The sequence below is a fragment of the Lepisma saccharinum genome, chromosome 28 (genome assembly GCF_977018435.1).
Source record: "Lepisma saccharinum chromosome 28, izLepSacc3.1, whole genome shotgun sequence".
NCBI lineage: Eukaryota > Metazoa > Arthropoda > Insecta > Zygentoma > Lepismatidae > Lepisma > Lepisma saccharinum.
In genome coordinates this window covers 6,881,219-7,002,953 of record NC_139256.1, presented here as the reverse complement: position 1 = coordinate 7,002,953, position 121,735 = coordinate 6,881,219, and the positions used below count along the sequence as shown (strand labels likewise).

Genomic DNA, 121,735 nt, shown 5'->3' with positions numbered 1-121,735 from the left:
AGTATGTGCCACTGCCCGGTATTGAAGCCTGCGGTAACTTAGTCATTGGGGTGTCTACCACGCGAGTGACCCAGGTTCGATCTCCGGCAGGAAAGAACCAGGATTTTTTCCACCTGTTCAATCAGCTCTGGTGCCCACCCAGCATTGTATAAAGTGGGTACATGGAGGAAACTCCAGGTGGTGAAGGCAGTCAGGGGCATGGTGCTGATCACATGACCCCTACCTTTGGATAAGGTAAAGAGGTGTGCAGCCCTAACTCCACACCCCTTATATGCCTTCCTGGCATGGTGCAAAGCACAGGGAGTGATGTTATCACAATGTCATCAGGGATGTCCAATCCAACACAATTTGTACATTCATCCCTCTGAAGATCTGGAACAATGTGAACTAAGTTGGAATGTTGATCAAATAAGCTAAGATTCAACTCAAATGCACGCATGTGTTTTTATTAACATTATTAGTACATTGTAGTGCTATGGCTACAAGAAAATCGGCAACAACATATTATATTAAAGGCTGAATCACACACAACTGACTACCTGGCTGGAAATGATGCCTGCTAATAGTGGTGTATTCTTCCCATGTTTCCTGGTATACCACTGGTAAATGAACTTTTTTTCACATAGAGATTCCAGGAAAAATTTAAAGTTGTTGGTTTCTATTTTTTCTAATATAATTAATTAATATAAAATAAATATATACAACAAATAAGAATTTATCCATAGCAATGAGATTTGTACATGGCAGATGTGATTAACCAATAATGAGAATCTTTATTAGCAATGTATTATGTTCGACATATTTTCTTTCTAGCCAATTTCGAGCACACACTTTACTTGTACATTTGGATTACCATGATGTGGAATACATCATGTAGATTTAATTACATGTTTTGATTAGCACGTTTGAAAAAATTGTCCAATTTCTTTTCAAGATGGATGTTAAATAAATTAGAAACTTGTCATCTAAACTCACCAAGAGCCGCTACAGGAACCTGTTGTTACAAACAGTATTTGTTTTTTGTTCCTTTTTTGTGTTTTGTGTATAACTCTGTATGCTTGGGTTTCTTCCATGGTTCTGTGTAGTTTAAAAGAGCCAATAAGAATTACACTTTCAGCCCTCCCCCATGCGACGAGGGAGGAAGTGTTTATGAACCGGATAGCAGAAGGGAGAGTGATCTTGGGTCTCCAGTGGCCTCCCATAAGAAAGAGCATTCCGAGGCGGTTCCGCTGATGCGAGCTTCCACTTGGCAGTTATGCTGTGGGGCTCAAGTTAGAGAAATGTAAATAATGTAAATTAGAGAATTATTGGAAGAATCTGAGCCTTGTTGTTGAATTGTACATGTAAATAAATGTATAAAGCTCATTTCTTCGAATTTTCTGCCATGACCCTGCAACATTAATTCAGTAAGTCCTTGTCTGTGATTGATTCTTTGGTTCCGAGCGCTCTGGTGAGGAATGGGATGGGAACCCAGGACTAACGAGCCTACTTAGTTGTTTATTTGGGTTTTTCCTGCCAGAAGCGGCCCGGTAAGGGTGGAGTGTTGCTGAAGAGAAAAATATTGGAGTCTCGTCCTTGGATTTTTTATGTGAAAGGACACAGGCAAAGAAAGGGAAACTGAATAACGGTTGCTGTAAAAGGGTCAAAATGCTGACAAGGGTTCAGTCTATGTTGTCGTCCGCTATTGGGGAAACTAGTTCGACGCCAACAATGGGTTCAGAAAACAATGCTACAGTAACAAACAGGCCGAGGATTCTTCCAGACGACATTAGAGTGCAGTTACCGACTTTTAATGGGGAAACAAAAGGGATGGAAGTTTATAGTTTTTTTAGCTCAACTGGATGCATACAGGGATCTTTTGGGCATAAATGAAGAGGAACTATTGCTTTATCACCTTCCGTTAGCATTGAAAGGAGAGGCGAAGGAATTCTTTCATTTTGCAAGCCCGTTTGAAGGATATGTGCAATTCAGTGATTTGTTGCTCAAGAATTTTCATGGGTTGGGTCACGAACGAGAATTAGAGCGATTCTTGGATTCTCGCTTTCAGCTAAAGAACGAGTCATTGGCAGTCTATATTCGCAAGATAGACAGATGGTTCGAGAGGGCAAAATCCACCGCTACAGTCGAGGAGAAGGTTAATTTTATTCGGACTAAATGTAACCCTGTGTATCGTGAGAGATTAAGATGTGAGAATTTCAATAGCATGAAAGATCTTCACGCGTATGCTTTGAAGTTACAGGGAGAGATGTTGGAAAACGCTACGTTTCGTCAGTAGGAGACAGAACAGGAAATCATTAACTTTGCCTTGAGAGGCGCCACACCTCCTCAGTCCGAGGGGCTGGTGGCCATTAGAGGGGCGAGTAGCGCCGCGGGGGAGGATCTATTAAGCGAAATATTCTAGGTTAGGGAAGGAACCCCCTGCTGTTTCGAGGAAGACAAAAGCGACTACTGACCACCCAGGAATGTCTGGCAAAGAACGCAAGTGTTACGTTTGTCAATCAACTGCACATCTGGTCAGTTTTCACAAAGCTGCAAGGAAAGATAATGTTTCAGAGTCAAAAGAACGTCATGGACAGGGCGCGACAGTGAGACGCGTCTGTAATTCGACAAAAGTAAAAATGTCAAATAGTAAAATTCAGGAACCTTTCGTTTTTGAAGAAATAAATGGAATTCAGATCCATATGTATATGAATACCGGCGCTAATATATCCTGCATGGGTTTGTCTTTATTTCGGAAATTGGAAGAAAAGGGTGAGAAATTACGTAATAGTAAGCTGAATGTACAGTTAGCTGAGGGGAAAACAACCACTGTGGGACACGTCTTTTGCAATGTAACTTTCTATGATCAAGGGGTTCGAGAGAAATTCTCTGTTTTGGAGAATCCCCAGAATGTCCTGATCGCCGGTAGAAGTTTTATGGCGAAGGCGAAGATTTTAATTGCACCCGCGTTGAACGGTTGGGCTTTTCTGAATGAAAGTGACGATATTATTCCTTTTGACACAATCGGGAAGAAAGAGAAGAAAACTAGTAACAACTTGTCTTCCACCGTCATTCGCGTAGAAGAGAACCGCGACAAAGAAGTGTTGCAAACCCCCAGAACCGAAAAAGTCAGGAGAAAGAAAAGGTTACAGTCGAGGAAAGCAAAAGGAAAAGCAGATCATATTCCGATTAGCGACCTGAAGGATGAAGCTTGTCTCCGTTTTGAACGCCCGGATGGTGGATATAAATATCACCACGAATTCGAGAAGGATGTGAATGAGAAATTCAGTAAGTTCCAGGAAAAATGGAAGAGAAAGAAGCATACTTGCCTGGTAAGAGAGGACTCCGATATGAGTCCTGGTCCTTCGGCTGCGCAGGGAACGGAACGAGAGAAAGTAACCTTAATTGACATTGAGGAAGATGTGATGGCACTAGCTAATTCGGATGGTGATGGACAGGACAACGAAGATGAAGACTTTTATTGCTCTGTTTTCTTTAAACGTCTTTTGAGAGACAACCCTGACAACTCTTCTGTTGAACTCCTTGGAGATATAATACCCGACCCTAGAGGAAAAATTAACTATTTCACTCCATCAGCAAAAGAACCTAATGCAAAGAAGTTGGAAGTAAACGAAATAACAACCGGGAATATCAACTTGGAGGATAAGCGATTATGGACAAGAAAGCAACAGAAGGACAAATACTTGTCTTTGTTAATTGCGTGCCTTAGGGGAAAGGAAAGAGAAATTGAACAAGAAAGTTTTCGATTTTCATCTGAGCACTTCTTACCTGGATGAAGATGTGATTATCTACAGAAACATAGAAGAAGGGAAGGGGATGTTTCCCATGTTTGGACAGCAGCAAAAGATTTGGACACCGGATTCGTTGAAACCGGAAGTGCTGCGAATATCCCATGACGAAGTTCACGCCGCACATCCAGGGGCAGCTAAGACTCTGTTCAAGATTTTGGAACAGTTTACATGGAAAAATGTTTACTCTAATGTTAGAGATTACTGCAGATCATGCCTCACCTGTTTGAGATACAATCCAGCTTCTTCTGCAAAGATGTGATTCATGAGAAGTAGCTATCATCCACGCCCAGGAGTGAAATTGTATGGAGATTTGTTTGGACCATTTCCGACCAGTTCTAGGGGGCGTTATCGCTACGTATTTCTCATTGAAAATTCTTTCACAAGACACATATTTTTGGCACCCTTGACAACAGTGACGGCTACAGAAGCGTGCGGTAAGGAAAGGCGGGGCAACTGCCGCTTGCGTTGTTTTTAAAACACTTTTGATATCTTAAGTCCGTGTTTTTCAATGCCTTTATATACCTTAGAATGGAATGTATTTACTATATTTCGCGTTGAAGGACAGAAGGATGAATTTCAGTTACAAGCATGTGTGAAGATTTCTGGTAAGTTTGAAGTTTTTACTTTAGAGCTTCTGGTAACGCAGATATCATCTTTCAAGTCAGATATTTATTTTGGTGCCCTATTTCACATATCAATTAGTCATGTTGGACAGGAAACTTATTATGTGTAACTTTTTTACTAGAAATTTTCACGATCAATGCACGTAAATATTCGACGTTGTGCTTATCAAGTTGTGTAAAAGTTAATATCCCTTCTTCTGAATTTTCCCCTCTCTTAAACGACTAAGTCTGTTAGAATTATATTTCTTCTTCCATCTTCTTCGCATTACTGTTAAATAATTATTAATTTATTATAATATGTGCAAACTTGTAAAACATTATATTCGGTAAACACGAACGTATCAATTTCTTATCATGTTGGCTGTTATACGAAATTCATCATTTAAACTCACATTACTAATAGAGCACATTTGTGCCGGCCCCCGTGGCAGAGTGGTTAGCACATGGCGCTACGACGCCAGGTGTCCCGGGTTCGAATCCCGTCCTGGGCATGGATGTTTGTGAGTGTCCATTCATCAATTTCATCATATCACTCATCCACATCTTCGCAAATTAGTCAAATGTGGCACAAAAGGCGAAGTAAAATAAAGCAAATCAATAGAGCAAATTTGTGAGCTATCGCCCCTCCACTTTGGTTCACCACGAGGCGCCACTAATTACATCCTTTCCTTGTTTCCTACAACACCACGTGTAGAACCCCGCCAACCACGCCTTCTCGAAAGGAGTAGCCAATCAGTAATCACGCTATGTTCATCGCACCTTACACGTTGGTGCAACAGAAGATGATCGTTACTCGAGGTTTACACAGATCTATTTACTTGCGAGTTAGTACAACGTTGATTCAAACGGGCATAAATGTGAGTTTAAAAAATTAGACATTTTTGTCTAGTTGTCAGTAGTGGCTCTGATGCCAAAACTGGTCGGCAAGGACAATTTATTTTATAGGGATGGGCCGATATGAAATTTTGGCCGATACCGATAAAGTACCGATATAAAATTTACCGATACCGATAACCGATATTCTACCGATCCGGTATAAAATTAGACATGGTCCTTGAAGAACCTGAAATGTTCATTGATCTCCTTAATAAATGTGTGTTTCTAGGTGATTGCCGTGCAAAAGAAGTTGAATATTTAGACAATTACTTTTTAGAAAGTAGGGCATCGAGGATTATCCATAAAAATTACAACAAAATGGCAGAATTTTGCACTAAATTATGAGATATTTTTCGATATATCGGATCGGTAAATTTACCGAGAAACCGATACACCGATATGCCTACATCGGCCGATACCGATAGAGTACCGATTAATCGGTCCCATCCTATTTTATCTTGGAAGTGGAAGAAAATGGTGACGGGCAACTGTCCTACCCCCTTCCCCTAATTGCCACCACTGCCTTGCATCAATGGTTATGAAATAAAAACTAAAAAAAATCACATTGTCGCAGACTGCAGACTTTTGGAGCTTGCCTCTCTAAACAGTAAACTCATTTCTTTGAAGGACAAAATTGAAATTTTTGCAAATTTGAAAGATCGTCGATGTTATTTTCGTAGCTTTTTATAGCTTTACATTTAAATATTTCATAGTTCGAGGGGGGTCATGGCTCCTACCTTGGCCATGCTTTTAACATGAAGGTACAGTGCTTGAAGTGCGAGGCAGGGTATTCCCCACAGCCAATGGCGTGCCCAGGATTTTCGAAAGGGGGAGGTTATATAAACTTTTAGATCCCCATCAACCCCCCCCCCTACTTGGGCACTCCACTGCCCAAGAATTTTCGCAAAGCACAATCCGGCTGTCTCATTATCACCATGTAAATTATAGGAGCATCCGCCCGGCTAACCACAAGGTGCAATCAAAAATCCCCCCCACCCCCCAGTTAACACCATCCACTTCAAACGCTGTGGATATATCCATTTTTTTCTCATGGGAGGTAAATCTGTATCCAGCTGATCGTATTTGGCGCTGCAGTAAAAGTGGACTGAACTGCGATACCATTCTAGCTTCAAATACGATCTTGCACCTTTCGGAAACGGCCTACAAAACAGTGTTTTCAAGCTGAGGAATGTAAATGCAAAACTATGTGCCTGGTAACACTGTTTTGTCGGTAAGTTTTCCCGCGCTTTACTGTAGTCCTTGCAGGTGCGGCTAGGAAGTTGTGTCGAAGAATCTTATATTTACATTATAAATATACCGTAAGTGCATTCTCGTAGCAATTAATTCCAATTATAAGTTCAACTTATGTTAATCTTTTTTTTACAGCAAATCCCTTAGTTTGCAAAAGTATATTACAATATTTATAAATCTTTGTATGTAACGAACGAAACATAGTTGCAATGAATTTCTCAATCTAAAACTTCTTCTTTTGGTTCGTAATTTTCATGCCTGGATATTTTCCGAGTATGGGAGAAGTCTTTTGAGCTACAGAGTAACATAATAATTGTAAATATTTCACATCAATAATAATTTGCTGTGGCTGCAATGTCTACCCGCGTATTTATGGCGTCGACTAATGCATTGTGTTTTGATGCACTTATTATTCGACAGCCACAGTCACTCGTAATAATTTCTGTTTGGAAAATATTCGAAAGGTCATGTTGTTTACCTGATAAAGGGGAGGGGCCGGTGACAGAGTGACACACACAGTTTTTGAAACAAAATTTGATTCAACACATCGAAATCTCAAATAGGCCTAGTTGAGGTATTTAGTTCAGAAATCTGTCTTATATATTTTTTTTCTTGGCGGGCTGCTAGTGACCCTCCTTGTAAACTACGTATTTTTATAGGTATCTCCATTTTATGTAATCTAAAATTTGTTGCAGCCGTTGACCCACTGAATCATGTTGAATTTCTTTTGAATCTACAGATTTCGATGTTTTACGTAATATAAAATTGGTTCCAGCATTCGGAAAACTCAAATAACTGAGATATTTGAACCCAAAGTATGGCCCATATAAGTAAAAACCTGCAACCTGCGCTGCTTTTAACTGTTTGTATTCACACTAAAATAGCGAAAGAACACGTCGAAAAAACTATCAGGGTATAATTTAACAATACAGGGAATTTCTCCAATTTGTTTGAAATTTCGGATACTTACTAATTTGGGTCTCCTATTACGATGACTGACCCTCTTATTTTGCAAGTTTGGGTGAAAATTTACAGTAGTAACTCCACCGGAAGTACCTGCCGCCATTTTGAAAATCACGTCATCATTCCAAACTCGCATCATAACCAATCAAAAACGAACTGCCATATTGAAAATACAAAATTAACAATTTCCGAACACAAAAACGATTTACGCCTTTGAACACACAGTAAAATCAAATTGGAACCACACCAGTAAACACGAGGAGGAAACACGCCAATAAACACAAGGAAGAAATGCGCCTTAAAAATGAAAATGTAACCACGCCAATAAACACGAGAGAAAAAGATGCCATTAAAACACAAGGGGGAATGACAAAAAAATAAATGATTTACCCCTTTCAACGCACAGTAAAATAAAATTAGAACCACACCAGTAAACACGAGGATGAAACACGCCAATAAACACAAGGAAGAAATTTGCCTTAAAAATGAAAATGAAACCACGCCAGTAAACACGAAAGAGAAAGACGCCACTAAACACAAGTTGGACGACGCCAGTAAAGACAAAGGAGAACAACACGAGTAAACACAAGGGGGAACAACACCAGTAAACACAAGGGGGAACGACACCAGTAAACACAAGGGGGAACGACACCAGTAAACACAAGGGGGAACAACTAAAGACAAAAATAAACCACTCCAATAAAAACTTTCAATTACAAATCTTCATTTATACTAATGTTGGGGGCTCCGCCCCCAAACCCACGAAACAATCCAAATCAAAATCACTAAATCTAAATTTCTAGCTTAATTTAAAACTAAACGAAAACTAAAAAATTTACATTATAATCACAATTAGCTGGAACATAAACTTTTGCACATTCTGCCAAAAATTCCAAAAAAAAATTCTTCTCATCCTTCATTCGACGATACATGAATTCCACTAAATAAGACTCAAAAAATTCTTTGCTTCTATTAGCAGAGGGCAAAAACCTTTTCACTTCACTCCACAACCCCTCAATAGCGTTCGTATGACAACCAGTCTCCTTATCTTTGAAAGTAATAGAATGATTCACAGTCAAATGACGAAAACCTCTTTCAGACAAGCAATCATAGGCTTCCAACAATCTGAATAAATAATGGTACCAGGCAAAATCTTCTTCTCAATCACACCCAACAAAGTATTCGCAGAACGATCTTCAACACACACCAAAAAACACTTCTTACCCTTCCTTTCCACCCCACCAAACACCCACTTTCCTTCCACAGTATGCCCTCTACTATACTTTCTCTTCCCAAACTTACTTTCATCAATTTCTACAATTTCATCAACACCACCAATTTTATCCTCTGATGAAAACAAAATCTCGGCGCATACTTCCCGACAAAAATTATACCAATCACAAACAGTCCTAGTTGACAAGTTCTCTAATAGCAACGGAATTACCAAACCTCCAACACCAAAAATACGTAATGTACAAAATCGTACTCAAAGAAAGCATAGACCCCTCAAACCAACTTCCCTTCCTAACAGAACGACTAACAGCATGCCTCACACACATCTCTGACATTTCCAAACAACACCATCAGAATTTGAATGTTTCACTTCATTCATTAACTCTCCACACACAGGACACTTGTAATTCGAAGATAATATACCCCTTTCACGCAGCCATTTCAACAAAACCAACGAACCTTTATCACACAAACACACCAAATCAATAAAACAATTGACTTCACCAAATTCGACGTCCGCGGACGTAGAAGCCGAGGCCATACCAACAGGGTGACCACACCTGTAAAATACGCTCAACCGGCAACTGATAACAAACTACTACACAATGTAACTACACACCAAGCACTAGCTAACTGAACATCACCAGAGCCACCTACCATGAACTTACTAAAATAAACATATGCTCGCTGACTTACCACATACAAACCACAACTTCCGGTGGATACACGGCAGTAAAGTTTAACCCAAGTTTGACACGTGAGCGCCAAATTTTAACTTCAGATTCGTGATTAGGAGCCCTAATTTAGTGAGTATGCCGAATTTCAAACAAAATGGAGAAATTCCCGGTATTGTAAAATCGCTCCGTCCTTGGACACAAATAAAACTAAACTTAATATTCAGAACATATTACGAGAGTTGGCAACATTGTTTTGATGTGATAAACAGTACTTTTTAAAACCATTCTTCACCTCCTATAACACACATCCGCAAGCCAAAAAGAACAGAGAAAATTCATATGAAACAAAATCTTCATTAACTGTGCGAAATCTTTCACTTTCTCCCATGGTACAGCACAAAAATATGTAAATAAAAAATATTAAGTAATTTTCATGAAAAGCAGTTAATAAGTGTAGCATTCTACAACTAGACAAAACAAAAACTGTTTCACTAAATGTATGCCAAAAATAAACAGTGTGTTAGTTCATAACTAAGCAAAGCTAACCCAAAAATATTTTGAATACCTTCTGCATCATTATATGTTCCAGTCAGTTATTTTAATTACTGTGAAACAATTTGCAATTTTTATGTACCTAGCCAAGTGCCTCAACATAATGCTGGGTACTAGTTTACTATCCTTCGGACACATTTATTTATTTTTACAGAAGAAACTACTTACCGTAATAAGTTCCTGTAGCATTGTCGAACATCGGATCGGGAAGGTGTTTTGTGTGATGTGGGAATGTTTCATAGCTGAAATTCATGTTGTTCGTTGAAAATTAATTCTCCGACGGAGAATAGCTAGCCCCACGAACCATTGGCACGTGGATAGGTTAGTTCTGTCAGGTTAGGAAACATAGTTAAAATTTGGTGTCGTGTTAGTATCAGGATCTAGAAATTGGAAATAATTGCGAACCATTGGCACGTGGTTAGGTTAGTTCTGTTAGGTTAGGAAACATAGTTCAAATTTCATCAAAACAACGTTGATACACCTTCAGGAATGTTCCACGAAGCAGATATGTAAGTACGAATGTCAAAAATTGATGAAACGAAAAAATTAGAGGTGTCCGAAGGATAGTAAATTTTTACCCTCATGATCTTGTTGCTGAAACAGGGTTACCAGATCACTATAGAGTAATTCCACATGAAATTACACTTTTGAAAGACATAAAGTTGCTTCATAGTCATGGATTTGCTTCAATTTTTGTTTGCTGATAGATACTTGGTCCAATATCACAAATATATAATATTAGACTTGTCCAACAAATATGTTGAAAGTTACAAATTTTTGAAAATTTGAAGATTTTTAGAAATGAAGTGGACGAACGAATGCACCATGTGACACCAAACATCGGAAACTATGTGGAGTATTGTGATGAATTATACGACACACGCTTTTAGAAGGAACATGAGTTTGGCCAATACCCAGCCAGTGCTACTGCGCTGTTGCCAAACTAACTGCTAGCGCAAGGGATGGACAGAAAATTCACGACGTGTCCATTATTTTTGATAATGCATGCACGGTATATATGAGTACAGTGAAATAATATAGTGAATATTTCTACACAGGATTATAATATCATATCACTGTAGCATATACGAGAAATCCATACCTGAAAGAAGCTTGAAGATATTTTTTTTATTCATCACCGCTCTCGTCGTCTTCCTCGGTCTCCGCATGGACGTCCGCAGGATTTTTTCCAGGGAGGGGCAAGGAAGTTGCTTTTTTCCAGGAGGGAGGCAAACAAGGCACATTTTCCTCCATAATAGTGTTGTTCCCTCAAAAACATTGCTTAAATTTGAATATTATAATCATGCAATAATTAACACATATTATTGTGGCTGTAATGAAATTATATGTGAAAAATATATAATTTTTGGTTGACTTTCTTTTTCCGGGGAGGGACGCCCTTGCCCCCCCTCCCGGACGCCCATGGGTCTCCGTGTCACTGATTTCACTCATTTCCGAATCGCTCTCCTGGAGGTTAATGATTAGATTTTGCACCCTTGGTGCCTGTACTACTGGTTCTAAGTTTTGAGAGTGACATTATATAATATAAAAAGAACACACGGAACCACTCTATTGCACGAAAGGGCTGTATTTAATCTTTTCACAAACTCCTCTTTGTGGCGCACGAGTGAAAGATGAGTGAATAATTTTACACCGGCCTTGCTGCGAAAACGCTGAACTCAAACTGACCCAGACTTTCAATGTTCGAGAACGCCCAGAACAATGAAGGGTCATTGTTTATATCGAGGAGAATTTAACACCCACAGTTTTCCCTAGACACAACAACTCAGCTCCGTCAACACGGTGGCAACGAAAAAAACAGGCTGAAGGAAATGAAAGGTGATGTTTCCCTTGTTTCTTCAATGAACGATAACTCCGGCTGTAGGCGACGGAAATTCATGGGACTTGGACAGTCAGGTTCAAAATGTCTCCCCATCTTCTCATGAAAATTAAAGTGGCGAGTTTTATGAAAACTTCTTGCGTGCAAGAAAAATACAGAATACGGCTTTTAACTTCCGCGCCGCAGTCTCCTAACTGTACAACGTTGCACTCCTGCCATTGGTTGATCGCCACGCACACCCTCTGCGTGGCCCCACCCGATATCGCTTCTAAAAGCATGCATCGTATAGGTATTCTTGGAGAGGAGAAGGACAGTCCTAACAGAAAATAACTGTGTTAACACTCTTACCTGCTCATAAAGTAGAAAAGTATTTAAGTGAAGTAATTTGTTGTGATGAAAAAGATACTCAACTTCGGGTAATTGTTTGATAGGGTATCCCAGGTTTTACCACAATGAAAATTGTTACACAGCATAATCAATACATGTCAAACAGAGTTGGAAGTGGTTGAAAAAGAAACTGCTTTGGGGGGGGGGGGACTATTTTTTTTTCGCGGCTTTTTTCACAAAAGTGAAAATACAGGAGTTGGCAGTATTTTTCCTGTTCCATGGTTTTTGTTTATCTCTACTGTAAAATAGACACTAATTTCTAAATATAATATACAATGGTATAATTTAACAATACAGGGAATTTCTCCAATTTGTTTGAATTTTCGGTTACTTACTAATTTGGGTCTCCTAATCACGAATCTGCACTTAAAATTTGGCGCTCACGTATAAATTTGGCGCTTATTTGGGGGCAGGTGAATCCGGCCACTTTCTAACATGCCCTTAACAGGGAGTCTATAGATATAGGCGGGAAGCCGGAGCGGAGCGGAGGCGGGGCCGCGATAGCGGTTGGGGTCGGTAGGTCGATTACCCCAGGGGCGGAGCCCGGAACCGGCGGGAAATTCGGAAATCGAGGGTGTGGAAATAAGAACTTAATTTCTATTATTTTGCTATTTCCACGTGTGAGCGCCAAATTTTGACTGCAGATTCGTGATTAGGGGGCCAAAATTAGTGAGTATGCCGAATTTCAAACAAAATGGAGAAATTCCCTGTATTGTAAAATCGCTCCTATACAATTTACAATATGAAATTCTTAGCTAGACAAAAGCAGTGTTTTCAAGAAAGGTGGTGATTTTGAATGGGTGATTCTTTCCGAGTGTTATCTTCATATTTCGGTACGCTTATTAAATATATCTATGTAGTATAAGCATATTCACATAACTAGACTAGTTTTGTATGTGTTTTTAATAGAACCTACAACCTTAGTGACAATGAAGTTCGACCAGTCACAAATATAGAAGTGCGTTGTGAAAGAAGGAGAACACATGCATATGCTGAACATATTTTATTCAGCAGGCTACATGGAACAAAGAAAAACATAAATTTCCGCTGCAACGCAGCAATGTATGGTGTCCACACAAAATAAAACATTTTCGTCCATCTACACGTGACATTGAAATTCGACCACTGTTAGAGGGGATCCTGTTTATCATGGTGTGACGCCGCCCCGTCGGCGAATAACTGTGGCAATGCGTCGGGGCATGCTGCGGACGAGTCGTTCAAGGTATTCCACATCGATGCGGTGCCATTCCTCCTGCAGGCAGGCGATAAGAGCAGCCACTGTCGTGGGTCCCCTCTGTTGCACACGTCGCTTAAGAACACATTCTCAATGGGCGAGAGGTCGGGACTCGATGGTGGCCATGGCAGAGTTCGCACGTGATGGCTAGTCAACCATTCTCTTGTCAGCCGCGCTGTATGAGGCCTGGCATTGTCGTGTTGAAAGATGAGATGCCGCCTGTGGAACAGGTGCCTTTGCACTGTGGGAAGATGCCGCTCCAGTATGCGTGTATAGGCGTGTTCATTCACAATGCCCACACGGACGTGTAGTGGGCCAACCCCAGATGCCGTCATGCATCCCCATACCATCACTGACGCAGGTTTCTGTTCCTCCTTCCGACAAATGACTGTTTTCCGTATTTTCCCGTACACAACATTGAAAATGGATTCGTCCGTCCACAAAACCCTGTTCCACTGCCGAAATGTCCATCCCCGGTACATTCGTGCCCACCGTAGTCGATTGCCTTTGTTCAACATGGAAAGGAAGGGTTTACGTTTCGCCTTGTACACTCGGTAACCGCATCGCTGTAGGTAACGGCGAATGGTTCTGGTTGACACTTCAATGTGAAAGCGTTCTCGAGTCCACAGTCGTAATTCTGCCACAGAAACATATATATAGACCTATGGATATAGCGCCTAAATATCCGTAGGTCACGCACGCTCAGCAGGCGTTTTCGACCGGGGGCCTTACCTGGCTCTGTAGTACCCGTATTTTGGTGGTGTTTGATGATGCAGTGGACGGTTGACTTGGGTAAGTTCAGTTGTCGCCCTATTTCCCGTTCACTGAGTCCATCCCGTTGCAACTCCACCAACTTCCTCTGTGCACAGAACGTGCTTATATACGGCGGACTCCCTTATTGTGTCCGTGACGTCATGCTTCCATCGAATTCGCCACTGTCTGGAATTTTCCGTATGGGTCTGGTGCCTGGTCGAAGTTCAATGTCACGCGTATAGTTCCTCGTTTTCGTTCTTTACGTGACCTTGGGTGCAACATGCTGGGATCACGATTCTTGCCTGCTCACACGCCTCCTCTTACACACATGCGTCACTTCTGCGGGTCACCCATTCCACCGCCTATGCCTCTGTGCATTTAATCACGTATTCCTGTCTGGTCGAACTTCATTGTCACCAAGGTTGTAATAGTATGATTAGCATGATATGATTTTCAATGTTTGAATTTGTTATACATGAAGCAAAAAAGAAAATACTGCTCTACCTTTTAAAAATCTAGTATCAAATCTCTTTACATTAAATTTTGTGTTCAGCAAAATATATTTGTATTCTGGGTTTCCAGTACATCATGTATAGTTTGGTTAAATGGCTGCTAAACCTGGCCACGGAGCAACTTGTGATGTATTTTGTCTGCTTCTTGCAGTGGTTTTCGACCTTTGTTTGACCACAGCTCAGTAAATATATTTGTTAAAAGTCAATCCCAACAATTTCACTCATAAATACATTTCTTAACTTTAAAGTTTATATGGAAATTAATATGCATCCTTAATTAATATTAATAGGGAAGTAATAATAATATCAGACCTGTTTTTTATAGATAATACATATGTATCCAAATTACCGTATTTGCTGGTATATAAGACACTTTTTCATTTAGAAATAATCTTAAAAATATGGTGCATCTTATACGCCGACACTCAGTTTTGATTACCTTCTGGAAATTTTCTCTGATCTGAGTTAGACAATTTCTTTCTTGCTTTCTTCTGGTGTGTGAAGAAGATTAAAATTTATTCTTTCCTAGTTAGATAAGGTTAGTTATTTGTTGTGCTTGTGTTCAATTATTTCATTATGTATGAGACAAATTACACGGATATGGTAGTTAGTGACATTCTCTATGTATATTTCACAGAAGATAAAACATGCCAAGTCCAGCTCCACCTCGCACACCATCCCGGCGGGGAAGATCAGGGGACAGTTCTGCTGGAACACCCTCAAAGAGAACCAGGGGCAGCTCGCCACCATCCTCAACAGCAACACCATCGCGGAGAAGGCAGGCAGCGGGAGATAATGATCCGGTAACACCATCACGAAGGAGTACACGGCAGTCGCCAACTACTACGCCAGCTCGAAGAAGCAGGCGTCAGTCTCCTGCAACCACTCCAGCACGGAGAAGCCGGCGGCACTCACCTGCGACCACGCCGTCTCGGTGGGGAGCCCAGCAACAGACTGCAACGGAACATGATGTTGTGGGAGACTCGTCCGAGTTGGCTCCTCTCCCAAGTTCTCCAGCTCCTGGAGATTTCCAGGTCACAAGCCCCCTTGGGGAAGGAGGATTTGGTAAGTAGAAATATTTCACGTCATTCCTAAATTACATAGAGTCGATAATAAGTAGTGCTCGGAAGTTGATTAAAAATCATCTTTATTTTTCTGAACCTTGAAAGAAATGCTAAACCCTTCAGTTAGAATCAGAAAACATTACTTTTATTTTGCATTTTTTGGGCTTGGAAGCAATTTTTCAGTATTTTTGCAGTCTTTATTGCATTTTTCTTAATGAATTTTATATGCATTTGCTGGCATAATTTAAGTTTTTAAATTTCCTGACATGGGCTTTTTAGCAAGTTTGCCACACAGTCAATGCAGATGCGCAATATTATTTACAACTGAAAGTTTGGAAATGGATTAAATAATTAATTGTGGTACATTTATTTTTCGTCCAGCGCTTAAAATACCTTGTGTGAAACCTACCTTGAGCTTCCCTTCCTGGCCGCTATAATCGCTTTAATCTTGGGTTTTAGTCACAATAGAAATATTACAATCTGATGTATGCGAAACGCAGCTGTATTTTCAGATGCTGACTGACTACCGTATTGTGGAAAGGATGAAAAGAGGTGAATGAGTTATGCAGAATAACCTTGAAGAAAAAAAAAAACAAAAAAAAATACATTAGCACTTATTTGCTTTCTTTCCCTTTGCTTCAGTAGTTTAAAACACAAAACGACTACTGTGTTGTAATCTATGAAATAATCAAGCTTTCATTTTAGGAACAAAAATTATTATTAGGTCATTTTTTTATTATTTTTTAGGTCATCAACTTCCGAGCTCTAGTTAATAAGTTAATGATAATGAGGAGGTTCTATGTGTGGGTTGACTTTTTCAGTTACTTTGGACCATAATATTGGAACTAGAATTGCACATCTAGCTGCAGTACTACCATAACATTGGTGGTCACATCTAATACCCCAACAGCATTTCAATCTCTTTTTTCTACATTTTATCTTCCATTTAGCCCTTTTCCATATTCCTTTGTTCAGTTCTCTGCCATTCTTCCTGTGGTATATAATTTGAAAAACTAAAACATATGTCATCATTAGTGCCTGGGATTTTGTCCTATAAAACTGTAAAATATGTATGTAATTATGTCATAAAATTGGAAAATATGTCATGAAAAATTACAAATATGTCAGAAAAATGCAGAAATATTCCCAGTAAAGTCAAAAATATGTACAACAGTACTCTTGAATTTCTCCCATACCCGATAGAGTAGAGTAGGGGCTGTAATGTATCGAATGTTATTTTTACTTTTGACTGATTTTTGTGAAAAGCGAAAAAGGCAAAGAAATGAGAATGAAACTTCTTTACTTCCCATGCAACAATGAGAGAGAACATTTTGCCTCAATAATGTTTGCATGGCTATCAATTGTTGGCGGGATAAAAAAAGTGGGGCATTATATTGTTCTGTACATAATAATATAATACAAAACTTCCTCCATAATTTCCATATCCTGCCATCGACAATATGAACTATCCGTTGTGCTAAAGCTACAAAGAAAAAAAATTGAAATAACCGATTATGTGCGAGAGAATTATGAAATTATACAGAAATATGTCTTATTACAACAAAATTGAAGAAATATGTTGTAAAAACGTGAAATTGGTGAAATATGTCAAAATATGCTTTGTCAAGTTTGTCTATTTCGGCTGATTTTCATCAGATATGTAAAGATCTCACCAACTAACTAACTAACTCTCTAGCCTTCTTAAACCCGAAGGTTCATGGCTGCAGCAACACAAGCCTTCCATCTTTCCCTATCTTGAGCAAGTTCTATATACTCTTTTCCATCCCTACCGATTTCCTTAAGGTCAATCTCAACGTTGTCCATACATCATCGTCTTGGCCTTCCTACAGGTCTCTTACCATCAGGTTTCCCAACAAGAATCCTGTAAACTCCTCTTTCCTCTCCCATTCGTGCCACATGGCCTGCCCACCTAAGTCTTCTTGATTTCATCATTCTAATAATATCTGGACATGAATACAAATTATGTAACCTTCTCCACTCACCTGTATCCTCATCCCTTTTAGGTCCAAATATTTTCCTAAGGATCTTATTTTCAAATACTCTCAATTTATGTTCCTCTTTTAATGTAAGGGACCAAGTTTCACATCCATATAATACTACAGGCAAAATTACTGTTTTGTATATTTTAACTTTTAGTTTCTTAGATATTAAACGAGAAGACAAATGTTTATGGAGAGAGAAGTAACATGCATTTCCTGAATTAAGCCTACTTTTTATTTCCTCTTTAATATAATTTTCATTTGTTAATATTACTCCTAAGTATTTGAATTTGGAAACTGGTTCAAACGAGTTGATATCAATAATTAGATTTTGATTATTACCTAACACTTGGTTTCGGCCTGTAAGCATATATTTAGTTTTCTCTTTGTTAACTTCCAAACCTATCTCTTTAGCAGTTTTGAAAAATATTTTAGCATTATTCTTAATTGTATTCACATCATCCCCCAGTAAGTCTACATCATCTGCATATGCTAACAACTGAGTCACACCATTTAATTTTAGTCCTCCTTTAGTTTCTTTTACCTTCCTAACAGCATATTCTAAGGCAAAATTAAAGAGCAATGGAGATAATGCATCTCTTTGTTTTAAACCATCATGAATTGTAAATTTGTCAGACATATTAATACCCACACGAATTTTACTTTCTGTTTCACTGGTGCATATTTTTATCATACTAACAAGCTTCTTAGGTATTCCAAACTCTACTAATATATTATATAATTTATCTCTTTTGACCGAATCATATGCTTTTTTTAAATCAATGAATAGCTGATGGACAATTTGATTATATTCCCACTTTTTTCAAGTGTCTGTCTGATGTGAAAAATTTGATCTGTAGTTGATCTGTTACGTTTAAATCCACATTGATAATCACCTATAATTTCATTAGCATATGGTGTTAGTCTTGTTAAAAGAATGTTAGACAATATTTTGTATGTTGTTGAGAGTAGAGAAATTCCACGGTAATTATTGCAGTTCATTTTATCACCTTTTTTAAACACAGGAACAATTATGGATTCTTTCCACTGTTGAGGGATTTCTTCTTTATTCCATATTAAACAAATTAATTTATGAATTTGACATATTAATGAATTTCCACCATATTTAATTAACTCAGCTGGTATTAAATCAATGCCAGGTGCTTTGTTATTCTTTAGCCTTTTAATAGCATCTTTAACTTCAGTCAAGTTAGGTTCTGGAACTAAAGGTTCTGCTGTATGGACTTCATTTACTTCTGATTTATCTCCTACATGAACATTTAAAAGGTCATTAAAGTAGTTCTTCCATCTATTTAGAATATCGCTTGGGTCAGCTAGAAAATCACCGTCTTTATCTTTTATCAAGTTTACTTTAGGTTGCCACCCCTTTCTAAACTCATTTACACCTTTATATAATCTGATATTTTTATTTTTGCTGTTTGTTTCAATTTCGTTAATTTTGCTTTTCAAGTATTCTCTTTTTTTACTTCTAAACGTGCGGTTAACTTCTCGCTTTATTCTATTATAATTGTTTAGATTTGTTACATCAGAGTTATTTAACCACGTAAGTCTAGCATCATTTCTTATTTCTATTAGATTATGACATTCATTATCAAACCATGGCTTACTTTTTCTCGGTTTATGGTATCCTATACTTTCTTTAGCTGCTGATTCTATTGCATTATGTATGTGCTCCCAATTCTTATTTACGTCTGTTTCTTTTATATTTTGATCATAATTTAAATCCTGCAAAACATCAAATCTATTTGACAGTTTAATTTGGTAATCTTTCTTAATTCTTTCATCAGTAAACTTTCCTGTATCAAATTTTATAACTTTTAGATTTTGTTGTTTATGATTTATCACTGAGAGTCTTTCTCTTAATTTAGCAATTACTAAATAATGGTCACTGGCACAGTCAGCACCTCTATGTGTACGAACGTCAATTATACTAGTATGCCTTCTCTTATCAATGAGAATATGATCTATCTGATTATGAGTTTTACCATCTGGAGAAGACCATGTATATTTATGGATATCTTTATGTTTAAAAGTGGTACTTTTCACAATTAAATTCTTTGAGGTTGCAAAAGTAATTAATCTTATACAGGGTGGCAACAGACCTGGAAAACCGGGAAAAGTCAGGGAATTTGAGGTGTCAAAAAAAGTCAGGGAAATGTCAGGGAATTTCGTCTTGATTGACTTTTTTTAATTTTTTTATTTATTTATTTATTTAAAGATATCGTTATGGAACTCTGCATGGGAACAGGAAATCTCGTTCGTAAGATTCAGCCTCAGCTTTTAGGCCCCTTTTTATGCGCAACACAACCAAGGCGCCAGAAACCAGCGATGGCAGGAGGAGAGAGAGAGAGAGAGAAATTTTTCTCGGCGGGAATTTTAAATACGAACACTCTTTGTAGGAAAATTGTTATAACTCTGGCACTATGGGAGCAATCTACTTCGGATAACTTTTGTTTTGCAGCTAAAACATCAGCGCATGTGTACAATTCAGAACGCCGAACCGAGAAAGGGGGTTTGGGGGTGCGAACCTCGAATTTCAATGGGAAAAAACATAATAATCTGGAGTTTGCCCCTCTTCTCCCACTATTTTGGAGAGAAGCCGCGAACTTTAGTATTCTCTTCAAAGAATGGATATTTCTCAAGAGAATGAAACATGTTTCATGTTCTTGGGTGCCATACAAGTTGAATAATAAGCCAAAATGTGATTTTTACGAAAAATAGGAAATTTGCATTTTTGAAGGAAAATTGTTATAACTCGGACACTATGGAAGCAATCTACTTCGGATCAGTTTTGTTTTTCAGCTAAAACACCATAGCATGCAACCGTGTACAATTCAGAACGCCGGACCGAGGAAGGGGGGTTTGGGGGCACAACCCCCGAATTTCAATGAAAAAAAAACAAAAATCTGGAGTTTGCCCCTTCTTCCCCGGCTATTTTGGGGAGAGGGCACGAACTTTAGTATTATTTTCAAAGAATGGACATTTCTCAAGAGATCTTAACATGTTTCATGTTCTTGGGTGCCATACAAGTTGAATAATAAGCCAAAATGGGATTTTTTTTTTACGAAAAATAGTAATTTCCATTTTGGAGGAAAATTGTTATAACTCTGGTACTATGGGAGCAATCTACTTCGGATAAGTTTTGTTTTGCAGCTAGAACATCAGAGCATGCAACCGTGTACAATTCAGAACGCCGGACCAAGGAATAGGGGCTTGGGGGGCGACCCCCGAATTTCAATGAAAAACCCACAAACATCTGGAGTTTGCCCCCTCTTTTCCCGCTATTTTGGGGAGAAGGCGCAAACCTTAGTATTCTCTTCAAAGAATGGACGTTTCCAAAGAGAATGAAACATGTTTCATGTTCCTGGGTGCCATAGAAGTTGAATAATAAGCCAAAATGTGAAACTCTGTTCGGATATGTGGCATGGATATGTTGCGGAGAGGGGGAGGTTGGTCATCAATATGAATTTCCCAGGCTTGCTCCAGACCTGTGTCAGACCGTATGGGAGTAGTAAGGGGACTTGTAAACAGATGGAAGGGATACAAGCTGGTGGGGCCATCCGATAGTTGTCGGACGTCGTAGTAAGGCATTTTGTTGGGCAACTGAAGGAACATGGAAACAAATAGGTTCCATTGATACATACGATTTTTGTTGAATATCGCCACCCGACAAAGTACCTCACTACAACATGCGACAGAAATTGCATGGACTGCAACATCCAACAAAAATCGTATGCATAAACAAGAACAGCTTTAGACTGCAAATATGCTGCTCGAATATTGTTATTCTTCTGGCTCACTTCACGTTATGTAATGTAGCAGTGATTACGAAGGTTTTCTTTCATCATCCTGACGTATTACTGGTTTCGCACAAGTTAACATATGTTTACAATGACATTGCACTATTCTTAGGTAACAAAAAGAATCCAACCAAATGGGATATATATTGAACAGCCACGAAAAAGTGAAACATAAATCTGCATTGTTGAACGTTATAAAAATTGGCAAGAGCATGCTCCCAACCTCAAATTTACTGCAACACTAGTATTGGAATGAAATTAACGCCACTCTCTGTCCTGTCTGTTTAAACTCATGAGAGATGGTCATTAATCTCTCACTGAGTAAGGTTAATGTCCAATATTATGAAATAAAATACTAATAATAAATATGTAAATATTTTAATATATTTACTCAAATCATTCAATCATAAAAGCAAATCACTTTCTTCAAGAATTGACTTTTCTCTTCCAGCCCTGCTAAATTTTCACTTTCCATCTACTGATTTATACGAGGGGTGGCCAAAAAGTAATTTCCAATTAGTAGGGACATTGATTTTTCGCAAATGCCAAAGCCGTGAAAAATGGTAATTTTTTGCCCGTTCGAAATATCGAAATAATACGAATTTGGCATAAAATGCGAATTATTGTCGTTTTTAGCGATTTTTTTAAAAAGAAATGTCCTAAAACAACGAAAAATTCCATGAAATCCAACATTCTTGTCTTTTCTAGGCCATGTTTGTGTACATAGAACTTGCAAGTTTTCCAACATTTTACTCGAGTAAACTATAGAGTTATACATACATGGAATAATTCCGACAGCCACATTAAATCATGTATTTCGCACGATTTTTTCAACTTCTATCAAAACCATTTGCATCACAGAGCAAAGTGGCAGGGTTCTAACAGGAGATCGAGTGCGTATCTACCGTCACATGGGAGCCACATCTTCGTATTTGTTGCACGAGATATGTTTTGAATTACCAAGCTAAGTGCGCACATCGGCATTTGTCGAGCGAGTAATAATGGAGCTCAGTCATTAGGGCGTCTGACTACTATGCGGGAGAACCGGGATGTTTTCCACCTATTCATATGAAGCTGGTACCGTGAGGAAACTTGGAGGGATGAAGGTAGCCAGAAGCGTGGTGCTGATCACATCACCCCTACCTTCAGCCGTGATCAAGAAAGTGTGGGGCTCTAACTCCACACCCCTACTATACACCTTCATGGAAAAGTGCAGGGGAGCACTTTACTTTTACTTCCTCAAAAATCTGTTCCAACATATCAAACTGTCACAAAAAATACGTAGACCATGTGACCTACAATTTAAAATAATAGTTTAAAAGCACAATGGAGTATTACGTTTCGGTATATTTGGCAGATAAATGTTCTAAAACAAAAACGCGAATTTTGAAAAAGGTAACACCTATTCAAAGATAATGCCAATTTTTGGTGCCATAATATATCGGTATCTGTCACGTGAAATTGATTGATTTTAATTTTTTGGGTGCGTCACCACTTATGGTCATTATACACCCTTCAGTATATACGGGGAGAATTCCATTATCTAAAATCCTTACCTTAAAATTAAAAAAGAGGTATGGAAAATAACTTTTCCAAAATAACTTTCAAGATATCAAACTCTCACGAAGAGGCATAAGCCATGTGAGTTACAATTTGAAATAGTAGTTTAAAAACACCATGAAGGTATAATTTCAGATATTTGCCAGAAAATTCGCTAAAATGAAAATGTGAATTATGGAAAAAATAACACAGTTTAGTAGAAAATAAAAAAATAAACCAATTTAAAAAAAATATATCAAGGTCCCTCCTGATTAGGCATAAATATAACAAGAATATCAGTTGTAATTTATTGCATTCGTAACAGTGAGTCCTAACCTAATTTTCGGCATAATCACCACCATTGTTCTGGCATTTATCGTAGCATGGCACTAAAGTTTGTATGCCCATGGTATATGTGTCTGACAGCAAAGACTGGAACTGTCTCTACCGCAGTGTAGCTGTCAAATCCTTGCCCTGCCAGAAACCTCTTCAGTTAAACAAAGAGATGAAAGTCTGTACATTCAAGACCAGGGCTGTACAGGGTGTGGTCCAAGATCTCTCACCTGAAGTGATGCAAAGGGCCCGTGTGTACTCAGCTGTATGGGGCTGTGCAAATTCGATTGGCCTTCCGTGAATTGTCTGCACCATCGTCTGACCATACTATCACTCAGGACGTCCGGTCTGCACACCTCACACGATTGCTGGTGGCTCTGTGCCAAGTTCTGAGCGTGCAATGTAGGCTACATCTACATCGCAGTCGGTGGGAGACTGTATGAGAGCTGCAATCTTTAACCTAGAACTGTCCTAAAACTGCTGCATTACAACTGTACCAGATTACAGTTGCATGCCACTTCTTCCTGTCTGCATGTGTGTGTGTCGCTCTCCGACCACTAGTGCTGCGTATAGGCACCATTGGAGCTTTTTTCAGGATTCCCCTCGTATATGGACTTTCAGAAGCTTTTATTATTAGAGTGTTCCTGTTTTCATGTGTGGTTAGCTAAATCAGATACCTATACAATGCAATTCTATAAAATCCTTGCGTTAAATTTCTAATACCTACATACCCTTTTCGTCAGCAATAATATTATATCTGCATGTTGTCAGTTTCACAGTACTTCAGTTGGATATACTGTACTGAAGCAGAAATCCCATTGATAATGTAAGGAAATATGACACTTTATTTTGTTCGATTCAATTGTTTCACTTATATGCAAGAGTAAAGTTGTTTGCTTTACAGAGAAGAGAGAAGTAGCTTTATGCATTGATAAATGAGTCCGCACTCATGGTTCTTGCAAGCAGAGGGTTCCAAACCTCAGTGGAAATATCAACATATAATACCGAGAATGTATAAGGAGACTGATAAATTACAAATTGTATTTCTTAATCAATCACTCTTCACTCTTATCTCATTTAGTTGTAACTTTATAAAAATAATCAAGTATTTTATTTTAAACTTACTGCGTATGACAAAATTCCGTAATCCTTCCCTAGCTTGTGAATTGTAATAATTTTCCAAATTCACCATTTTCTGGTTTGAATGCAAATCATAGAGAATAGAGAAATTAAGTCAATTTCATAGAAGATAATATTGGTACTTAACAAAACCATACGTGGATCTGTGTGAGTTTATTATTTCTATTTGCAAAACCAACGATTTAATTTAGTTTGAAATTGTCAGGGAAAAATGTAAATTTTGTCCTGGAAAACCTGGAAAAGTCAGGGAATTTTATTTCTGCTTGTTTGTAGTCACCCTGTTATACCATTATCATTACTTAATTCATGAAGACTTTCTTTACCAATCGTGGGGTTAAATGTCTCTTCTTTGCCAATCTGTGCATTACAGTCACCTAACAGAATTTTCATATCATACTGAGAAAATTTATCAAAGACCTGTTCTAACTCTGCATAAAAATCATCTTTAGTATTATCATCTTTATCTTCCGTTGGTGCATGTATGTTTATTAAAATAATTTTACACCACCTACCCTGTAAAACTGCATATGATATCCTATCATTAATAAATTCTACTGTTTTAAGAGCCGATATAATTCTATTATTTATGAAAAAGCCTGTTCCAAAATTATGATTTTCAGTACCACCATAGAAAAAAGTATAATTTTTAGTTTTACAATTCCCTTCTCTGGCCACCTAACTTCCTGGACAGCTACTACATCTAATTTATACTTAACTATCTCATTAACTGTACACTGAAATGCCCCAGGCCGGTAAAGGCTCAGAACATTCCAGGTGCCTAATTTAATATCCTTATTCCTAACGTAGATCTTATCCTTAGTCCAGGGACCTCCCAAAGTAGTCCCCACCCAGAGATCCGAACGGGGGACTATTTTACCTCTGGAATATTTTACCTTGGGAACATCCATGGCCTTATATTGCTGTTTCTTGACATATTTTTTTTACAGTGCAGAGTTGTGAGCTCTACGCCTAACCCCCAATATGAATGGAGGAACTACTACACAAGACAAACACAAACACATTAGACAGCACAATTACTACACAAGACGAACACAAACACATTAGACAGCACAACTACTACACAAGACACACACAAACACATCACAACTATAACACAATATAAACACAAACACACCACAACTACTACACAATATAAACACAAACCAACTACACACCACAACTACTACACAAGACAAACACAAACAAATTAGACAGCACAACTACTACGCAAGACAAAACAAACATACTAGACAGAACAACTACTAAACAAACATACTAGACAGCTCAACTACAACACAAGACACATACATACACATCACCGATACTACACAAGACAAACAGAAATACATTAGACAGCATAACTACTACATAAGATAAACACAAACACACTAGACAGCACAACTACTACACAAGACAATCCCAACCACACTAGACAGCACACCTACGACACAAGACAAACCCACATACAAGCACACCACAACTAATACACAAGACAAACACAAACACACTAGACACCACAGCTACTACACAAGACAAACTCACACACTACACAGCACAACTACTGCACAAGACACACAAACACATAACAACCACTACACAAGGAAAAAACAAACGCACAACTACTACTACACAAGATTATGAAAAAAAACCGTATGAATGAAAGAATGAAAAAAGGAAAAAAACACATCATAACTAGATAATTAATTTTACATGGTGCAGTAGCCAAGAGACATATTGATAATTTCTTTAAGTTACTAATTTGTTTTAGCCATATGTGAGTGCCAACGCAATGTCATACTGGTAACACGGTTGTCTTGAAATCAAGGGGCACCAGGTTTGATCCTCAGTGCAGACATATTGCATGGTGATTTGCATTCCATTTGCAAATTTATTAAATAACACAATTCTTCTTTACACTAAAGAAGGTATATTTTAATATGTGATAATATTAATGGGTAATCCTGTGTTCATGGTAATGAGCAAATTATAATGCTGCAAGGCATTTAAAAGCACAATCTACATAGGTAATGGAATGGTAAAAATTTAAATTTCCTTAATTTCTATACAATGAAACTTTGCATTTTCCTAATTTTACTACAATTGAGAACCACAACAGACTGCTTGTTTCACAGTTAAGTTGCTACAGTCCAACAAAGTAACATTGACAAGATCCATTGTATAACCAGGTTCGATATCTGGTGGAGGCACATAGTGGTTCGGATCCTACTTTAAACTGTAGGTCCAGTTCCGATTATCCTTACTGTGCATAAAGTGGATTTAAAACACCAAATCTACCATTGAATAACTGATTCTTTTTTTTTAAAGTGAGTATGTGAAATATTACAAAAATCGGGGAGGGGTCCTGTATTGTAAATTCGTTCCTTCATTAATTGTGGAAGCACCGAGCAGAAAGATTTGGTAAGTAAATGTGTATATTTTATCTTCTGTTTTGCATGCTCATGAGGTGATGAGAGTAGAGAAATTCCACGGTAATTATTGCAGTTCATTTTATCACCTTTTTTAAACACAGGAACAATTATGGATTCTTTCCACTGTTGAGGGATTTCTTCTTTATTCCATATTAAACAAATTAATTTATGAATTTGACATATTAATGAATTTCCACCATATTTAATTAACTCAGCTGGTATTAAATCAATGCCAGGTGCTTTGTTATTCTTTAGCCTTTTAATAGCATCTTTAACTTCAGTCAAGTTAGGTTCTGGAACTAAAGGTTCTGCTGTGTGCACTTCATTTACTTCTGATTTATCTCCTACATGGACATTTAAAAGGTCATTAAAGTAGTTCTTCCATCTATTTAGAATATCGCTTGGGTCAGCTAGAAAATCACCATCCTTATCTTTTATGAAGTTTACTTTAGGTTGCCACCCCTTTCTAAACTCATTTACACCTTTATATAAATCTCTGATATTTTTATTTTTGCTGTTTGTTTCAATTTCGTTAATTTTGCTTTTCAAGTAATCTCTTTTTTTACTTCTAAACATGCGGTTAACTTCTCGCTTTATTCTATTATAATTGTTTAGATTTGTTACATCAGAGTTATTTAACCACGTAAGTCTAGCATCATTTCTTATTTCTATTAGATTATGACATTCATTATCAAACCATGGCTTACTTTTTCTCGGTTTATGGTATCCTATACTTTCTTTAGCTGCTGATTCTATTGCATTACGTATGTGCTCCCAATTCTTATTTACGTCTGTTTCATTTATATTTTCATCATCATTTAAATCCTGCAAAACATCAAATCTATTTGACAGTTTAATTTTCTAATCTTTCTTAATTCTTTCATCAGTAAACTTTCCTGTATCAAATTTTATAACTTTTAGATTTTGTTGCTTATGATTTATCACTGAGTGTCTTTTTCACCCCAGTATTAAATCCGAATCCAAATGAAAAATATGTTATAACATAAAGTCCCGGGCCCTAGTCATAGTCTTCATTATTTCTCTTAATATGCATGAGTAGAGGCATGCATATTTCGTTTTTGACAAGCTTTGTAATGTAACGTTCTGTTTTTGAAAGGTGTACCGTGTTTTGTTGCAAAATGAACTGCTAAATGTGAAATAAACTCGTACACATGAAATTTATGGTGTATTTACTGACACAACACTTTCTGAAGTCTGAATCATCCTTGAGATATGTGAATCAAAGAAAATTGATTAATTTTTCTGCAAACATTTGAGAAATAGAAATTCCTTTACACAGGAATACACTTAATATTCTGATAGCTGCATAAATATGCAATTAGAATTGAGATGTTTACTTTGTGTAAAAAGTGTAGTTTTAAAATCAATTTCAGGATTTTATTTACCATTTTAACATCGAAATTATTATCTTATATACCGGTTTTTTTTACCGAAATTTGCCTACTTTTTGTTCTGAAATCTTGATCCTTTATGACCATAAATATGTGGCCCTGTGCAGTATCAATGTTCTTGAAGGTTCACATAACCACTTTTTGTAAATTTTGAACTTCTGGAGTTTAGAGTGACTAGCCATGTGAGGTTGTGTTGTATGTGTAGCTTGAGAAGTTCTGGGAAACCAGAACGAAATGTCGCAGAGAAAATCAAATAGAAACCAGTAAAAATAACAATGTTAGGTTATTTGCCTATGCATGAGTCAGCAGTTGATATATGATCGTTCAGTAGATATGGATCATATTGATTATGCATGGTAAAGTCAACTTGAACTTGTGTTACTGCAGAATGCCATTATTTGAAGTTGTAAGAAAGCTAATTATTCGCATACTTCTTCTCTGCAACAGGGTTGAGTGAAATTGACCTGAGTTCTCCTCTCAACTATGGAACACCTAGTTCGATGTCTTCTTTGCATACTCCAAGGTCGGGAGCACGTGGAACTCCCATTCGTCTCCGATCTGATATCAGAAGTGATAGGCGTATTAGACAAGTGAATGTGGGTAGTACTGATGCTGTAAGTATTGTGTTTAATCTGAAATGTATTAGTTTTAAAATCAGTTAAATATTCCTGTACTGTGTATATACATTGGAAACTCGATTTTAAGTTTTTCATGAGACCGAGCTGAAAAAACTTTTGCCACCAATATTAAGGCACTTATCATATCGAACAACAAGCTTTTGTATTCCGTCATCATAGAAGTTTGCTGCCTGAGTTGACAGCCACTGCAACACGGCCGTTTTGAGGCTATCGTCGTCATCGTGGCACTGACCTCCGAGATGCTTCTTCAGTTGCAGAAACACGTGGTAGTCACTGGGCACTAGATCGGGGCTGTATGGAGGATGATCAAATTGTTCCCAGCCAAATGATGCGATGAGATCTTCACAAGAAAAGTCAAGGTGCTACCTAAATGTTTGCTTTTGTGCACCTCAGTTAACATTTTTGGTACCCATCGTGAGCACAATTTTTGATAGTTTAAGCGTTCGGTAACAATTTCGTAGATAACACTTCTTGAAACTTCAGGGAACTCCTCTGATAACGAAGAAATCATGAAGCGTCTGTTCTCTTTCACTTTTTCGTCGACTTTCTGCACCAAATCGACAGTGATTACTCCGTTCCTCGTCATGAACATTCTTTCGGCCATCTTTCAAAGCTCTTACCCATTTTCGTACCATTCCATCGCTCATAATGTTTTGTCCGTACTCTTCACAAATCTGATGGTGATTTTCAACTGCTTTCACGCCTTTAGCACTAAGAAAACGAATAACAGCGCGTATTTCACAGTCAGCGGGATTCTCAATCGGCGGAGGCATTTTAAATACGCAAAAGCAAATGTATACACGATCGATTGTTGCTGCAATGGCGTCTGTGGCTTGCCAACAGATGTAGGTACACAGTGCGCATGCACGGGATACCGACCGCGGCGCTGCAGCGGCGGAATTTCAAAACGGTACTTACTTTAAAAATATGCCTCGTAATACGTATTGATAATGGAGAAGGCCCAAGCATGCCAGTACATGAGAGTTTTTCCAAAATAGCTTGTTTCTTTCAAACGCATCAGTGCCTTAATTCATGCTCTCAGTTTTTTTAAGTGGTTTCAGCCAATAGCCAGAATTCCAACCACAAATGAGTAGGCATGTGTACTTCTACGACTACTACTAATGACAGTGGTGTTTATTATTATTATTATTGTATCCATAGTAAATATATGCATCACATCTGTCATTGCAGGAAATTAAGTTCTCATTAACATAATTAACAAATTTTACTTGCCTAAAATGTATTATTTTTTTTCTGAAATTTCCAGACTGCGCACTGACGGGAGACAAATTTAGTACATATTGTATACAATAATTAATGTATTATATCTAATTCATATACGAGGAACAGTCAAATGAACACCTTAATTTGTTTTGTTTTTATATAGTATATTTCTGAATGTAAAGTTCCACAAGTTGCTCCATTTTGGCATAGACCCATTGCTCATCAACATATATTTTCAAGTCTTAACTAAGTGCCTGTAAAACTCGGGAAGAAGAATCTCCTGGATGAATGCGCAGTCACTTATGACCCTATTGTGAAGGTCTTTCCACCCATCTGCCTGCGAACTTCCTCCTCTATTTGTAAATTTGCTGGTAAGCATGTACGTATAGAGACATTGAATTTTCATTCGCCGTTGAATGTATAAGTTTTAGGCTTCCAGAGGGCAAGAAACCACCACTGCTCTTCGCTGGTGCATATGCATGGAGGAGACACCATCTTTAAAATGAAAAAAAAAAGGTGATGTGAAGCTCACTTGATCAGTGTTGCAGCCTTGAGGTCATTTTGTAAATAACAATCTATACCTCAGTCAATTTGAACTGTTTACGGTCTGTACTGTAATTTTTTATTATTTTTTTTTTTTACTTTTAAGGTGTTCATTTGACTCTCCCGCACATAATGAATATGTAGAAGAAATAATAGTTATTGTGGTAAACCAGGTTAAATTTTCAGAATACATTGTGTTATGTGATTGGATATTTTCACATATTGTTGTAGGAAGATGTGAACAGAAGTGAAATTGCTTACCTTGATTTTCCCATCCGAGGAATGTGTAATAGATTAGAGACATGCTCTTCTTTACTTTCGTTTTTTGTTATTTGTTGGGTGAAGTTGTAACAAAGATAACACCATTTTAAAAAAATCTGTGTGCATTGTAATATGTTTGGAATAAAATTTTGAGACATAAGGTAAAGTTTCCCATGTACTTTGCACCATGCCATTTTGGTGATGTGATCAACACTGTGCTTCAGCTGCCTTTACCCCCAGGTACCCATTTATTTGAGGCTGGGTGAACCACAGAGCCACTTTATGGAGAGACAAGGCTGGAAACATTCTGGTCTTAGATTACCCACCCCATGAATCGGGACTCCCTAGAGACTCCGCGATGTGGTAGCTCAGTTGTTAGGGCTTCTGACTACCATGCAAGAGACCCAGGTTCGATCCCCGGCTGGGGAGAACTGGGATTTTTTTCACCTGTTCAAGTGGCTCTGGCACCCACCCAGCATCGTATAAAGTGGATACCTAGAGGAGACTCGAGGGGGGGGGGTAAAGGTGGCCAGGGGCATGGGGCTGATCACATCACCCCCACCTTTGGCAATGATCAAGAAAGTGTGGAGCACTAACTCCATGCCCCCTATACACCGTGGCATGGTGCAAAGCACAGGGGAGCACTTTACTTTATGAACTTAGACTCCACCATGGCACTCAGACGCTCTCCGACTAGACCACTTCCACTCCGTTAAATTTTGAGACTTGCTTATTTGATTTTTCTTATTCGTTTAATGATATGTTTGTATGAGGTAGGTGGCCAAGTCTGTAAGTATCTAACTGCCATGTGGAAGACTCAGGTTCGACTCCTGGGGTGTGTGATATGATGTTGGAATTTTTCCTAACTTGTTCCTGTGTAAAGTGGCTCTGGTGTTGCATGATGCTGTTCGCACCACCTCCAAAAAAATGACCAAGATTGTGTGCCGGTGGGGGACCTTTCCTCCCAAACCCCTCTATATGTCTACGTTACCTTTATGAATTTATGAACAAATGTAATGCAGAAACATTGGGAACACCTCAGGGAACAATGTAATTTTTTTAAATTTTTTTATAAAGATATTCACAGTTCAAAAATCGAGAAATAAGAAGTGGTGGGCCTGGCAACCCTGTCAGGTAAGCTTGGGTTAACACCTTGTCTGCCACAGTAGAAAAATAAACCTCGAAGCCACGGTGTTTTATTACAAGAATATAAAAAGAACGTTGAAAGGTATATTTCTTGATGATTCGATGAAAAATTGTTATTTTGAATTATTTTATGTGTGTGGTTATATGCAACTCATGCAGTGCTAGAATCAATTATTACGCTGCATACCACGTGAATTATATTTGGCTCACAGCATACTTATTGTTTTTTCTGAGCATTGAATCTTTTGTTATTTGCAACATGATACTGCAGTATACTATTCTACCGATATCGTTCGAGGAGCTGGGCAGCAAACATTCAAGGCCAAGAGAACAATCTGAAAAACTTGAAAACAGTTCATGAGGGGAAAATGTTTTTTTTTTTTTTGTTTACTTGTCAGATTTAAGTGAAATTTAAAGGCAAACATAAATATAACAGAAGTTAATGTACATCAATTCATTTGATCCACTCTTTATAAATTGTTTGTATTAATAGTAATAATAACAGCAGCACTAAATGAGATTTTCACGAACCATCTGCAAAATTTTGTCCACGAGGCTCCCAAGGTAGATACACGTGTCACTCAAATATGCTTCACGAGGCCCCGGGTTTAAAACTAGTGTGAGTTAAATACAACTCATGTGGGAGTTAACATGTTAATACAGAATTTTGATAAATGCCGTACACAGAACTTGCTTTATTTAGGAAAAGTAGGTGAAAATAATAATACTATTGTTTACACTACAAAGTACATTTTAATGTTTAATGTGCACTTTGCAGATGCCAGATGTACCTCAAACACCACGCCAAGATGTGGAGCAAACTGGGCCTCAACTTGTTGTCTGGGGAACCGATGTTGTTGTGAACCAGTGCAAGGAGAAATTTAAGAGGTTCATAATGTCATTTGTTGACCCTGAAGCGGAGATGGATGAAGTGAGTGAAGGAATGGATGTCAACGAACCACTCTACCTTCAGAAACTGGAGGAGGTAAGTAATTTGATCACTCGTGGAGTTTCAAATAAGGGGCGTATCTGTGGCTTTTGTGCTGTGCCTCCCATGCTGTTTATTTCATGTGCATTTAAGTTTCTTCCATACTGTACAATCGCAGACTTTTTCTTTACATGCTCCATCATTAGCAGGCCATGGATTGCGACATCATACACCTTTTTTGCTAGAAAAATGAAATTATACCTCATAGAAACTTTAATATATATACACACCCTATTTTTTATTTTTTGTTACAAGGTGCACGGCACGGCACGAATTTACAACATAACATATCAAACCGAATACAAAAAATACAGAATTACTGCATTTATTACATTGAAATGAGCATATTTTAGCCTTGCTCGATGCATACAAAATTCTTAACATGTCTAGGCGACATCTTCTGCATCAATGTTGTTTACGAGGATCACTCTGAAAGTTTTGAGAATCGACAACAATAAGCTGCTGGTGTTTCTATATTTAGATTGGCATTTCAGTAGCTAATTCTGCAATTTTCAACTTGCTCCAACAATGGGCTGAGTCAGCATGATAGTTTACACAGCAGCAGTTGGGGTTTCGTTTCGAGCAAGAATGGATCTGAAACGAGAGCATTTCCTCGCTGTGATTTTTTATGACTTCAAAGTTGGTTTAGTCAAGAGTAAGTGTCGTGAAAGATTGCACCGTGCATTTGGGTATCTTTGCCCTTCACAAGCCACCATCTGTCGATGGTTTGCAGAATTTAAGAGAGGAAGGGACTCCCTTGAAGGTGAAGATCATTCAGGGCAGCCAGCAACAGCCACAACATATGAAAATGTGGTGAAAGTTTAACAAATGTAGAGAGATCAACGATGTACATATGTGCAGATTCAGACAAGCCTAAACCCAATGGAGGCACAAGTGGTTCGGATCCCACTTTAAACTGTAGGTCCAGTCCCGATTAGCCTTACTGTGCATAAAGTGGACTTAAAACAACAAATCAATCAATCAGACAAGCCTAAATATTGGATCGGCAGCAGTTAAACAGATCCTGGATGAAAAACTTCATGTCAAGAAGATTTGCAGTCGCTGGATCCCCCACAACCTAACAAATGAGCAGGAAAGGACACGAGTGGATTGGTGCCATTAAATGTTGGACAACTTCAGTGGAGGAAGATCAAAAAACATTTTTAACATCATAACAGGTGACGAAAGCTGGATATACCAATATGATCCTGAAACGAAGCGGCAGTCATTAGTCTGGGTCTTCCCTGGGGAGGATCCTCCAAAAAAGTGATCAAGAAGTGTTGGCAAAAAGATGATCTGTTCTCTTTTCTCTGCATTGTGACAGTTCCACTTGAAGAAAAAACAGTCACTGCCAGATGGTACATGACAAAATGTCTGCCCAAAGTGTTCGATGCATTGAGGAGGAACCGTCCAAAGACAGGCCTGCACGGAATCATGCGGCATCATGACAATGCCTCTGCTCACACCGCAAGGGAGACAGCAAATCTTCTGAACAAGTAAAAACATTACACCATCACCCTTACAGCCCAGATCTGGCCCCATGTTATTTTTTTTTCCTAGTGAAAGAAAACATTCGTGGTTGTCGATTTGACTCACCTGAAGCTGCGGTGGCTGCACATGAACAGTGGCTTTGTAGCATGCTGCATGGCGTCCAGCTTTCAAAAAGTAGTTTGAACGGATGACACGTATAGTGTGTGGTGGAGAGTACTTTAAGAAGATGTAATGGAAAGAATATATATTTTTCCATTTTAAGGCTTCCATTCTCAAAACTTTCAGAGTGACCCTCGTAGTATATAAGATATTAAAATTACAAGCACCTAGCTATCTCCACGAGAAACTCACATGTAGAAATTCAATACATTCATACAATACAAGAGGTCGGCGAAAATTGACATTCAGCTGTCAGTTTCGAAGGCTCCTTCTTTCTCTGGTCTTCAAAGGTTTGGAATGCTCTTCCCGATTACGTCTCATCTGCTATCTCACCAAAAAGCTTCAAAGAACGAGCTTTATTATTTTTATTGCAAGAACAACTGAACACATTAGCTCATGCAACTAAGCAACAACAAGATCCAAATAAAACCCGTATTTTGCGAACATTTACTTGACACAACTAATATTTCAAATTATGTATAAGTTATTTTAGTCGTGATTTGGAAAGTGTGTGTGTGTTAATGTATTCTTTATTTTTTTTTCATTTATGTTAAATTCATTCATGTTATATATTTGATTTTAGTGTTATAAATGTATAGTAACTTAATTTTCCAGAGTTAGGCGGTAGAGCAGCCTACGACTATGCATCACTCTGTAGTAAATAAAAAGACTTGTATTCTATTGTCCTGAATAGATGGAAAGCTGTGCAAGTTGCCTGTAGTGTCTCTCCTCGCAAAACTGAAGTGCTTTAAGTGGAGTACTACAAGCTCTGATGTGGATGGTCAAAGTGGTCAGCAAAATTAATAAAATTCAATAAACAGGTACAAGTATGCGTAAGCAGGTTTCATTTGTGTATCAATATCTTACCACCTTTAAATTCCCGTAGCATGAATTTGAAAATTAAAATGAAACTGCTTGTAAGTAAAAGTTATAAAACATTTTATAGATCATGTTTCTTAAACCCCATGTTACTGGTTGTGCCTTGTTTATTAAATCTTTGTGTAATAAATTCCAGATCCACACACTAGAGGAGCCATGCCTTAGCATCAACTGTGCCCACTTGGAGACTTTTGATGTGAATCTGTATCGGCAGTTGGTGCGCTATCCGCAGGAAGTGATCCCGGCATTTGACATGGGAGCCAACGAGCTGTTCTTCGAGCGCCACCCTGCTGCTGTGCTGGAGCACCAGATACAAGTCCGTCCGTTCAATGCAGAGAAGACTAGAAATATGCGTGGCCTTAATCCAGAAGGTAAGAATGTATGCTTTTCATATAGGGTTCCCATAAATGATTCATCTGATTTCAGAACCCTGTATTTTCCAAAGTACCGGGTGTCCCAGAAGTCTTTCCCTGATTACAAACTTTATTCATATCCGCTATATGCAAGGTAGAGATGTGAAAGTGGTGCCAAAATGTTGGAAAACTAACAAATTTTTTTTTGTTGCAGGTTTGAGTAACGTGGCTGTAGTGTAGCAGTGTCAGTGTCCAGAAAACCGGAATTGTTCACAAATCAGGAAAAAGCTCAGCATGTCCCCTGGTATCACAAGACCTGGTCACCAATAACAGTGCAGAGGAACTTTCAAACGTACAGAATTCTTACGTGTAGAATATCTGCCATCAATAAGTTGGTATTTAAAAAATGGAATTTATCTTCATTCCCAAATCCTGTCAAGTCCAGGAAACATTGTATGGAAAAATGCCACCCAATGTCAAGAGCATTAATTCCGGATTCCTTGGCACTGACACTGCTACACTACAGCCACATTACTGAAACCTGCAACAAATAACCTTGGTTAGTTTTCCAACATTTTGGCACCACTTTCACATCTCTACATTGCATATAGTGGATATGAATAAAGTTTGTAATCAGGGAAAGACTTCTGGGACACCCGGTATTACACATGCATTAATGATTGATATGTGAAAAGAATTGGAAACTCGCCAAGTTTTCCTGACACACACCAAGTGGCAGCACGACTGCAGTGTCATTACAAAATGGCGACAATGCAGGATACATCTGTTACTGCAGTCCAGCATGCATTCAGAAGAGATTACTGGAAAGAAACTCTCAGTCTTCAGAACATTCTGTGGTGGTGTTGGCAGTTTAAGGACACTGGTTGTCTGTGTAAATGGAAAATCACAGATTTGGCATGTTGGTGAGGGTGACTTAGATCTGTTCACATGGTCCTCCAGGTCTCGTGATCTAACACCGTGTGACTTCCTTTAAGGAGTATGTTTACGTACCCCTGCTGCCAACAACAATCTTTGCGACATCTCCATTTGTCTACATTAGTAGAAACACATTTATTTCGAATTTTCTTTTGCCACACCGAATGCACCATGCAATTGGGCATGCACGTAAAATGACACCACACTCCACTGGAGGGGACAAAAGAAAAGGTGGCACCCATCATTTTTTACACCACAATACATAAAATGCAGTATGGCACCGGAGGGTTGTGTTCACGTTATGCTCAGTTAATTGGACCGGAGCTACTCTTGGGTACTTCAACCCAATATAGTTTCTTCATTTTTGCTCACAAGGGAGGTTATCTAAGTGTCCCCCTCCGATTTCCATGAAACTTGGCAGGTGTGTAGGAAGAAATACGTGTTTTTTTTTTGTTTCAGCTAAAAAACTGTTTTAGGGGGCAAACTCCTCCCCCCTCAAATGTCAAGTTGAGGACAAATTGAAGTGGGGATCTGACCCCTGTGTTCTCCTCCAATTTCCATGAAACTTGGCAGGTGTATAGAAGGGCCCAAAGGAAGAAATACGTGTTTTTGTTTCAGCTAAAAGACTGTTTTAGGGGGCAAAATCTGCCTCAAATGTCAAGATGAGGACAAATTGACCTGGGGATCTGACCCCTGTGTCACCCTCAGATTTCCATGAAATTTGGCAGGTGTATTGAGGGGCCCTATGCCCCTGTTTCTTCCTATACCATATTTACGTGGTTTCGGGGTCAGATCTCCACTTCAATTTGTCCTCATCTTGACATTAGGTGGGGGAGGGGGGTTGCCCCCTAAAACCGTTTTTTAGCCGAAACAAATAAACACGTATTTCTTCCTTTGGACCCCTCTATCCACCTGCCAAGTTTCATGGAAATTTGTGGGAGACATTTAGATAACCTCCCTTGTCAGAGAAGCTTCAAAAGTAATAGAAGTTACACAAATCATGAAACCCTATCATCCCTGAAGAAGGATTGAGATAGATCTGAAAATTAGGACTGTGAATTTGTCTTGGTTGTTTTTATGATGATGATGACACATTTTATGAAATATCACCTCTTTTATGTATAATCTGTAGAGGCACATATTTTTGGTAAATAAAATAGCAAAATTTCGGTACAAAGACAGTCAATTTCGGGTTCAAAAGCTGTGAATAAAATAAAACTTCGATGTATAGCAGTGAAAAAACAGACCAAAATTTGATTTAAAAACTGCACTTATTACAAAATAAACATAACCCTTCTAATAGCTTCGTGTTTTCGTCAAAAACGAGATATGCATGTCCCTAATAATCATCATCCTTTGCCGTTTCCTGCCTCTGGCTGGGTCGGCATAGAAGTCAAGCCTCTCCATTTCTTCCACGGTGTTTCAATCTTGTCCTCTTCTCCTAACACTCTCCACTATCTGCTCTTTCCACCAACATCTTGGTCTCCCCCTTGGTCTTATTTGCACTCCTTGTGCATGGTAAGCTCTTACTGGTAGTCTTTCTGCATCCATCCTCTTCATGTGTCTGAACCACCTCATTTGTACCTGATCTATACTGTCCTGAAGCTTCACCACCCTCACTGTCTGTCCAATCTTCTTATTTCTTATTCTATCTCTTCTAGTCTTCCCCAAAATACTCCTTAAAAATTTCATCTCCACTGCCTGCTTCTTTCTTTTGTCTCTCTCTGTCATTGTGCAAGTCTCTGCTCCATACATAATTATTGGCACATAGTGTGTGTTATATGTTACCTTCTTGCATTACATAGGTACATCCCTGTTCCATATTAATGTTCGAACACATTGATATAGTCCACCACCCATTTGTCCTCTTCTGTTTACCTCCTCGTCTATTCTTCCACTTCTCTCAATTATGCTTTCTAGATAATAGAAGCACTCCACTACCCTCAACTCTTCCGTGTCCATCTTTATTCTTGGTTCATTTCTGGCTCTGTTTCTTGTTATTAGCATCTCGCTCTTTTCTGCACTGAATTTCGCTCCTGCTCTTCTGATTTAATCATTCCAACTATCAAGCTGTCTCTATACTTCTTCCCCTTCCCCCATATTACCGTTAAAAGCGTATGGCTGGTAACGTTACTAAGTCATCAGCATACAACAGGGCCTTCATCTCCTCCTCTCCCTATCTTCTTCCCCACCTCTTTGTTAATTGCATCCATTGTAATTATGAAGAGTAGTGGGGAAAGAGCACTACCCTGTTTTAGTTCATTACTTCGTAACATCCCCCACAAAACAGAGGAACGTGTCAGCCATGAAGTTCATAAACCCGATCACCAGCCGTTGCACTCATAGGTATGTAAGGAATGCCATGTCAGAAGTTAACCAACCTTCTGAATTAGTGGTATTGCAAACAGGTAAATAAGGTGCTGTCCAAAAAGGTATTATAGAGTAATATGACTGCATTATGGAGAAAGGCGAGGAAATAAGTATTGAGTGCAACGGGCGGTGAGGGGTATTTTGCGTGGGGATTGCAGCTTGGAAGGAGCAGGAGAGTTTCGGGAAAACTGTACAGGCTCGGGCCTAAGTGTTCGCTTTGAAAATCATAGCTATCAGCCAAAGACAGGTATTTACCTTATATAACCATGTGTGATCCAAACTTGAAAGTGTAAAAACCAAGTGATTGTGTTTTGCATCTCTTGATTTTTTTTTTTTTGTTTACCTCTCGTTCGTTACCGTTGAGCTAACAGCAAAAGGTGAGTGCTCGTTTGTCATGAGGATGAATGGTGATCGAGCTACACCACCCATCGGCACATCTAAAGGTCCCAGGTTTGATCCCAATTCCTAGGAGGACGTTACGACTTATAATACTGAACCACTCTGTTCTTCCCACTGATGTCTTCACACAGCTCTGGTTCGCTATGTATGTGCTCTGTACTCTACACACTATCTCTTCCTCGACTCCTTTCTCTCTTAGAGCCTTCCAAATCGTTGTTCTGTCCATGGTATTGTATGCCTTTTCTAAATCTAGGAATGCCATAATCAAATCATTTCCATACTCGTAGTGCCTTTCCTGCATTTGCCTAATGGTGAATATCAGGTCTACTGTTGATCTGGCCCTTCTAAATGCATACTGTTCCTCTCTCATGTTCAGCTCTGTTACTTCCCTTATTCTTTTCTCTAATATTTTCTCATACACCTTTGCTGAGTGGCACATTACTGTTATTCTTCTGTAGTTTTTACATTCCTTTCTGTCATCCTTCTTGAATATGGGAACTATTTGTCCCTTCGTCCAATCTCTTGGCACTTCTCTCTTGCCACACTGTTTCCAACACACTGTACATCCACGGCACACCAATCACTCCTGCCCCTAATAATCTGTTACATTATTTCTGTGATTTTGCTGTTTTTTTTTTTCCCGAAATTCCCATTTTCACTTTAACACACGTTTCTGCCAGATATACCTAAAATTATAGTCATTGTATTTTTAAGCTCTCCCCTATGATGGCAATTTTTAGTAACAAGACTCATACATTTGTGTTACTCACAAAAACCTTGTAATCAGGAAAAATAAGAGCCATTAACTCCAGTGTTATTTCACTTTTCATGTAACTAACTAACTCCCTAGCCTTCTTAAACCTGAAGGTTCATGGCTGCAGCAACACAGGCCTTCCATCTGTCCCTATTTTGAGCAAGTTCTATATACTCTTTTCCATCCCTACCGATTTCCTTTAGGTCCATCTCAACGTTGTCCCTCCATCTTCGTCTTGGTCTTCCTACAGGTCTCTTACCATCAGGTTTCCCAACAAGAATCCTGTAAACTCCTCTTTCCTCTCCCATTCGTGCCACATGGCCTGCCCACCTAAGTCTTCTTGATTTAATTATTCTAATAATATCTGGACATGAATACAAATTATGTAGTTCTAAATTATGTAACCTTCTCCACTCACCTGTCTCCTCGTCCCTTTTAGGTCCAAAGATTTTCCTAAAGTAAAGTAAAAAAAAAAAAAAAAAAAAAAAAAAAAAAAAAAAAAAAAAAAAAAAAAAAAAAGTAAAGTGTTACCCTGTGCTTAGCACCACGCCATGAAGGCGTATAACTCTTGGCAGTATACCGCTAAGCGAAGTGGATACAAGCAAAAACTTGGGAATTGTGTTCGATAGACACTTAAATTGGGAGCCACAAGTCGAATTTATTGTGAAAAACTGTATGGGGAAACTTAAATCTTTGTATCATTTAAAACATACTCTGGACGCTAATGTTAAAGATCGTCTTATGCAAGCACTCGTCCTATCCACATTAGACTATTGCGCTCCAGTGTACAGTAATATATCCCAGGGCCTAAACTATAAACTTCAAAAAATTCAGAATTGTTGTATACGTTTCATATTTAACCTAAACAGAAAGGAACATGTATCCCCCTATTTAAAGAATCTTATTTTCAAATACTCTCAATTTATGTTCCTCTTTCAATGTAAGGGACCAAGTTTCACATCCATATAATACTACAGGCAAAATTACTGTTTTGTATATTTTAACTTTTAGTTTCTTAGATATTAAACGTGAAGACAAAAGTTTATGAAGAGAGAAGTAACATGCATTTCCTGAATTAAGCCTACTTTTTATTTCCTCTTTAATATAATTTTCAGTTGTTAATATTACTCCTAAGTATTTGAATTTGGAAACTGGTTCAAACAAGTTGTTATCAATAATTAGATTTTGATTATTACCTAACACTTGGTTTCGGCCTGTAAGCATATATTAAGTTTTCTCTTTGTTAACTTCCAAACCTATCTCTTTAGCAGTTTTGAAAAATATTTTAGCATTATTCTTAATTGTATTCACATCATCCCCAGTAAGTCTACATCATCTGCATGTGCTAACAACTGAGTCACACCATTTAATTTTAAACCTTTTTTAGTTTCTTTTACCTTCCTAACAGCATATTCTAAAGCAAAATTAAAGAGCAATGGAGATAATGCATCTCCTTGTTTTAACCCATCATGAATTGTAAATTTGTCAGACATATTAATACCCACACGAATTTTACTTTCTGTTTCACTGGTGCATATTTTTATCATACTAACAAGCTTCTTAGGTATTCCATACTCTACTAATATATTATATAATTTATCTCTTTTGACCGAATCATATGCTTTTTTGAAATCAATGAATAGCTGATGGACATTTTGATTATATTCCCACTTTTTTTCAAGTGTCTGTCTTATGTGAAAAATTTGATCTGTAGTTGATCTGTTACGTTTAAATCCACATTGATAATCACCTATAATTTCATTAGCATATGTGGTTAGTCTTGTTAAAGGAATGTTAGATAATATTTTATATGTTGTTTAGAGTAGAGAAATTCCACGGTAATTATTGCAGTTCATTTTATCACCTTTTTTAAACACAGGAACAATTATGGATTCTTTCCACTGTTGAGGGATTTCTTCTTTATTCCATATTAAACAAATTAATTTATGAATTTGACATATTAACGAATTTCCACCATATTTAATTAACTCAGCTGGTATTAAATCAATGCCAGGTGCTTTGTTATTCTTTAGCCTTTTAATAGCATCTTTAACTTCAGTCAAGTTAGGTTCTGGAACTAAAGGTTCTGCTGTGTGGACTTCATTTACTTCTGATTTATCTCCTACATGGACATTTAAAAGGTCATTAAAGTAGTTCTTCCATCTATTTAGAATATCGCTTGGGTCAGCTAGAAAATCACCGTCTTTATCTTTTATCAAGTTTACTTTAGGTTGCCACCCCTTTCTAAACTCATTTACACCTTTATATGAATCTCTGATATTTTTATTTTTGCTGTTTGTTTCAATTTCGTTAATTTTGCTTTTCAAGTAATCTCTTTTTTTACTTCTAAACGTGCGGTTAACTTCTCACTTTATTCTATTATAATTGTTTAGATTTGTATCATCAGAGTTATTTAACCACCTAAGTCTAGCCTGATTTCTTATTTCTATTAGATTATGACATTCATTATCAAACCATGGCTTACTTTTTCTCGGTTTATGGTATCCTATACTTTCTTTAGCTGCTGATTCTATTGCATTACGTATGTGCTCCCAATTCTTATTTACGTCTGTTTCATTTATATTTTCATCATCATTTAAATCCTGCAAAACATCAAATCTATTTGACAGTTTAATTTTCTAATCTTTCTTAATTCTTTCATCAGTAAACTTTCCTGTATCAAATTTTATAACTTTTAGATTTTGTTGCTTATGATTTATCACTGAGTGTCTTTCTCTTAATTTAGCAATTACTAAATAATGGTCACTGGCACAGTCAGCACCTCTATGTGTACAAACGTCAATTATAGCGATGTGCCGAAGCCGATTACAGGTGTATGAAAATCGGCCGAAATTGACACATCGGCATCAGTATCGGAATCGGCAAAAATCCGATATTTAAACCGGTACAGATTATACTAGAGTTTTTACCTTCTAATAAGTTTTATATTCTACTTTTGTAAGATTTATTGAAAATTTGGTTATGATTCGTCATTATTGTAGAGTTTGTGTAATAAAATTATTGCAAACTCATTCAGAGGATCAACCTAACTCAAAATCGGAAATAAAACAGTACATTGCTGAACCAGGATCTGCTGTTGTATTGGAAATTCAAAAATGAGTATTCAAACCTGAAGCAAGTGCTGAGAAAATACTTGAGCATACCTGCTGCATCAGTATTCAGTGATTGAGTGTTCAGTGTTGCTGAACAGATTTGAGATAAGAAAGGAAGTAAGTTACTTCCTGAAGTGCTTCCAAATCTCGTGTTTCTGAAGTTGAATCTGGCAGAACAGGAATTCATTTTGCATTTCAAAGAACTGCTTGTGTACTAATGTTAAATCTCTTGAGAATCCATGTTCTTCTTAAAGGTTCATAACATTTTGTAGATGCAAATGTACATTCGCATCTCTTGAGAATATATATGTATATACATATGATATGCAATAGAAATGTACATAGCAAATTTATTTTTGTAATGCTGAAAATAACATCCCATTTCTGTTTAATAATCTTATGTATCGGAATCGGTTAAATATCGGCATCGGTATCGGTTCCAAAAATTATCGGTGAGTACATCGGCATTGGTAAATTTTCAGCTTCGTCACATCCCTAGTCAATTATATTAGTATGTATGCCTTCTCTTATCAATGAAAATATGATCTATCTGATTATGAGTTTTACCATCTGGAGAAGACCAGGTATATTTATGGATATCTTTATGTTTAAAAGTGGTACTTTTCACAATTAAATTCTTTGAGGTTGCAAAAGTAATCAATCTTATACCATTATCATTACTTAATTCATGAAGACTTTCTTTACCAATCGTGGGTTTAAATGTCTCTTCTTTGCCAATCTGTGCATTACAGTCACCTAACAGAATTTTCATATCATACTGAGAAAATTTATCAAAGACCTGTTCTAACTGTATAAAAATCATCTTTATCTTCCGTTGGTGCATGTATGTTTATTAAAATAATTTTACACCACCTACCCTGTAAAACTGCATATGATATCCTATCATTAATAAATTCTACTGTTTTAAGAGCAGAGATAATTCTATTATTTATGAAAAAGCCTGTTCCAAAATTATGATTTTCAGTACCACCATAGAAAAAAGTATAATTTTTAGTTTTACAATTCCCTTCTCCTGGCCACCTAACTTCCTGGACAGCAACTACATCTAATTTATACTTAAGTATCTCATTAACTGTACACTGAAATGCCCCAGGCCGGTAAAGACTCAGAACATCCCAAGTGCCTAATTTAATATCCTTATTCCTAATGTAGATCTTATCCTTAGTCCAGGGACCTCCCAAAATAGTCCCCACTTTTCATGTTTTCGTCAAAAATGAAATGCCTTTACACATTATACAATTAACTGTCTTAGTTCCAATACAATAAAATGATTATTTCTTAAGATATAGTACATTTTCCTGCATTTTAATTTCTACAGCCAAAGTCCCCTTGAAGAAAATTTAATGGAGGTTGCACTATGAATTGACTTGGTGGATGTATTGAAAACGATAACCAGTCCAAATTAACTTACTATTCGTTTTCAGGGTTATCAAGACAATGCAATCAATTTTGGAATGAAAGAGTACAGGCCAGATGATGCCGATATAAATTTTATTTTCAAAACTTGGAAAACAAGACCATTAATTTGTCTTTTAATGTAGTGTTAATCATAAAGAAAGAACCAGTAGCGTAGAGCTTAATGATTTGATATTTACTTTTTGAATGGTAAACAAGGTACAGTAGAGCGTCGATTATCCGAAGTAATTGGGGGACATGGGTGTTCGGAAAACTGGTTTGTTCGGATAATCGAACTGTACATGTTTATTTGCCAAAAAGAAGTACTGTACAGTAAATTTATTCATAAAAACAGGCATCTCTTTAAGTATTACAAAGTAACGTACAAAGGTAACTTTAGTAGGAATATATAGTATGTGGTACAGTTTATTAAACAAAAATATGTACATATTACATACGCATTTTGCATGAACAATACATACACCGACAGAAGTGTGCTGATTGTTGAAACACAGCGACTGGCGGCTTGGCCGGTCAGCAGCGCCTTATGAAGGCCCCATTAGAAGCAATGTTCCGCCAGCGGTGGCTCAGTGCGGCGACTACTGTGGGAAACTTGGTTTGGGAGTGAGGGGGATGATGGACGGTAGGGTGGGAGAGTAACAGGTGCGAGCGAGTACACAGTTCGGTTAAGCGGTCGTTCGGTTGACCGACGTTCGGATAATCGACGCTCTACTGTACATGAATTTTTCCCTCCAGATATTGATCAGCTGATTACCATAAGTGGCATGGTGATTCGTTCGTCCAACATCATGCCAGAGATGAGAGAAGCCTTCTTCAAGTGCGCCGTGTGCTCCAACACAACTAGTGTAGAAGTGGACAGAGGCCGCGTCACTGAACCAACTGTTTGCACTAATTGTAGCACAAACCACAGCTTCTTGTTGATCCACAACAGGTGTCAGTTTTCTGATAAGCAGCTTATAAAACTTCAGGAGTCTCCAGGTAAAATCTTTGAAATTTTTCCCTATTTATTGCTTATTTATATTCATATGATGTGATTTACAGATCATGTTGTGTTCACTCTAATCAACTTATGGAAACACTGATTATTTAGAAGTTCATATGAACAAGTTCAATTTTAATTCACTCTAAATGAACTTGGTTTAAAGTATTGCATTGCACCAACAGGAATGAATGTTAAGGAGATTCTGTTTAACTGATCCGAGATGAATTTGTAACTGATCAGTAGAAGCACATATTTTTGGTAAATAAAAAAGCAAATTTTCGGTAGAAAAACAGTCAATTTCGGGTTCAAAAGTGGTAAATGAAATGAAATTTCGCTGTTATAGCGGTGAAAAAGCAGCATATAAAATGACATTTTAGTTTTAAAAATGTGAATATTATCTGAAATTTGATTTAAAAACTGCACTATTACACAAAATAAACCTATCCCTTCTAATAGCACATTAAATCATTACCAGAATATTAAGTTTATTCCTGTATAAAGGAGTCTATTTTTACTTCTCAAATATTTACAGCAGAATTAATCAATTTTCCGTGAATTGCATAACTCACAGGTTACTTCAGACTTCAGAAAGTGTCGTGTCGATATATAAACAGTAAATTTCGTGTTTAAGAATCTATTTCGCATTTTGCAGTTCATTTTGCATCATTTCGTGACAAAACAGGGCAAGAAAATGCACCTCTCACCTTTCAGAAACATGAAAAATTAACATTACAATTCGTTATTTCACATTTCGTGTTGTCAAAAATGAAATATGCATGCCTCTACTGATTCGAGATAAATTTGTAAGGCTATACCTGATTGGTTCGCTTGTAAACCCTGTTTTACTATAACGATTGGAAGTGAAAGACCGCATAAGCTAGTGTGGTGTGATTAAAGTTACAACATGTAGGAGAAAGAAGTAATTTGGTCTGCAAACTTATCTGAATTTGTTGACAAGTACAAGGATGTAATAGAGTGTAAAAGTAAACTAACGTCACAAAGCCAAAGGAGAAGGAAAGCGTATATGTATTTGACAGATAGGCTTTTAATGTTTCTTGATTTTTCTGAAAGTTCAGCTTTTGGTTACCAGTCAGAGCCATTTCTTGTATGTAGACTGTTGTACAAAGTCATTGGGTATGAACATGTAAATTAATTCTTCCAACTTAAAAAATTCAAAGGATCTGTATGAAGATTCATGGAAAATGTATTTTTATAACTAACTAAATAACCCGAAGGTTCATGGCTGCAGCAACACAGGCCTTCCATCTGTCCCTATCTTGAGCAAGATCTATATACTCTTTTCCATCTCTACTGATTTCCTTTAGGTCCATCTCAACGTTGTCCCTCCATCTTCCTCTTGGCCTTCCTATAGGTCTCTTACCATCAGGTTTCCCAACAAGAATCCTGTGAACTCCTCTTTCCTCTCCCATTCGTGCCACATGGCCTGCCCACCTAAGTCGTCTTGATTTAATTATTCTAATAATATCTGGACATGAATACAAATTATGTAGTTCTAAATTATGTAACTTTCTCCACTCACCTGTCTCCTCATCCCTTTTAGGTCCAAAGATTTTCCTAAGGATCTTATTTTCAAATACTCTCAATTTATGTTCCTCTTTCAATGTAAGGGACCAAGTTTCACACCCATATAATACTACAGGCAAAATTACTGTTTTGTATATTTTAACTTTTAGTTTCTTAGATATTAAACGAGAAGACAAAAGTTTATGAAGAGAGAAGTAACATGCATTTCCTGAATTAAGCCTACTTTTTATTTCCTCTTTAATATAATTTTCATTTGTTAATATTACTCCTAAGTATTTGAATTTGGAAACTGGTTCAAACGAGTTGTTATCAATAATTAGATTTTGATTATTACCTAACACTTGGTTTCGGCCTGTAAGCATATATTTAGTTTTCTCTTTGTTAACTTCCAAACCTATCTCTTTAGCAGTTTTGAAAAATATTTTAGCATTATTCTTAATTGTATTTATATCATCCCCTAATAAGTCTACATCATCTGCATGCTACATGCTACATGCTAACAACTGAGTCATACCATTTAATTTTAGTCCTTCGTTAGTTTCTTTTACCTTCCTAACAACATATTCTAAGGCAAAATTAAAGAGCAATTGAGATAATGCATCTCCTTGTTTTAACCCATCATGAATTGTAAATTTGTCAGACACATTAATACCCACACGAATTTTACTTTCTGTTTCACTGGTGCATACTTTTATCATACTAACAAGCTTCTTAGGTATTCCATACTCTACTAATATATTATATAATTTATCTCTTTTGACCGAATCATATGCTTTTTTGAAATCAATGAATAGCTGATGGACACTTTTTTTCAAGTGTCTGTCTGATGTGAAAAATTTGATCTGTTACGTTTAAATCCACATTGATAATCACCTATAATTTCGTTAGCATATGGGGTTAGTCTTGTTAAAGGAATGTTAGATAATATTTTATATGTTGTGAGTAGAGAAATTCCACGGTAATTATTGCAGTTCATTTTATCACCTTTTTTAAACACAGGAACAATTATGGATTCTTTCCACTGTTGAGGGATTTCTTCTTTATTCCATATTAAACAAATTAATTTATGAATTTGACATATTAATGAATTTCCACCATATTTAATTAACTCAGCTGGTATGAAATCAATGCTTTGTTATTCTTTAGCCTTTTAATAGCATAAATTTATTATAGTTAGCAATGTTTTATTCATTTCACCTTGTTTCATGTGAATAATTCCATTTCAAAGACAAAGAGATAAATCGTTCATATGTGTTGCAGATGACATGCCTCCTGGTCAGACACCACACACCGTGTCCCTCTTTGCTCATGGTGACCTCGTAGATAGCGTCCAGCCAGGAGACAGGGTTACGGTTACTGGTATTTACCGTGCTGTTCCAATTCTTGTGAATCCCCGCATGAGGAATGTTAGATCTGTGTACAAGACGCACATCGATGTGATTCACTTCAGGAAACTGGACTCCAAGAGGCTCCATGAACAAGAAGAAGGGTAAGCCATGTTTTGGTCTATGACACTATGTATCTTCAGGGTGGAAATCCTGGGAAATTTCTGGAAAAATCAAGATTTTGGTAGTAGTGCGCTAATATGTGCTGATAACTACAGAAATGTACTATTGGAAGGTACATGTTTATTTTGTGTGATAAGTAGACCTCGGATTTTTAGGTTCTAAAAAGTGCTTTTAGTTTCCTAAAATAGGTTCTAAAAATCCTAAAATAGGCTCTAAAAATCCTAAAATAGGTTCTAAAAATCCTAAAATAGGTTCTAAAAATCCTAAAATAGGTTCTAAAAATCCTAAAATAGGCTCTAAAAATCCTAAAATAGGCTCTAAAAATCCTAAAATAGGCTCTAAAAATCCTAAAATAGGCTCTAAAAATCCTAAAATAGGCTCTAAAAATCCTAAAATAGGTTCTAAAAATCTTAAATTAGGTTTTAAAAATCCTGAAGTACAGTAAAACCCCTATCCCGGAACACAATGGTTCCGAGCAAAATTTTCCGTCTTAACAGTTTTCCTTCTGATACAGGGTTGACTTTAAGTACAGTATAGAGCGCTGCAGGAAATAATAGAAAGACAGATTTACATTTCGCATTACCATGTACGTACATGAATAAAAATGCGATACAGTCGCAATAAGCATAGCAGAGATTACAATTATGTAACTATTCAACATGTTGGTACACTTTTTACAGTATTGTAAGAACGTACAGTATGTACTTATGTATCTTTTCAAACCCGGGACCCCTGTCATTGTAGCACGATGTGCATAGAGGGAAAGAGAAATATTGAAAGATGGAATAAGAGAGGTGAAGAAAGATTGAGATAAAAGTGAAGAAAAAATAAAGAAACAGAGATAACAAGAAAAATAGAAAGATGACGAAAGAACAGAGGAGAAATAGACAAAGAAAGGTGGAGAAAGAGGGTAAGAGATGAAAGAAAGAAACTGAATCGTAACAGCTATGAGTATTGTAGTGCATTATTTCATATCGACAATGTTACCGATAAGGGAGTGGCAACACAGGAATGTTCCACTTACAGTATTGCATTGTTGTCTTGCGAGCGAAAAAATAAAGGAAGAAATTTCCATCTTAATGAGAATTAAAACATCTCGTTGGTCTTTAAATGGTGTTCAGTTTCCACGTTAAGGAGGTTTCCACCTTAAGCAGGTCATTTTCAGGTATAAAATCTGTCCGTTCTGGGTCTTTTTTTTTTTCGTATTTAAAGGTTTCCTTTTTATAGAGATTCCGGGATATGCAGTTTTTACTGTAGATTACAAAAAAAAAAAATTCAAATGGTTCAAAATTCCTGTAAAATATTGATTTGTTTCAACCTTTAAAAACAAAATTTCACAAGAACCGTAAGAAATTTTAATAGGCATGTTTATCAATCAAATATTAATTTTCTAACCCAAGTTTTTTTATTTGTTTCATATTTTTAAAAATTATCCACAAATTATTGTATTGCGCTGTTAGCAAAAGTTACTTGTTGATGTGAAAATTAGGTAATGCATATTTTGCTGCACATTATCGTTTTTCATGTTATCCACAGTCAAACTGTCTTTTGTCTTGTATGCTGAAAATGATCTTCAACAGAAACATAGTTAATAGTGCAAATTTGAATGCTAAAACGTTACTTTCGCAAGACGTGAATGCCACAAAGCACAAGGACCAGAAGTTTGCACTTTGGACGTGCAGGTAGTAACGGTTGTTGGGTGTCAAAACTGGGATGCGGAGGAAAGGGGGGGGGAAACAGTTTACTTTCTCTAGGTAGACAAGGCTTAGCATTAGAGTCCATAGTGCGGGAGCAAAAAGTAGAGCGACTCCCCCCTCTAATCGCAGCCATTGCATGCGGGTAACAGTGGCATCAGACATTTTGTTTTCTTTAGAGCTTTGAAACAAATATCATGCACTTGGAGAGTGGGAAATCGACACAGTATGTTTCAAACAAGTTAGTCATTGAATTTTTTCGTCACCAAACAGAGTAAGTAACTTTGCGAGATATAAAAATCCCGTAAAACCTAAAAAAAGGTTTGATTTAGGTGCATAAACCTAACATAGGTTCTAGCAAGCAAAATTCGTTATTTTAGGCTCTATAAAACTTCATCAGTTGTTGCATTTTTTAATGAAACGCTGACATAACTTGTTATTTCTTATTTACCTGCAAAGGAGAAAATAGATTAAAAACGTAAAATCCGAGGTCTAGTGATAAGTAACAGCCCTTGAAGGGCCTGCTAGAGTGACTTTTCATTGGGTGACACGTGGTCAGCGCATCAAATCCCATTGCCGCTGTTTTCTGGCTTTGGTGACTGGAGCCCGCTACTTCTTCTTTTCAAGTAGCTTCCCAAATGTCCTCACGAAGCTGGGTCAACGCCAAAATTTTGGGGGCTCCCATCAGGAATTGAACCTGGGACCGCCCGTACGAATGGCAAGAGTGCTAACCACTTGGCTGTGCTGGAGCCCTTGTGTGTTAAGTATAGGCATGCATATTTAGTTTTTGACGAAAAAACGAAATGTGAAATAACTAGGGCTGATAGCATATTGGTTACGTTCGTGTTACTCACGTCTATAAATAAAAATATGTTAGAGAATTGATTTCGTCTACTTACGAACATCAATCCACATCGGAGAAATGTCATGTGAGGATACTAGGTAAAATTTTGGGGGTTAAACGTAGTTTACAACGAACATTACTCACTTATGTAAGTAGATGAAATCAATTCTCTAACGTACTTTTAACTAGGACTGAGCCGATACCACTTGGAACCAATACTGATGCCGATACTCTCACCAATTCCCACCGATACTTGAAAACTACAATAAATAAAATTTGTTCAAAATATTGATCAATATCGGTGGGTAAATAATCTTCTCCAATTATATGCATCAATTTACCAAGAAATTTGCTTTAGAATATTCAAGAATTGCATCAGAATATTACAATAGATATCATGCAATCGCAAAATATAGATTTTCGTACAAAATTGGTGCTAAATTTTTTAAAAAGTTTGAATTTTGCGTGATATCCAGGATAATTAAACTCTGCGAAAGTGTAGCCCGACATTTTTGGGATCCGGTGATAGACGAATATGCCGGAAAAGTATCGGCTGGTATTGGTAGATGAATCCCAACCGATACTTTCCGATGCCAATACCGATACATCAGCATGGGTATCAGCTTAGCCCTAGAAATAACACATTGTAATGTTAATTTTTCATGTTTCTGAAAGGTGCGAGGTGCATTTTCCTACCCTGTTTTGTCACAAAATAATGGGAACTAGACTTAAACACGAAATTTAAAGTTTATTTACCGATGCGACACTTTCTGATATCAGAATTATCTTGTCAGTTATGCAATTCACGGAAAATTGATTAATTCTGCTGTAAATATTTGAGAAGCAAAAATGGACCCCTTTATACAGCAATAAACTTAATTTTCTGGTAACAACATAAATGTGCTATTAGAAGAGATCGTTTATTTTTTTAGTTTATTTTGTGTAGTAAGTGCAGTTTTTAATCTAATTTTGGATTATATTCACATTTTTAAAACCAAAATGTAATTGTATATAACTCTTTTTCACCGCTATAACAGCAAAATTTTTATTTTATTTACTGCAAGAACAGCAAAATTTTATTTTATGTACTGCTTTTGAACCCTAAATTTGCTGTTTTTGTACTGAAATTTTGCTTTGTTATTTACCAAAAATATGTGCCTCTAGTGATAAGTATAGTTTTTAAAATCAACTTTAGGGTTTTATTCACCATTTTAGAAACAAAATTCCAAAATGTGCCCAGTTTTTATATAAAAAATCTTGATCTTTTATTCACTATAAGTATGTGGCTCTAATAATGTGTAAACACCGAGACAAAATTCCTACATTTTGTGTGTGACTCCTTTGTAAAAATTATTACTACGTGCATTTTTATTCTTGTAATGATATGGTGCTTTTAGTAAACTAAGTTATGATGTGTTTTTCTTTCAGCAAGGACCACCTTTTCCCCCCTGAGAGGGTCCTGTTGTTGAAGGAACTCTCAAAGAAGGAAGACGTGTATGAGAGACTGGCGAGGGCCATTGCACCTTCCATTTATGAAAATGAAGACATCAAGAAAGGAATTCTCCTCCAGCTGTTGGGAGGCACCAAGAAGGATTTCACCAATGCCGGGAGAGGAAAGTTTAGGTATGTACTCTTGAGATTCTATTCTTTTTCATGTTGAGGGGAATAAACAACGCTGTTGATAATATAAGACGTAAGCGAGTTACTAAGGATATATCCGCGAAACTTACTTGTAAATGTTCTAATAATCATTCCTTTCCCGACTAGACAACCCACGTGTATATGATGCCCAGTGTGAGTGCAACTCACACTACATTGGCAGATCCATGGGATGTGTCAACGAGCGTATACAACAGCACTTAGCGGACGCAAAAGAATCCCACTACCGGACTAGCAAGGCACCTCAAGTTCAACAAACACAGGATCCGAAAAGTTTCTGTTAGGCACACATCACACACCCTAATCGACACCAAAATCAAAGAGACGCATGCAATTATGCACGCATGAGCTGAATATCGACAGCGGTCAGGCTCATCATGTTTGGCTCCCGCTATTACAACAGCTCAAACCCATCACGTGCAACAGACAAAATGGCTACACCAGCACCCGTAGCGGTAGTTGAGGAAACAACAACATGAACCGGAAGTCAACCTAACAGTAAAGCTTCGAGTTCCCAAGTGGATGGTGGCAGAGGCCACTGAAATTAATAGAACATTTACAAGTAAGTTTCGCAGATACATCTTTAGTAACTCGCTTACATCTTATATTCTATTCTTGTTTTGGGAATAAAAGAGGCGGTTGGTAATAATTAGACATAAGCATGTTACTAACTTTTTTCAGAAAACTTATTTGTATTGGTTTAAATCAGGATATTTTTTAAAATAAAAATCTGATTTAAATCACTTTGTACATCAGGATTTTGTAGATATCAGAATCACTTTTCGTGAAAGTACATTAATCTTGTAATAATTTAATGATGTTTATTAGGCTCTAAGAAAGGAAACAAAATATATGTACTGATGACGTGAAGCTCATAGGGAGGGAAATGTAATATGCAAACTGTAAACACACTTATATTTTTCTGGATTTAAAATTCAATAATTTTTTATGGGCAAGAATAGCAAACATTTTGTGTGGAATAATATACAAAATACTAATCATGTTAAACTGTAAATAGTGTCATTATCATTAAACTGTAACTAAAATTCAGCTGCAAAGACTATAAAGTTACAATTATAGAGTACATCCAGAATGTTTTATTTTCACTGGAAGAAAAGTTACTGAAATTATTATAGTTTCATGAACACATTCAACAAATATTTCCATAGTAGTTCATGTATACAGTATCCGAAACATAAAAATTGTACTTACGTGAAATTTAGAAGATTTCGTAATTCCGCGTTGCACAATTTAATGGTTCAATCCTATCAATTTCGAAGATCCACTGTCTTCATTCACAAAAGGGTACGGCGTTTGAAGCGGAGGTGGTACCGCGTCAGTACATTGTTTGTTCCCGGGCGGCGGTGGTTGCGATTTTTCCCGTTCGGCAGCACTGGCGCGCGCATCTTGGTTTGCGTCGTCTGCTTCCTGTTGTCCGGTGGCGTTGTCAGTTGGGGGTTGGGGGGCTGGGCCGTGTTGCTCGGTAATGTGCCGTTCCTGTTCCCCGCGTGGCTGGAGGGGGGTCGAGTATGTGCATAGCCTCTTTTCCTTGTCAGGTCGGGGATCTTCCTGAGGACAGGGTGCCAAGTTGGGTGTGCTTGTCCATTGTCCAGGTTTAGTGCTGGTTTCTGCTGGATGATAGCATGGGTTTCTTTGATGGTGTTTTCTATGACAGAGCCGGTTGGGTGAACTATGGATGTGGAGGAGATGGTGTGGTTAGTGGAGTGGAGGTGTTGGGAGAGGCCTGATTTAGGTGTGTCGTTTTTGGAATCTTTTACATGTTCGTTAATTCGTTCTTGGACGGTGCGGATGGTTCTGCCAATGTAGGTGTTGTGGCATTGGCATGTGGTCTTGTAGACACCGGGGGATGCAAGTTTGGGTAGGTAGTATCTCTTGAAGTTGGGTAGTGCTCTTCCGATTTGGGATATGGGTTTGTGTGCTACTCGGATGTTGAAGGGTTTGAGGGCCTTGGCAAATTTTCCAGATGTGGTGGGGTGGTATGGGAAGGCGATCCATTTTGGTTTAGGATTTTGGTTCGGGTTATCTCTGTTTCTTGGATGTCTGAACTGGGTTTCTGTTTTTGCGCACCACATGGATAGTTGGCGCTCGGTGTAACCGTTGTTTAGGCCTATTTCCGTTACGCACGCTATTTCATCTTGCAGGTCATCTTCTGTGCAGCTGTGTGTGAAGGCTCTTCTGTAAAAGTTCATCCATACTCCAGCTTTCTGTTTTGGTGGGTGGTTGGATTTTGCATGGATATACTGGGTGCCCGAACCTGGTTTCCTGTATACGGATGTGACGAACTTGTCTTGGAGTCGTCGGATGCTGAGGTCGAGAAAGTTGAGGCGGCCATTTTGTTCCCTTTCAACGGTGAAGTTTATGTTGGGATGTATGTTATTGAGGGCAGTTAGGAGAAGGGTTAGGTCCTCTTCCTGTTTGTAAATGACTATGGTGTCATCAGCATATCTTTTGTATCTTATATGAGCAAACTCTGGTTGGGTGAGAATTGACTTCTCGGCCACATGCAACACTATGTTGGATAGGGGTGCAGAAAGGGGGTTGCCCATCGCTAGGCCCCCTGTCTGGTGGAAGAAACTGTCCTCGAACTGGAAATAGTTGTGGGTGAGGCAGGCTTGTAGAGGGTTGCAGATTTCATCAGTTACAAATGGAGGCGTGTTATTGCTGAGTAGCCAAGTTCTGGTGGAGTCAAGTGCAAGGCTGATCGGGATGGAGGAGTACATGTCCACTACGTCTATGCTGGCTAGTTTGCAGTTGTCGGCTTTGACAAAAGAGGTGACAAATTCTTTTGCCTCGAGGCTGTTTTTTAGGCAGTAGGTGAGTTTGTCATTGTGGGCGGTCAGTTTCTGGAGGAGCCATTTGGTTAGGTGGACACTTGGTTGATTGAAGCCAGCCACTATGATTCTCAAGGGGGTTCCTGGTTTGTGAGTTTTTGGTATGCCATATGCACAGGGAAGGCTGGGGTGGGTGTTCCTTAGTTTCTTCTTTTCACTATCTTGAAGGAGGGCACAGTTATCTATGGCTCGGCGGATGGCTGTATTGTATCTGCTTGTGGGGTCACGTTTCAGCTTTTTGTACCCGTCAGAGTTTAGTTTTTCTTGCATTTTGTCACTGTATTGGCCTTTTCCCATTATGACGTATTGATTACCCTTGTCCGATTTTATGCACCAACATTTGTTGTCCTGTAGCCACTTTCGGAATTCCTGTGTTGTGTTCCTTAGTTTATTGTGCACTGTGGGTTTATGTTTGCTAGTAGGTTGGGCGTGTTGGCGGAGGATGATGGAAGGACAGGTAAGGCGTACACACTCGGCATCTTGGTTAGTTTTCGTAGCAAATGCTGTTTTTTCGGCAGAGCAGATTAAGTCTAGGGAGGGGGGGGAGTCATTTAGGAGGTTGAATTTGAGGCCGTGTTGGAGGAGGGAGTGGAATTTTGTCGGCACGGTGAGGTTGGTGAGGTTGATTATGGTGCTGGCGGGGGTGTTGGGGTTCACTGGTGTGGGGGTGAGGGCCGGAGGTTGGGCACCAAGGGTTTGCAGTTTCTGTGTTAGGGTCGCTGTTTTCTTGTTTTGCGACGTTTTTAGCATGAAGTCGATGTTTTGCTGGGCTTTTTTCCAGTCGTCGGGGTTGATTCTCGGTTGTATGTAATCACGGAGGGAAGCACATGTTTTTTGAAGTGATGCTATTTCACGATATTTATCACTGATCACTGCACTCATTGCCCGTTTTTCGGCATTGAACACAACCTTCTTAACACTATAGCTGGTGGCGGGTGTTTTCCACTTGAGGAATTTCGGGGTCACTTCACTGTTCCTGCACGCCTTGAGGAAAGCAATATCCGCTTGTCGGGTTTGTATTTTCCTGATGTTACGCTCGTATTCCCGCATTTCCTTCCGTATGAAAGGTGTAGAATTCATGGTGGTTGCGGTAAACGCGGTTTAAAATTACTTACGTGAAATTTAGAAGATTTCGTAATTCCGCGTTGCACAATTTAATGGTTCAATCCTATCAATTTCGAAGATCCACTGTCTTCATTCACAAAAGGGTACGGCGTTTGAAGCGGAGGTGGTACCGCGTCAGTACATTGTTTGTCCCCGGGCGGCGGTGGTTGCGATTTTTCCCGTTCGGCAGCACTGGCGCACGCATCTTGGTTTGCGTCGTCTGCTTCCTGTTGTCCGGTGGCGTTGTCAGTTGGGGGTTGGGGGGCTGGGCCGTGTTGCTCGGTAATGTGCCGTTCCTGTTCCCCGCGTGGCTGGAGGGGGGTCGAGTATGTGCATAGCCTCTTTTCCTTGTCAGGTCGGGGATCTTCCTGAGGACAGGGTGCCAAGTTGGGTGTGCTTGTCCATTGTCCAGGTTTAGTGCTGGTTTCTGCTGGATGATAGCATGGGTTTCTTTGATGGTGTTTTCTATGACAGAGCCGGTTGGGTGAACTATGGATGTGGAGGAGATGGTGTGGTTAGTGGAGTGGAGGTGTTGGGAGAGGCCTGATTTAGGTGTGTCGTTTTTGGAATCTTTTACATGTTCGTTAATTCGTTCTTGGACGGTGCGGATGGTTCTGCCAATGTAGGTGTTGTGGCATTGGCATGTGGTCTTGTAGACACCGGGGGATGCAAGTTTGGGTAGGTAGTATCTCTTGAAGTTGGGTAGTGCTCTTCCGATTTGGGATATGGGTTTGTGTGCTACTCGGATGTTGAAGGGTTTGAGGGCCTTGGCAAATTTTCCAGATGTGGTGGGGTGGTATGGGAAGGCGATCCATTTTGGTTTAGGATTTTGGTTCGGGTTATCTCTGTTTCTTGGATGTCTGAACTGGGTTTCTGTTTTTGCGCACCACATGGATAGTTGGCGCTCGGTGTAACCGTTGTTTAGGCCTATTTCCGTTACGCACGCTATTTCATCTTGCAGGTCATCTTCTGTGCAGCTGTGTGTGAAGGCTCTTCTGTAAAAGTTCATCCATACTCCAGCTTTCTGTTTTGGTGGGTGGTTGGATTTTGCATGGATATACTGGGTGCCCGAACCTGGTTTCCTGTATACGGATGTGACGAACTTGTCTTGGAGTCGTCGGATGCTGAGGTCGAGAAAGTTGAGGCGGCCATTTTGTTCCCTTTCAACGGTGAAGTTTATGTTGGGATGTATGTTATTGAGGGCAGTTAGGAGAAGGGTTAGGTCCTCTTCCTGTTTGTAAATGACTATGGTGTCATCAGCATATCTTTTGTATCTTATATGAGCAAACTCTGGTTGGGTGAGAATTGACTTCTCGGCCACATGCAACACTATGTTGGATAGGGGTGCAGAAAGGGGGTTGCCCATCGCTAGGCCCCCTGTCTGGTGGAAGAAACTGTCCTCGAACTGGAAATAGTTGTGGGTGAGGCAGGCTTGTAGAGGGTTGCAGATTTCATCAGTTACAAATGGAGGCGTGTTATTGCTGAGTAGCCAAGTTCTGGTGGAGTCAAGTGCAAGGCTGATCGGGATGGAGGAGTACATGTCCACTACGTCTATGCTGGCTAGTTTGCAGTTGTCGGCTTTGACAAAAGAGGTGACAAATTCTTTTGCCTCGAGGCTGTTTTTTAGGCAGTAGGTGAGTTTGTCATTGTGGGCGGTCAGTTTCTGGAGGAGCCATTTGGTTAGGTGGACACTTGGTTGATTGAAGCCAGCCACTATGATTCTCAAGGGGGTTCCTTGTTTGTGAGTTTTTGGTATGCCATATGCACAGGGAAGGCTGGGGTGGGTGTTCCTTAGTTTCTTCTTTTCACTATCTTGAAGGAGGGCACAGTTATCTATGGCTCGGCGGATGGCTGTATTGTATCTGCTTGTGGGGTCACGTTTCAGCTTTTTGTACCCGTCAGAGTTTAGTTTTTCTTGCATTTTGTCACTGTATTGGCCTTTTCCCATTATGACGTATTGATTACCCTTGTCCGATTTTATGCACCAACATTTGTTGTCCTGTAGCCACTTTCGGAATTCCTGTGTTGTGTTCCTTAGTTTATTGTGCACTGTGGGTTTATGTTTGCTAGTAGGTTGGGCGTGTTGGCGGAGGATGATGGAAGCACAGGTAAGGCGTACACACTCGGCATCTTGGTTAGTTTTCGTAGCAAATGCTGTTTTTTCGGCAGAGCAGATTAAGTCTAGGGAGGGGGGGGAGTCATTTAGGAGGTTGAATTTGAGGCCGTGTTGGAGGAGGGAGTGGAATTTTGTCGGCACGGTGAGGTTGGTGAGGTTGATTATGGTGCTGGCGGGGGTGTTGGGGTTCACTGGTGTGGGGGTGAGGGCCGGAGGTTGGGCACCAAGGGTTTGCAGTTTCTGTGTTAGGGTCGCTGTTTTCTTGTTTTGCGACGTTTTTAGCATGAAGTCGATGTTTTGCTGGGCTTTTTTCCAGTCGTCGGGGTTGATTCTCGGTTGTATGTAATCACGGAGGGAAGCACATGTTTTTTGAAGTGATGCTATTTCACGATATTTATCACTGATCACTGCACTCATTGCCCGTTTTTCGGCATTGAACACAACCTTCTTAACACTATAGCTGGTGGCGGGTGTTTTCCACTTGAGGAATTTCGGGGTCACTTCACTGTTCCTGCACGCCTTGAGGAAAGCAATATCCGCTTGTCGGGTTTGTATTTTCCTGATGTTACGCTCGTATTCCCGCATTTCCTTCCGTATGAAAGGTGTAGAATTCATGGTGGTTGCGGTAAACGCGGTTTAAAATTACTTACGTGAAATTTAGAAGATTTCGTAATTCCGCGTTGCACAATTTAATGGTTCAATCCTATCAATTTCGAAGATCCACTGTCTTCATTCACAAAAGGGTACAGAAACCCAGTTCAGACATCCAAGAAACAGAGATAACCCGAACCAAAATCCTAAACCAAAATGGATCGCCTTCCCATACCACCCCACCACATCTGGAAAATTTGCCAAGGCCCTCAAACCCTTCAACATCCGAGTAGCACACAAACCCATATCCCAAATCGGAAGAGCACTACCCAACTTCAAGAGATACTACCTACCCAAACTTGCATCCCCCGGTGTCTACAAGACCACATGCCAATGCCACAACACCTACATTGGCAGAACCATCCGCACCGTCCAAGAACGAATTAACGAACATGTAAAAGATTCCAAAAACGACACACCTAAATCAGGCCTCTCCCAACACCTCCACTCCACTAACCACACCATCTCCTCCACATCCATAGTTCACCCAACCGGCTCTGTCATAGAAAACACCATCAAAGAAACCCATGCTATCATCCAGCAGAAACCAGCACTAAACCTGGACAATGGACAAGCACACCCAACTTGGCACCCTGTCCTCAGGAAGATCCCCGACCTGACAAGGAAAAGAGGCTATGCACATACTCGACCCCCCTCCAGCCACGCGGGGAACAGGAACGGCACATTACCGAGCAACACGGCCCAGCCCCCCAACCCCCAACTGACAACGCCACCGGACAACAGGAAGCAGACGACGCAAACCAAGATGCGCGTGCCAGTGCTGCCGAACGGGAAAAATCGCAACCACCGCCGCCCGGGAACAAACAATGTACTGACGCGGTACCACCTCCGCTTCAAACGCCGTACCCTTTTGTGAATGAAGACAGTGGATCTTCGAAATTGATAGGATTGAACCATTAAATTGTGCAACGCGGAATTACGAAATCTTCTAAATTTCACGTAAGTAATTTTAAACCGCGTTTACCGCAACCACCATGAATTCTACACCTTTCATACGGAAGGAAATGCGGGAATACGAGCGTAACATCAGGAAAATACAAACCCGACAAGCGGATATTGCTTTCCTCAAGGCGTGCAGGAACAGTGAAGTGACCCCGAAATTCCTCAAGTGGAAAACACCCGCCACCAGCTATAGTGTTAAGAAGGTTGTGTTCAATGCCGAAAAACGGGCAATGAGTGCAGTGATCAGTGATAAATATCGTGAAATAGCATCACTTCAAAAAACATGTGCTTCCCTCCGTGATTACATACAACCGAGAATCAACCCCGACGACTGGAAAAAAGCCCAGCAAAACATCGACTTCATGCTAAAAACGTCGCAAAACAAGAAAACAGCGACCCTAACACAGAAACTGCAAACCCTTGGTGCCCAACCTCCGGCCCTCACCCCCACACCAGTGAACCCCAACACCCCCGCCAGCACCATAATCAACCTCACCAACCTCACCGTGCCGACAAAATTCCACTCCCTCCTCCAACACGGCCTCAAATTCAACCTCCTAAATGACTCCCCCCCCTCCCTAGACTTAATCTGCTCTGCCGAAAAAACAGCATTTGCTACGAAAACTAACCAAGATGCCGAGTGTGTACGCCTTACCTGTGCTTCCATCATCCTCCGCCAACACGCCCAACCTACTAGCAAACATAAACCCACAGTGCACAATAAACTAAGGAACACAACACAGGAATTCCGAAAGTGGCTACAGGACAACAAATGTTGGTGCATAAAATCGGACAAGGGTAATCAATACGTCATAATGGGAAAAGGCCAATACAGTGACAAAATGCAAGAAAAACTAAACTCTGACGGGTACAAAAAGCTGAAACGTGACCCCACAAGCAGATACAATACAGCCATCCGCCGAGCCATAGATAACTGTGCCCTCCTTCAAGATAGTGAAAAGAAGAAACTAAGGAACACCCACCCCAGCCTTCCCTGTGCATATGGCATACCAAAAACTCACAAACCAGGAACCCCCTTGAGAATCATAGTGGCTGGCTTCAATCAACCAAGTGTCCACCTAACCAAATGGCTCCTCCAGAAACTGACCGCCCACAATGACAAACTCACCTACTGCCTAAAAAACAGCCTCGAGGCAAAAGAATTTGTCACCTCTTTTGTCAAAGCCGACAACTGCAAACTAGCCAGCATAGACGTAGTGGACATGTACTCCTCCATCCCGATCAGCCTTGCACTTGACTCCACCAGAACTTGGCTACTCAGCAATAACACGCCTCCATTTGTAACTGATGAAATCTGCAACCCTCTACAAGCCTGCCTCACCCACAACTATTTCCAGTTCGAGGACAGTTTCTTCCACCAGACAGGGGGCCTAGCGATGGGCAACCCCCTTTCTGCACCCCTATCCAACATAGTGTTGCATGTGGCCGAGAAGTCAATTCTCACCCAACCAGAGTTTGCTCATATAAGATACAAAAGATATGCTGATGACACCATAGTCATTTACCCTTCTCCTAACTGCCCTCAATAACATACATCCCAACATAAACTTCACCGTTGAAAGGGAACAAAATGGCCGCCTCAACTTTCTCGACCTCAGCATCCGACGACTCCAAGACAAGTTCGTCACATCCGTATACAGGAAACCAGGTTCGGGCACCCAGTATATCCATGCAAAATCCAACCACCCACCAAAACAGAAAGCTGGAGTATGGATGAACTTTTACAGAAGAGCCTTCACACACAGCTGCACAGAAGATGACCTGCAAGATGAAATAGCGTGCGTAACGGAAATAGGCCTAAACAACGGTTACACCGAGCGCCAACTATCCATGTGGTGCGCAAAAACAGAAACCCAGTTCAGACATCCAAGAAACAGAGATAACCCGAACCAAAATCCTAAACCAAAATGGATCGCCTTCCCATACCACCCCACCACATCTGGAAAATTTGCCAAGGCCCTCAAACCCTTCAACATCCGAGTAGCACACAAACCCATATCCCAAATCGGAAGAGCACTACCCAACTTCAAGAGATACTACCTACCCAAACTTGCATCCCCCGGTGTCTACAAGACCACATGCCAATGCCACAACACCTACATTGGCAGAACCATCCGCACCGTCCAAGAACGAATTAACGAACATGTAAAAGATTCCAAAAACGACACACCTAAATCAGGCCTCTCCCAACACCTCCACTCCACTAACCACACCATCTCCTCCACATCCATAGTTCACCCAACCGGCTCTGTCATAGAAAACACCATCAAAGAAACCCATGCTATCATCCAGCAGAAACCAGCACTAAACCTGGACAATGGACAAGCACACCCAACTTGGCACCCTGTCCTCAGGAAGATCCCCGACCTGACAAGGAAAAGAGGCTATGCACATACTCGACCCCCCTCCAGCCACGCGGGGAACAGGAACGGCACATTACCGAGCAACACGGCCCAGCCCCCCAACCCCCAACTGACAACGCCACCGGACAACAGGAAGCAGACGACGTAAACCAAGATGCGCGCGCCAGTGCTGCCGAACGGGAAAAATCGCAACCACCGCCGCCCGGGAACAAACAATGTACTGACGCGGTACCACCTCCGCTTCAAACGCCGTACCCTTTTGTGAATGAAGACAGTGGATCTTCGAAATTGATAGGATTGAACCATTAAATTGTGCAACGCGGAATTACGAAATCTTCTAAATTTCACGTAAGTAATTTTAAACCGCGTTTACCGCAACCACCATGAATAAAAATTGTATATTTACACATTTTATAATTTGCTTTAATCAAACTGTTAAAATATTTTACAGGACCGTTTACTATAAAAAGCCTTTCTATAAAAAACATATATCTGTATGTATGGTGCCAAAAAAATATCGATTTAAGTAAAAAAATCATCAAAAATGTTTCTTTTAATAAAAATCATTATTTTTATTAGGGATGGGCCGATATGAAATTTTGGCCGATACCGATAAAGTACCAATATAAAATTTACCCATACCAATAACCGATATTCTACCGATCCGATATAAAATTAGAAATGGTCCTTGAAGACCCTGAAATTTTCATTGATCTCCGTAATAAATGTGTGTTTCAAGCTGATTGCAATGCAAAAGAAGTTGAATATTTAGACATTTACTTTTTCAGAAAGTAGGGCATGGAGATTATCCATAAAAATTACAACAAAATGGCAGAATTTTGCACTAAATTATAAGATACAAATTGATATATCGGATCGGTAAAATAATCGGTAATTTTACCGATACACCAATATGCCTATATCGGCCAATACCAATAAAGTACCGATTAATCGGTCCCATCCCTAATTTTTATCCATCCTGATTGGTTCTATTAATTTCGGTGGCCTCTGCCACCATCCACTTGGGAACTTACTGCTGGGCTGGCTTCCGGTTCCTGTCGTTTCCCTGCCTTCCCTTACCACCATTCCACATCCAACCACCTTTGCCAAGACCCTGAGACAGTTCGAAATCAAACCAGTGACCAAAATAGCCAGTGCTTTAAACAAACACAAACAATATTTCCTCGCACCCCTTGACAACCCAGGACTATGTTATGCCCATTACGTTGTCAGATCAATCAGCCATCAATGAATGTATGCAACAATACTTTTTGGATGCAAAAGAAAATCTCGACCAACTCTCATACTATAGTGGAACCACCAGCAAGAAACCCTGCCCAAACCTGTGAATGCAGTGAACCGTACTCCTGCGAGGAGGGGAGGGGGAGAGTGGAGCTTGCTTCCTTATGGCCAGAGCTGAACACATCAAGGGGAAGGTGCGCGAGGGATTTTAGCCGAATGTTCTTTTGTTTGTGGTCGCTCTATAGCAAAACATTTCAAGATTAACACACACACACATACACAGAGAAAAAAAATATCGAAAAGTTTGTCATGCATACATCACACATGCTGATTGACACTTTCTGAAGTATCCCGGGAGTTATGAAATTCATGGAAAATTGAATGTTTGAGAAGCAAAAATAGACTACTATATACAGGAATAAACTTATTGACGTAAATGTGCTATTAGAAGAGAAATGTTCATTTTGCGTAATAAGTGTAGTTTTTTAAATCAAATTTAGGGTTTATTCACTATTTTAACACCGAAGTGCCATTTTATATACCACTTTTCATCCCAAAATGTTCCCAGTTTTTTGTACCAACATCTTGATCTTGTATTCACCATAAATATGTGGCCCTGATAATGATATATTCTAACAATGATTTGTTTTACAGAGCAGAAGTAAATATCCTCTTGTGTGGAGACCCAGGGACCAGCAAGTCTCAGCTCCTGCAGTATGTCTTCAACCTTGTGCCTCGGAGTCAGTACACTTCGGGAAAAGGCTCATCTGCTGTGGGATTGACTGCATACGTCACCAAAGACCCAGAAACAAGGCAGCTGGTGTTGCAAACGTAAGAGATTTTTAATCTGCACTGTAAACTCACCTAGCAAGACTGATTTTATGCAGATTAATATTCAATGTCCATTGAACATGCCAACACCGCATGCCCTGTCACTACCCAACTCTACAGTGATGTCCGTTGAACTGTGGAGTCTGCAATCTGTCACTGCGAGTGTAATAATGGAAGAGCTTCAAAACAAGGTCAAGATCATATTTGTAAAACTACCCAATGCCACCCCCTCTGCCAGCACCCTTGTGCTTCATATCTATAGCTCTTTTCAGTTCTTATGGCGGGCGCTCTAGAAGCTGGCAAGGGAAGTGGAGAGCGGGGAAGCGACCAATCCAGCACGATAAGAAACGTAGCGGCCAGTAGAACAAGTTTCACGTAGTATTTTTTTCCGGCCGCATCGTGTCTCTCGGCGCCACTGCCGTTGTCTGGTTGACCGCCTTTACCCCCCAGGTACCCATGTTAGACATTAGGGGGAAGAAAGGAATGCAGCTTGACAGGGAGCGAAGTTTTCGAACTGAGATTATGTGCATGGGAAATCAAAATTTGCAGCATCTTCCTGATGTGATCGAAGATAAAACGTTCTTCAGCTGCAAGTGGTAGGAAACTTTAGGCAAACGTTTCATTACAAATCGACTGTTTGCACGCACAACCTCGATTGCCGGTTTTTGCGTGTTTTCTACTTAATTTGATTATTTCGCGAAAAAGCGTTCATTTCGTGGAAAAGCACACATTTCGCATTACTTCGCGAATGAAACTCATGCATATTTCATCATTGGGGGTGTAGTTACATGCAGAATGTTCAAAATTGCATCTTTTTTTCACATTTCGCGATTTCGTGCATCGCGAAAATTCAATGTCCCTAACTATAAGTATTATGATGCTTTCGGATCTTAAGAAATGTTTATTGAATAAGTGAATTAAGGAAATGAAGAATTATGGACTAATACAAAATTGAGAACCTCACGAAAGGTGCGCTATTCTTGGTCTTTAAGGATAAATTCATTTTTTTATTAAAATAATTACTATTTCTTCCTGAAAACAAGGTCTGACTGAAACAAAATATATAAAAAAGAACATCCACTAATAAATTATAAAACATTATTTAATTATTCTGAAAACTAGGCTTTTAAATGAGGATCGTCGACCAAATAACTTTTATATAATCTTGCCAAGCGACTTCAAAAGAAAACTGATTATGACATTCGAAGCAGGTTTTATATGATCAATTTGCCTATGCATTCTTGAAATTTATTTCAAGCTTGTTTGCTCGACGCCTCACTTTTACTATTAATAAACTCGCTATTAAAAGGAATGATCATTCTGTCATCTGTGCTTTAATTTCACAAACAGTATGAGCACATCAAAAAATGATTTTCCGATAATTTCCAATCTCCAAAAGATGATTAAGATTTCTTGTTAGGTGACCAGCATAAGCACGTGTCCTTCCACAATAATATTCCTCTGGGTTACTTGAAACATCAATTAAGCTTCTTCTTACCCCCAGAAGAATGAATCTATCCCGAAACTCCCAAGAGATTCCTAGAGCAGTATCCCTAGAAGTGATCCACAAAATTCATCCATCACCAGGAGAGTCGAACACAACTTTCAACTGCACTGCCTCCGTACAATGAAAAATCTAAATAAACATGGCACATCTGCATACATATTGATGAAACAGTGCGACACACACACAAAAGACTTGGAAAAGAGTGATTTCGCCAATGAACTGTAGTGATCACCATTTAATAAAACAATTACGCACGATTGAATCACTTCTGCAGGATCGCGACATTTAGGCGTACATCTTTAAATGTTCCCCACACAATGCAAATCCACAGAAACTCAATCCACTTCTTTAAACTGATGCCTTTTCCCTATCAAAACTGCTACTGTATTTTGTTTCCGTCTCTACAATGACTACTTTTTCGTTTCCATGTTTGAAAAAAAAAACAATTGTAGAAACTTGTTGTTGAATGGCTACGTTTATGTAAACACTGGTTGCAACGCCACTATTGTTTGAATGTAACAATGTTTACCTAGCGCTCCAAGGTGCAAGATCAAAATAAATAACGGTGATACATTTTCTTTGAAATCTTGTTTCGGAACAGATGGTCCTTATAAAAAGGCACATACACTTGAACTTTCATTGTATCTGTGACTGCCACACCACAAGAGTAATACATTAAAGTTTCCTGAGAATTATCTAATTTCTGTGTGCAGTTTCTCTTTCCTTAATTATTTTATGCATATGTCACATGCGTTTAGAGGGACTAATGACTGGTTCTGGGGTGGCTTAGCCCCTACGTAGCTACGCCTATGGAAACGAACTGCAAAATGCGAAATATACTGTAAAACACGAAATTTAAAGTTTATTTCCCGAAGCAACACTATCTGAAGTTTGAATTATCCTGTGAGTTATGCAATTCACGGAAAATTGATTAATTCTGCTGTAAATATTTGAGAAGTAAGAATGGACCCCTTTATACAGCAATAAACTTAATACTCTGGTAACTACATAAATGTGCTATTAGAAGGGATGTGTTTATTTTGTGTAATAAGTGCAGTTATAAATCAAATTTAGGATTATATTCACAATTTTCAATCCAAAATGTCATTTTATTTATCACTTTTGAACCCAAAATGGACTCTTTTTTTATTTGCCAAAAATATGTACCTCTACACATTATATATTCAATCTTCATGGTCCCAACATCTCAAAATGCTGTATGATTTTCTGATATTTTAAGTTTTTTCAGCTTGGTCTCCTGTAAGTTTCCACTGTAGTGTGAAAATTGTTATTTTTTAATTGCAATCAGGTTTAAGTGTTTGTGACTGCATATAATTTGCACATTTCACCAATAAAAATTATTAGCATCTGTAGCCTATATGCCTCACAGACAAATGAAGTCAAAACTTTGCTACATTTTTAAAGCATCACGCATGTAACACATTTCCATTAAAGCTTTTCATGCAATGTCAACATACTCATTTTTTTTGTTATTAGCAGACAGCTCAAAGTACTTTACAATTCCATGAAATCAGTTTGTTTTGAATATTCTAATCTAATCTCATTTCTAGAACCTCACATTTTATGTGTGAAATATCACACGAATTCCCCAATTTAATTCTCTTGAAACATAAGGTATTAATTTAAGAGCTTTGAAACATGGTATTTTACGATGTTTTCTGTTTGTTTTTTCTCATAGTGGCGCTCTTGTGCTTGCTGACAATGGAATATGCTGCATAGATGAGTTTGATAAAATGAATGATTCTACCAGGAGTGTTCTTCATGAAGTAAGTAACAATTTTAACCTTTTAGTTTTGCGTATGAAATTAATTATATTGATAGTGGTTGTAATGTTTAAATGCAGCATTAGGGGGCATGAAAACTAATTTTTGTTTATTTCTTTGTGAACGAGGGATTTTAAAAATGTGTGTTTAGTCATGGGAATCCACGTCTGTTAATATTTTTGTTAGGAATTACAAAACCGTGTATCCATTGTTATATATTTAACTTTTACATGTAATAATGAGAACAAATGAACACTTTAACAACGTCCAGCAATAAGGGGTCCAGGGGCAAAGACTCAATTTTCAAAATTTCCCCAAAATTATGACTTTCGAAAATGTGCAATTTAATTTTTTCAAATAGAGACACTACATGAATTACATATCCTCAAAGAGCAGTCTTTTGTTGTACTTCCCTCCAAATTTTCTCCATCCAACGTCCATAGGGCCAACACCAGAAGCGAATTTCTGTTTTTTTTTTCATAAGCTTGTAACATTGCTGCTCTTACATATTTTTTTTCTCCCTTAAGAAGTATGAACCTATTTTGCACGGTTGTAGGAATGTACCACTAATACATATTTCATTCACTTTATTGTATTGTGAATAACATATTGTGATGTGCATATTACTCACTGCTAAATAAAGAGAAATCGTTAAAAAGAAACACGAAACACATTCGTTTCTCCCAAGCACTGGCCAGGTGGCTTCTCACAGCCGCTTAAGAGGTTTCCTTCAAGTGTTTTTAGATTAGGAAATGCGCAGTTTTAGATATGAGTTCTATTAGTGTGAAGGTTTTTTACAGCTACAATGCGGTTTTTTTTTCCATAAGTGTTTTTTACTATAACTTTTAACCTGTATCCTCAACTAACATTTTCTTAACGTGACACCATGTCAGCTGTCTAGGAATACGCATTAACCTGAAGAAGGAGGCAGTCTTGACCTCTGAAATGTTGTTTTGATCGACATTTCGTACTCACACACGTAAGTAATTGATCTTTGATCTTTATAATGATTTCTCTTTATTGGTGTATTGCGGTGGCCACAGGAGTATGCCACTTTTTTCTTATTTTCATTATTGGGAGGTACAATTATCGAAGTCGCGGTGGTCTAATCGGTAGGGAATCTGACTGCAAAGCTGGAGACCTGGGTTCGATTTCCAGGGTGGCTGATCTAAGGTCGGATTTTTCCTCCCTTGTCCCCACCCCACGTAAACCGGCTCTGGGGCTCACCCAGCCTCTAATCAGTGAGTACCTGGGGGTAAAGGCAGCCAGAGCATGGTGCTGATAACATCACCCCCAAAATGGCCACGAACGAGAAGGTGTGGGGCCTTACTCCCACATCCCCACAATGTGCCTTCATGGCATGGGGAAATTTACCTTTGCCTCACAATGTATAAATTTCAGTTCTGCTAGAGGCCCTGCTATTCTAAAAGAAAACAAAACCGATTTTGTCTCTTTACAACAATTAGTTCTCAAAGTTTTTTTGTTTTTTTTATGTAGTCCAGTACCTACTTGAGATTGTGAAGAGGCCATCTACGCCTGCAAGGCTTAGTCCGCTAAAAGTTCTGAGTTGTCCATATTTGATGTATAGTCGTCATATTATGCATGTTCTGAGCATGTACATGTGCATTTGCAGGTAATGGAGCAGCAGACCCTGAGTATTGCCAAGGCAGGTATCATTTGTCAGCTGAACGCCAGGACGTCCGTCTTGGCAGCCGCCAACCCTTCGGAGTCTCAGTGGAACAAGAACAAGACCATCATAGAGAACATCCAGTTGCCTCACACACTCATGTCTCGGTATGTTAATTTCCTCACCTATTAGTGGTTTGACTTCTTAGTGGGAGATAATCATTAACCCTTAAGTACTGTGGACGTTGATAATCACACCACTACAAGAGAGGCATCTGGCAAACCCCTGTTTTGATTTTGAACTGTGAACTAGCTGTTTGGGTATTTTCAATTTGTGCCTCATTTTACATGACAACGGTGTTAAAGTTAAGGAAACATTTTCTTCCTCTTTGCATAAATTACGTTATCAGACAAAAATTTCCAACAATGGCTTCTTTATTATTTTTTTTGATATTCCGAATTCTTAAAATTTCTGCAGTTGTATGTTGTCAGATGAGCTGCTGAAGTTCAATGGATCTAAGCACAAGTGCTAATGTCTAACTGTACAGCCATTTTTGGGAAAAAACAAGGTTTTCAAACTTTGTGCTAAATTGCACGTGTTTTGGAAGGTGAAGTAGAGGAAGAGGAAGCTTCAGCGTTGGTGACAATTCGTGCTTCAAATATGCAAGAATTGAATATGTGACGTGGAGCGATCTTTCTCACAATATAAGATGCTTTTTAGAGATAATAGTCACAGATTTACAGTGGAGAATTTGGATCCACTGCAACTGTCCCACAAAATAGCTCGCTAAGAGGTAAGCATATACAAACTGATTTCAGGTGTTTAAAATGCAAGTAATATTTTGTTTTGTTACCAAATGTTTTTTTTTATTTTTGTCACATATTTTCCTGTTTTCATCACATATTTTCAACATTTATGACACAAAAAATAAATATTTCCGAGTTTTTTAGCACATAAAGTTCCATTCCCTACTTATAACCTTGACAGCATGTAGCTATCACCCCAATTGAAATGTTTGGAGAAGGGTCCACTTATGCAGGGTTGCTAGGCATCTGGAAAACAGGAAAGTGTCAGGGAATTTCACAAATCGTCTGGAATTTACATGCATTTTGGAGTCTGCAAGAGAAAAATTTTCAAAATGAACAAGCAGTTCACTTCCACTTCTGGATTCGGTTCTTACGATTCTCAGTCTTGTTCAAAATTATGGTTCCTTCGAATTTCTGTAATAAATTTTCACTTTTATAAGACTAGATATTAGAAAGAATATCAAAGTAAAACTTGCAGTCGAGATATCTGATTGATAACTAAAGTACATTGACAATATGATCATAATTATTGAAAGGTTGGTGAAGATGACGTTATTGTCTATTATTTTATAGATCTTAGTCTTGTTGGCATTTTCTGTAGTATTCCTACATGCAGCAAAATTTTCTCCATATGCTGTGTACTTATAAATGTAAGCAAAAAAAGCAGAATTTTCTACGACAGTATAAATCCGCCAGAAAATGAAAAATTGTGTATGGTATATGAACTTTTTCTGTTATTATATTGTGAAGATCTGTTATGGTGAAGTAATGTACCTCTGTTACCTTAGCCTGAAGGCTAGATGCACGTGATTGTAGCACCCAATACATTTGATGCTGATTGTAATTTTACATTTTACTCTTCGAATTTTCACATGTTCTTGTGTGTGTAGAATGAAATTTCCTAAAAAAAAAAAAATAATAATAAAAAAAATGTTGTGAAAGTGAATATTCTTAATAATTAACAGATTATATATTTAATTGAAAAACACAAGGTTCAATAGCAAAAAACATGATGATAAACATGTCTGGAAAGATTAAATTTTGGACTGGAAAACCTGGAAATATCAGGGAATTTCATAATCAAACAAACCCTGTTGAGACTACGGAGAAACTAGTACTCACTTTATCCGCAAAACTGATTTTTTGTTCTTCGTTCTATTAATTTCAGTGGCCACTGCCACCATCCTCTTAGGAACTTGTTGTACTGTTGCTTGGCGTGCGTCTTTTGTTTTTAGTTCTCTGGCTGCCGCTAGGTACACTGTTGTTAACTGTACGTCTGTGTCCGTGTTATCTGCTATTTCCTGGCGTTAGCTGGTGTAGTAGGGGAATCCAAGTGGTGTGCCTGTCCTCTATCGATGTTTAGCTCGTGCGGGAAGTGCATTATGGCATGTGTTTCCTTGATTTTGGTGTCTATGAGTGTGTGGGCGGGTGTGCTTGACTTGTACCTTTTGTATTTTATGGCTATTGTATTTCATGTGTTTAGCAAGACCAGTAGTGGTTGGGCCTTTTTTTTTCGCATCTGTTAGGTGTTGGATTCTTTCATTGACACATCTGATGGACCTGATTTAATGTGCCTTGCATTCGCACTCTGCATCGTATACACCTGGGTTATCAAGGGGGGAGAGGAAGTACTGTTTGTGTTTGTTCAGTTTATCAGCTATTTTGGCATTGGGTTTGTGCTCTACTTTGATGCCATATGGGAGGGCTTTGGATATGAGGTTGGATGTGGTGGGATGGTAGGGGAAGGCAAACTATTGATATTGGTCGTTGGATGTTGATTGTGGCTGGTTAGGGTGTCTGGCCTGTATTTCCGCTTTACTGCACCAAGTGAAAAGTTGTGTATACGATGCAGAGTGCGAGTGCAAGGCACATTACATTGGCAGGTCCATCAGATCTGTAAATGAAAGAATGCAACAGCACCTAACAGATGCGAAAAAAGCCCAACCCACTACTGGTCTTGCTAAGCACATCAAACACCATAGCCATAAATTTCAAGAGGTACAAGTCGAGCACACCGCCCACACACTCGTAGACACCAAAATCAAGGAAACACATGCCATAATGCACTTCCCACACGAGCTAAACATTGATAGAGGACAGGCACGCCACACTTGGATTCCCCTACTACAACAGTCAAAGCCAGGAAATAGCAGATGACACGAACGCAGACGTACAGTTAATAACAGCGCACCTAGCGGCAGACGTAGAACTACGAACAAAAGACGCACGTCAAGCAACAGTACAGCAAGTTCCAATGAGGATGGTGGCAGTGGCCACTGAAATTAATAGAATGAAAAAGAAAAGACAATTCTGCAGATAAAGTGAGTACTAGCTTCTCCGTATTTATATACTACCGTGTCTCTTTTCCAAATTATGAACCCTGTTGTGGTTGGAGGGGTCTAAGAAATGAAGTAAAAATTCAATTCAACACAGTCTAATAGACAGTCCATAGTAGTTAAGGTTTAACCCCTTAAGTGTGGAATTTGTTGAACAAGTCGCTACTGCAAAATGTAGGTTTTTTGCTGGAAAATGTAGTTCTTTTCGTCAAATCAAGTATACGCCCTCTGCATTGTGCTGCTGTAGTGTGGAAGTCTTTTATATATACGCTTTATGTTTGTTTCAACTATATTCGATTTACTGTGGCGTATATAGTCACATAGACATTTGGTGAGATAGTTCTAGCTGTGGTAGAAACAAAAAATAGTAGAGAGCAAAAAGACGAAAAAGAAGAAGGGAAAAATTAAGATTTGTCTTCTTCTTTTTCGTCTTTTTACTGTCTTGCTACTCTTTTTTGTTTCTACTACAGCTAGAACTATCTCACCAAACGTCTGTGTGACTATATACACCACAGTAAATCAAATATAGTTGAAACAGACATATAGCATACTACAGCAGCACAATGCGGAGGGCATATATATACGCCATCCACACTTAAGGGGTTAAAAGAATTTCTAGAAAAGTCACAATGTGTTTTGTTGGGAACAACAGTGAACCCTGTACTCAGTGTACTGTAGAACACATGAACTTATGTTCCAGTTTCTCCTTCCAATTTGTATATTTTCTCTAGGTTGTATTGCATCGCTTTGTTTCTGTTTTCTCTTTGTAGCTTTGACCTGATTTTCTTGATGCTAGATCCACAAAATGAATTATACGACAGACGTTTGGCTCGTCACCTTGTGTCATTGTATTACAGATCTCCAGAAAGTGAAGAACACGAAATGCTGGTAAGCTCTTCAATATCTAATATTTTGTATAAAATCTTAGAATCTATTACACGCAGGCATTTATCCTTTCATTAAATCTAGACTACGCAAACAGTAACATGGTTTTATTGCCGAGAGGTCAGCTAGTATTAATCTGAGAATCATAACCATACAAGCAATGCGTTCTTGTCAAAGAAGCAAATAGACACAATGCATTTGGATGATAGTAAAACCTTGATGGTATTCACTAAACTCCGGAGTTGTAGTTGAAAGATCTAATTTAACAACTATCGCCTTAGAAGTTGGCACAATGGAGTTATACTATATAGAAATGCAAGTGAAGAATACAGACTTGGCAGGACTTGAACCTGGGTCATTGGCATACTGTCCTATTACTTTAATTGAGTTGCCAAACCACACTTGAATTTTTTACCACTTTTGAACCTGAAATTGACTGTTTTTGTACAGAAATTTTGCTCTGATAAGTTTAGTTTTCATTTTTCCGAGCAATTTTTTTTCGTAATCGATTCCAACACTCGCCTGGTAGCTTCGTCAGGCGTGTATGAAATACTGGGTCATCCAATTACTTGCTGACCGGGCTGCGGCAGGACTTCACCCAGCCGATATGCTGTCGCTTCCCGCCGGTTGGGCAATACATGAGCCCGTGGTTCAGCAGCCGAGAAACATTTTTTCTGGCAGAATTTAAATACGATCCAGGAACATTTTTTCCGGAAGATTTTAAATACTACCTAGAAACCTTTTATAAATTCTGAAAGAAAAAAAAAATCGTGGACCATATTTAAATTCCTCCGGAAAAAAGTTCCTGGTCCGATTTTAAATTCCGCCGGAAAAAATGTTCCTAGACCGTATTTAAATTCCGCCGGAAAAAATGTTTCACGGCCGCTGAACCACGGGCTCATGTATTGCCCGACCGGTGGGAAGCGACAGCGTATCGGCCAGGTGCAGGTCCATCACAGCCCGGTCAGCAAGTAATTGGATGACCCAGTAGTAAGCTAATCAGAGTAAATTACCTATCTCCACGTAACCACCAAACAGATATATTTAGATACAGTGAAATTTTGCTTTTTAATTTACCAAAAATATGTGCCTCTAGTAATATGTGTAGTTTCTAAAATCAATTTTAAGGTTATATTCACCATTTTAACATTGAAATTCCATTTTATATAGGTGGGTGTCATGTAATGTCATGTTGCGCACAGCTGCCATTTTTGCTGCAAATTTTATTTGTAGTTTGCAAGGAAATATCCACAAGGTAGTGTTCATTACATCTGCACCAACTGCAAGTTTCGCTTGTTTAAATTCTGTATGCTTACAATAGCTGGCCTCATTCATAGCTGCTCGAAGCCACAATGCAAGAGTTTGTAATGTAGGTGAAACACACCTATGCTCTTTTGATCCTGAAATGTGCTCAGTTTTTGTACCGAAATCTTGATCTTTTATTCACCGTAAACATGGGAAGGAATAAATTATTACATTTTTATGTGATTTTTCAGGACATGAGCATTCTCAGAGACTACATTGCGTACGCACGTGAGCACATTCACCCCAAGCTGAGTGAAGAAGCTTCACAGAAGCTCATTCAGGCTTACGTAGACATGAGGAAAGTTGGCAGCGGCCGAGGCCAGATAACTGCGTACCCTCGTCAGCTGGAGTCGCTCATTCGTCTGGCAGAGGCACACGCTAAAGTCCGATACTCGGAAGTAGTGGAAGTGAGTGATGTTGAGGAGGCATGGAGGTGAGCATTGTGTAGGAAATTTTTATATACTCACTAAAGCTAAAGAATAAAATGCCAAGAAATCGAACTGTAAGGGAGAAAGTGTGGATGTAGACTTGATTGAAACTGTTCATGTTTCAGGGTGTTTACCAGTCCAAAATAAATATATATATTGCTAGTTTTACATTGCTATGTACCAGTACTGGGATTTGAGACAACTGAAATATTTCTAAATTTAAAATTGTATTGAGATGTGGTTAAGATTTGTTGATTAAGTTTTACATTCTCCTATTCCTTGGTTTAAGTGCGAAGTTCGTAAAAATATTAAATAACAATGTGGCCATTCAGTCTGAAGCATTAATACTAAATCTCTTCTTAATTTCCAAGTATACCTAAGTACGGGGTGATTAAATAAATGTTAAGAAAAATAAGAAAAGGTTAAAATAAATAAAAGAAAGGTTAATAAAAAGTTAAGAATTTTGGATTTGTTATTTTGGTACACACACTATGTTTGGAAACAAAGTGTCATTTGTATTTAAAATTTAAGCCTATAATTTTGAGGAAAATTGAAAAATGTCAAACATGTATTTTTGTGTATGTGTGTGTGCGAATCGGAGAAGTAGTAATGTGGATGTATAGTAGAAGTTGAGTGGACTGGACTGTTTGAACAATAGGAATCATAGGAATTGTAGCTTTCCTGGCGACGTGATTCGAACAGGTGTTCTTGGGTTACCAACCCGGTTAGATTGGATTTAGCTTCCAAGTAACTCCAATCTAATCTGGTTGGTAACCCGATAACACCTGTCCAAATAGGAATCATGTGGGAACTATTATTTCAGGAATTAAATGTGTACAATAGAATTACTAGGGATGGACTGATATAAAATACTGGCCAATACCAATAAACTACAGATATAAAATTCTAGTTGCTTCTTAAAAAGCGTGCATGGTTCATTGATCTCCTTAGTATATGTAATTTAACAAGATTCTACAATGCAAAGAAAGCTGCATATTTAGACATTGAGTTATATAAAAGTAGGGCATGGGGATTGTATGTTTATATCAATAAAAATTGTAACGAAGTGGCAGAATATTGCACTAAATTAAAGATATTTATAAATGTATCTGATAAACCTGACAGATATAGATACATCGATGCACCAATGTGCCTACATCGGCCGATACCCATAGAGTACCGATTAATCTGTCCCATCCATAAAAATAACCTATGACGAGGTTACACTACTCATTCATAGCTCCAGAGTTTCCCCACTCGGCAGAAGAATTGTTCTGCGGTAAACCAACTTTTTTCACATACTGTACATAGAAATTGCCTGAAAATTAATAATTTTGTATATAGTTATTAGATATAATATAAATAACACACATCATCAAATATAATAAATACAGTAAAACCTCGTTAATCCGGGCTAATAGGGGATAAGTTGACTGGTTTAACGAAAGTGGATTAACTGAAATAACCTAAAAGAACAGTAGAAAGTGCATTAAAACTCAGTTTATAGCAACAAAACACGTTTATTATGGTGTATTTGAAGGGCATAGGCCTAAATACACTATACAGTACAGTAAAATGTAAAGCAATACTGTACATACAATGCAATACGTACATACGCGATACCCATATTATGATGATGTGCCTGACGGACAAAACTCTTGCGATTGCGATTGTTGACTTCTAGCCACATTTAAAACCTTGCCTTTTTTTTTGTCTGTCCAGATTAACTGAAATTGGGCTTATTGGGATCAGGATTAATGAGGTTTTACTGTATATACAATAAATAAGAATTGTGGTAAACCGTGTCCAATTTTCAGAATAAGCCACTGGTTCAGATCCACCTTAAACTGACCTCCCCAGTGGTATAGTGGTAACGCCATCGCTTAGTAATCAAGATGTCCCAGGTACGATATACCAGTGGAGGCACGTAGTGGTTCAGATCTCACCTTAAACTGTAGGTCCAGTCCTGATTAGCCTATCTGTGCTTAGAGTGGGCTTGAAACCTGAAAGTAATCAAAGACAAGAACATGCTGTGGAATTTTCAGTGACTTGTTTTAATAAACAGGGTGAGATTTATAATGTTACGTTACAGAAACAATTAATTTATCATCTGCAATTTGCAGGCTACACAGAGAAGCTGTGAAGCAGTCAGCTACTGACCCGTTGTCTGGGAAGATCGATGTCAGCATTCTGACCACCGGGCTGAGCAGTGCAGCGCGGAAGAGGCGAGTGGAGTTGGCCCAGTCTCTGAGGAAGCTCATTGAAGCGAAGGGGAAGGTTGCCACGCTCAACTACCAGAAGATCTTCATGGAGCTGAGGGACAGCTCCCAGCTGGTATGGATTTAGAGGCTTATCAGAGTTTAAGAGAGAGGCACCAGTAGTTGGCAACCTTTAGGAATTATTTTTTTATTTGTAATTCTATTGTTTCACATGAGTTACAAGGTATCTTTAGAAATGGGGCATTCCACACACTACATTTTTGGCATTAAAGTAACTACAGTGGAACCTCGATTTTATGCTTTTCAGGGGACCAAGCTAGAAGAATACTTAAAATACGGGAAAATGTAAAATCGAGGAAAATTTAACATTTTGCTAAATTGGGACCATCAAGATTGAATGTACAGGGACTGGCAGAAAAATCTGACGGTTTTGAAATGTGTATATAAATAAAACAATTAATGTAATGCAAGGTTTAATAATCATAATTGCTACAAAAATAATTGTCATTTACAGTGCTTACATTAATTTTTCTTTGTTTTGAAAATTGTGTCAGATAAACTATGACTTGCTTACACATTCATGTAGCCTTGCACTCATTCGGAATTGCCCTTATTTCGTTGCGAATAGCTAACTTGAGATCACCAATTGTTGTTCAAATGTTCAAAAATGGTGTTTACCTTTGACACGATTGGATTGTTGTGTGAGGTCTTTCTACGGCGGAGTGGGGTGAATGCTCATTGGCTTCGTCGCTCAACACCATTTCAGTTAAGATGGAGCAGTGGTCTGGGCGACACCGTGCTTTTGTGTTAGAAGCATATTTTAAAAATGGTGAGTCCGTTGTCTAAACCCAACGATGGTTTCGAAAGTCGATCGTCACGGCCATGTACCCAGTGGCGAAGCATCCTATGAGGCCAGGAGGCCGGGCCTACCCACGCCATTACTCTTTGAAAGGTGTATTTACTTATTTCGTCAAAAAGCATGTAATGCAATGGAAAAGTTTGGAATTTTCATTTATGATAATTACAAAAAAATTCTAACCCTGTCCAGTATACGAACTTTCCACGGAGTGAGGCACATTTGCTGGGGCCTCTTCTCTTCACATTCCGTCGTACGGTCGTATATGCTGGAAGTCTAATCTTACGAGTACTGTACGTATGCTTATAACGTGCTCCTGAGGCCGGCCTCGCGGTGTTACCCATTAGGACGAACAGAATATCAGCAACACTGCATTTCCGCCAGGGTTGGAAATTTATGGTGTACCGGCATTTTTTGTAAACATTAGCCTGTGTTCGTGCAGAGATATTTCTATTTCATTGTACATTCTCCATATTTTGTACGAAACTTAGGTTTTCCTTCCTTTCATCGACAAGTGTAAGTGAAATTGAAAATTACGGAGTACTGTAGTTCTGACTTCGTTTTCTAGTCAGAGTGCTGATGGTCTTGTCGATTCACCCAACACCGTAGCGTAGACAGAAAGTCTAAAGAACTTATATGTGTAAAGTAAGTCTTCTTACCAAATTATGTAAATTAAAATGCTAGCTACGCCTTATATTTACAAAGTAGTTTTACTTTCACTGGAAATAGCTCCTGAGCAGGACGCTACAAGGGAGCTTGGCTCGGAGCGCGAGGTTCGTGGCGGTAGAGCTTTGTTTGTGATTCGTGTCTTGTGCAGCGATCAGATTTATGCAAGAAGTGCCGGACTGAAATGCAAGAACAATCGAGTTCTTCATTGAGTGAAGATGTATTCATCGGTAAGGTAGAATCCACTTTTGGTCTTTCATGTTTCCTTCTTATAACAATCATTTCTAAAATGTTTTCAACTATATTTTCCTTTGGAAGTAGCAGTGGCAAGTGACAGCAAAATATAAAAAAAAAATATTAAAAGTTGTTGAAACGTTATTTAATGTGTTAACACTGTCGTCGAATAGATATTACAAGCAGACATTTTTTATGCAGCCGACACAAGCGAAGAGGTAGGCAGTTTCGTTTACCCTGAAGGGATAACAAGAGAAGAGGGCAGTCAATGAGAGTACAATGCAAGGGAAGACTTTTTTTGGGTTTAGGACAGAGTGTTGTGTTATGGGGTTATTGCGCGGGCCATGTCTGTTGCAGGTCTGGCGGAACAGGCCAGTGTTGTCACATTGGATTGGCAGAAAAGAGCTGAATTGCGCCTAAAAATTGGAATTCTATTCTCTCAAGCAACTAGATTTATTATAACCTGTTTATATATGTTACATAGTAACCTGTTGTGTTGCCGGGTCCCAAACAAGGATTCTATGTTCTATTATCAAGTAAAGGTGTCTACTAACACAAGGGGTAGAACAAACTAGGATGCGAAGTATACACACTGCATGAGAGAGGTCACCTTTACTTATGTTTTTTCTTGAAAGTCCCGTAGTGGTCATCCTAACACGTTACGAAGCCAGGTGACCTAATTGTGGTCATGCCAATGTTTTCTGATCATCTTTAATTTATTCTCCATACATTCTCATCGTCACGATTAACAGAGCAGAACAAATGAGACGAAAATATTCAAAATTTAAATTATGTTTACTTGCACATACAGGTGTCAGAAATTAATTTATCTAGAAAGCCAAGACTGGAATTAACTACAACCATTCCTTTAGTTAGACAACAGATAACAATGGTGTTTTCCTCGGTGCGAGGAAGTCTTGCTAAAAAAAACTAAGTTGGCAGCAGTAGAATGTACCAAACTGACAGTTGCTGCAAGTGTGGAATTCTGTCGTCTGCTCACGGCACAAACGTCAGACTGACCCGAAAATTATGGGGAGGGGGGTTCTGCCCTTTTCCCTCAATTGCAAAATAAATTTAGAAAAAAAAGTAATGAAGAATTGACAACAGTGCTCGAGCACTATTCGTTGGATTTCCGCGATGTCTCATGATTGGTAGTTCTGAACCTCAATGGGCATGGTCTGGGAAATGTTTCCTGGGCGTGTAGTGTCAAGAAATGGTGACATTCCCTGGCCTCCTCGCTCCCCAGATCTGTCGATGTGTGATTATTTCCTCTGGGGCTACCTCAAATCAAAAGTGTATGTTGAAAGACCTCACACAATTGGTGATCTCAAGTTAGCTATTCACAACGAGATAGTGGCAATTCCGAATGAAACTGTCGTGAGGGTGACTTCCAACATAAAGGCAAGGCTACATGAATGTGTAAGGAATAGTCATCATTTATCGGACACAATTTTCAAAACAAAGAAAAATTAATGTAAGCACTGAAATTGGAAATTATTTTTGTAGCAATTTTGATAATTAAACCTTGCATTACATTAATTGTTTTATTTATATACACATTTCAAAACAGTGAGCTTTTTCTGCCCGTCCCTGTATAATGGGGAAAAATGCAAAATGTAGGAACATAAATTGGGATTCTACTGTGTTCTACTGATAGTTAAGCAACAGTTTCTGTGCAATGAATTATGAAACTAAACAGTGTTGATTAAGCATAACTGGCTTTGAATAATCTCCCAGATTTGTAGCTGTGAGTGAACAATTTTGTGTCATGGGTGGGACAGGTGAAACACTGCCTCATCACTTAATAAGAAATTTATTTTAATTTCTGTGAATTGTCAAATGATGAATTTTTTTTTTTTTTTTAAGACAGAGAGAATGTAATTGGCCTTTGAATATTCTGCTGGAGTTGATGGGGAAATGCAACAGTTAAAGGAGAATTAATTGTTGTCACACTAGAAAACAAAAGTAAATCAAAAAGTTAAAATGAAAAACAATATGTAAAATACCTTGTAACTTAATTATGTATGAGGGGGACATCAAAAAGTTTTGCCTGTTGAGGTATCATTTGTTTAATAAAGGAAATATTGAAACAATGAACATACATATAGTTTGCCTGTAGTGTCCTCTACTCAGAGTTACCCTTACACATAGTTCGCATCACGTCCGATGCATTTGAGCGAGTGTTTTACCAGGCAACAAAGAAAGTTCGGAAAAATTCCACAGAACACTCCCTGCCCCACCGTTCAGAGCTGTTTTCACCTCCTGTACGTCCTCAAATCTCATGCCACAAAGCACAGACTTAAGTAGTTAAGTTCAAAGTGGGACAGACCGAAAGTGCGGACAAGTGAAGGACTGGCAGGCCATCAACGTCTATGACCGACGACAACTGCCACAGGACTGATGAGCTCATTCAAGCCGATAGATGCATCTCCATCCAAGACATTTCTGATGCAGTGCATATGTCCTATGGGTCTGTATAGGCGCTAATTGAGAGTTTGGGATACCATAAAGTCTGTTCTAAGTCTGTGCTTCGTGGCATGAGATTCGAGGACCTACAGGAGGTCAAAACAGTTCTGAACGGTGGGGCAGGGAGTGTTCTGTGGAATTTTTTCAAAATTTTTTGATGCCTGGTAAAACGCCCTCTCAAATGCATCGAACGTGATGCGAACTATGTGTAAGCGTAACTTTGAGTAGAGGACACTACAGGCAAACTATACGTATGTTCATTGTTTCAATATTTCCATTATTAAACAAATTATACCTCAACAAGCAAAACCTTTTGATGCCCCCATGTATAATACTTGAATTTTTTTTCCAAATACAATTTTAGATTGTTGACTCACAAGATAGAATAAAGTTACAGCATCTCATTTCATTTAAAAAATTTATATTCAGGACACTTTGACATGGAATCTGCCAAAAGCATTCCTCTTTTCAACCTCGCTTCCATGCTTGTGGGAATATACCATTGCTACATATCAAATATTTTATTTATTTCTTCATTTTGTTGTTTTGTTGTGGCCATAGGGGGGTGCCAAATACCAAGTTTGATTTTCTTCTTTTTTAAACTTTCATTATTGGGAGGTAAAATCTGTAAATTGCACCAAAGCTAAAAGTCCCGTCATTTTACAAAAATAAAAAATTGATTTCATCTCTCTACAACAATTACTGTATTTGGTGGCGTATAAGATGCAACCCATTTTTCGTACACATTTTTGAGGAGAAAGTTTTATCGCTGAATTTATCATTACAGTAATTCAAATATAATGTAATATGTAGGTCTACTTTCAACAATAACTTACTTAATCTAACTAGTAAAGATTACATTTTTATCTTCTTCGTCACATATAGAAAGAAAGCAAGAAAGAAATTGTCGAACTCGAACAGAGAAAATTTCCAGAAATGAATGTAATCAAAAAACTGAGTTTCGGCATATAAGATGCACCCTTTTTTCTCAGACCCTTTTTTTAAGGGAAAAAGTCTCTCTTATATACCGGCAAATACAGTAGTTCTCTTGCTTTTTTCCTCCATATTTTTTATTATTATTTTTTTTTTCCCCTCATCGAAGTAAGTTTGAAAAGTGCCTGCGTGAAACGTTCCCATCCTGAGAGGCTAATAGACGGGAGAGTCTCCATTACAGGTTAAAGGAAAGCACTTCATAATTTACTATCTTAAAACAAGAACTTCTAATAGGAACAGTGTAAATGCAAACTAAATTATTTGTGTGTTTTCAAATTGTTGTAATCTGTCCACTTTGCAGTTATGTTCTCTTTTCTAGATGATAACTCGCGAAATGTATGAGGATGCTTTGAAGGACCTGCAAGATGATGGAATGATAATAGTCGTTGGCAGGAGCAGCATTCGGATTTGTCAGGGAGTGGCATAAATAACCCAGTGATTCACCATCACAATAGTTTCTTGTAATCTCTTACAGATACACATTTGTGGTTTTGTAATTTCTTAGCTCTTTGTAACCTTATTGTATTGGTACATTTATGGAGATCAGTAATAAAAAAATGTATTTTAAACAAAAAGAGTGTATGTAAAGTTTTTGCACTAAGAATAAAGAATTTCTATAAGATTTATTGAGTGACATATTTATGGTTAATAAATTATCAAGTCAAAAACTAGGTGCATTTCAGGATCAAAAGCTGTATATAAATTGGCATTTCATTGTTAAAATGGTTGATCGATTGATTGAGTTGGTGTTTTTAAGTCCACTTTATGCACAGTACGGCTAATCGGGACTGGACCTACAGTTTAAAGGGGGATCCGAACCACTAGTGCCTCCACTAGGTACCAAACCCAGGACCCCTTGATGACAACGCTACCACTGAACCATCGGGGAGGTCTGGTTGTTAAAACACTAAATTTCATTTAGACGCTACATTTAATACACAAACTAAACATTTCCTTCAATAGCACATTTGAGTATTAAGTTTATTCGTGTGTAAAGGAGTCAATTTTCGCTTCTCATATGTATTGACAGCAGAATTAATTAATTTTTGAGTTTGTTTAGCATTTTGCAGTTCATTTGACTAAACGTGTTAGCAAAACACACCCCACGCCTTTCAAAGACATGAACATTACAGTGTGTTATTCCACATTTTGTGTTTTCATGAAAAACAAAATATGAATGCCTGTAACAATTTAATATTTTCTCATGTTTACGTTTTCCACCCCAATTGCAATGATCATTATCTCTCTCTTGTAGTCTACAGTTATTACAAGCATAAAAAAACGTTTCAGGAGAACACACGCTCCCTTCATCAGACATTTATTTCTTAGTTTGACTAAAGATACAGTTATAGCGATGGTTAACAATTTTTTAAACAAAAAATAATCTGTTATACAGTGTTACATTGTTGTAATATAGACTGTGTTTTTATGCTTGTAATAACTAAACTACGAGAGAGAGAATTCTACAAGAATACATACAAGAAAAACTATAATTGTAATGAATCTTCCTTGTAAGAAAGGTAACTTCTAACACGTTTAACTTTTTGCATGCTATTATTTTATTTCATGCTTGGCACAGGTGATTACTGTATTTCCACCTTGCATATTTAACTTTTTTGCCCAAATAATTTCTCAGGCATTCATTAACAAAGGTTATGACATCTGTAACGAAGATGGTAGTGTGTCACTGCTTTGGTGTTCCCAGGTGGTGGTAGGGCCTGTTTCTTGGGTCTGGCAGTGCTGGTGGGTGTTTGGTATGTTGGGTTGTTTACTATGCTTGTGCTGCATTTGTTCTTGCTGTCTTGGAAGTATGGGGTGTTGGGATTGGGTGTGCTTGTCTGTTTCTGCTAGATGATGTCCTAAATATAGTACCAAACTGTTTGTCTCGTCCATACCTTTCTTTTAATATACAGGGTGATCCATTTGGGTATGGATAAAATAAAATGGATGTGAAATTGTTTTGGTCAAATGTAATTAACTGACATATTGTATACAAAAGACTGAAAGGTGGGAGTTTTTATTTTTATACACTACCAACAATTTGGTACAGTTTTCAGTTTTCTACATGGCCTTCATTGCGAACTCTGCACAACTCACAACGGTGATTCAATTCATTCCACGTCTGGTGTAACATCTCTGGGGTGTGATTTTAAGTTTCAAATCATCAATGTCTGTGGGTTTCTGTGAATAGACAGTGTCTTTAACGGAACCGCAGACTAAGAAGTCTGGAGGGGTTAAATCTGGGGAGTTGGGAGGCCAAGCAATTGGTCCCCACGGCCACACCAAGGACGATTGAAATGTTGGTCAAGAAAATCACGAACCACTTGTGCCCAGTGAGGGGGTACACTATCTAATTGAAACATACAACAGAAAACTCCCATATTTCACGCACGGAAACACCAACACGAAAATTTTCCTACTATCACATTTACGTTTCTATTAATTTTTTTTTTATCCATACCCAAATGGATAACCCTGTATTATAAGACTATATTTGGAAAACTTCATGATTTGACCTTTTGGGTCATAATATAACCTTAAAATGACCTTCAAGGTCAAAATTTCTAGTGGCATCCATCCTAGTATTTCTGTCTGATATATGACTAATTGATCTAGCATGGATGCCAATCAATAACATTCCATGCGAGTAAAAGTCACAATTTTGATCTTTGGCTGGTCTATTATTTGTGGGGGAGTTGGTTTGGTGAAATATGAGTAGAAGAAATTGAATACTTTCTATAGGGCATAACTTGCACCACATGCCATCATTTCACTAAGTAATAAACACTGTTGGAGCAGGAAGGAGTGACAGGGCGGGCACTACTCTGTCTTTTACCTTTTATCGTCTTTTTAACCTTAACTTACCTTCCCATGTCTTAAATCTTGACTACTCTTGTCCTATCTCATGAGGAAGCCACATGATGTGAAAGCTTGAGTACCTAGTCAGTACATGCCAAACTGGTCTTTATTACTTAGTGAATAGTGTTGTGATAGGGTGATCTTGGCGACTTTTTTTTCATTGTTTTAAATGTTTTCTAATTCACTCTTGTACAGTACGTACAAGATGCCGATGTAGTGGCTGTGGCAATGTTCTTGTAGCCACTGGGGGATGCTCATCACCAATCCATTATGGGATGTAATGGTTGCATCTTATGTGTCAGAAAGGCTTGATGGATAAGAAAAAGAGGGTGAACCCCTGAAGTAAGGCCACCTGCATATATTCGATGGTATGCACTTTGTGTCCCAGTTCCTTTAAATAAACCAGGATGACAGTTTCATTCTCTTATTTATTCAATTGTTTATTACATAATATAGCACAAAAATAAATAAAAAATAAACAAGATATGCATTGTTGTTATAAGTATACTGTTTAGTGTTTAATTTACCCATTCTGGAGACCAGAACGATATTAAGTGCTGCGTAATTAGTTAATTTAATTAATAATGTACAATTAGTGAGTAGCGAGTATGGAATTTTATAATGCTAATAATTTCCTTTTCATTATCGTTTCTGTTTGTAGTTAAGGTTATATAGCTGTTACTTGGTGAAAATTAATTCATATCGGCTTTTCTTGTAGCTATTCTGGATGTCCAGAACAGTTTGTTTAATTCTTCATTGGGGTATTTTGCATTAATGTTGCAATAGAATAATATAACATAACGTAATATAAAAATTTGTAAATTGAAACCCTGGTATATGTGTATTAGCACCAATACTCGGACGTTCCCGTGCTTTATTCTGGAATGCCAGGACACATTTGTCCAGCCACAATCAACTCATCCTTCCTATAATTATCAGTTTTCGTTGCCGCTGTCTTGACATGCGCAAGATACAGATGCATTTTTATCCACTTGACGGATAAAAATTACTCCTCACTTTCTGGGATACTCGTAGCTATCCACCTCAACCCAAAACAAGTTCAACAACCATCATGTGACCACAACGGTGCTGCCTATTGGCTGCAGTTCTGGGATTAGATATCAGCTAGGAGCATGTGTTTTGTTAAACTGTGATGCTGCATAGTTACAATAAACTGACACTTTTTTTGTACACAGCATGAACATTATATAACAAATCCTATTGATGGCATACCTGCCTAGCCAATGAATAACTGCCTGATTGTCACAATATCATTGAACATAATCTTGACAGAGTACAAGTAAGGTCACTAAAGCAGCTAAAAATTCCATTCATAAAGAAAATAGGTTTCTGTATTTTAGAATGCATGGCAAACAGTATATTTCCATCCTGCAGTATGCAGCTACTGATGTGACATCTGGGGGAAAAATGGTAATGCTGAACTGATACCCATACAGATGATGATCTCTTACTGATTGTCACCAATACCGATGCTTGAAAATTTATCAGTAAATATGTGAAATGTGCAAAAGCATCGAAAGAATGATGTGGCATTATTGACTTTTTGGGCTGTACGTACGTATAAGTCTTGGCCAATACCAGTGGTATTGTTGTAGGAAAGTACTGGTTGAATTCCCTCCTGCACTGTGGCCATGTGGTCTAAGGTGCAAGCTTTGGGCTCCAGCTACAGGATGTGCACAGATTCAAGTATCCCGAGGGAAGCATAACAGCTTTTCTCCTGAGATTTTGGCCTCTGTATGGGCCCGGTGGCCACCAATCATCCTGAGAAAATTGGAGAGCTACGAATTAGTAGCGTAACCCGGTCATGGAAACTTAAGACGACGACTAGGGGTTCGTCGTGCTGGCCACACTTCACCCCTTAACTGGTTGGATGATATCTCACTTCTTCACCAGAAGAACAGTCTGTAGGTAAGCAGGCACTGGCCCTGAAGAACTGTTATACCACGGGTTATTTTTATTTTGATGCTGTAGATACATACATGAACTATTTATGCCTGTATTTGTAGAAGATGAAGATGGGCCTCACAATGAAGAAGAAAATAACTTCTGCCAGACTCATCAAACTGGCTCCAAGAAACAAACCAAATACGCCTCCAATGGACACTGAAAGAAAAAAAAGAAAAAGGGTCATGTCAAAAGTATTGCATGAATATTAGGTCATGGTCTGAAGTGGGAATAACATGCACACATACAAACCTCCAAAGTATATCCACAAAATCCCAGATGAAATCCATGGATATGTTAGACATCCATTTCTGATTATCCAGGACATATTTTTTAGATGTCTTAAAAGAGCACCTGAAATTTCTCCCAATTTTGGATAACCAAAATATCCATATCATCACATTTCAGAATACTATTTACATGGAATCATATGATATTTATCTGTTGACCCATTATTACATCAAGAAATATGAATACTATAATATTTGAAAATACATTAAACCCTCAACAAAAACTCGCTTAAGACAAACACTCGTTAACATGAACAAAATGTTGGTCCCGGCAGGGATGTATTATATTTTATAGAAAGTTTTATCGGTTAACATGAATTACGAACTGTTTTTTAGTCCGTTGCGTCATAAGATCTCATTTAACACGAACATTCAAAGTTTTTCATAATTTTTTTCTGTCGTTCCTCTGCTAGGTATGTAAGAAATTGCTCAACAATCTCTATCATCTTGTCAACAATCAACTTATACAGTATTGTAACCAACAGATTCAGATGAACAACATGCTCAAATGTGTTTTTCTATTCTTTAAAACATAGCCAGTACCAGTACGAGTAACATCATGATTAAAACTTGGGTGCAATTGCTCAACAATCACGATCATCGCGTCAACAATGAGCTTATATGTATTTAACCAACAAATTCAGTTGTGTGTTCAGATGTGTTTTTCTATTCTTTAAAACGTATTCAGTACGAGTAGTAACATCAAGTTGCAAGCAGTAAGATGGGTGTCATGGCCAAGAGGAAGCAGACAGGTATAGATCTGCAAACAAAACAATCCTAGAGGAAGTAGACCGTGGTGCATTAAACAAAACGACAATTGCTGTACAGTATGGAATTCCCAACTCTACATTATCTACAATGCTTAAATACATAATACGTATTGTAAATGGTTAATGTGTAGAAAGAACTGTATTGCAACAATAAAATTTGAGTCCCCGGTTAGCACGAATTTTTTTAACACAAACTCTTGATTTTTCTGTCCCTTGGGATTCGTGTTAACGAGTGTTTACTGCAGTTATAAAAATGTGGAAACACTGAAATATTCCATAATTTGCACATACCATTTTTGCAGTTTGTAAGATGTGATTCACCAGTTTACATTCATTATATTAGAAAAATGAAACACACGTGTACCAGTGCATAGGCAAGGTCAAAGATCTGGCCAATCTAAAAATATTTTGTGTTGGAATTGAAAAAAAATCACTGGGGAGGTTCTTCCTCATTCATGTTTTGGGAGGTTTTCACAACCACACCTCTGCCCATTTTCTTTTAATCTTTTCCTTCTATTCATCAATCAATTTAGCTCTTGAGCACTTTGTGACAGGAAATCTGTAGTACGTTTCAGGGCACAAAGAAAACTATAGCACTGCTGTTTAGTCATCAAATTTTATACAACGTTGAACTCATTTTGTTGGGTGAACATTGAAATTAATTTTTTGGGAAAAATTCCCAATATCATTTTACTATAGTCAGGGGCGGCTTAAGAGCCAATCGACTGCCTGAGGTGCCATCCTCGAGGGAGGGGTGGAGGTGCCAAACCGGTGTGTCCCCCTTTGATTAGTGCCAAAACCTTAATTCTTAATTATGCTTACATAGGTGTGTGCTTTGAGTTTATTTTTCGAGCACTGCATATACCCATCAATGCAATAAAACTAAAACGGTGAAATAAAATGATGTTTTTCTTTCCCGACTGAACTTTCAAGGCTTTTGCCCCCCTTAATCAGAGGGACTTTAATAGAACTTTTAAAAAAATATTCTCGAGGCCTTAAACTTGGTAATGAAATACATAACTTTTGAGTCTTCAAAATATCCAAAAACGTGGCAGTTGTGAGGGGTGATCGCCTCTATCGCCCTCCGTGTGGATCCGTGCCTAGGGTCGACCCCCACCTACCAACCACCATGACGTCCTCAGGATTTTTTCCCAAGGGGCAAACAAGGCACATTTTCCCCAATAATAGTGTTGTTCCCTCAAAAAACATTGCTTAAATTTGAAGTTATCATATTCATGAAATAATTAACATATATTATTGTGGCTGAAATTAAATTATATGTGAAAAATATATAATTTTTTGGTTGACTTTCATTATCCAAGGGGGCCACGCCTCCCCCCTTGCCCCCCTTCCGGACGCCCATGCCAAGAAAATAACTCCCGTGCCGTGATTTCAGAGTTTAAACAGCACTTTTCCTAATCAGGTTTGGCATCGCTGCCAGCTACTAGGCAGAAATGGGTCTCCCTTAGCGCACAACACTTTAAGCAACCTTGTGTCCTGACGTCTGACGAGGATTACCTACGAGGTTAGGTTAGGTCTGTTAAGTTTGGTTCTATTAGCATAAATACACTGAAACATTATTATTTAGGTTAAGAGAACTACACTTAGCTAGCCTAACCTATCAACGTAGGCATTTACATTTAGCCTAAAATTAAAAAGCCTCCTCCGCGACGTCAGAACACAAGGTTGCTCAAGTGTTGTGCGATAAGTGACACCCGGCAGAATCCGGGACCAGTCACTGATCGCAGCTTGCCTTGCAACAGTAACAACGACTTGACTGGAGAATGGGCCGCACGAACAAGACTTCGAGTACATTGAATTTACTTCAAGAGGAACAGCGCAACGACTTACTAGGTATGTGATAAAGTCTTGTCAACTTTCATTATGTTACGTAAGTTTATGCTTCGGCGTAATTCATTACATTCCTTGTTAACAGTTTGATACCCCGTGGATGCACGTCTCACAGTGGTTCGGAATCGGTTACCACTTTTAAACTGTAGTCTATCTGTGCAAAAAAAGTGGACTTTATTAATTAATTCCTTGTTAACATTTACGGTTAATCAGTGGCGAAGATATAGTACAAGCAATGCAAGCACTGCTTGCACAATTAAAATATTATTTAATGTACTTAACGTTGAGTGCATTATTTATTTTCTATCGCACTCGATTTCGCGAAATTTTACGGCCGCAAATTCTCTCCGCAGCCCGTTGGCAAGCAGCAACCTCTCTGCTTGCAGCCACTGTGCGGGAAACCAACGCTTCTCAAGTATCATATGGCGAAGGGTAGATGCTGGTGAAGGTACGGTCCCCAAACCACTAATAAAAGCTCTGCTTTTCGGAGCTTTTCGGCTTCTCGAAAACACCAGAGCCAAGCAGAAAGCAGACACTACTATCAGAAAACATATAAGTGTTAACATGATCTCGAAGATGTATATTTGCTTTATTATAAACACAGAATTATTGAAATAAATTAATATAACTGTTCCAAATTCCATGTAGATAAACTTTAAAGCATTACTTTGAGTTTCAAGATTTGCGCTGGAATCTGCAGAACAGCTGGCTGTTGTCCGCTTCACACTTCTCTTGTCTCAAATTACAACGCACGCCAGTGTTGACAACTACCAAATAATTTACACTATATTTATCGTAAGTTTTCATACAAACAATGAACTGATGTTTTTTTTTCGATAAAACGTATGTAAAAAAAAAAGCAATGAAACTCTCTTCTGAGACCTGCAAATAGCAAAAACGTTAAGTCATAAATGCTATCCAACTCGAAATATTATTTTTATTAATATAATACATTATTAAAAAGAAGAAACAGCGCATGTTCTTCCTATTGTAATGGCCTATTATTCGAAAGCTTAATTAATTTTAAGCTTCAAGTCAGTTCTATTACTCCCCCGTGAACATTAATTTTTACAACGAGGTTGACATCACTTTTCTGTTAGCTTCTGAGCTTTTCGAAATATTTTCCATTTATGTGGGAAGAACGAGTGGTTGAAGTGAGTGTTCTCTTTAGTGAAACAAACATGAATATTTCAAATTTCGTACGGGAAGCTGTAAGTAATAGCAAGTATTTTATTATCAATAACGTGACAAGAATTTTGAACTTAGCAGTATGGCCGTTGAGAGAGGAGTTCATGGATATATTATTATTATTTAAAATGTCCTTTCTTTCCTAGAAAAACTGGGGCAATGGACTGTATAATTTATATACCCCCCCCCCATTTTTCGGAGTACTGCATTGCTTTCCTTCCTCTTAAGACCACGCTTCGCTACTGCGGTTAATTGAACTGGTGAATCGCCTGTTGAATTGAATTCAACGAACTGAATTCGACTGCACGATTCGAACTGTTAAATTTGCTATTCTTGGAAACCAATTGCGGCAATGTAAATGTTTTGCTGTTATTTAGAGCAACAAAATGTTATAACTCAAAAATCAACTCGCATAATTCCAGTGTCTCACCAAACTTTATTTCACACGTACAAACTATTTTCGAACAAAAAGTGCCTGCTAAAACGTCATACTCAGTGCCGGATCTACAATCCGCAAAACCCACAGTACGCCGGGGGAGGGGGGGAGACAAGTAAGCCTTTAGGGGGCCCTCAGCCATTGACATAGTAGAGGGTTCGTATATGCCTATGTAAAAAGTAAAAAAAAAAACTTAGTTACTCAGGAATACAGGAAGGAATACAATATATGCAGGTAAAGGAAAAGTTATATTCCTTGTGCATATAGCACCGTGCCATGAAGGCACATTTAGGGGATTTGTGGGGTAGGGCCCCCATATTTTCGATGTCGGCCATCTTGGAGGTGATGTGATCAGCACCACGCTCCGGCCGCCTTTACCCCCTCCCCCGATACCATTTGAGTTGAGGTTGGGTGGACCCTAGAGCCGCTTTATACGGGGACAAAGCCGGAAAAATCCCTACCTACATTACTTTGATTGTAGACGTGGAAATTCCAGTTAATTAATATTTACGCTGCAATCTTTCCGTTGGCCCTATTCTTTGAGTCTGAGAGACCCAAAATTCCCTGCATATGGTTAAATTGATTGATAGTAAGCAACACTGCTGCTTTCCGAACACTTACTTCGGCTGTACTTCCGGCCACGAAGCTGGACCAACTCAAACGAGTGTGCCACTTTTTGTGAACAGAAGTGTACAGTGACCGGCAATACAAATAGGACACCTACATCCTGAAACACTCGCTTCCCTGCAAGGCGTTGCGTTGTGTGTGTTGCCTAATTCTAAGTCTATAAGTTGACTTTATTAGCAAATTTTCAATGGCAACTTCTACCTCCGCCCTAGAGTTAGGCAACAAACACAACGCAACGTCTTGCAGGGATTCCAGTTATTCAGGTTCTAGGTGATTCATTTTTATTGATGCTGACTGTACTTGAAGCTCAAAAACTAGTAATTGTGGGTTGCCTCTCCATCGTAACAATTAAGGTAATGAAAGAAGATCCCTCAGTTACAATAAAAGTAATTAATTAGTAATTACAGTGGCGACGAGGGGGAAGTTGCCCCGCCACTTTTGCTCTCGAACTACACTAAACCTTATATACCAAGGGAAAGTAAACCATACTGCGCCCCCAGTATTGGAACCCAATCGCCGCCACTGAGTAATTACATAGTTTTTCTACAAAACTTGAAAAATAATTTCCAAATCACAACTTTTTATCTAAATTCAACATCATAAATAGGTTTTTAAAACGATAAATCAACAAATTAAGTAACTGTACTATTTGTAAAAATAATTACTGATGCCTTGGAGGGCAATGAAATCCGAAGCACAATATTTCTATTTCCCCGATTTAAAATTTTTCCTCATACCATGGTCCCAACATGTCAACAGAATTTTCCTGCATTTTAAGTTTGTTTTCTTTTAGCTTGGTTCCCTGAAAAACGTAAAATCGAGGTTCCACTGTATTTCGATGGAATACACAACCTACTATTCACCCGGAAAAGTTCCAAAGTCGGCAAAATTGAAATCCCATTCAGTTTTCTTGCCGCAGCAATCATGTACATTACAAATAAGAACTTTGTAAACCCAAAACAAATATACCATAGGAAAATGAGAATGTATGTCTATAATCCAGTTCATAACTACTATACGCATGGCAAGGGTGGTATGTTTACGAAAGACAACTGAAGTTAAATCCATGGTTTTGTCTTTATAGAAGTACAGGGTCCTCCTTTCCCCATTATGCGCCGACCGGGCGCCAACTTCCGTCAAATCGCGTGCGATATCTCAGCTGTGGAAACCGCTAGCTTCGAAATGACTAAGTTCTCAGAATTATAGTTACAATTACATTCAAAATAAGCACGTTCATTGTCACGAGGGATGTTGGAAATGTTGTCCTCGTGCATACACACCTTTTTGGGAGGTTTTTAGGAAATTTCGCGGTTGTAATCACAGTGGTGGAGACATAATCCAAGCAATATCAATATTATTTGCTGTACGTAATGTTTGTTTGCCTTACTTAGTTTCTTTCGCACTCGATTTCGCTAAATTTTACAGCCGCAAACTCCCTCGACAGCCCGGTGTGGTAGAAACTAGGCACCAGGCCAAGGTAACGCATTGAAAAGCAAAAGCATAGACAACGGTAAATGTGCGGTATATCGGAGACACATTAAAATCGGATATTTTGTGTTTTGCATGGTTCGTACTTACCAATTGTGTATTGCGGAACATAGTTCAAGGTGCCATTATGCTTTTTACACGAAAAGAAACACAAATTTTCACATACAGAGTATTTCTTTTGATTCATTTCTTCGCTTTCGTAACATACAATATGGCGGGCTGAGGTTGACTACCGTAGTGGGTCTACTACATGTTCGTCATGTGCAAATTGTACATTATGCACGGGTAGCTGACGGATAGCCCCACGAACCATTCACGGATAGTCCCACGAACCATTTCCGATAAGGTTAGGTTAGGTTAGGTTTGGTTAGGTTAGGCAAGCATAGTTAAAAAAGGGGGGTTGGAAACACTTACAGGTAGTGGCGAAGCGTGACATTTTTACGTAGTCATCGCAAGACTTGCCAAACGTCAGGGTCAATCTTTCAACCGTGGAAGGGGAGGGGGATTTCTACATTGATGATGATAACAGTGTTCGCACAGACGTGCGAAGTAGAGATGGCCAAATTCATTTTCTTCTACGTTGTATATGATCGTAAAATAAGGAAGACTAAACTTTCTTAAATTCTACCCGAAAAATGGAAAAATTGTTCCACGTCTCTCTCCAAAATCTGGGTAGTAAAATTTCCGAATCGAGATTTTAAATTTTCCAGAATCCTGATGTTGGTGTGAAAGTAAGATATGTTAGGGAAAAGGTTCTGTCTAAGTAAGTATGTCTGTCACCTCGAGAACAAAAATCTTGATCAGTCTTGTCATTCGTAAGCATAGTAAACACAAAACAACATTTAGGTACTTCGTGTTTTGTAAAGTAAGAACATTATTTTCAGAAAACGATATTAGAACCGCAGGATCAAAAGAAAGAAAAAAATTGAAAAGGAGAAATACTGTGAAGGAAATAAAATGGATCTAGAACTGCCCCCCACAGCTCTTTCTTGCACTAACCGTGGGGAAATTTATGCTTTTGCTTACTTATGACGCCACTGAAAGCCTGCCGTGTTTGTAAACAAGGGGCTGAAAAAGGGCCTCTCATGACCAGACCTTCAAGAGCGGGGGACAAGCGGTCGAAGGACCTTGGATTTGCAGACCTGCTGCGATGGGTTGGCCCGCCTGACACCATTGCACTCAACAAGAAACGTAGCGGGACGGCTGGGCACGGGGTGTCCGAATCTTAGCGAATCTCTTGCGTATTTCTAGCTGTTTCATGGCGTCGAGTGACTAATTTCGCTCAAATATGTGAGTATTCCGACTTATTTCTTACTACTTCTCTAAAATATTTAAAAAGCATTTTTTTTATTATTTTGTTTTGTCATCGCCGCATCTCCCGATGACCGGACGCTTCGCCTCTGCTTACAGGGGGTTACGTCGTCACATCCTCTTCACGCCGGGAAAGCATTGGCAATTGTGCGTCGGTGAGATATTTCTCTTGCAAAATACATGATTTCCTGGTCAAATAGATTCTACGATGGTAGAAAATACCTCGACGAACGTTAGAAACCTTAGAGAAACTCATTTCCGTAAAAGTTTCTTCTGTGCAATTGAAGAAATGTATTTCCTTTTTTTGCGTTAGTCTGTACTAAGTTGAAAAAATGAGTCGTATTAGATTGATTTGTTTTATTTTACTTAGCTTTTCTGCCATTTTTGGCTAATCGCGAAGATGAGGATGAGTGGTGAAAGATGAAATCGATGAAAGGATAAGAAAAGAACACAACACAAACACTGCGCGAGTTCAAACGCCAGAGCTCGCCCCCCCCTTCCCCAAGGCGGAACTTATGATACTTAGAAAGGATCACCTCTTGCAGCCCAAGTCGTATTAGAGCAGGCGCAAATTCCAATTTGTTGTGTCAAATTTGCCAGCATAAGAACATAATTAATAAAAAAACAACTTGGTAGATTAGCGAAAGCACAGCTTGGAATTTTTATATTAAAGAATAATAAAAGGGAGTTCTGACGACTTGCATCTCTTATCATGAATGAATAGTGAGGAGTATGACCAGTGCAGGATCTACAAGTCTTGGGCCCCCCGCAAAATATTTGCAAAGGCCCCCCTACCTACACCCACCCACCCACACACACACACACACACTCAAAATTCAACTCAAAATGTGTGTGTGTGTGTATATATATATATATATATATATATATATATATATATATATGGATAAAAGCAAGGAGGGCCAAAAGAGCTAAGTAAAAATCAAAGAAGGTAAAAGGAAATACTCACCGGACAGTAGAAAAATTCAAAATTTTCGCTAATTTCATAGCATCATCGGTGTGAGGAGAAAAAGACGGAACCGATGATGCTATGAAATTAGCGAAAATTTTGAATTTTTCTACTGTCCGGTGAGTATTTCCTTTTACCTTCTTTGATTATATATATATATATATATATATATATATATATATATATATATATATATATAAACACACATCACACACTGTTTTCTCACACCTGTTACAATCATGCAGTCATAAATTTTTCCTCATTAATTATAGGTTGAAGAAACCTTCATCCCTGCATTTCTCGTAAAATTCTAACCTGCGGCGCGATTCACGAACTGTTAGTAGTCCGATATGTAGTCTAATATGTAGCCACGTCAGGCTTGTGGTCAAATTTGTAGTCATTTCCTGAATTTGCGATTCTTGAAACTGTCTACAGCGGTCTACAGGCTACAGTCGACTACATATCGGGCTACAGTTGTAGACAGTTCTTGTAGGACCCTTTTTAACCCTCCTAGAGCGGGCTACAGCGAACTACATTCGTCATATTCTGTGTTTGTGTATGACATCCAACTTCAAAGAAGAAAATAGAGCTACCAAAATGGCCCATAATCTGTGTTTTCACGTTTTCGAAAAGCAGAAGGAAATGACAGTGGGCATTTGCGTGTACTTAAAACACATCTTAGAGATATCGGAAATCCTTTTTCTGTTTCGAAAATATCTTCATAGTAATTTGTCACTGAACAGGAGGTGCCGGATTGATCAAAATTGTGGAACCTCATTTTCCCAACAAAAGGATTGTTTCTCTCAACCTCCTGTAATCCAAGTTAGTAATAATAATAATTATCCATATCTTGCACTAATTTATATGAAAATACACTTCCACGAGCAGATTAAGTTTGGTAGGCATAATTTGTTAGCACCTCTTTGCAGGCATTCCTACTCGTGCACAATACATTTCAAAACATAATTTATCTTGTAATTAATACTTTGTGCAACTTTTAACTGTGCTAATTAGTTTCTCCAAGTTTCTAACTTACTCCCACAATCATTTCCAGTTTTGTAAACACTTCCTAATACTCCTATAAAATTTGTGAAAAATCATGAAACATTCGGAACTGTTACCTAGGATTTCATGCGATTTAAAAACAGCAATTTCATCTTCTACAGACCATAAATAATAACCACTCATTTTGAATCTTATGCATCCCATAAGCCATGCCAAAATCGTAATTATACGGAAGTCAAGCCCCAAGAGTATGCAGTTTGGTTTTGTACGAACGTGCTTGCAGGCAGACGGATGAGAAGCAGCAGCACAAACTTAAGTGAAAAAAAATGTGCATAGGTTATCGATGGCTGTAACAGGACAAAAGTAAATAGTGAAAACATTTCTGAAAAGAAATGAAAACTCTTGATAGGCTACTTAAGGTTGCTAAATCATACAAACGCATGCATTGAAAATGTTCATAGTACACACACCACTTATCATAGCAGCCTATATTTTTGCCAGTTATGTACAATCGTTGTGATGATGTTTTTATTATTTTTATTTATCCATGCCATTCCATTCGCCTTCTCAATTGCCAGCGATGTGGTTAGCACATCGTGCTATGATGCTAGGGGTCCCGGGTTCGAATCCTGACCTGGGTATGGCTGTTTCTGAGTGTCCATCCATCAATTTCATCATATCATCCCTCATTCCCATCTTCGAAAATTAGCCAAAAGTGAAGCAAAATAAAGCAAATCAAATCAAATCAACCTAACCGTCTCAATTGTTAAAATGGGCTTCAATGAAGTCCCATGAGAGCTATTTTTCTTCTTTGTGCAGTGCTCAAGATTTGTGTGAAATATAGTTTTACATAAATTTATTAAGCATTTACTTAATTTATAAATAAAATTCACAGCACAATAATTATGCATTTATTATGAAATAATTTTTATAATGATCATGCATTACTACAAATTGTTGAAACATATGTCATTTAAAAATTAGAAGTGGATAAAAATTGTACTTTACAGCAGGTTTTATTTACACATTGTATACTTAGGACATAGTGTAGATAGAGCACGTTGTATACTTAGGGCATAGTGTAGATAGAGCACATATTATCTGCTAGAACAAAACAGTACACTGTACTGACACAAACACATGTAAACATTTAGAGTTTGTTGTGACGATTATGTGTTCATTACCATGTGCAAACTATATACGGTGAGTCACATAATTATTCGGACAGATAAGATTTCTGAATATTTACTGACGTAGTCGTGATATAATACGATGATAAATGTTTAATATTTATTTAACAAACAAAACACAATATGAGCACACTGTTAATTATCTTCAATTATGTTTAATATAATATATTAGTAAAATATTTTCATTAAACAAAACAAACATTTTTTGTGGGTTAAACAAAATTATTCGGACACATGGAAGGAGAAACAGGAAAACACGCTTGAAAAGCAACGAACAGAAATGTCAGTATCTGGTAGGCATCCCTTTCATTTTTAACACCTCGGATAAACGATTTGGCATACTTTCTACCAAGTTTCTGCTGTACACTGGCGATATGTTGGCCCATTCATGTTGAAGTCTTTCCTTGAGGTCTGCCTTCGAGGTTATAGGTGTCTTCCTCACTTCTTTCTCCAACTTACACCAGAGGTGCTCAATGACGTTCAAGTCTGGAGACTGCGGTGGAGGATGGAGCACTTTTGGGCAGTTGTACAATAACCATTCTTGTACTACGCGGGAAGTGTGCTTCGGGTCATTATCTTGATAAAACATAAAGTTACAAAGAATGCCCATCATTTCAGCACTAGTCTTTAGATTTGACTTCAGAATGTCAAGGTAACGGTACCTGTGCATTGTCTGTTTGATGAAAGCCAATTTACCAACGCCTTGGGCCGACATGCAGCCCCAAACCATTACGTGACCATCCCCATGCTTCACTGTTGCTTGCAAATTTTTCCCTCGGAGCTCGTCATTTGGTTTACGCCACACTGTTACCCTCCCACCTGACTCACAAATATTGAATTTACTCTCGTCAGTGAAAATTACCCGATTCCACCATGTCTGATTCTTTCCTAAATGTTCCTTTGCGAACACCAGTCTTTTTGTCCTGTTTGGCTTACTTACAAATGGTTTTCTCCTAGCTACACGGCCATGATAGTTTGCCCTTCTGAGCACTCTTCGTATAGTTTCAGGATGACTATGCTTTCCACACTCCTCAACTACCTCAGCACACACCATTGGAGCACTCATCTTTGTTTTTTTTTTAATTTTCCTCACGATTACTGTCTCTTCTCTGGGGGAAAAAATTCTTGGTCTCCCTGTATGACCGTGGGACTCGATCCTGTCTTCATCTTTAAATCGCTTAATAATATCTGCAACTGTACTTTTTTCATTTTCAACATTGAGGCAATTGCACGGTAAGTTTTACCCTTAGCGTGGTGCCATATCACTAACTGACGTTGTTCAAATGAACTTTCCTTTCCTCTTCGCCCCATTTCTACATAGAAAATGTTTTATATCACAACTTTGTTAAACAAAACGCGATCGTAATTGCTATAGAAACCTACAGGAAACCAGAGTTAATATATATGAACAGAGTATCAATCAATCCGTAAATCGAAATTGTCACTGTATCGCAAACTTACGTTAACATTTACTATGTGTCCGAATAATTTTGTGGCACTATTTTTGCAACGGTAGGGATTCACCCTTCGTTATATTGTTGCTGATGTTCTTTTTTTAACTTTTTATCGTCCAATTTTGTGCTAAACATGACATTTTTTAAACGAAAATCAACTTCAAAGCTGTACACAGATTTCACTCCCTTCCCGCTCTTAAACGTTAGAAATTTACTGTGTGTCCGAATAATTATGTGACTCACTGTATATTTTTTATTTTTCTCAGGTTCCAAGTTCATTCTGGCTTCCCTGGGATCCAGACTAAGGAGCATTAATGCAAGGCACGGTATGGGATTTGTGCTTGGGAAGTGTATTGTACATAAACTTCTCAGTTCAAATCCTGTATCAGCCAGCATAAAACATCTTTCGATGCATATAAAATATTAGGGATATCACTATTATAAACAAGAAGCACTATATTTCCTCCATTGGCAACCCCTCAGCACATTCATGTTTAATTATGTAACACTACTTATCTTTTAACGGTTAAAAAATTGTGGTAGCAATTATTGTAAAACAACATAACTTTCAAAATAGTTAATACATGAGAGGAAATATTTTCCTGTAGTTTACGGTTATTACAAGCATAAGAAAACAGTTTTTCTTTGTGACGTTTCAGGAGAACACACGCTCCTTTCATCAGACATTTATTTTCGTTTTGACTAAAGATACAGTTATAACAATGGTTAGTAATTTTTTAAACAATGAGAGGAAATTGCATTAGAACATGATTTTTTTAAAATTAATTTGGTGCACCAAAGCATTCTAGTGTAAATAGGTAAAGAGGTTAGTGTAACAGTTCGTTATATCGGAGACACATTAAAATTGGATATTTTGTGTTTCGCATGGTTCGTATTTACCAATTGTGTATTGTGAAACATAGTTCAAGGTGTCATTATGCTTTTTACACAAAAACAAACACAATTTTTCATATAGAGAGTAGTTTTTATTATTCCTTTTTTCGCTTCCGTAACACACAATATGGTGGGCAGAAGTTGACTACTGTTGTAGGTATGCAGTGTTTCCAACCTTCTTTACCGAAAAATACCTACTATCGTGTTCGTCACGTGTGCAAATTGTACATTATGCATGGGTAGCTGACGGATAGCCCCACAAACCATTTCTGATAAGGTTAGGTTAGGCAAGCATAGTTAAAAAAGGGGGGGTTGGAAACTGACAGGGGACAGGGGGTTACATCATCAAACGTATGTAGCATCCAGTTCACGTAGCGAAAGCAATGGCACTTGTGCGTCGCTGAGATGTTTCTCTTGAAAAATACATGATTTCCCGGTCAAATAGATTCCAGGATGAAAGAAAATACCTCGATGAACGTTGTAAGTAGTTTCTTCTGTAAAAATGAAGAAATGTGTCTCCGATATAACGAACTGTTATCGAGGTTAGCAAAGTTTGCTATGATGCCAGGAGTTAAGGGTTCAAATCCTTCCCAGGACATGGATGTTATTGTGAGTGTCCTTTCGTCAATTTAAACATGTCATTCCTCATCCCCATCTTCATGATTAGCCAAAAGTAGCAGAAGACCAATGCAATAAATAAATCAATAAATAGGTTAAAAAAATATGTGAACAGAGCATTTTTATTTTAAATCTATAATCCCATATGGTTGGTTCTTTCATTATTGTGTGATTTTAGGTATGACTTGAGATGACCGGACCCCTCTCCGATTTTCTTCATATTTGACATACTCACTAATCGAGGCCTCCTAAACACGAATCTGAAGTTAAAATTTGTCGGTCACGTCTAGAAATTGCGAACCATTGATGCTAGCCTCACGAACCATTGGCACGTGATTAGGTTAGTTTCGGTTAGGTTAGGCAAACATAGTTAAAATTTGGTGTCGTGGTAGTATCAGGATCTAGAAATTGGAAATAATTGCGAACCATTGGCGCATGGATAGGTTAGTTCAGTTAGGTTAGGCAAACATAGTTAAAATTTGGTGTCGTGGTAGTATCAGGAATATATATATTTGTTTGTGAAACAAAAAAAATCTCGAAAATCGACAGTTTCCATTCCGAAAACTAACGCCTTATTTTCGCTTATTTTGCTATTTCTAGAAGTTTCCGACAAATTTTAACTTCAGATTCGTGATTAGGAGGCCTCAATTAGTGAGTATGCCAAATGTGAAGAAAATCGGAGAGGGGTCCGGTCATCTCAAGTCGTTCCGTGATTTCTAATCCAAATTGTTACAAATGTCAACATTTCTTTTTTGTTATCAACAGGAATGCAAGGTATATTCTGGAGTGTATTAAATTGTGATGTGTGTAACTTTTAATAATTTCTTGACATTCTCATTGAATGAAATTTCTGTAAATTTGAGGTGTAAGCAAATGTGATGTGAGTGGTTGTCTTATACATAGATATTACATGAGCAGCTAACAGCAGCTTGGTGTTACATGCTAAAAACACCAAACCTACTAGCATATGCATCTGATAGCAAAAACAAACATCTGAAAAGGTTAGGCTGGTTAAGTTTGATTTATTTCTGATCTCAGATGCAGGTGTGAGTAGGTTAGGTACGTCACGGTTTGGTGCTTTTACCATACTCCAAGTTGCTGTCACTAGCTGCTTATTGATAATGCAAATGTATGTTGTTGTTTTTTTGCCAGGTGGTGGCAGTACTAGTCCATCTTCTTGGCAACAAACAATTAATGACTGCTGCTGAGAATTCCATACAGTATAACATGGGACATGAAAATCGTCCTTAAAGAAAAAAGAAGTAACATGTAGGCCTACTGTTTGACCAGCGATCCGAGAGCTCCAGGTTGCACGTGGAACAGTGTTACCAATCTGCGAGGATGCTTATCCACCAGAACATAAGTAACGAAAACTGAGGGACATGCACAACCGATTGAAGAGTTGAATCTCGATTAGTGTTATTGTGCTGTGCTATTTTTTTATATATAATATAAAGACCATGGGAGTAAAACGTCGCAGTGAATGAATGGATGTCTAAACACTGCACGCAAAAGTAACAACATCGCTTTACGGAAAAACAGGTGGTGGCCATGGACGTCCGCAGGATTTTTTCCGGGGAGGGGCAAGGAAGGTTTTTTTTCCCCAGGGGGGGGGCAAACAAGGCACATTTTCTCCAAAAATAGTGTTGTTCCCTAAAAACGCATTGCTTAAATTTGAATTTATGGTGATCATGCAATAATTAACACATATTATCGTGGCTAAAATGAAATTATATGTGCGAAATACATAATTTTTGGATGACTTTCATTTTTCAGGGGGGCGTCCCCCCTTGCCCCCCTTCCGGACGCCCATAGTGGTGGCTCGAAACCAGATACGGGTCCAGTCGGCTTCCTCTGGGGTTGGGTCAAAGATGCCGAATTGGCGCTACGTTCAAGACTTCAGCTTTTGCAAAGACGCCTCTCCACGGCCAGAGCACTTCCAATATCTTGTGACAATATTCTCCGGTTGGCAACATTGCTCTCTTTCCCCACGTGACACTCGCGCTGCTCGCGTTTCAGAGAAGCGGTTCCGCAAACTCCCCCAATTTACGACTGGACTCTTCTACTTCGGGCATGCGCAGAAAACTCGAGAGCTCTCGGATCGCTGGTCAAACAGTATCTTTTGTGTTTCCGTAGTATGTGCATTCAGATGTAGCATGTAGCATGTAACATGACAATATTTTATTCATCAATTAAAAGTTTGGCCAAGTTCAAGACATGAACAATTTTTGAGCACAAAAACATTCAAAAGTTTGTTCTAATAATTAGTGATACTTGTAATCCGTGAACCTTGAACTTAATTTTCGCTAGTGATTCCAATTGTTCAGATTCTACTTTACTAGGTTCGATACTCAGTGGAGGTACATAGTGGCCCGATTAGCTGGGAATTTCTATTTACAACTGTTATCAATTGTACTCTACTGTTTTCTTGGAAATCTACTGAAACTGAATGGTTTTCTACCAAACACTTACAGTAGATCTAATGTACAGCAAAGAGAAAAAATAATAGGCAAATAGTTCATATCTTTTCATTTTTTTCATTCCACATCATATGTTGCTTTAAAGAATGGAATTCTGTTGAAGTGAAACACATATTGTCCTCCACTTTTTTTACATTTTCATTTAAATTTCACATTGTGTAGAACAGACCAAATAAAAACTGTTATGGACAACTCGCCTACCATTTCTTTAACATATTGGCTGTAAATATAAATTGTCATTCCTCATGATAAACGATTTGTTTTCATATCTGCTTGAAAATCTACACACAGTAGATGTTTCAAAACACCTGTTGATGTACTGAAAACAGTACAGAAGAGACACTAAAAGTGTAAATCATTTCTTTAGTATTATTTTTAATGTGTATGTAATGTGCTTAGCATAAGATGATGGCTGCTCAGCAGGGCTATTTGTGCATAAAGTTGAGTAAAGAGAAACAGTTCGTACGAAACTGGCAACGTTAATCTTAATGGGTTTGAACAGGTTAAGAAAACGTAGACGTTCCTGCTACGAATAATGGCAAAGCATGAAAAATCAGCTGCCCGATCCTGTGGCCGTGTGGTTAGCACATCGTGCTGCGACGCCAAGGGTCCCGGGTTCGAATCCCGGTCGGGCTTGGTTGTTTGTGAATGTCCATTCATCTATTTCATCACTCATCCCATCTTCGCAAATTAGCCAAGAGGCACAAAACGCGAATTAAAATAAACTGGTACTACTTTACTATACCGGAGACACCTATCAATGTTTTATTTCGCAATTTTTTACATTGCTAACGTGCATTGCGGAACATTTCTTTAGGTGAAATAATGAATTTCTAACGAAAATAATGTATATTTATTACAATAACGAGTCCTTACTGTTGTTCCTTATTTCCCACAAACTTTCACTGGCAGCCCCAAAAATTCACGATAGCCTCACGAACCATCACGGGGACGAGGTATGCCTACTAGGTTAGGTTAGGCCTGTTAGGTTAGGTTCCATTAGCACTCCTTTCGTTCAATTTAGCATATACGGAAAATACGAGAGCGTATTGTGCTCTCGTGCAGGAAGCAAATGGCGGCAGCAGCAATAGCGCGTCGGAAATAGATTTTCGTAGAAAACCACATGCTTTCGCATTAAAATGGATCAAAACTACATTCCCGAAAATCAACAACGCTACAGAAAATGATTTGCGTAAGTACTTTCTCCTGTAAATTTGAAGAAATCCGTCTCCGGTATAGTAAAGTGTTACCAAAATAGTATTCCTTAGTTCTGCCGCATATGTTTCAACAGTGACATACAGTAGAAGGTAAGGTAAAACATAGCATCTGTTATTAAATTTCGTGTATTTACACACAATTGCTTTAATTCAACGAGTATTATCACTTTATACAAATTACTTTGCGGTTACGCGTACATTACGATTACTTCGCAGTTTTATCAAACTAAACTAGTTTTCTGTGCATTCTGCGTAAACAAACAACTCTCGGAATCTCGAAGTACGACATGCATCGATAATGTCAAGGAAATAGCACAACAATCGATTAAAATATCGATTATTTCCATAGATATTGCTTAGTTTCGCCAAGTTCACCACTTTCCTTGTAGCCGTGCGCTGTAGACAATTAAAGATGTAGTCGATTCTTAGTAGACGGTTTCGTGAATCGCACTTTACTACATCTTTTACTACTAAAAACTACTACTTCGTTGTAGACTCGATTTTGTAGTCATTTTCGTGAATCGCCCTGCTGATTTGATTCTAGTCTGACTGCCACGCGGGAAATCTACAGGGAAGCTAGTGTTTCAGGATGTAGGTGTCCTATTTGTATTGCCGGTCACTGTACACTTCTGTTCACAAAAAGTGGCACACTCGTTTGAGTTGGTCCAGCTTCGTGGCCGGAAGTACAGCCGAAGTAAGTGTTCGGAAAGCAGCAGTGTTGCTTACTATCAATCAATTTAACCATATGCAGGGAATTTTGTGTCTCTCAGATTCAAAGAAAAGGGCCAACGGAAAGATTGCAACGTAAATATTAATTAACTGGAATTTCCACGTCTACAATCAAAGTAATGTAAATGTGAAATATTCATGAAATGTATTTTTTTTTAAAAAAACGCGTTTTTTTTGTGTTCGTGACGAAGTAGTTATCACAATTCGTTAGAATGCGAGGGCCCCGGGTTCGAATTTGTCCTGAGCTTGGGTGTTCTTCATCGTCGCGATTAGCCGAAAATGGAAGAAAAGCAACACTCAATAACGAAAAGGAAAAAAACGCAATAAGAATAAGCGAGACAGAAATAGTGCTGTTGCAATTCCTGAAAATGAATGCAAAGAAAATCTTTCGGAAATAGTGTTATCCTAGTCCAAGAGAAGGCTTGAAGAATAAATAAAGCCCTTCCCCCACTTTGGCAAACAGAATCGCAAAGTTGGCACTGAATATGCGATGAGAAATATAATAGAAATCCTAAAGGAAAAAGAGTTTGTCACAACCAGATGGGCACATGAGAGGAGGTACCCCCCCCCCCCCCCATCAGTCATCCAGGCTATTAGAAATAAGTCAATGGTTGTCCTCTCATTTAACTTTAACAGTGAATGGAATTTTTGTAAAATAAAAATTGTCGGGCTTTACTTGTTTTACACGTGCACGTGTAAAATAGAATTGTGACTCTCGTAAAATTATTACCGAATGAATGAATGTCTCCGTAGATTCCAGAATAATGACTCTTCATTTTGAAATAGTTTAAAATACAAAAAAATATGTGCCGTTAGTTAATGAGTTTCGTCGTCACGTAGCAGAATCCGCTATATTGACGGAAACTAGAGAACGGTTATCATTTAGGGTTGCAAACACTAACCTTCCACAAAAGCACGATTTCCCAAAGTCTTCATTAATTTTCATGCACAAGCTTCACTTGTATTTTGTCAGCAATGTGTACAGCATATGAACCCTATCTGATGAAGCGTATAGCTTTCAAATTAATGTAATTAACGAGAAGCGACATCAAAAGTTTCGAGCTGGACAGGAAGAGATGCAATCTTATGGATAAATTACTCGAATAGCTTGGTTTCTTCACCGTGGCTTCTGGCCATGTCGGTTAAAGGTCAGCTTTGTAAGCTGAAATTCTAGGATCGCATCTCCGTGTTTCCAAAATATTTTTTTTTGCCAAATGGGTGTTACATAATGTATTTTTTTCTCGTCACACCAATTGCAGCTTGAATCTTTGTTATTGTTTGCGTGCCAATAAGAAAATATGTATTGAAGTTATTACTCGTTCAGAGAACGTGACTGTTACTCGAGACTACTTGAAATTAAGATTTTTTAGTTGCTCCTAAGCCTCGATATTTAAAAAAAAAAGTGCTAAAATTGAAAATTGTTGTGTGATGAAACACACCGTTAATATTCTGAAAAAGAAAACCACTGAAATTAAGTGAGTAAGTTGTGAGGAACATCAGCAGATGTATTTTAAGATGTAGGTAAGTTCAATTTGACTTTTAGTGGTGTACGTGTTGTAACATCTTGTAACCCCCCCATTTGCTTTCAGTTGACATTGTACATGTAACTACGTACGTGCCTCCTTCACCGTTTGCCTTGAGTTGCGATTGTGCATGTCGGTCCTTGTCCTCCTGGAAGCAATCTCAGGGGGCGCGATGATATGCGGTTTTGTGTACGGACGCTTGCCACCTCTTGGGGGGTACCTATTTGTAGACACTGCTAGGATATCTCCGAATCATGCTACAGTGTAGGAACATTTTTTTCCAGCTCCCACTGTTGTCTAGGATTACTACTGTAGGAATTGGAGGTCCTGTCCAATGCTGGTCATGTTCCACATTTGATTTCACGCCATTGTCAATTGGAGCTACGTAGAGACCACGGATTTTCTGTATTATTGTTGCTATGATAAGATCTTTCAAATAGTGTTGCCCACGAGACGAGACTTTGGCCTGTCTCGTCTCGTGGAAATGCTGTCTCGTCTCGAAAATATTCGTTTGTCTCGGGACACATGATCAATCTCGTCTCGTCTCGAATTTTTAAAAGCCTGTCCCGTCTCGTCCCGTGGGCAACACTACTTTCAAACGACATATTCTTTGACCCCCCTTACTATTTGAAAAAATTGAGTCGACCCCAGCCTACCCCCTTGTGGGGGGGGGGGGCTCGGGTAGGGAATGGTTGGCCTCAAAACGTTTCCCCCTGAACATCATGGAATACGTGTTTCGCCATTTCTTCCTATTTACAGTCGTTCTCACAATACCCCCCAGGGTGGGGTGAGACTTTATGGACACCCTGTATGTGTATGTATATACACACACACACACACTGAAACTAAAACAGAGAGATAAAATGAGGTTATCTTTCCCGACTTAACTTGCATGAACCCCCCCTTTAATCAAAGGGTCTGCGGACGCCTATGGATACATGACCTACCTGCTATATCCAACATAGCTCGCACAACTCGCAGTCGACGCCGTACTCTCGATAGCGACAGACGGAAGTACCCTTTGCAGTGCGTTGTAATTTCTTTAGTTTTTCCACTGAAACGATTATAGATAAAGAATAAATTTTAAACATTCGATTTTAAAAAATAAACAACAATTCTAGGCTGTTCGGGAAGAGCACTTTAGTCAAATAATGCAATTTTAAAGCATACAGTTATTTACGTTTATTATTTTAATAGCAAACATTGCAGACAAGATATATATATATATCTTGGATCGTCACTGTTTAGAAGCTTTACAGTTACATAATATAAAACCATACTTACAATACTCTATAATTGATTCAGTGTAGCCAGGCACATTCGTCAGCCCCCTTGACATTATGTAAAACTATTTTGTGTAATTTATTTGCAGTGAAGAGTGAAAATGTATAAAGTAGATATTATTTTGCTCACAACTTGGTGAAGTATAAATTCACAGATTATGAACATTTGTTCATCTTGTTTATGAGACGAAGTCTAAGTAGAAGCAGGTATTTAGAAGATTCTCTAGACTTTAGAAAGTTATTTCAGAGGGGAGCTTCTTTATCTGTACCATGGCTGCCCCTGTTGCCTCAGAAATCTCTCATTTTGACATCATGATCCACATCTTCGTCAAAGGTCAGCTGCTCCCAAGCTCCAAGGGAACCAAGGAGAGTTTTATTGCTTCAGGCGGGGATGGAATGTGTAGTAAGGGATGATGTACTGTAAATAGCAGTGAATTAACACTTCAAAAGACGTTTTAGAAGATATAGAAAAAATGTAGGATCTGTATGATGTTTCAAACTTTTGTATTAACATAATTACCCCCCCCCCCACACACACACACATAATTTACCTTCATTACTGTTTAAACTTTTGAAAAGTGGACTTGGTTTACAAAGCCGTGGGAACTGAAAAACGCAACTACATTTCTTCCACAAATGAATCGATTTGGTGGTTCTTTGCTCCCCTTCTTTTCAAATTGTGGACGAGTAGGTATGTAGCATCACATGACATCACCATTTGAAGGTGAAGTCCTGGAAGTGAAGGCCCAAGGACATGGTGCCCCATACCCCTGAGATTTCTGGAAAAAGTTAATGTAATTCGAAATTGTTGAAATTGTAGCGATTTTTTTTTACAAAAAGTTTTGTTTTCACTGACTTGCAGACCGTAAGTTACATCACCTATTACTATTATTATTATTGTTGTTGTTCTTAAGTAGGATTACATTTAAGCTTACAGTCTATTTTATCTAAAAAAAAACAGCTTTTTGTCCTGCATGAAATAATATGTTAAGTTTATAATTATGCAAATTGTATATAGATATTCAAAATATGGAAATTACAAATGTATGTAATTTTTTTAAAAAAACATTAGTAGTAGTATTAGTAGTAATGATGATAATACTAACAAATGTAATATAAACAATAATAGCAATAATAATAATAATAAATTTTTATGACTGCCCCCTTGAGAAAAATCGAGCGGGCGCCTTTTGCCCAAGGAGTTCAAACAGAGATTCGTAACTCGTACTTGTGTGGCTTCTTGTATACGAACATATGATGTATACCTTGTCCCAGCTAACTGTAGAGCAAGGATGCACATAGCAGGAGAGAAGGAGGGGGGAAATCGTGTGGGCAAGAGCGCTGCAAGGAAAGCCGTTAACTCCAGTCACACCCATTATGCAATCCCGTTCTCCTCACTGTTCATTGGTGAAGCTGTCTCTACTTGTCAAGAGACTTGTTCTTGTTCGCCTGCTTCACAGATAAGTGGGACAGAGTATAGCCGTAGCTATATACGTATTCATCAAAATCCATTATCAGCACACACACTACTGAATCCTGACCTATATGTCGAAACTATAGGCAAGGCTGGAATAAAACGAGCATGACAACTTTAACCAGGGTTGTTAAAGGTCCAGGAATTTTAAATAAATTCAATTCCGGTCCAGGAGAGAAAATCAGCTAGCGTAAATGGGTTCTGGACCGTAAAGAACCTTTTTATCTGTAAAGTATTTCAATTCGGTCCAGGAACACTTTTTCCGGTTAAATTTAAATACGGTCCACGAACGTTTCTTCGGCTCAATTTAAAAACGGTCCAGGAACCTTTTTCAGACTAATTTAAATTCGGTCCAGGAACCTTTTCTCCGGCTCAATTTAAATACGGTCCAGAATTTTTTTCAGACAATTTAAATTCGGTCCAGGGACCATTTTTCAATGAAACAATACGCAACTTGGACCGAATTTTAATTATGCGATACAGAAGGTTTCAGTCCTGCAGCGGAACCCAATAGAACCAATTAGAATTTACGGGTCCCTGAACCCTGAACAACCCTACCCTGCTTTTAGCACAACCGTGTCAACTATTTAGGCACTCCTGCAGTAGCAAGCAAGTGGACTTTCTGGACGGAGGTTTCTGACCTCAACTCCTCTCCCCTTCTTCTAAACACTACTATAGCTCGACCACAAGGAAAAACACCTTCCGTCAAAAGCGTTTATTAAGGAATTCTCCCGAGAAATCAATAGGTCTGGCAACACTGACGTGAGCCGCGACGAAGTCTCCTTCTCCCTGTCCTTTCCCCCACCCGCCAGCGCGATGAGGTTCTGCGCAGGTTTCTTTCCTTGTGGTTCCACTATACAACAAATCTCAATTTATCAGGTAGATCACCCCAAAGCTAATTTCTTCATATTCCCCGTGAATTTAATTACATAGTATTGAATTTAAACCAGCCAAGTGCAATTTTAATCATGTATCTAATTCAAAAAAGTAAAGCTTCAATACCGATAGGGCGCGGTGAGAAATTTAATAAAATTCTTGATTTTTATTCTGCGGACATTTTGGACCAAGAAGAAACTTTGCACCCTGTATGTTTTTGAATTTCGAAAAGAAATCGACACAGAATTTGTGAAGTTTGTACAGAAAAGGCTTATAAAGTTTGACGTTCAGAATTACCACTATCCGTTGCATAGTTTGTCTATGGTGAATTTCTAAAACGTTTCACTGACTCAGCGATCGCCCTGTATAGTTTTCAAGCGTAGAAACGTTTACCATGTAAGAATAAAAATGCCTGATATACTTACAACGACAGTATTTGGAGATTCAAGCTTTGTTCCGTGCAACCCAACACACAGTCACACCTGAGACCAGCGCTTTCGTTCGAGGCAGAGTTGATTGGGTCTAGAAGAGCTGCAATTGCGTAAGAATGTCAACGATTAACTCCAACCTTGATATAATACAGTATGCGCCAAAATATACAGTACTGAAATGAAAAGATGAACAAAAGTATAAGACATGTTACAATATAGTGACTGGTCTATATGCAACCCAAATAACAATCGTGCCTTTTGGGTTACATAACTGTCAGGAAACCTAAGGTTAGGTTAGGTTAGGGCATGTGGAGTGGACGATTGTCATTTGGGTTGCATATAGACCAGTCACCTTTTTCAAACTCGGTCCACCTTCACGACCGCTTCCGTATGAGACCCATTTCCAACAACAACTGCACAACACAACTTCCTTTTCACTACTACGAACACGTGCAGCTGGAGCTATGCCCCGTCGACAAACGCAACCACGTGTTCGAGATGCGCGAGTTTCAGTACTGTATATTTTGGCGCATACCGTATTTTATTATTTTGCAAATTTTCGTCACTTGTCCGCCACTTTTTCTTTAATGTTGACGATGAATGAATGCTCACACCGGGACTTGAACCTCAATCCGGCAACATCGAGAGCTCATAAAGCTCGTCTACCGAAGTGATTTAGGACTTTAGTTTCAATTCAAAAGCATTTCCAAATACAAGTATATTTCTGCTTTAATACACTAAATTAGTAAGGGTTATTTTTAGCCCATCACCCAGATTGACCACCGGATTTCCGATCGTGCATTGGTAAGGACATCGCCTTGTAATCAAGGTGTGCGGGGTTCGATACCCGGTGGAAACACACAGCGATTCGGATTTCACTTGACTGTAGGCTCCGTCCCGATTAACCTATCTGTGCAAAAGTGGGCTCAAGCTCAAAACAAGAATTACCACCCAGGCTTATAAATAATGGAGCAGAAGAAATAGTATGCTCACACGATTTTTTTAAGATTTCAGATTCGAAATGGGAAAACATATAAAATGAAATAACAGTAAAAACATTAACTCAATTTACTTCCTGATGGTCTTTGCACAATATCTTTATTTCACGACATTTTGAAAGACATTCGAATGTTGTATTTGTTATCTTTTAAACTGAAAAGTAAGAATTGTACGTACCTTTGTTTTTCTTGATGCATTCCCTTCCTGTCTCATTGCACAATATTTGTCTCTCTGAAAGAAAACATTAAAATGAAACATACTAGTAAATCTCCTCAATGATCTCACAAGGTGTCAAAAGGAGGTAACAAATAAGGATTTGCAAGCGAAGAACACATTCCTTGTTCCAATATGTTCCGTTTGACGTTTTATGAAATTTATTTCGGGGGGGTCCGATCCAAGTGTCAGAAATAATAGTAATAAATATAAACGTTTAAATTAAATTAATAATAATAAATATTAAATTAATATTGTATTGTTATTATTACATTAATAGGTAAAACTGTGTAAAAATTAAATAAAATCCATACCCAACTAAACCATCCATGCCTAACATCATCAAAATTCAAACCTAAACTTGTCTCATAAATAAAAACCTACAAATAAAAACTTAAATAGCCTTTTCCGCTGGCCAAATTACTGGCCGTTAACACACTTATTTAATATTATACACATATCATACATTTATATTGTATATTTTCTTACAATACTATAGATAAACTAACATTTCATACCAAAACTAAAATTCAAACCCTCATATATCAATTATAGAATATAAATAAAAGCATTATTCATTATCTAGAGTATAGTTAAGATTGCTAAAATTTGTATTAAAGCAACTGCCCTGGCAAGGAAATGAGTGCCAAATGGATCAAGAATTGAATGTTTATTAAATAGCATGAAAGAATATTAGATCCGTTGACGAAAATTAGTTTCAGATTAATATCCTTGGTGCTGTCATTCAAAGTTCGGTGGAAATAAATAACACTCGATTATACAGCAAATGCTAAACAAGTATATTTTCATTGTTTAACGTTAGTACTAGGTAAGTCTTTCGGGGATGGGGGGGGGGGTCGGAACCTTGGACTTCACCCCTAAATACGTCCTTGACAGTGCGGTAGGATAGTTTAGTGTCAAGCGTCTCCTAATAAAAGAATTGTTATTGTTATGGAGTCATCGTACTACGTTAGCTTTTGTTTACACACACACACACATACCAAATTAATGTTAAATAAAGGACTTATAAAAACTAAAATTTATTGCCTTCAAATAAATTGAAACAAATAACCCTCGATTATACAACAAATGTTAAACAACGCATATTTTCATTATTTATTTTTTGTACTTGGGAAGTCTTTAGGCGGGGTCCGGACTCCCTGGACCCCCTTTAAATACGTCCTTGGTTGGTGTATATTGCTTTTTGTTGGAAACAACAACAGGTATGAATGAAAGTAATTATAACACTTTTACAATTAGTTTTATTCATATTAGTTGTTGTTCTCAACAAATCCCCTCCATGTAGGACTTCCTTGAAGGGGCGTGGGGGCTTAGTAGGGAGGCCATTATCATATCATAATTTCATTCATTATTCATATCCATATCTCATGTTTTCACAATTTCATCACGTCACTCATCTCCATCCCGTTGACCTCCCTATAACTAAAGGTCCTGCTAGAGGAGACAACCTCGATAATAAAAAAAAAACCTATCCGATGGTGTTAGTTGCACGTGCCGATGGGACAGTGTTGGCTGCAGGGGTAGGTACAGTCGCGAACGTGGCCTCGGGGATTTCGGTTTGGTCCTCGAGTACCCTTCATTTTTGGGGGTAGGCCTTCCTCGGCATAGAGGGCATGTCGAGGCGACAATTTATGGAACCTCATAATAAAATCTAATTGTATATGGGTACAAAAACATTTAAAACGGGGGAAACCCTTAAAACGGGCGCGGCCTTCGAACCCGCTCAAATTATTGGAAAAGACAAGTGACGTCACGTCAGTGCCACGTTATCTTGTAGTTAGTATTGTGGATAAGACAGATTGCAAGAATGACTCTTACACTAAGAAACCTGGGGCTGCAACTTTAAAGGGCCTGTCACCGTTCCTTATAAACAAGCAACTTGACTATTTCGCTGGTAGTGATGTCCCTGACATCAAAAAACTGTGCAACGGAGACCTCTCATAAAAACAAGCACAGATCGCCAGACTAACAACCTTCTAAAACTTAAGACCTTGGGCGACTTTCCTGTTCAGGTTGAACCTCACCGTCAACTGAACAGTTGTAGAGGTGATATACGCCACTGGGATCTCTTGAACTGCACAGAAGAAGAAATCCTTGAAGAGCTCTCAGATCAACATGTGACAGCAGTGCAGCGAATCAAGATCAAAAATTTCGGAGAACTTGTACCGACTGCTTCGCTCATTCTCACTTTTCAAACGACCACTCTCCCGGATGAGGTACGGCTGGTTATTACAACATCCATGTCCGGCCGTACATCCCGAACCCGATGGGGTGTTTTAAATGCCAGCACTTTGGGCACACTCAGCCTTCCTGCAAGGCCGCTAGTGCCAGTTGTGGCAAATGCAGTGACCCCGACCATGGGACAGAGGCCATGCTCATCTGGTCCCACATGCGTCAACTGCAAAGGCAAGTATCCAGTCTGGCATCGTAACTGCCCCTCTTTCCAAGAGGAGAAGAAGATCCGAGAGTTGGTCGTGACAGAGAAAGCAAAACGACGTCTCCGTGAAAGTGTACGCACTACTTTACCTGTGCCATTCGCTAGAGCTGCTTCTAATGCTCTTGTCCGTCGCAGTATTGGCGTTCAAACTAGCGACGTGTCCACCCAGACAACAACGCTTCCCGGAGTAGCTCGTCCCGCTCCGAGGAAACAGCAACTACTACTCGCTCCACAGAGAAGACATTCAAGCAGGTTTATAACAAAGAATATTTTCTGAAGTCCACTAGCTTTCCAGTCAGGGCGGCAGCGACCACCCTGAAACTTAAAGCGCGGCTAAAAGCTGCCCAGCGGGCGCTGAAAGCACCCGCCACCACTCCCCCTTCCCCATCCCCTTCGCCGTGTGTCCTTAGTCGAGGACATGATACAGGACGAAGCCGCGGATGAAGAATTTATCAAGGTGACAGGAATTAGAAATAGAGTACGCCTTAAAAGGTAACTATCATACCTACAGGTATGGCTTATTTTCTCCAATGGAACCTTAACGGTTTCCGTACGCATCTCGAGGAACTGCAAATTTTAATATCCGAATTTGATCCTGCCATCATATGTCTCCAAGAGACACATTTTCGCCCAAATGAATGAGTGATTCTCAACGGATACACCCTTTATCGCACCGACAAGCTTCATGAGGGTCGTCGTGCTCACTGTGGTGTTGCAATCGGTGTTCGAGATTCCATCCACTCAACGCCAATCTTTCTCACCACCCCCCTCCAAGCTGTCGCCGTGCGGGTCCATCTATTACAGCCAATATCTGTGTGCTGTGTCTACATCACAAGGGAGTAGCAATTCTCTCTTGAGGACCTCCTTTCTGTATTCGAACAACTTCCGTCTCCTGTAGTTCTTTTGGGGCTCCGTGCGTATAGAGCCCTGGGGTCAAATTGTAGATCAATTCCGTGAGGCGTCAGGTTTAACTTTGCTGAATGATGGGACTCCCACATATTTCAGTCCATCCTCAGGCACACACTCTGCGTTGGACTTGTCCTTCTGCAGCCCCAGCCTTGCTCCTACCACATCTTGGAGCGTTCACAGTGATCTCTGTGGGAGTGATCACTTCCCACTCTTTCTTACTTTCGAACATCTTCAGCACTCACGTGAACAGCACCCTCACTGGCATCTCAGTCTGAGGGGCGTTCGAGCGTGCAGTGGACCTTGAAGTCGATCTTGCGTCGACTTTGCCAGCAATCGACACCTTAGATATATTTGTGTCACGAGTGCATGATGCTGCATGCACCTCCATTCAACATCCCAGTAGACCTGCGAGGCGACGCCCAGCCCCTGGTGGACTGCGGAGATCAGTGCAGCCATCAAGGACCGCAGTTATGCCTTGGATCGATTCAATAGGAACCACACTACCGCAAACCTCGAGCAGTTCCGCATTAAGCGTGCCCGTGCCCGTCGGCTCATTCGAGCCAGTAAGACGGCGTGCTGGGTCCAATACGTGTCTTCTCTGACCAAGCAGGCTTCGTCGAAAGCCGTTTGGACCAAAGTACGTCGCATCCAGGGGGTGCGTCTACTCCTCTCAGTGCTTTGGAGTACGATGGGACGTTGTACACCGATTCCGGAGGCATAGCTAATATATTGGCCACGCAGTTTTCTGATGCGTCTAGCTCGGAAAATTATGAACCACGTTTCCACCGTGAGAAGACCGTCAGAAACGACGTCCTCTAGTTTTTCGAAGTCATAACACCAAGCCATACAACTCTCCATTCACTGAATGGGAGTTCGATCAGGCGCTTCGAGATTCTAAGAATACAGCTCCTGGAGTGGACAAAATCCACTATGAGATGCTTCCTCATCTGCCCATTGGAGCAAAAAATTTCCTTCTGGTGGTATTCAACAGGCTTTGGTTGGAGGACTTTTTCCCCACTTCCTGGAAAGAAGCTATTATTGTTCCCATCCTGAAACCAGGTAAACAACGCACCACAGCCTCGAGTTACAGGCCTATTGCCTTAACTAGCTGTGTGTGCAAGTTGATGGAACGCGTGATCAACAAGCGTCTCACCTGGTTTTTGGAGGAAAATTCTCTGATAAGTAATTATCAATTTGGTTTTCGCTCCAACCGTTCCACACTGGACCATCTGGTTCAGCTGGAAACACATATTCAGGATGCATTTCTCAACAAGGAACATTTAGTTGCAGTTTTTTTTACCTCCAAAAGACGTATGACACAACGTGGCGCTTTGGCATCATGAAGCAGGTCCATTCTTAGGGCGTTCGTGACCATATAGCGTACTTTATTCAAACCTTTTTATCAGATCGTTTTTTTCCGCGTACGTGTTGGGAACTCCTTTTCGGATGTTCATGAAGAAGAGAACGGTGTCCCGCAGGGCAGCGTACTAAGTGTGACTCTATTTGCCATAGCAGTGAACAGTGTTATGGCAAGCATTCTTTCTCTGTCAAAGCTCAATGACGTATGTGTTGTGTACTCGTCTGCCCGCCCATTTAGACTTCGCACCGTAGACACCGTCCCATGCTGGTATTCGTGCGTGCTCTGGTGCATTCCGCATACCGTCTCAGACGAGAGTAGGCTGGCAAGGTATCGGCTTCACCCTAGAGCAACTATACCATTTGGTGTTCGTGCAGACGAGATCCTTTCAGCACTTCGTGTTGACAGTGATCTTCCTGGTGTCTCTCCACTCATTCCGCCTCTCCCGACCTGGGAGTTTGATGCACCTTCTATCGATTTTTCTCCGACTGCCCTTCCAAAGGCAGAAACACCAATCGTTGTATACCAGCAACGGTTTTTAGAACTTCGTACTGTAACCCAGTATAAAATACCTTGGGTTTGTTTGTCGTATTCATATAATGTACTTGGTAACAATCTTGAATACAATTGTGTTTATTAATTGAGCTTGTTAAAAAAAAAAACAACTCTGATCTGTGGTTTTGGTTTCGATTATGTGTATGTCATTATGGTGTCTTGATAAATTTTGGGGGTTTGTGTAGCTGCTTGTGTTTTAGACATGGTAATGTGGTTGACCTACAATGGGCTTATATTGGCGCCTTTATATTCTTGGGAACAGTGCTTTTCCTTTTTAGGTTAAGGGGGTTTTGTTTTTCGCTTGTTGGGGGTATTTGTAACGTTTGTCCCTTTTGCGTGTGTCCAAACCTTACGTAATTAAAAATTGCTAGTTCAATTTTTAGGCATCGAGGGCGTTACGCCTCTCGATTGCTCTCTCTGGTGCTGCCCCTGGCGGTGAATTTTTGTAGCTTATGCCTGCTCGGAAATCCCGCTGCACCAGGCAGTTCAGTTCGCCCTCAGCCTTTCTACATAGCACGCCCACTCCGAACGGCTCGCTTCCGTTGCGATCCATGTCATCTAGTCCACGCCGGCAAGAGTGTACCCGATCCACGACTTGTAAAATTGACGTCTGCCACGCCGACCGCTGAATGGGGAGAAGGTGATGAAACGAGTACAGAGACTCTAGTAGAAGGAAGGCCATGCAACTTTACGTGATTTGAACATTCGTGGGGAGGTATGTACAACAATCTCTAGACCGTGAATATGGCAATGTGAACATATATATACTTTTTATTCATATTTGCATCAGTGATTGGCCCTCGCGTATTTTGCTTTTTGCGTGGTGAACATTTCGTAGCGTTACAACCTAGTGTACATTTTCGTTGGCGCACGACGGCAAGGGCAAAACAAGCAACACGAAGCATAGAATATAAAACTAGTGTGGACTCAGCATAAATTACGCGAACCAGGCCTTTTTGTAAATTGGCGTTCGTAATAATTGCAGAAACTGTGCGTGGCCATTGTTTATGAACCTTTTGAGTAAAACGACTTTTGGGCAAAAAAAAAAAAATGTATTTTTGAATTGTGCAACGGAACTTATAGTTCCAGGTCAAATTAGACTTTTTCTCATGCGACGTCAAAGGTTGGCGCATTCGCGCTTGAACCAAAAATAACGCAAAGACATAGAATAACTACGATCTCTCCTGTTCCCTTTGTTTGTCTTTTCTCGTATCCCGATAATAGGCCTATCCGCATTGAGGTAGCACTAATAATGCATTTAGAAAATGGGGACACAAAAAGTAAAGTATAATGAGTAAAGTAAAATAAGGGTCGTTTTGGCCTGTGTGTTCGATTGAGTAAAACATGAGTCGTACGTTGTTATCCAAGCACGCAATGTGCGTTGTTTTAGAGAGGTAAAACCTCTGTACGAATTATTATTATTATAGAGTCAGTCGGCAAAAGATATAAGATTGTTTAAGTGGACGTGCACTTTGTAGTTTGCACTTGATTGTTAAAATTGAATGGGGAAACTATGCGATACGTTAAATGGAGCGCCGGACGCTCGAATTGTTGATGATGAATGTGTGTTGTTAAATTACTCATAGTAGCTACACTTTGGGTATGTTTGTATTAAATGAATGATGTACTGAATAGCAATCAAGAATACATTTGAGCTTGTTAATTAAATTGTGTGGAATCTTAATTTCTGTTGCTGCATTCTAAACGGCAAGAATTGCGGATTAAATAATTGGTTGCAAATTAATCCTTAATTTAACAAAACGAGAGAATTGGAGATAAGCCTGCAGTCTTTTGGCACATCTATTTGAATAATAGATATAATAGTAATAATAGAAACGAGAAAGGAAATTACATTGGAAGAATATTATATCAATTTTACCTTTTACAGCGAAGAAGGCAGGTACTGCTATTCGCTGTTGAACCCTTTTGAAACTTATTGTGCATGTTGCGCGACGTACGTGAGTTTCTTTGTTTTCAGGGCTCCTTCCCTATTTGTTTCGTGCTTCTTGTACTCGTCGCTCGTAAACTCCTGCGTCATTGTGCCGGAAGTACGACACAAAGAAAGGAAGTATACAACTTGTAACGTGAAGAGCGGGTCTTAAAACTTTTTTTGAAGATGAGTTGCCGCGTAGCCGGTTTCAGTTAATTACCGCGTGCAATCTCATCAAATCCTGCTCCCACGTCACAGTACGAAGCACCCCAATTTTAATGTATTGTATACGGCTGGGTCCAAGACAGCCCAATCAGTTGGTTGCGCCTTCGTCCTAGACTCTCAATGTTCCAGTTACTCGCTACATCCTGCCTGTTCCATCTATACGGCAGAGTTGTACGCCATTCTAAAGGCACTGGACTTTGCAGACGTCAATGGTCTGAACAAAGTCCTTGTGTGCAGTGATTCGACCAGCGTTTTGCAGACTCTGGATTCGCCGTATTCCCGGCATCCTGTAGCGCAACGCATATTCAGACGGTTTGTGTCCTTATCTGCCAATGCCGATGTACACTTCTGTTGGGTCCCTAGCCACGTGGGCATTCAGGGGAACGAAGCAGCCGATGCTGCCGCTAAGTCTGCTGATACAGATGGCGACGTTCTCGCCCACCTTTTGCCAGCTAGCGACCTGCAGAATGTGTTCCGTTGTTCCGTACTTGACACTTGGCAGGCCGAGTGGGATAAGGAAACTGGGAACAAGCTTCACGCTATTAAGCCTACCAT

At 38.8% G+C, this 121,735-nt stretch overlaps 1 protein-coding gene across 1 annotated transcript; it reads left to right on the top strand.

The window, feature by feature from the left end:
- The first annotated feature begins 6,532 nt into the window (after positions 1 to 6,532).
- dpa (disc proliferation abnormal) lies at positions 6,533 to 84,059 on the top strand. The gene is made up of 15 exons (XM_083113713.1): positions 6,533 to 6,556; positions 15,333 to 15,757; positions 28,878 to 29,044; positions 33,021 to 33,227; positions 35,896 to 36,130; positions 45,857 to 46,099; positions 48,909 to 49,137; positions 53,123 to 53,317; positions 65,320 to 65,496; positions 68,703 to 68,790; positions 70,421 to 70,581; positions 74,327 to 74,444; positions 75,938 to 76,179; positions 78,298 to 78,508; positions 83,928 to 84,059. The coding sequence occupies exons 2-15, from the start codon at positions 15,340 to 15,342 to the stop codon at positions 84,033 to 84,035; spliced, it is 2,799 nt and encodes a 932-aa protein (XP_082969839.1). The 5' UTR covers positions 6,533 to 6,556; positions 15,333 to 15,339; the 3' UTR covers positions 84,036 to 84,059.
- Positions 84,060 to 121,735: the final 37,676 nt, after the last annotated feature.

Bases quoted from the DNA above. Each gene is read 5' to 3' on its own strand.
- dpa (XM_083113713.1), top strand. From the start codon at position 15,340: ATGCCAAGTCCAGCTCCACCTCGCACACCATCCCGGCGGGGAAGATCA. The intron at 53,318-65,319 runs GTATGTACTCTT...TTTGTTTTACAG, and splicing joins GCCGGGAGAGGAAAGTTTAG to AGCAGAAGTAAATATCCTCT. The intron at 76,180-78,297 runs GTGAGCATTGTG...TGCAATTTGCAG, and splicing joins GATGTTGAGGAGGCATGGAG to GCTACACAGAGAAGCTGTGA.